This window comes from Schistocerca americana, chromosome 1, assembly GCF_021461395.2.
Source record: "Schistocerca americana isolate TAMUIC-IGC-003095 chromosome 1, iqSchAmer2.1, whole genome shotgun sequence".
NCBI classification, from domain to species: domain Eukaryota; kingdom Metazoa; phylum Arthropoda; class Insecta; order Orthoptera; family Acrididae; genus Schistocerca; species Schistocerca americana.
The window spans coordinates 364,540,392-364,684,570 of NC_060119.1; the positions used below are offsets into that span (position 1 = coordinate 364,540,392).

Below are 144,179 nucleotides of genomic sequence, written 5' to 3' on the forward strand. Positions count from 1 at the left end.
TCGGTGCTTGCAACCAATATGTGCCCTGAGTAGTAATACTGTCTTAAGCAGAGGTCAAACATAAACTTTATTTTTGACCTCTGTTTAAGACAGTATTACCACTCAGGGCACATATTGGTTGAAAGCACCGATGATGGCTGTTAACCAGTTGAGATCGATTTGCAAAAGTGATTAAATAAAACATGATTTTGCGACTGGTTGCTGCATATTTGGTAATTTTATGGTTTACGGTCGCTGCACGACTTGGGAACCACATGGAGACCACCAATCATCTTTTATGAACTTCCTTGTCTTTTTCACGTGGTCTATGTTGGATCGTGAATTAGATAAACTAGGAAAATGTTTCTCTGAGGCCTATAGAGCGTGCAGTCAGTTCACCCACCTGCAGATCAGCAAAACATTTGGTAGGGTTCTTAGCACCTAAACTGGGACGCTGTGAGAATCACGTTGTTTATTCGCACTTATTCGTTGAGACCCTCAAAAAAATAAAGATAGGACCAAATGCCGTAGTCTAATGATTAGCTTGGTTGGTGTGTTATATTTTAGGAAAGTGCTGGTACAAGATACACTGGATCTTTTGGTCCAACAGTTTCTCCCTGAGATCGTCAAGCTGTTCCGCCATATCTTAACGACAACCTACTTTATGTACCGCGACTAAATTATGAGATGATGGGTGGCTCAGCCATGATATCCCCACTGTCTCCGGCCGTCGCGAACTTTTTCACGGAGGGCTTTAAGGAGCAAATTCTGAACTAAAGAGGTTGCGAACATCTTGCTTTCTACGGTACGTTGACAACACGTTCTTGATATGGCCTCATGGTGAAAATGCACTGCAGCAGTTCGTCGACCACATGAACAGTGTCCACTCAAACATTAAATTTTCTGTCGAATTGGTGAGGGATGGCAAGCTTCCAGTCTCGGATGTTTTACTTGAACGGCAGGCAGGAAGCCGGCATGGTCATCCAGCGAACAGGAAATCTACACAAACTGAGCGGTACTTAAACGCCAACGGTTTTCACCACCTTGTACACAAGAAAGCCGTACTGAGAACGTTAGTACACAGGGCAAAGATAATTTCTGACAGTGGCCATTTGGAGTCTCAATTTGAGCATTTGAAGTGCGCGTTCAGAGAAAGTGGTTACAGCAAGGGAGAAATTGCTAAAACGTTCAAGTGCGATCGACGAAGGACGCCTCGTGAGTTGGTGGAACAGGCGAAGCCAGCTACATTCCTTCTATACTGTGGAGCAACTACTAGCAATGATAGAGCACGTGCTAAAGAAACATGGACTGACACTAGTATTCCGGCCCGCCTCTGAGATAAGAGAGATGTTACGCCGCGTTAAAGACGACATAGGTCTTCGAGTTCCTAGCATGTATGGTGTCTCCTGTGAATGTTGTTGTATTTACATAGGTCAAATTTTTCGCAGAGCATTGTGCACAGTATTCACGAAATATCAAACAAAGGAAACTTGAGAACTCGGCCGTGGCTGAACACTGCCTAGAAAACGGGCATAAAATACAATATGAAAAAATGAGAGTTTCGACTCAACCAACATTATACTGGGATTCTGTTACCAAAGAAGCGACCGAAATTAGAAACAAAAAACTGTAACAATTTTAGCAGACACCACGCGTATGCACTTAGTGGGGCATGGGGGCAGGCTTTGGACATTGAGCGAAAGCAAAGACGTAAACTTGATGGTTCTAGGGACGCAGGAGAGCCAGTTTCAAGAGTGAAGCTGGCTGTTCGCGCCACATGACGTCATTCGGTCCGGCGGCGGGACGGAGCCGCTACGAGCTGCCCAACTTGTCTTCCACATATGCGCCACTCTCTTTGGGTGGTTCCAGAGGTTGCCATTACATCTACATAAGCAGAACTCAGTGCCAGTCCCGACAGTCAGTGATTTCAGCTCCTGATGGCGATGGCAGAGGCAGCTGTCGAAAACTCGGGTGTTTTATTCAAAATGACGCGGCTTGTAAACCGAGAAGATTTTATTGCATCAAGACTATTATCTCTGCAGTTCGCTAAATAAAGTTAAAAAATCCAAAATTGCAGTTTGAAATATATCAAATAGCAACACAAGTTGAATATTGTCAAGAAGCAAGTAAGTGAGCTGCTCATAATATGGATCCCGGTGCCACAGATTGCGAATTTACATTGCCTCAAGAATAGCGAAGCGTGTTCAACAGCACCACACAGCCGCTAGGACACGATTCCTCCAAAACTACCTCTGTAGACTGCAGTCGGCCGCCAATGTTTTCTAACTTACTTCCTCTTCCACAACACCCTACTTTAAAAAATACTACACGGAAGGGACTATTGTATGCTGCTACCAATGGGGCGGGTGAGAATTGTGCTAAATTCATGAAAAATCAGGCAGAAGCACAAGTAACTTCCACTCGTTGTGTTCAAGATGCAGCTTTTTGAACGCCGAGTTGGTACTGGACCGAAGCAGTGTCTTCACGATTGGTCAGACTTATGTGCCAAGAACATTGTCCAGAGAGACGCAATTCTATTGGACGAACCAAAATTTTACAGGGAACACAACTGAAAATCCCACACCGGTCGGACGGTAATGCAGCGTCTTGTTCTTTGGTGTTCGCACAGAAAGGCAAAAATGTTGTTCTCAATTAATCTCTGGGGACTGTAGGGTGGCCGCAGCGTTAACTGACTACAAGGGGTGCAGGCGGCAACAGGTAGCTATCCGGCTTCTGCAAAAACTCCCCATATCCCCAAAGGATGTGCTCTTCACGTAATGAGATTCACAGTCTGCTTTCTCCCAACAAAAGAGGCCGTAGAGACGATCGTGGCGACACGCCAATCCAGAGTAGAGGGCTCAAGGCTACCTTTCCAAGCACACCGCTCCAGTATTCTCACTCAAAAACAATCACGAAACATCAACAAAAAATAAATTAATACCGTATAACGATGTGTCACAGTAATATCACAACACGTTTAGTCCCTTTTGACATTTGTTGTTCTCAGCCGTAGAAATTTTTAGCCACATAACCAATGACATAAATTACTTAGTAGATAACAAAATTAACTTCAAACACAAACTGAAATCGTATCTCCTTCACAGCTACTCTGACTCAATAGAACAATTTCTGAATGTCTAATAATGTTGTATGTTCCCCTTAAGCCGGCCGCGGTGGCCGAGTGGTTCTAGGCGCTTCAGTCCGGAACCACGCGGCTGCTACGGTCGCAGGTTCGAATCCTGCCTCGGGCATGGATGTGTGTGATGTCCTTAGGTTAGTTAGGTTTACGTAGTTCTAAGCCTCGGGGACTGATGACCTCAGATGTTAAGTCCCATAGTCCTTAGAGCCATTTGAACCACTTTGCTCCTCTTTACGAAAGACAGAAGAACAGATTGAGAAGGAGAAAGAGAGGTGCGTGTGTGTATGTGCTGGGGGGGGGGGGGAGGGGAGGAGGGAGGGAGAAAAAAATGGTTCAAATGGCTCTAAGCACTATGGGACTTAACATCTGAGGTCATCAGTCTCCTAGACTTAGGACTACGTAAACCTAACTAACCTAAGGACATCACACACATCCATGCCTGAAGCAGGATTCGAACCTTCGACCGTAGCAGCAGCGTGGTTCCGGACTGAAGCACCTAGAACCGCTCGACCACAGCGGTCGGCTGATAGGGAGGGAGGAGATAAATGCAAGTATAAGTCACTGTACAAAAAATTGGTCAAGACAATATGATCTTCGTCAGCAGATTGACATATTAATATTTTCCACTGAGAAACGATTTTATAGTTGTAAAACTGACTCGTTCCCCATCATAGAGAGAGTACTTAATTATCACCTGTGAAACTTAAACTGACATCTGCTAAACTAAACTTGTACCAGCTGGCTGTAGCTCATAAGTTAATTGAATCCCCATTCGCATTTCTCGATCATCATTATAGTGGATGCAGTAACTGCGACTATGCAGATCCTAACGGGTGTATGTGGAGATATTTTTATATGTGTTGTCTTAATATGTACACACACCAGTGTGTTGCTTGTTTCTTCTCTGTGCTGAACAGTTTTCCCACAAACACATCACAAAAGTTATGACCTGTTAGTAGTGGGGGTAATGGGGCTTCAAACTCAATTTTGGACTCAAATTTATATCAAATTAATAGTAAAATTAATTAAATTGATCAATTAATTACCCCCACCATCGGTCCTTGGATGGATTCTCCCAGCTAGCACATAGGTCCCCTACCTCTCCTAACACCCTCCCCCTACCCTCCACCACCTGTCCTAATAGCAGCATTTTCGAATTTTGACGGGAAATTCAAAAAATGGTTCAAATGGCTCTGAGCACTATGGGACTTAACATCTGTGGTCATCAGTCCCCTAGAACTTATAACTACTTAAACCTAACTAACCTAAGGACATCACACACATCCATGCCAGGGGCAGGATTCGAACCTGCGACCGTAGCGGTCCCGCGGTTCCAGACTGAAGCGCCTAGAACCGCATGGGCACTCCGGGCGGCCGGGAAATTCAAAAAATTGTCGTATTTTCTTTGTACGAAGGCACACCCCCACTCAAGAATTGGTGGGAAATTCAAAACAGAGGTGCCCTTTCCGGGACTCGAAACCTCGTCCTCCTGGCCAGAATACACCAAAGCGTAACCCCCCTTCCTCCCCCCGCTCAAAGGAAACTCTCCAGATGCAGTAAAGGAAGGTTAGGTTAGCGTACTTTATTTAGTCTGGGTGGGGAACTAAAGTAAAAGATCGCTCCTGATTACGTAATTAATCATAAATATCGGTCCCATTTTACAACAATACGCACAGCGCTACGCAAGGTGCGCCTAAAACCGCAATGCAGCTAAGAATTAAAGAAAACAATTCACAATACCACTTAAAGCTAGTTGCAGACGTACTAAAACTCTACATGTGGTGGTGGTCGCTTCACCTAAAAGCTGGTGGGGAAAGGGCTGTGGTGTACGGTTCTATCTTTATTTTTGGTGGGAAATACGTCCAACCGACGAGATGTTGGTATTGTACAGAGAGGAGTTTAATAAGAGTATTACCGGTAAGTATACAGCTAAGGACTGTGTCTGTAGCATCCTACACAAGGAATGGAAGGAGGTGATAATGCATGAGTGTAGGGGAATACATTTCAGCAAATATTGATCATGCAGCTGCATGGACTGAAGATGCATTTCACAACTCATAGAGACTATTACCTGCGCTGGAGCTGTTTGTGTTTCTGAAATGGCCAGTCAGTCCACAGTGTGGGAGATGACTTCGCGCATCCACCGCCAGCCCGTTTAGCCGATCGAATGTGTGTACCGCTGTTTGACGTTGGAGTTCACTGCAGACGTCTCCCGCTGCATTGATCGACGATCATCCCGCACACTTGCTGCTCGAAATTCAGGAAGGACAATACACGCTACCACAACCGATGGAAAATACTTCACTGTTCTAATTACACGCTAAAATTGTCATGAAAAAGCAGCACTCATAAACAACAGGTTATAATGCAACACATGTACTGGGCATTGAGAAATTCATAGCAATAACACAGCTACTGTAAAAACCGACTCCAAAAGAACACACCAAGGAAGAGAGGTGGCAGTAACACAGTGCTCTCCTCAGTATGCTGTCAGGAACTAACCAGTTTAGAGCCAGTGTTACCCACCCCCTCCTACCACTCCTCATCCCTTCCTCTTCTCACCGTAGGGAAGGATACAAGCCTGTTCTATCCTGTCCCTAACGGTCCACAAAGAGATCCATCTGGTGACAGCGATATACTGTCTCTCGTTTGCGGAAATCAGTCACAGATGGACAAAAAAACAGAACGCTTCCTGCAAACTGTTAAACGTATTTCTCGCTGCCTCTGCTGGCTGAAGACTATGCTCCCAGATGTGGCAGGGCCTGCAGACAGCCGTAGCTGGAGGCTCTGCCTCTCCTGCCGAGCAGGCAGTCCAGGCGATCAGTGCTACCGAGCCACGCATACACAACAGGCCAAGAGGTCAGTGCGCCAGGGAACAAGTGAGGTAAATGACAGTTAGCCCAAATGCTTGTTGTTTGTGTAAAGGTGCAGCTGCAGAAGCACTCCCCCTGCCGCCATCGACTGCTTTTGCTGGCGCCCACCACTCTGCGAGGGAAGACATTCTACTGTAACAATTGTATTTAACTTCAGCACACCTCTTATAACAAATCATCTATTGAAAGGAACACAATCGCGACAACAATGAAAAAAACAGTCTTGTTTCCATGGAAATAGGCGCAGTACATTTTCTTTTGGTTTCATGAGAAAAATCGGCGTAGTTTGAGAGCATTCATCACGTAAAATCTATAAATTCTCATGTGTGGGGGCAGTAGATTCTTTTCAGACGATTGAATTATCAATTTATAACGACATCTATATAGTCATTCTTTCATGTTCGACTGCACCAGACAATTCATATCTCTCTCTCTCTCTCTGTCTCCCATAATTTTGTGACATCCAACAATCTGAAAAAGAAAACTGCAGCACTGCCACCGATTACAGATGACCAAACTGCAGAGGTTGGAGCTCTATAGCCATACTTCTGACGGATGTATTAACTTACCTCATTTATCCTATACATGCCCAGCCAGCGTATAATAAAAAATACATCCGCTATTTTACTGCAAAAACTACCAATCATTACAGAATGTCCTCGTTATTTCAAAACTTCCATCAAAATAAGGAAAAACCGAGAATTTAAAAACCGAAGAAAAAAACCATACAGTCTAACGAAATGTCTATGTTAAGAGATTTCTTTCATTTTAATGGACAAAATCAGCTGGTTTGAGAGCATCCCTGGCGTTCAAATCAGTGTTTGTAAATAAACTTGTCACGCTATCTGCTCACATGTAGGAAAAAAACAGTCATGTTATGTTCGGCAACAACAAGCTATAATTCAAGAGGATGTTGCTGTTTTCTGCACTATCGCGGGTCCTGTTTTATCAGTGCAATGGTATATCGTGCTGGCGTTCACGATACATAAAAAGGAATTCGTGAGAGAATGTCTTCTAATAGAAGCTCCTAATGCCATCCAGTACAATATTCCACCGATACATCAAAAACAGATATCATCTGCGTACTGACATCTGACACGTCTTTATTCTGTAACCCGCCTCTGCCGGCCTTAATTGTTAGTAGCGGCAGATTCTTGTGTTCTAGTTTCGTAAGCAATTTGGTCGTCACAGAACAGCCTGTTTCACGCAATCTAATCATATGTCGGGAAAAACACTATCATTTCTAGCTTCAACAATGAGCTACAATTCACATGGTAGCTGTTTTATAATTGGAGATTATGAAGTATTAAGTAGCACAGGACTTGCAGTAATACATATTTTTAAACAGATAATTGTGACGATAATAATAAAAATAGTCATGATTATACAAGAATGGAATAGGCGATTTCTATTACTTTTGTAGCAAAATTGCTATATCTGCATCTTCATATTTTCGTGGCGCAATGGTTTTTCCATAAAATTTCTGGCGAGCAGCGGCATAAATTTCACTTCTTCTTCTAATATTTCGGCTGTATACCATCCAGCCATATTCAGAGTGATCCGAGGTGACTTGAACTCCAGCATTTTCTCCGTCCTTTTAAACTCACGGACATGCAGCCACAGATACACAAGGCACCAGAAGCGTTGATCGGCGGCAAAGAGGTATAACATATGCGTGGAATTGGATCTATGGCTGCGCGATTGATCCACTCGATGACATCGATGTATCACTGAGAGCTGCATCGTCACGACATCTTTGTGAGTTTATTACAGAAAATGCCAGATTCCATGATTTGTCCAAGCTGAAACCCCATCTTTATTAATTAAATTCGTCGCCAACCGAATTTTAATTGCTCTTTTCACTGTTGAGTCCCAGAAAGATGAAGTTGAGGCTAAAATTTCGACATTAACGTACACCATAGAGTGCCCAGTGTCAATACAGTGCTCTGCCATCGCAGATTTATTAGGCTGTAAGAGCCGGGTGTACCTGCGGTGCTCTGTGCATCTCTCATGCACTGTACATGTCGTCCGTCCGATGTATGAACGGCCACATTCACAGAGCATATTGTAAACCCCAAGCTTCCGAAGCACTGAATCATATTTAACAGAACCTAAGAGTGATGATGTCTTTGGTAGAGGGCTAGAAATCACTTCTGTTTACTGAGGACCCGTCCTGTTTTTGACGATAGGCTTCCAATGTACGGCAGAAAAGCCGTGGATTTAAAACTTTCCGTGTCTTCTTCTGCGTTCCTTATACCCACTGTAGGTTTCGTTTGTAGCAGATTACGTATTTGCTGTGGAGAGTACCCGTTGGCTTCAAAAACTCTTCTCAAGTGTAGAAACTCGTCCTCCAGACTGCTTGTCAGCAATGAAGTCTGTTCTGTGTATCAGCGTTCTGAGTACACTCACCGTCTGCGAAGAATGGTGTCAGCTATTCGCACGTAAATGTAAATACCTATAGGTCGGTTCTCGATGTACTGCAAGTCCAAAAGTGCCATCATCTCTGCGTCATACCACAACATCCAAAAATGGAAGGCATGCATCTTTTTCGATTTCCATCGTGGACTGAATTTGTCTGTGGATGGAATTCAGATGGTTTAGAACAACTTACTCACGGCACCCATGACTCAGGGTAGGCCTGAGTTAGTGTTCGAATGTGGATCCATCTCGCATTATATCTGGAATGATATCTAGAGATGGACCCAAAATGCGTTACATCAGGGGCACAGTTAGAAGGTGGATCCACCACGAATTATATCCAGAACGGTGTCTAGAGGGTGATCCGCAATGCACTACATCAGGTACAGGATTCGAAGGATGATCGAGCGACGATATGACTGGGTCAGGTTTACGGAAGCGAGCCACAACACAAGTATAGACACAGAAATACTGAAAATAGTGCAAATGCACTGCATCTGTAGAATATAAGGTTGTAAGTGACTGGGTGCATTCGCGTACAGCGTCACGCTATACTGTCCAACTAATGCGTTGTTCTATCTGGTGCATGAGAATGATACTCACGAAGGGGTCTCTCCCTTCTAGCACACAAAATAGCAAATGTGGAATGATCGTGTGCTGTCATCGTGGATCTTTGACACTATAAAAGGAGGTGTGGTAGGCGCAGCATGCTGCCTTGGTTTGTTGTAATTAGTGGAGAATGTAGATAATACGAGGTGCATTCAAGTTCTATGGCCTCCGATTTTTTTTCTCCAGACTGGAAAGAGATAAAAAGATGTGCATTGTTTTAAAATGAGGCCGCGTTCATTGTCAATACGTCCCAGAGATGGAAGCACCGTACGGCAGATGGAATTTTACCGCCAGCGGCGAGAATGAGAACTGTTTTAAATACTTAAAATAGCGACGTTTTCCTTACTTGAACAGCGTGCAATCATTCGTTTTCTGAATTTGCGTTGTGTGAAACCAATTGAAATTCATCGACAGTTGAAGGAGACATGTGGTGATGGAGTTATGGATCTGTCGAAAGTGCGTTCGTGGGTGCGCCAGTTTAATGAAGGCAGAACATCGTGTGACAACAAACCGAAACAACCTCGGGCTCTCACAAGCCGGTCTGACGACACGATACAGAAAGTGGAGAGAATTGTTTTGGGGGATCGCCGAATGACTGTTGAACAGATCGCCTCCAGAGTTGGCATTTCTGTGGATTCTGTGCACACAATCCTGCATGACGACCTGAAAATGCGAAAAGTGTCATCCAGGTGGGTGCCACGAATGCTGACGGAAGATCACATGGCTGCCCGTGTGGCATGTTGCAAAGCAATGTTGACGCGCAACGACAGCATGAATGGGACTTTCTTTTCGTCGGTTGTGACAATGGATGAGACGTGGATGCCATTTTTCAATCCAGAAACAAAGCGCCAGTCAGCTCAATGGAAGCACACAGGTTAACCGCCATCAAAGAAATTTCGGGTAACCGCCAGTGCTGAAAAAATGATGGTGTCCATGTTCTGGGACAGCGAGGGCGTAATCCTTACCCATTGCGTTCCAAAGGGCACTACGGTAACAGGTGGATCCTACGAAAATGTTTTGAAGAACAGATTCCTTCCTGCACTGCAACAAAAACGTCCGGGAAGGGCTGCGCGTATACTGTTTCACCAAAACAACGCACCCGCACATCGAGCTAACGTTACGCAACAGTTTCTTCGTGATAACAACTTTGAAGTGATTCCTCATGCTCCCTACTCACCTGACCTGGCTCCTAGTGACTTTTGGCTTTTTCCAACAATGAAAGACACACTCTGTGGCCGCACATTCACCAGCCGTGCTGCTATTGCCTCAGCGATTTTCCAGTGGTCAAAACAGACTCCTAAAGAAGCCTTCGCCGCTGCCATGGAATCATGGCGTCAGCGTTGTGAAAAATGTGTACGTCTGCAGGGCGATTATGTTGAGAAGTAACGCCAGTTTCATCGATTTCGGGTGAGTAGTTAATTAGAAAAAAATCGGAGGACTTAGAACTTGAATGCACCTCGTATTACAAAATAACGATGAGGAGTGCTCAGGCACGCAATGAATGACTGTATGGATGCTGATCGGTATCGGTGTTTCATACGCCTGAAATGAATGTAATACCCGTGTGCATGACAATTTGTAATTTTAACACACGGAATACTCTCAAACTACAGCGATTTTGCTCGTAACATAATAGAAATTGACTGTATCCATTCTTGTGGAATCATGACTATCTTTATTATTATCATCACGATTGTGTGTTTAAAAATATGTATTACCACAAGTCCTCAACTATTTCACACTTCATAACATCTAATTATAAACTAGACACCACTTGTATTATAGCTAATTGTGGAAGCTAGCCGGCCGCGGTGGTCTAGCGGTTCTGGCGCTGCAGTCCGGAACCGCGGGACTGCTACGGTCGCAGGTTCGAATCCTGCCTCGGGCATGGGTGTGTGTGATGTCCTTAAGTTAGTAAGGTTTAAGTAGTTCTAAGTTATAGGGGACTTATGACGTAAGATGTTGAGTCCCATAGTGCTCAGAGCCATTTGAGCCCTTTTTTTGTGGAAGCTAGAAATGAGTGTTTTTCACACCATGTGATTAGACTGCGTGAAACTGGCTGTTCGGTGATGGCCAAATTGCTTACGAAACTACAACACAAAAATCTGATGCTATTGCCGTTGATGGTTTGCTGGCCGGCAGAAACTTTACACACAGGTTGGTGGATGCAAGTTATGGAGCAAAAATGTCATATGTCAGTGCACAGATCGGATTTGTTTTTAATTTATCGGACAAATCATATAGGGTTCCCAATTAAGTGACGTTGGGAGATTCTGCTACAAAGCATGCTCTCACGATATGTTTTTTTTAGGTTTGTAAACGCCAGCATAATATAGCTCTCCACCGATAAAACGGGACCTGCAATAGTGTGTACAATGCAACATGCTCTCGAATAAAAGCTTGTTGTTGCTCAACGTAAAATAAGTGTGTTTTTTCCGACAAGTGAACAAATGATGTGAAAGATCGAATTCTGTAATGTTATTTCATATGTTTTAATGTTTGTAATGCACATGAGCATGACAGTTTATTTAGACTCACTGATTTTAACGCCAGGGACGCTCTCAAACCATGCAATTTTGTTCATCAAACTGAAACATATTATTTAACACATATGGTTTTTTTTCTTTGGAGGTTAAGTTCTCGCTTTTCCTTTACTCTAATGAAAGTTTCGAGGTAATGATGACATTCTGCAGTGATCGATAGTTTTCGCAGTGAAACAGTGGAAGTATATCTGATTATACGCAGGATGGACACGTATAGGATATGTGAGATAAGTTAATACATCTGTCAGATGTATCTCTATAGAGCTCCAACCTCTGCAGTTTGGTCATCTGTAATCGGTGGTAGTGCTGTAGTTTCTTTTTCACATCGTTGTATGTCACGAAATAATAGGAGGCAGAGAGAGAGATGTGAATTGTATACTGTAGTCGAACATGAAAGAATGACTGTATAGATGTCGTTCTATATTGATAATTCAGTCATCCGAAAAGAATGTAATGCCCGCTTGCATGACAATTTATGATTTGAACATGATGAATGCTCTCAAACTATACCAACCTTGCACATAAAACTTACCAAATTGCGTGCCTGCAGGGTATCGCCTCAGTTGTGCGACTGGATTCGTGATTTCCTGTCAGAAAGGTCACAGTTCGTAGTAATAGACGGAAAGTCATCGAGTAAAGCAGAAGTAATATCCGGCGTTCCCCAAGAAAGTGTTACAGGTCCTCTATTGTTCCTGATCTATATTAACGACATAGGAGACAATTTTAGTAGCCGTCTTGGATTGCTTGCAGATGATGCTGTCATTTACCGTCTTGTAAAGTCATCAGATGATGAAAACGACTTGCAAAATGATTTAGGTAAGATATATGTATGGTGCGAAAAGTGGCAATTCACCCTGAATAAATAAAAGTGTGAAGTTATTGACATGAGTGCTAAAAGAAACCAGTTAAATTTTGATTACACAAACCTGAAGGCTGTAAATTCAACTAAATACTTAGGGCTTACAATTACAAATAACCTAAATTAGAACGATCACATAGATAATACTGTGGGTAGAGCAAACCAAAGAGTGTTATTCATTGGCACAACACGTATAAGGTGCAACTGGTCTACCAATGAGACTGCCTGGAGTATTGCCGTCCGGGGTGGGATCCGCATCAGGTGGGACTGACGGATGACATCGAAGAAGTACAAAGAAGGGCAGCTCGTTTTGTATTATTGCGAAATAGAAGTGACAGTGTCACAGACATGATACGTGAATTGGAGTGGTAATCATTAAAACAAAGGCGATTTTCGTTGCGACGGTATCTTCTCATGAAATTTCAATCACCAGTTTTCTCCTCCGATTGCGAAAACATTCTGTTGGCACCCACCTACATAGAGAGACATGATAATCACGATAAAATAAGAGAAATCAGAGCTCGCACAGAAAAATTTAAGTGCTCATTTTTCCCACTTGGCGTTCGACAGTGGAACGGTAGAGAGAGACAGCATGAAAGTGTTTCATTGAACCCTCTGCCAGGCACTTTATTCTGAATAGCAGAGTAATCACGTAGATGTAGACGTAGATGTAGAAAAGGAAATGGATTGTGTCTATTATCGTGGAAACAGAACATTTCTTATCGTCACAATAGTGTTGTTTTTTAATAGATGCTCTCCTATAAGATGTAAATTGACATTAAATACAATTGATACAGTGAAATGTGTTCCTTCGGAAAATTGTGAGTGCTTGTGGGGGCTGGATGCTGGAGGCGGGGGCACATGACTCATAGGCTGCCACAGCTGCACTTTCAGACCAACAACACATGGTTGAGGTAGCTGTCATTTATCTCGGTTTGTTGTGTGGCCCACTGGCGTCACGGCACGTTGTGTAGTTAGTGCTTTTGTGGGCAGTGATAGGGCTGACCGCCTGGACTGCCTCGTGCTCTGCTGGGGAGGCTGCTCGAAGGCCCCCAGCTGCTGGGGTGGGTTGTGCGGCTGTGTGCTGAAGTGGCAGCAGCTACGTGTTTTTCAAGCAGCAGACATTTGATACAGCGTTGGAGTGTTCTCTGGAATTTTGTTGTTGTTCCAGTGTGTGTGTGTGGGGGGGGGGGGGGGAGGGAGGGGGGGACAGCCTTCCTGAGAAATACGTTTAATAGATAGCAGGAAGCGTCCTGTTCTTTTTGTCCATAAGTGAATGATGTCCATAGACCGGAGGCAGTATATCACTGCCACCAAATGGATCTCTTTGTGGACCGTGAGTGACATGATAAATAGGTTTACATGGCTCTAAGCTGGTTATTTCCTGACCGCTCATCGAGGACATGTATCACTGCTGCCCCCTCTCTCCTGGTGTGATATTTTGCTGTCGGTTTTGGTGGTAATTGTGTTATTATGACGATTTCCTCAATGCCCAGTACATGCGTCGCATTATGACACATTGTTTATGAGACCTGATTTTTTTTCACGACAATTTAGGTATGTAATTAGAACAGTGAAGCATTTTCCATCAGTTGTCATAGTGTGTATTGGCCCTGCCAAATTTCGAGCAGTAGGGCTGCAGCGTGATTGTCGAGCATTGCAGCGGGAGTCGTCTGTAACGAACTCTGACGTCAAACAGCTATAGACACAGTCGTCAGCTGTATGCTTATTAAACTCATGTATGCGCAACACCAACACTTCGTCAGTTGAACAGATGTCCTATCACAAACAATGATAGTACCTCCCACTCTAGCCTTCTTCCCGCCAGCTTGTAGTTGAAGGAGTCGTCCCGTGTGGGTTTTGAGTACGGTTCCCAGTAGTATTGTGAATTTTCTCCCAGCAGAATAGCACCAGTTGTGTGACATCGTCAGTTTTTGAGCTGTATCGCGATTTTAGGGGCTCCTTGTGTAGCGTTATGCATGTACATGTGTAATTAGTTCTGATCTTTATGATTATCATGTAATTAGGAGCGATCTTTACTTCAACCGGCCGGAGTGGCCGTGCGGTTCTAGGCGCTGCAGTCTGGAACTGAGCGACCGCTACGGTGCCAGGTTCGAATCCTGCCTCGGGCATGGATGTGTGTGATGTCCTTAGGTTAGTTAGGTTTAATTAGTTCTAAGTCCTAGGCGACTGATGACCTCAGAAGTTAAGTCGCATAGTGCTCAGAGCCATTTGAACCATTTGCTTCAGTTTCCCACCTAAAATAAATAAACTGCACCAACCTAACCTTCTGCTCCTGCATCTGGATAGTTTCCCTGTGTTGTGGGGTGCACTTAGGCTTTCGGCCCAGGAGGAGTGGGGTTCGAGCCCTGAAAGGGCACCGCCATTTTGAATTTCCAGTTGATTCCCAGGTTCGAGGTGGTGTGTAACGTCAGTAAAGCACTGAGACATAGAAATTACCGCCATTTTTGAAACTTCCACATTTTTTTATTGCCGCCAAAAATTCGTAATTCCTGTCAATAGGTCAAGTATGTGTGGGGAGGATTGGGGAGGGGGAGGGGACCACAACGCACGTGCCACCTGGGGAGAACTCATGACATCATTGCCCTTTTGTTCCGAAGTCGGATTTGGTGGCTATGATGCACGTGTACATAATGTTATTGTTTTCGAAGAATGTGAATGGTCTAGGTGGCGACAGTATGCTTCCATTTTGAAGCGTATTGTTGAGCGACGTCCCGTTACCGTTAATGTTAAGAATAAACCTGGAATGGTTATTAAACATCGTGGCTTGGTAATATTTGTATCCAATGAATTTAGTATTGGTGACGAAGCATTGATTTAACGCTTGGATGTTGTACATGCTGATTGTCACATTGTTCATTGTCGTTCATTAAAGGAGGATATGGATGCGTCGGACACGTCGGACGTGGAAACCCCGCAGGAAATTGTCTGTATATCGTCGGATGAGGATGTACCGGAAGTTTCGCGCTGCACGCCCGAGGCGTTGGATACGCCGACGGACGAATCTGACTAGGCCTATTTTTGGTCGTATGTGTAGATGATGTACCGAGTTTACTCAAACAGACGGTGTCAGATTTGAGTATGGGAAAATGGGCATCAGTGAGAAGCATGACGAAACAGCCAAGAATTTTGCAAAGCTTCAGCATTATGATATTACTGATGAATTTAAGTTTTTTTCTGACAAATATGCTTCTGTAATAATTAATAAAGTAGTAACATACGTGTATAGAATTAATGTTAGAATTGAGCGCCTAACGTTGGATGAAAGAGCTAACAAGAAGATATTTGAGGATCAAGGCGCTCTGGAGAAAGTTCGTATAGCGTGCTCTAATAAAATTGGTGCATTTGATCTGAATCCTGAGCGCTCTGCAGGTGTTGAGGAAACATAAGACTTGTAATAGCTGTAATTATTAGTCTGCAAATGATGTATGTACTAATGCAGTGTTATTCAGTACACTGTCCTCAGTCACCAACAGAAAAATCTGGACTTGTAGCCGTTGCACCCGGATTCCAGAAACAATGTGCGCTCCATGCACACATTACCTGATCATTAGTGGTCAATAATATGGGATGTATCCACCTGTCACGTTTATGACGATTGAAACTCTACCGTGGGCACTTTAAATAAGATGTCTGAATGTCTGTGGAGGAATGACAGCCCATTCTTCCACAGGAGACGAGACCACAGAAGGAAGTGATGTTCGACGCTGGAGTCCAAAGAGAAGTCGACGTTCCAGCTTGTCCCAAAGATCCGCCTCTGAATTCAGGTCGGGACTCTGCGTAGGCCAGTCTGGTTCAGGAATATGATTTTCCACAAAACATTACCACACAGAAGCTGCTTTGTGACGGGCTGCATTGTCACTTGAAACAATCACCGCCTCCGAACTGATTCTCTACTACTGAGCGAGATAGCGCAGTGGTTACCAGACTGAACTAGCATTCGGAAGGACAACGGTTCAAAACCGTGTCCAGGCATCCTTGTTTACGTTTTCCGTGATCTCCCTAAATCGCTTACGGGAAATGCCGGAATGGCTCCTTTGAAAGGACTCGACCGATTTCCTTCCCCGTCTTTTCTTAATCCGAATTTGTATTCCGTCTCAAATAATGTAGCTATCAACAGGATGTTAAACATTAATATTCCTTTCTTGTGTCTCTGCTGCACGCAGTACACAGCGCTTAAGTGGAATAAGGGGGCAGTACACCAACCACGCAAAATATCCCCGTATTTTAACAGCAGTTCCTCTGTGCTCCTGTGCTGGCAGTACACGGTGTGGCTAGTAACATTCTCCAGGCATTCGCTAAGGCGAAACCCTTCCTTCGGATTCCCAAAGTATACAGTGTAATTCATCACACCCAGTGACTAGTTTCCAGTCATCCACTGTCCAGTGCCGTTGCTGTTCGTACCCCTTGAAACGCCGCTTATCGTTAACGACAGATATGTAGTCATTCTTTTAAAATTGCTAAGTAAAGCCACTGGGTTAGCAGCATTGCTAATAGCACTCTGGAAGTCACGAGTGACTCCTTCCTCTGTTTCCATGCGCCTGTTTTACAATCATCTTCAGTATCGCTCCAAAGTACTTATCCGTCACTGCAAGAAGTCTACCTGGTCTTGGTTTGGCTATGGTTGTTCCTTCGAGTTTCCGCTTCACAAACACATCACTAAGAGTCGATTTGGGCAGCTTTCGAAGAGTTGAAATGTCCCTGATGGATCTGTTATTCAGGTCACATCCAGTGGCTACTGTACGTTCGAAGTCACTGAGCTCGCTTCCCGTGCATGAGGTCCCGGGTTCCATTCCCGGCGGGATCAGGGATTTTCACCTGCCTCGAGATGACTGGATGTTTGTGTTGTCCTCATCATTTCATCATCATTCACGAAAGTGGCGATATTGGACGGAGCAAAGATTGGGAATTTGTACGGGTGCTGATAACCACGCAGCCCACAAACCAAACATCATCATCATCTTCTGACCGACCCATTCTGCTGTCACTGCCTCTCTGCTGGCAACACTGTACTCCCAGCCTTCTTTTATACTGGCGGGCTGGCCCCTCGTGGCATCTAGTAGTCAGTTCTCAATTAAACATTTGTGTTCAGATACTTTTGACCAGATAGTGTACTATATCTGACCTAATTTTGGTGTATTTCCACAATGTAGCGAATGGCATTAAAAGCAACTACTTTCCTACGTCGTAGTAATTTAAATTTCTTTGTTCTTATTCGCAGCACATCTTAATGTACTGATCCTGCACGACTTGTTGGCATCCGTTCTCAGCGTCTGCGGTTTGCCTTCGCGGAAAGGTGAAGCGATCGTTTTCTCATTCATCTTCGTGCGATCATCGAAGTCGTGGGATTTCCGCGTGAGGGCCCTTGCGTCTTCAGTGCTTTCCTTGGTAATTGGACGCTAGCATTCAAAACACTACATGTCGACAGGCACATAAAAGACATGACTAAACAACTTAAGGGCCGTTTGTCTTACGAAATATTCGTACCTATGATATGGAAAGAATCACAGCTAACACCAATACGCAAGAAAGACAATAGTAATAATCCGTTGAACTATATGTCGGTATGAATGGCATCCGTTTGTAGTAGGGTTTGGAACATATAATTCTTGAACATTTACTTCATCTTTTCTGTTGAGGGAATTTCGGAAAACCGTGTTTAGTAACTCTTGCTTTAGTGGCTCTGTCAACGGTAATATTACCATCGCTAAAGCGCAGCGAAGGTCTTGACTGTGCCTTGCCACTGGTATATTTTTACATACGACCAGAATCTCTTTGGATTGTCTACCAGATTTCGAGACACAGTTTCACTGTGGAAACTACCAGAAGCATCTCGCATGGAAGACGACGATAAATTTCGAGCTTCAGTGAAACTTCGCCAAACTTTAAAATTTGACATGCTTTTTTCGTGGCTTCCCCAACATGGTTCTCACCTGTTTAATGTGCCCTTGGGGATTAGTAACATCTATTAATTTATTTGGTATATGTCTCTCAACTGCTGTCGATACTTTTTCTTTGAATTGAAGCCACGGCTGGTCTACGCTTATATAGTCAGTTTGGAAGGAGTGCAGACTTTCTTTTAGGAAGGCGTCAAGCGAATTTTTATCCGATTTCAAAGCAGACGTATTTTGCATTTAATTTTGGTGGATTTGGATGTTACGGTATTCAGTCATGCTGCAACGACCTTACAGTCACTAATCTCTGCATCCGTCATGATGCTCCCTATTTACTCAGGCTTATTTGTTTCAAAGATGCCAATTATATTTCCATAACCATTTACATTTCGAGTGTGCTCGTGAACTAATTGCTCAATATAATTTTCGAGCAAAGCATTCAGTACTAATTTCGAACGATATTATGCACCTACCACCGGCTTTAAACATGCATTTTCGGAAAAATGTCGAAGGTAGATGATCATCTTAAATTAGAACCGTCATATAAAAATAATGTAGAGAAAGCGAGTCACACACTGCGTTTCATTGGCCGAAGATTTAGAATATGCAACACACATACTACGCTTGTCCATACTCTTTTAGACACTGGTAAGCGGTATGCGATCTTTACCGACAGCATTGATGCATTTCTTAGACGGCCAGTTCGTTTTGCATTATCAGGAAATAGGAGATAAGTGTGTTCCAGCTATGAAAATCTAGTAGGGACGGCAATATTTTTTTAAAAAACAAAAAAAAGTGCTTCTTGGGGTGCTATATTCTCGCCAACTTCCTCCTCCGAATGCGAAAATATTTTGTCGAGTTCCATTTACAGAGACATAAATGAACACCGTAATAAAATAAGAGAAATCAGAGCTGGTCAGGGGAGGATAATGTGTAAATTCTTCCCACCCACTCATCTAGAGCCAGCCGCTGCTGCCGAGAGGTTCTAGGCGCTTCTGTCTTGAACCGCGCTGCTGCTACGGTCGCAGGTTCCTGCCTCGGGCATGGATGTGTGTGATGCCCTTAGGTTAGTTAGGTTTAAGTAGTTCTGAGTTCTAGGGGACTTATGACCTCAGATGTTAAGTCCCATAGTGCTTAGAGCCACTCTTCTAGACCAGAAGATCGAGAAATTGTCTGAAAATGCTGCTCTAACACACTGCCAAGCATTAAAGTGTGATTTGGAGAGAAGGTCTGTAAAAGCGTAGAGAGAGTAGGGGATAGAGAGATAGAGAGAGAGAGAGAGAGAGAGAGAGAGAGAAGAAACAGGGTTAAGACGAATGGCGTCGGGACACACATAATATCGTGGGACTCTCTATCCGTTTTGTATTGTCGCGAAATAGGGGAGATAGTGTCACAGACATGATACATGAATTGGAGTGGCAATCATTAAAACAAAGGCGATTTTCGTTGCTACGGGATCTTCTCATGAAATTTCAATTTTCTCTTCCGATTGCGAAAACATTCTGTTGCCACCCACCTACATAGGGAGAAATTATCATCACGATAAAAGAAGAGAAATCAGAGCTCACAAAGAAAAATTTAAGTGCTCGTTTTTCCCGCGTGCCGTTCGAGAGTGGAACGGTAGAGAGACAGCTTGAAGGTGATTCATTGAACCCTCTGCCAGGCACTTTATTGCGAATGGCAGAGTAATCACGTAGATGAGATGCAGATGTAACTGCTAGGATTTGCCCTACAACGGAAGGGAAACGCAATGTGACCATCCTCACAACGGGTGAGCCTATTTTCAAACTTTGCCGCAATCTCTCGCATGCTAGTGACAGTGTCTGTCACAAAGTATGCCGTGTGCCGCCACCGGGATTCAAAATTCTCTCCCACTGACATCAAAAACACAAACTCGAAAATAATTAGGTAATTATTGGCATACATAAGTCTTCTCCTTAATGTCTCTTGCGTATAAAAAAATACTCAATACTTTCTTCAAAGAGTTATGTGTAGGCAAGCTGGTCATATGAAAAGAAATTTCTCAGGTTTTCTCGGAGTGATTGATTGAACGAGTACTCGGGTGAACAGCCGAGTTGTCTCCATTTTTGCAAAATATTTCGACGACTGACCCACTCGAACTTCTGCAGGTGCTCCGATTTGTGCTGTTCTGTGTACTCGCTGCCTACACTCCAACCAGACTGAAGTACTGTTGGTCTCGCGCTGCTATTCATAGGTGATTGTAAGTTCCAGTCTCGACGCCTATTGCGCCATTTGATGCTCTTTTGTTTCTCAGTGTCTGCGCTGATATTCCGCGAAACCCACATCCCCTCAGTGTTTCCCAGCTCTGGTTGGGAGTGGTGACCGTACCTCAAGCCTCATTGAGACCTCTGTCCCTGTTTGTCAGCTTTTTAGACATATTTATTTCCATAGGTTCCTTAATCATGTTGCCCCAGAAACTCGACGATCGCGCAACGATATTAGGCTCTTCATTTCATGGTTACGTTCGAGGCTCACTTCATAATCATATTCGAGGCAGTGCTCGGCGACAGCCGATTTGCTTGATGGTTTTTGTAGGGTGTGCCGGTACTGTTCCTTGCATCACTCCTCGATTGTTCTAATAGTCTACGTAAGACATGTCACATTCGCATGGACTAATAGTCTACTTAAGACATGTCACATTCGCATGGAATTCGTAGGAGACGTAGATGGTCTTTAACATTACAAGATTTTTCATCTTTATTGACGGGAGAGATAAGTGTTGGATGCCATGTTTCCTCCAGAGTCTTCGATATTTACGGCTACCAGGCCAGGATAAGGATGGTATGCACTCTTTTGGCTTCTCTTCCTCTTCTCAGTCCCAACTTCCGTCGCCAGCGTCTTTAATTTTGGTTGCAGTACCTATTCAGTTTTTAAGATCTGCGTATCCACTGAGATCAGTGAGAGTAGGTTTTCTATAAACACTGAACTAATACGTCGAGGAAACATTTGCAAGTTCCATCGTGAATTTTATCTTACGATGGACAGAGCGCAAATATTCCAGGAAATTTTCAAGTTTTTCCCTTCCACCTAACTACACCACAATGTGACGTCCACTTCTTGAAATAAACACGTTCGTTTCAACTGGGCATATCATAGTGCCTTTTCCTGAAAGCGTTCCATGCATAGGTTCCCCCACGAAAGGCGATAATGGACTACCCACCGCCAAGCCATCGGTTTTGTTCGTACTATTTTGGGCCGAAGAGGAAGGAAGCTGACGTCAGAACGTGTTGAAAAATTTCTGTAAAACAATTTCCGATTCCATGGAATAGCTGAGACTCTCCTAAAGAGGCAGACTTCATCGAAAGTGACGATAATATCCCGAACAGTTCGCTCAGGCGGTGGACAAAGTCAGCTAAGCTGCAAATTCGTTGTTCGCACTTCCCCACATTTTGATACAATTGATGTAGCTTGCAGTGAGATGACCTGAGTAATCAGACAGCTCAACAATGAAGGTGCCCTATCCGGTATACAGAAGTTGCCAAAACATTGGGAAACTGACAGAAGCGAGAATCGAAAATTACAATATATTGAAGGACTGAAATGATATTTTGTAAAACAAATTATTTTTTTCAGTTCTATCTTACAGTTTGCAAAATCTTTGAAACGACCCTGGTATCTATTGTGTGTAAGGCGAGCAAGTCATTTCGATTTTTGTAAATTATCTACGTGCGCGTCACACAAAGAAAGGAAGTTATGTTAATGTTAAACAATATTTGGTCTTGCTATGACACAGTCTTTGCCTCTGCACAATCTGATACATTCTGAGTTGAAGTGTGGTAGGTACGGAAATGGAAATGCCGTGTGGCTAGGGCCTCCTGCTGCAAGTCTTTCGAGTTGACGCCACTTCGGCGACTTGCGTGTCGATGGGGATGAAATGATGATGATAAGGACAACACAACACCCAGTCCCTGAGCGGAGAAAATCTCCGCCCCTGCCGGGAATCGAACCTGGGCCTTTAGGTATGGTTCAAATGGTTCAAATGGCTCTGAGCACTATGGGACTTAACTACTGTGGTCATCAGTCCCCTAGAACTTAGAACTACTTGAACCTAACTAACCTAAGGACATCACACACATCCATGCCCGAGGCAGGATTCGAACCTGTGACCGTAGCAGCCGCGCGGTTCCGGACTGCGCGCCTAGAACCGCTAGACCACCGCGGCCGGCCTTTAGGTATGATATTCCATCGCGCTGACAGCTACCGGGTGCGGAAAGTGAGATAGGTGATGGACGTATTCAGTAGTGTTCTATTGACTTGTGACTGTATCTGTTAGGCGAAGAAAGATTTACTGTAAAGGACAGCAAGGATGAATATGATGTATATAATGGAATGCGAAAAGAATATAATTATTGAAAATGTGACTATTTTTGAAGAGAAGAAGTTTGAGGTAAGACTGCAGCATTGTGCTGTTTGCTTTTTATAGAAATTCTCTGTTAACATGGTACCGTTTGAAAAACATTGTTCAATTTGTTAAACATACTTACGTTCAAGCCAATACTATGTGTGAAGATCACGTGAAGCTTTACTCTGTCTTTTTGAATACATACTTCATTCTAAAATCGTTGTCTGGTAATATCGTTTCATAGGAATAGTTACTCTCCCATCCCACAATGTAAAGAAGGTTGATTATTACACATTACTACATTACACCATATGATATGCAACAGTTTGAATATTATTTCAAAATTTTACACCTAAGAGCCAAAGAAACTGGTACAACTGCCCAATATCGTGTAGAGCCCTTGCAAGTACACAGATGTGCCGCAGCATGACGTGGAATGTACTCGACTAATGGCTGGAGTAGCACTGGAGGGAAGTGACACCATGAATCCTGTAGTGCTGTAAATAAATTCGTAACAGTACGAGTGGTGGAGATCTCTTCTGAAAACCAAGTTGCAAGGCTTCCCAAATTGCTCAATAGTGTTTATGTATGGTGGGGTTGGTGGCCAGCGGAAGTGTTTAAACTCAGAAATGTGTTCCTGGAGCCACTCTGGAGCAATTATGGGCACGTGGAGTGTCGCAATGTTCTGATGGAATTGCCCAAGTCCGTCGGAGTACACAATGGACATGAATGGCTGCAGATGATCAGACAGGATGCTTACGTACGTGTCACCTGTCAAGAGTTGTATCTAAACGTATCAGGGTTCCCATACCATTCCAAATGCACACTCTCGACACCATTACAGACCTTCCACCAGCTTGAACAGTCCCCTGCTGTCATGCGGGGTCCATGGATTCATGAGATTGTCTCGTAGTCGTACACGTCCATCCGCTCGATACAATTTGAAACGAGACTCGTCCGACCAGGCAACATGTTTCCAGTTATCAACAATCCAATGTCGGTGCTGACGAACTTAGGTCAGGCGTCAAGCTTTCTGTCGTGCAGTTTTCAAGGGTACACGAGTGGGCCATCTTCGAAAGCCCATATCGACGATGTTTCGTTCATAGTTCGCAAGCTGATACTTGCTGGTGTCCCAGCATTGAAATCTGCAGCAATCTGCGGATTCTCTTCAGTCGCAGTTGGTCCCGTTCTTACAGGATCTTTTTCTGGCCGCAGCGATGACGCATATTTGTTGTTTTACCAGATTCCTGATACTCACGGTACAGTCGTGAAATGGTAGTGCGGGAAAATCCCCAGTTCATCTCTACCTCGGAGATTCCGTGTCCCCCCAGGCGTGTGCCTGCTATAACACCACTTAAATCTTGATAACCTGCCATTGTATTAGCAGTAATCAATGTAACAACTCCGCCAGACACTTGCTTCCTGCTACAGGCGTTTCCGACTTCAGAGCCGTACTCTGCCTGTTTACACATCTGTGTATTTGAATACTTATTCCTATACCAATTTCTTTGGCGCTTCAGTGTATTTAAAAAATGGAAATCTAGCTTAGCCGCTGCCTGCTTGCTGTTTGCTGTTGTATTTTCGAGAAATCTGCAACAATGTCGTCAAGACGCGAAGTAAATGGAAATTATGATTAGAGCCAAATAATTGCTTTACTTCAGTTGCGCATCTAATATAAAGACAAGTTCTACTGAGACCAGTTACAGTTCATTTCAAATTAAGTTCTCTTGAATCAAAGGTTAGCATATGAGTTTACGTTAGATAAAAGTTTGTGAGTACATTATTTCGGTAATGCGTTTTTTTATAGAGTGGGAGGTAAAGCTGGGCTAAATTTAATACAAAAATATATAGTAGGGAGCTTACAAACGATGTAAAAAAAAAGCTGGACGAATATTCAGATACAGCTTTATAAATTTTTGAGTGAACATCAATTAGCTTTAAATTTACAGAAATTTAAGATTCTGCACTTCACAAAACGCAGAAAAGTAATAACCTACGGTTACACGATCAGTGAGTCGCTGTTGGAACGAGCACATAGGCTCAACTCGTAGGTAATGCAGGGCGGACTTCGGTTCATAGCAGGGTTCTGGGACAATACATGCAGCGTACAAGGCTGACCGCTTACAAATCACCGGCGAGTACCACCGCAATACACTGCTAAGGACTGCAGGAATGACTACAGATCCGTTCGAGTCACAGGAAACCTGAATTAAGAGGTAGGCGACAATTATTCCTCGAAATCCTACTTGCGAGATTTCAAGAAGCAATATTATGGAAAGAATCCAGAAATATTATTCAGGTCCCTACGTATCGTTCCCGTAGGGACCGTGAAGACAAGATTAGACAGGACGCTATGAGGTGTTTAAGGAATCACTTCCTCCCTTTCTCCAAACGCTATTGGAACGAGATGAAACTCTAACATATTGTGCAATGCTAAGCATCCTCTACTATGTACTTCGCACTGGTTTGTTCAATATATATACGTTTGGAACTGGGTTTTTGTGATTTCTCCGTCCATGACTAAGTTTCGCTATATTATCACATTCCCCGTGAAATGTTCCATATGAAAAATACTGCTGTGAGTTTTCCCTGATTTATTTCATCTACATGTACATCTACACAAATGGTCTCCAATTTATATTTTCACATCTACATCTACATCTACATGATTACTCTGGAATTCACATTTACTTAAGTGCCTGACAGAGGGTTCGTACAGCAACTTTAAGCCTGTTTCTCGCTCGATTAAATTCTCGTAACTGGGGTTCACAGTCATGTGCAATTTTGAAAAATGACATCATATATACAGTGTACATGAATAATGATTTGATATGATTCATGCAAAAGATGTTAACAACAGCCGGCGACGGTGGCCGAGCGGTTCTAGGCGCTTCTGTCCGGAACCGCGCGACTGCTACGGTCGCAGGTTCGAAACCTGCCTCGGGCATGGATGTGTGTGATGTCCTTAGGTTAGATAGGCTTAGGCAGTCCTAAGTTCTAGGGGACTGATGACCTCAGATGTTAATTCCGATAGTGCTCAGAGCCATTTGAACCATTTTTTGTTAACAACAGCAACTAAAATCAAAGACCCAACTTATGACGTGCCTCGCATATGCCACATGATTTTTGGATTTTGACATGTGCTGAAGCACAATTATTTTCACGTGGTTATGGCGACACTGCCAAAATTGTAATAATAGAATGCAAAAATAAATGATTTTACAGCTGAAGTCCATCATATCATGCACAAAGTTAGTCGATCGTTCCACGTGGTAAAAATGAACTGCTAAATCTTTCTGCCGGCCGCGGTGGTCTCGCGGTTCTAGGCGCGCAGTCCGGAACCGCGCGACTGCTACGGTCGCAGGCTCGAATCCTGCCTCGGGCATGGATGTGTGTGATGTCCTTAGGTTAGTTAGGCTTAGGCAGTCCTAAGTTCTAGGGGACTGATGACCACAGCTGTTAAGTCCCATAGTGCTCAGAGCCATTTGAACCATTTTTAAATCTTTCCGTGCGAGCTCTGATTTCTCTTATGTTATTACGACGGTCATTGCAGCTATTAGGCGGGCGTCAACAAAATATTTTCACATCTACATCTACATCTACATGATTACTCTGGAATTCACATTTAAGTGCTTGGTAGTGGGTTCATGGAACCACAATCATACTACCATTCCACCCCCGAACAACGCGCGGGAAAAACGAACACCTAAACCTTTCTGTTCGAGCTCTGATTTCTCTTATTTTATTTTGATGATCATTCCTACCTATGTAGGTTGGGCTCAACAAAATATTTTCGCATTCGGAAGATAAAGTTGGTGACTGAAATTTCGTAAATAGATCTCGCCGCGACGAAAAATGTCTTTGTTTTAATGACTTCCATCCCAACTCGCGTATCATATTTGCCACTCTCTCTCCCCTATTACGTGATAATAAAAAACAAGCTGCCCTTTTTTGCACCCTTTCGATGTCCTCCGTCAATCCCACCTGGTAAGAATCCCACAACGTGCAGCAATGTTCTAACAGAGGACGAACGAGTGTAGTGTAAGCTGTCTCTTTAGTGGACATCTTGCATCTTCTAAGTGTCCTGCCAATGAAACGCGACCTTTGGCTCAACTTCCCCACAATATCATCTATGTGGTCTTTCCAACTGAAGTTGTTCGTAATTTTAACACCCAGGTACTTAGATGAATTGACAGCCTTGAGAACTGTACTATTTATCGAGTAATCGAATTCCAACGGATTTCTTTTGGAACTCATGTGGATCACCTCACACTTTTCGTTATTTAGCGTCAACTGCCACCTGCCACACCATACAGCAATCTTTTCTAAATCGCTTTGCAACTGATACTGGTCTTCGGATGACCTTACTAGACGGTAAATTACAGCATCGTCTGCGAACACCCTAAGAGAACTGCTCAGATTGTCACCCAGGTCATTTATATAGATCAGGAACACCTGATATCACTTCAGTTTTACTCGATGATTTGCCGTCTATTACTACGAACTGCGACCTTCCTGCCAGGAAATCACGAATCCAGTCGCACAACTGAGACGATACCCCATAGGCCCGCAGCTTGATTAGAAGTCGCTTGTGAGGAACGGTGTCAAAAGCTTTCCGGAATTCCAGAAATACGGAATCAATTTGAGATCCCCTGTCGATAGCGGCCATTACTTCGTGCGAATAAACAGCTAGCTGCGTTGCACAAGAACGATGTTTTCTGAAACCTTGTTGATTATCAATAGATCGTTCCCTTCGAGGTGATTCATAATGTTTGAATACAGTATATGCTCCAAAACCCTACTGCAAATCGACGTCAGTGCTATAGGTCTGTAGTTCGATGGATTACTCCTACTACCCTTCTTAAACACTGGTGCGATCTGCGCAGTTTTCCAATCTCGGAGGAGAAAATCGCTGACAGAAATTTCTCGAACAGAGTAGAGTGCAAGGGAAATCAGTATACGATACGTGCGCTGTGGAATGGTTTTCTTGACCTGCGGCCACGTAGAGCCCTTCCAGTGAGTGGAGGTGGGCTGGGCGTCAGAGCTCGTTCCAGGTAGCGACCGCAGCTGCGGGTATAAAGCGCGGGGCGGTGCCAGCCATCGCCAGTCCACGGCTGACCGCGCCATGGCCACCTCCTGCACTCCGAGGATCGCCGTCCTGCTCCTGCTGCTGCTGCTGCTGGCTGCCGCCACGGCGCGCCCAGAGCACAAGGGTGAGTCTGTCGCCGAGACGCGCCTCAGCTTCATACATTCCGCTTAATGGACGTACCATTTCGCGGCTAAGATCATTCACGTTCAGCAGTATTTTGTAACTTTAACTCCATTTCACATAACACAAGGCTTCTATAGATGATTCATTCGTATTCAGAGCTTGATTTTAGCCAAAGTACTACACATACAAATATGACTGATGCATGAATAGAACCGTATAATCACAGAGATCGCATTTTGCACTCTACAAATGTTCTCTGAGTGACTCTTGAAAGCTGACAGTTCTTAAAAGAAACTGTCATGCAATATAAAATGACTTTTGTCTTAATAATATAAATATTTATATATGTGTTTGGGGAGAGAGAGAGATAGGTTGATTTTTGATTTAGATTTTTACTATAAGTCGTAACTGGTACCTGAATTTTGGTTGCTGTCTCCTTGAATGATCAGCTTCTCCACCAGTTGCTGACGTATCATAATTTGGAGGAAGTTATTGGGTTGGGTTGTTTTGGGGAATGGAGACCAGTCAGCGAGGTCATCCGTCTCATCGGATTAGCGAATGACGGGGAAGGAAGTCGGCAGTGCCCTTTGAAAGGAACCATCCCGGCATTTGCCTGGAGCGATTTAGGGAAATCACGGAAAACCTTAATCAGGATGGCCGGACGCGGGATTGAACCGTCGTCCTCTCGAATGCGAGTCCAGTGTGTTACCACTGCCCCACCTCGCTCGGTGAAGTTATTGTTCTTTAAGGTTTAAAATACGACTCTGTTAGTTACTTGGCCGTATTGCGGATAGCTTTGGGCCCAAGTTTTCGTAGCTTTTCATACCTTTTCAGACCACTGTTGTAAGTAGATAAGGAGATTGCTTGGGCACACAGACTTCCTTCATACTACACGTCCTGCTACATCAAAATTGGTCAGTGTAGTTGAGCACCATACTATTGTACAAGAACATAATCCAATCACTGTAATTAAGAAATTATGAGACGTTGTTACTTATTGAATGAAAACTACAGAGAATGCATTTCTTTTCTTGTATATTAGTGAACTTTGTACACTTACAATTCTGTGGATTGATAGACGGCGACGACATGAAGTTCACCTCCTTTTCCAAAAACGAGATATCTCTATTCTTCACGTCCTGAAAATTTGTATTCATAAGTGTTTGGCAACTCTTACACATACTTTACTCGGTTTTATCACTAACATATCAATTTTCATTAAATGTAACAATACGTTCTGAGCGACTGCCTAGCAACACGCCCTCTTTCCACAAATACACTTTAACAGTCCTCTTTTTTTTTAAATAAATCAATTGTTTTTTTTTTTTTTTTTTTAATCCATACTCAAAGATTCACAACTACTATAGTTGCGGAAATTGCGCGCTAAAGAGTTTCTTGCTGTCCAGCTGCGCTTAACTTTACTTCAAGTATTTTTTGTATAGACATTACTGAGCTTCTCAGAATAAAATCAGGCACAAATTAGTTAAAAAACAGCAGTGAGGCACACATAACATTACACCCTCTGGTCACACGACATGTTTCCATGCTGTAGTGAGGTTCGTATAGCAACATCCTATCAACGTGTTGGGGCATTCTCTGATCTTTTTCCGTGTTCTTGGCAGTGGGTGTACTTAAACAGGATCCTTAATGTACCCCTGAACGAAAAAGTCGCAAGGTGTTAGGTTAAGGCGACCCTGGGAGGACAACGGAACACAGGCACATCATCTTCGCTACTATGTTCGCTACAGCAGTGTCGAAATCTTCAACTTTTGTAGTCCTGTCTTCCTCAGTTGCGTGTAATATTACGGTATATTGATAATTTTTACTTATGGACAGTCTGACAGCAACTGAATAGAACACAATTTTAGTGCCATACGCGTTTCGCCTTTATTTTCTGCAAGGCATCATCAGTGGCAGGTTGCGTGGACAGTTCCTTACACATTACGCTCCTGTTGCATTTTTGGTGTTGCTCTTCTTCTTATGAATGCCAGTTTAAGGCTTTTTTCCCCACATTCCACAGCACTATGAACTGAACGCTTGTTTCAATACGTATTCATTTCATAGTGCTATGGAATGTGGGGAAAAAGCCGTAAATTGACATTCATAAGAAGAAGAACCACACCAAAAATGCAACAGGAGTGTAATATGTAGGAAATTGTCCACGCAACCTGCCACTGATGATGCCTTGCAGAAAATAAAGGCGAAACGCGTATGGCACTAAAATTGTGTTTTATTCAGTTGTTGTCAGACTGTCCATAAGTAAAAATTATCAATATACATCAGTGTGAAAGTACATCGTTTTGGAAGTAACGAACATCGGTGCTCCACTGAGGGGGTGCCCCGACCTGTTGGAGGATGGAAATCTCGGAAACAGCTGTCACTGTCAGTTGTGGAAACAAGCACAACTGCAACGTATCAGGGTAAGAGATATCTTCCCAGTCTTCTCAAGAAGAAAAGCGGCCCATACAGCTTCGTCTGTCACATTCCACGGAAAACATTAACCTTCGGCGAATTTTGTTCCCGCGCCACAATTTCAGGATGATCTTCAGTTCCCCATGCTCTTACAATGTGGCGATTAACTTTTGCAGATAAAAGGAAGGTAGCTTCTTCTCTGAATATCAGCTTCGAGGTGAAATGTTAATCCTCAAGGGCTTCCTGCATTGTGGGGGAGAAACTAAAGGAGCCGGCTATTATCTTTCGGTAGCAGACCGCACAGTTTGAAATGCAACCGCCGCCGCATAACTTTCCAATTTGTTTCCTGCGGTCTTCCAAATCTGAGACTTCCGTGGACCGTTGATCTTTTTGCACTGCGTACGAACTTTTCCTCATCCTCCTCACAGCTGACACACTCTATCGACTGGAACTTTTGTGTTTAAGGACACAACTTGTATCTGTAAATTGTCGATATCAAAGTACAATCCTCTACTTACATGGTGATCCTTCTCCATATTTCCTTCTGAATGCATACTGCACTGTTATAAAAGAGAAACATCCGCATATTCTAACATACAAAAACTTGCCGCTATTTTGTCAAGGAACTACACTCTCACAAAGCAAACTCGGTATTTAAGGTTATACTCATGCATCAGTCATATCTTTGTATGTAATACTTTGGAAAATGTAACATTTTCAAAACGAGTGAATCGTTTATAGTAGCGCCGCAAAAAACGCATTTCGGAATACAGTGTTCGCACCATCCGATTGTCGACACTCAGCTCAATTGGTAAAGTACTGAAAGCTCAGACAACAGATTTCAATCACTCATAAAATGAATACACACTGTACAGCGGATCCTAGCTTTACATTAAAATCTTCCTCTTCTGCCAGGACGCAAGAAGCTCCAACTGGACACTCTCGATCCCCACAGATGATGAACACACGATGACCTGGTACGTGATTACGGTCTGTGGTGTGATTTTAATGTAAGTCGAGGACCCATAGTCTACTGTACTTTTCTGTTTGTTTTGTGAACACTGCAAGTATTTTTCAAAGACAAAATAAATTTCGTGTAACCAATTACGCTGCTATGGGTATTCTTTTATTTGAAATATAGGCCTATCAGGTTATCTGTAACAGAACATTTTATAAATTTTGGTACGTTTGTTGTATGACATATGAGTTACTTATGGATGATATTATGTTAGCCTTGTTCAATTTTACACTTTCTATTAGTTTTTCCATTTTAATTTTTATGCGTATAGGACGCAATATATTCCCCATGATATTGCATGACATAATGAAAATTGCATAGTGCAAATGTTGTTAGAGTTTTTAGTGTTTTAATCGTGATCTCTGACTGTCGACAAACTGATGATGATATTGCCTCTCGAAACGTGTTTCTTATGTGAAGTGGTATTAAAGTGATTGAATCTAGCAATTATCGACGATAAAGTATAACAACATCCACCTAAAATTCGAAAAATGGATAAAAACATTAAATCATCCACTGTTCTCTGTATTTCTTTATTGTGTTTTATTATATTGGATTCATTTGCCACTTTGTCCGATATGAATTATATAGTTACGTACCGCCTAGCCTCTGAGTTGGAACTAAGAAAACTATAAAGTATTTCGTTGGTCCTCTATAGGTATGGTTCTGGGAACATAAGATTCTTGTGTGTTAATAATACACAGAAGACACAAAATAACTTTTCAAATTTTCTTTATATTCTTATTTTTATTGCAACATAACTTGACTCCGAGTAAACAGTTGCATTTTTGCTTCTCTTATGCTACTGTTAAACGCGGCACATTGTGGTAATACTGATCACTTCGCACTGTAATGGCGATATGGCGGATATTTGATAATGGCGGACCAGGTAACAAACAGTGTCCTGTTGCTTTCACTGACGAACTAGAACTAACTTCACCGGCATCGCCTCCTTCATCGAAAAGAAGGAGACCAAAAAAGAAAAGAAAGAAAGAATTGCTGTGCGGGGTAGCCGCGCGGTCTGGGGCGCCTTCTCACGGTTCGCGCGGCCGCCCCCGTCGGAGGTTCGAGTCCTCCATGCGTAAGTTAGTTTAATTAGTGTGTAGGACTGGGGACGATGGTCCCATAGAACCTTACCACAAATTGAAAAAAAAAGAATTCGTAGGGAGTATCAAGAATCGTTTCCCTACTTTAACGGTGGTAGTAAAATATATTTAATATTCAGACATTGACATGTTTTGTTGCTACACAGATATTATACAGTCCAACAATTATCACTACCTTGATAATTTTCCAGCTTTGTAAAGTATGTAATGTGAAATGAGATAGGTTACGTCATGCCGCGAGATTATACAGCGCAACATGAAAGTATTGTAAGCTGACGATTTAATAAAAACTGCCATAGTACTACTTTATATTCAGGAATTATTTAATATTACAAAATAATAGCTAGAGATAAATATGAACGTCACTACCAATGAGTGTCGTAATTCGCAGATCTACATAGCACATGAAGTTACGATCGATTTCTTATTACACGTCTAGTCCGCTGAGGAGAATTCGAAAAATTATATCTGCATCTGTTCTCCTCAGACCATCTTACGATGTGTGGCGGAGGGCGGAGTACTTCGACTACTACTATCATAACCCCCATCACCACCACGACCTTTCCCTGTTTTCCCTCAACACAATCTCCAATTTCTGTGATTTTTTGCTGTTGTCATTTCGTCACGTGACGGGAAATAATGATTCCCGACTCTTGCTGGAATACACCCTCTCGGAATTTCAAAGGTAAACCTCTCCATGATACACAATGGCTGTCTTGTAGCGCACATGCCAACGTAACCTTTAAAACAATGTTTTGACAAATCGATCCATGCCACATTCTGTAGTCTCACTTTTACAACTCAAGAACATTGAGGTGGGTGATATCTTCCTATTCCTAGAGAAAAGTAGGAATTTCAAATTTGCAATAACGTCGTCAGAAGGAAGCCACTGATATTGCAAAAAGTGGTCCGCGCTACACATTGTGACCATCCCCGTCTCTATCACCTTAGCAGTGCAAACAATATCAAATAAGGACCCTGTACCTTATGTCAAAGGTGTCAACGATGCCGGCCAGAGTGGTCGAGGGGTTAAAGGCGCTACAGTCTGGAACCGCGCGACCGCTACGGTCGCAGGTTCGAATCCTGCCTCGGGCATGGATGTGTGTGATGTCCTTAGGTTAGTTAGGTTTAAATAGTTCTAAGTTCTAGGGGACTGATGACCTCAGAAGATAAGTCCCATAGTCCTCAGAGCCATTTGAACTATTTCTTCCCCCCCCCCCCCCCCCCACCGCCCCACCCTCAGCGCTCTCTCTCTCTCCCTCCCACTCCCTCTCTCTCTCTCTCTCTCTCTCTTTCCTTACACCACCCAGTGGTATTTTAGATCCAATAAAATCTAAGAAATTTGACATCGGTGGTCTTATGGCACCGTTAAAATCTACGGAAGTACCAATTATACAGCTAACTCTAATACACTGAAGTGACAAAAGTCATGGGATACATCCTAACATTGTGTCGAACCTTGTTTTTCCAGATGTAGTGCAGCAGCTCGACGTGGCAAGGACTCAACAAATTCTCAAATAACTTACGGTTTTGCTACCGGGAGATGTGGTCGACCACCACCAATATTTCGACAGGAGCACACCCTGCCATTCTCAAGGCAGAACTGGCAGGGTATGCTCCTGTCGAAATATCGATGGTGGTCGACCACATCACCCGGTAGCAAACCCGTAAGTTATCTGAACATTCAATTCGCCGGGAAAAGTTAAGGTCTCACTCAACAAATTGGTGGAAGTCCCCTGCAGAAATATTGAGCCGTGCTGCACCTTTAGCCGTCCATGATTGTGGTGCAGGATTTTGTGGACGAACTGAGCTCTCGATTGTGTCGCATAAATGTTCGACGGGATTCAAGTCGGGCGATGTGGAGGACTAAAGCATTCACACGACTTATCCAGAATGTGCTTCAAACCAGTCGTGAACAAATGCGACCCGGTGACATGACATCGTTGTTTGTCAACATGAAGTCCATGAATGGTTGCAGATGATCTCCAAGTAATCAAACATAACCATTTCCAGTCAATGATCAGTTCCGTCGGACCAGAAGACCCAGGTCTTCCGCGTAATCACAGTCAATACCATTAAGGAGCCACCTCCAGCTGGCACAGTGCGTTGTTGACAAGTTGGGCCCCTGGCTTTGCAGCGTTTGCTCCATACGCGAACTCTATCATCAGCTCTTATCAACTGAAATCTGGACTGATCTGACCAAGCCACGGTATTCCAGTCGTCCATGGTCCAATCGATATGGTCACGAGGCGCTGCAGGCGATGTCGCGTTGTTAGCAAAGGCACTCGCGTCAGTCGGCAGCTGCCATAGACCATTATAGCCAGATTTCGTCCACTGTCCTAACGGATGTCGTATGTCCCACAAAGTTTCATGTGGTTACTTTGCGCAGTGTTGCTTGTCTGTTAGCACTGACGACTTTACGCAAATGCCGCTGCTCTCGGTCGTCAAGTGCAGGCCGTCGGTCACCACATTATCCGTGGTGAGAGGAAACGCCTGACATTTGGTATTTTCAACACGCTCTTGACGCTGTGGATCTCGGAATATTGAATTTTCTAACGATTTCCGCAATGCTCCCACCTACAAAAGTCTGTTCAAACTCTGTTAATTCATGTCGTGAGGCAATAATCACATGAATCACCTGAGTACAAATGACAGCTTGCTAATACTCTGCAATTTAATACCTTGCATATGCGATACTACTGCCATCTGGATATGTGCATATCGCTATCCTATTACTTTTGTCACCTTATTGTATTAACCCTCATACTTCGCTTGCACCAGCACATCAGCCTAACCTTACATCTGCACTATTTTCACATCTTATCCCAATGAAACTGTAACTACCTTTTCCCTTCCTGAACAGGAAACCCACCCAGAGATCCTCCAGTCCTCTCAGCTCTAACAAAACACTCCTCTCCATATTGGGACTCCACTTCACCACGTCATATCCTCCCCCTCCCCCCCCCCCCCTCGCTGCCGCTCCACCCATCCTCCCCAAACGCTTGGCCAACGGCTCTCTCCCTGTTCCATCGTACATCCTTTCCAAAACACTCTTCCTCCAACAACCCTCCTCACGTAACGGTCATCTATTCTAATTTCAGTGAAGTTAAGTGCTTCATTTCTATCTTTTATAGATATTATTTTAAAAAATATCATAATTTAAATAAATCTTAAAAACTTTAGAAACAAAAATATTTCATATTTTTAATGTTTTTCTAAAGTACGTGTATTTTATAAATGCTCTCCGCCGAAACAGAGCAATGTTGCGCTGCCATCCGGTTCTCGCCTTGGTGGATGATGGAATAAAACATAAACAACATTAAAAACATTTTATTCAACGGCCTTTCCTGCAATGGTGACACAGGTGCCTTTCAGATCGCCGAAGTTTAGCGCTATCGGGCTTGGGTCGCACATGGGTGGGTGACCGTCCGGGTCTGCTGAGCACTGTCGGCAAGCAGGGTGCACTCAGCCCTTTTGTGGCCAACTGAAGAGCTACCTGACTGAGAAGTTCCTGCTCTGGTCACGAAAGCTGACAACGGCCGGGACACCGGTGCACTAACCACAAGGACCCTCCATGTCCGCATCCAGTGACGCCTAACGGCTGAGGATGACCCGGCAGCCGGTCGGTAGTTTTGGGCCTTCCGAGGCCTGTTCGAACGGACCTTAATTTTTAAGTGTTTCAGAACGTGAGGCAGCACTACACTCAGAAAGAGTTTATTGAAAATACAGTAACTAATTTCATTGCAGAGAAGATATTTTTTTCAATCATGTAAACAAAGCTAGTGAGACACGTTTCTTGTGGAAATCAGTTGATTTCAAAATATGCTAGTGTTCTGGAAAGTGTTTTATTGTGTTTCCCACTGTGGTTAAATAATGCAGTACCGGCTACGTCTAAGCTAATCGTGGTTGCTGTTGTTTCATTAAACATCCACTGAACATATTAATAGTGTCTGATGCAACTGAATATTTCTGTGGAGTGGAGCGCTGGTCTCGGACGTCATACAGCGGCGTACGGCGAGGCAGCATGAACTGCTACAGAAAGAGTGCCGGCGCGTGCAGTCGAGGTTACGCAAAGGCCAGGCTTTGACGCTGCTGTGGTGTTGTGTTGTTGCAGGCGGAGTCAAGGGCGTGAAAGGCATCGCGGCTGGCGTCGGACGTCCCTCAGGCAGCGGGTCCCTATCTGGTGACGGTAAGTGCCTGCTTATAGGCAGCCACAATTCGTGACGCCTGAATGGAACGGCAAAGAACAGAAAAAAACGAATTTTATCCTTCGTATCCACATCGTTGTAGCGTTTGTATATTCTTGTTGCCATCTGTAACAGAATGTATGAAATCGAGATCTCGCTCTCTCTCTCTCTCTCTCTCTCTCTCTCTCTCTCTGTGTCTATCTATGTACCTACCTATCTCTCTAACGTCCGAAACCGGTCGCGTAAGAATTTTTTGTTGGAGCACCTGGAGCTGCCATTCAATAAAACTAGTACTGACAGTCGTCGATGCACTGTGTGTTAGCAGCAATGATGGGCTAAATAATAATACATGTAGAGCTGCACGACGTCGGTATTCCAGCCTGTTATTTCAGTGAGTGTCTTATAGACAGACAGACCCTCAATGGTCTTTTTTATGATGAAAAGGAGTTACATTTGTCGCGGAACCTGATCTCGCAGAACATATTGGTGTTGTGAAAACTTTCTACACTAACATCGAGAACCTGTGCGTGATGTGCAGATCCGAGTCCGAAGTGCAATTAGTTCGACACATACTTTAGGGCCGATCTTTGTCCACCAAATGCTAATTTATAGTGGCTTTGTGACAAACATATTAAATCTTCTAAATTTCTTAAAATCCACGAGCTTTCGGCCAATTGCTCCTCGGCCATTGTCAAGTGCCGATTGTTGTGTGACTGCTGCTGACGTCCTTACACAGCCGCGCTGACTTCTTTGACGTCACTGGTGCTCACTCCAGAGTCATTTGCGGTAATATTTTCGTTGCGCAGCCACCGCGCCGCCTTCAGACATCCCATGCCCAGGTCTCAAGCTCTGCTTACCTGCAGGTCGCCGCGTAGGGTAGCCGAGTTGACTAGGGCGCCTTGCCACGGTTCGCGGGACTCTCCCCGTCGGAGCTTCGAATCTTCTCTCGGACATGGATGTGTGTGCTGCCCTTAGCGTAAGTTAGTTTAAGTTAGGTTAAGTAGTGCGTAAGCCTAGGGACCGATGACGTCAGCAATTTGGTCCCATAGAACGTTACCACAAATTTCCAGTTTCCAGTAGGCCGCGGGCATTATTGAAGGTGTTGCGACAAATTTTATACCGATTCCTGCTTTGTGACAACACATTAATAAAGCCGGAAACCTGCCGTTAAGCACAGGTTTGGAGCCAGTGATAGAAAGGTTGAAGCGGGCGGGGCGGAATTGAACACATTTCCAATACGACTATGACAGTTTTCCGATGTGTTTTTGATGATAGGAACTATCCTATTTCACGATCAGTTTCTCCATCATGCACAGACGTCAATATTCAGGTGTTGTACAACAACAATGCGTGACAGCTGGTCAGTCGATGCAGTACAGGTAATCTGGAAATTTCAGATTCAGTTAGTGCGCATTTCTGCGAGCAAACGCTGCTGAGGTGTTAAAATATGCAAAGGTTTTCCAAGCCCACTTCTAATTGGTCTCCTTTATTCTTGTCACACAAACCGAACAACGGCCCGGCCTGTCAGGTGGAGATCGCAGTCGCAGTGTACCTGCGGCGATATTTATTCCCGCGGAACCCAGGAAGCAGCGCTTGCGTCGAACGTGAACGAGGTACTGGCAGAAGTAATGCTGTGAGGACGGGGCGTCAGTCGTGCTTGGGTAGCTCAGTTGGTAGAGCACTTGGCCACGAAAGACAAAGGTCCCGAGTTCGAGTCTCGGTCCGACACACAGTTTTAATCTGCCAGGAAGTTTTGTGAAACACCATGTTGTTATTCAGGCTTGCTACAGGATGTGCCTCGTAAACACGAAGACGCTTGCGAGTTAACGCCCAATCTGACACCAGCACATTTCCATTCGACCTTAATCCTTCAGAATGAATTTCCATGAAACCACCTAAAGCAGGTATTATTAATGGAAGGACTTTTCATTCACTACATTTAAAAGGATTTTACAGTCTTCATAACAGGTTGAAATTATGTCAGTATCTGACTGGATCTTAGTAGTATAGCTCTCTGGCATGACACATGACCAAATATTACCGCATAAAATACAAAATCGCTGAGGCCAGAATTATTATTTTTTGCCATGCTGTTAATATGCAACAAAAAGAGCAGAGGAGCTGTTACGTATTCTCGATGTTTCTCTACTCGAACAGCCTGTACTCTGCCTTCCAACAAAGTCGGAATTCATTAGCGAGAATTGTGTACTGAGTCCTAAGATTTTTAAATCTGAAGTTTTCCAAACTTCACCCATTCGAAAAAGTCGGCTTGTACTTTCCATCGAGCGACAGTCAATGACCCATAGCAAATCATTGCCAAGAACATTAGCTCAAGTGTACGCGCCGACGTCACAAGCAGAAGATGAAGAGGCAAAGAACGGGTAATTTAGTATGCAAGGGTCGTCCGTATCAAAGACTTGGGATCCTATATTAGATCCAAGTTTAACATAACTTTGGAAGACTTGCCGTTACATAAGTCAGAAGGAATAGATAAAGGGTGTTCGGAATTTCTAAAAAAAATTGGAAGAGATGGCAACTAGCGAATTTTCAAGTTGCTCTCTAGGATCTACGAAGCGGTAGATATACCATCAGACTGCCAGAAAAATACACACAATTCCAAAGACAGCAAGGACCGGTAAGTGCGAGAACTATCGCACAGTCGACTTAACAGCTCGTGCATCCAAATTGCAGGCATCAATAATACAAAGAATAATGGAAAATAGTATTGGAGACCAGTTAAATGCCGATCAGTTTAGCTATCAGAAAGGTAAAAGCACCAAAGAAGCAGTGTTGATAATGAAAGAAAAAGAAAAAGAGACACGTTGATAGTATCTTCAACCCAGAAAAAGGTTTCGACAATGTAAATTCGTGCAATTTCGAAATACTGAAGAGAGAAGAGCAACTTACAAGGAAAGATGGTAACGTACAATATGTACAAGAACCAAGAGGTAATGATGAGAATGGAAGACCAAAGATGGAGTGTTCGGATTGAAAAGGGTGTAACACAAGGATCCAGCCTTTCTTCCGTGCTGTTTAGCACGTACGCTAAGGAAGCAACGGCGGAAATAAAAGAAAGGTTCATGAGTGGTATTGAAATTCAGAGCGAAAAAATAGCAACGATAAGATTTGCTGATGCTGTAAAAGTGGCGAAGAATTATAGGAGGTGTTGAATGGTATGAATAGACTAATGCTTGGAAAAGCAAGACCAAAGAAATGAGGAGTATCAGAAATGGGATTAGCACTAGCTTGACACTAGAATTTGGTGACCCGTAAGTAGGCGAATTTTGTAGCCTTGGAAACAAAATAACACGTGACTGACGAAGTAAGGAGGACACGAAATGCAGAATAGTGCAACGAAGGAGACTGTCCTGGCCAAAACAAGTCCACTAGTATCAAACATCACCCTTACTTTGACAACGAAATTTGTGAGGCCGTTCGTTTGGAACACAGCATCGTATAAAGGTGAATGATGGGTTGAGGGAAATCAGAAAAGAAGAGAAGCGGTGCGTTTAAAATTTGGTGCTATAGAAGGATGTTGAAAATTAGGTGGAATAATAAGGTGAGAATAGAGGAAGTTCTTCGCAGAGTCGGTGAAGAAAAGAACATTGACAAGAAGAAGGGAGAGGATGATAAAACAACAGTTATTAACTTTTATGGTACTAGAAGGGCCGGGTAAAAACTGTTATGGAAGACAGAGGCATAAATGTATCAGAAAACTTATTCCAACATACAAAAGCTTGTCGCTATTTTCTCAACTGTGGGCCCAAAGCAACCTCGGTGAGTTTACGGCCCTATTCACGCATCATTCACATCTATACATGTAATATTTCGAAAAGTGTAGCACTTTGAAAACGATTGAATCATTTATAGTAGCGTTGCAGAATAACGCATTTCGGAAGACAACGTTCGCACCGTCAAACACTCAGCTCATTTGATTAACGCCCTGAAAACTCTAACAACACATTCCTAGCACTCATAAAATAAAAACACGTTGGACAATGCATCCCCGCCTTACGTTAAAATCGTCCGCTTCTGTCAGGACAAACTAAATTTTCTAAAACCAGTTACGCTGCTATGGGTATTTTTTATTTGAACTTTAGGCTTGTTTCAGATATACAGCCGTCATCAGGTTATCTGTAATGGAACGTTTTATAAATTTTGGTACGTTTGTTGCATAACAAGAGTTGTTTATGGATAATATCATACTTTGTACTAATTTTGCCATTTTACTATTCGTATAAGGCGCAAAATGTCCTCCATTATATTGTATGACATACAGCAAATTGCATACTTCAAATATTTTTAAAGCTTTTAGTGTGGGTGTCGACAAGCTGATCATGACATTGCCTCTCAAAATGTGTTTTTTATATTAAAGCGATTGAATGCTAGCAATTATTGACGATGAAGCATAGCATCATCAACCTCACATTCGAAGAATGGATAATAATATTAAATCATCCACTATTCATTATATTTTTGTTGTGTTTCATTGTTTTTGGATTCATTTGCTACTTTATCTATTTTATTTGTCCCACATAAATTATATGGTAATGTACCGCCTAACCTTTGAATTTGAACTAAGAATACAACAAAAATAAAAAATTTCGTTGGTAGTCCGTAGATATGGTTCTGGGAACAGAAGATACTTTTGTGTTAATAACACACAGAAGACACAAAATAACTTTTCAAACTGTTGTAAGGTACAATCGCTATTTTGAGACGAAAAGGTTGGCATAAGAGAGAAGTTGCTGATAGGCCGCATCAAATCAGTCACAAGACTGATGACTTAAAATAAGAGGCCGACAACGGTATACACTTACTGACGGTGTTTACTTTTCTCCGCTGTGTGGCACAGGCGCGTGGGCGGGCTCTGGCAGTTCCTCCAAGTCGTCGTCGTCCTCGTGGTCGTCGGGCGGAGGCTCCGGCAGCGCCAGCGGCAGCCAGTCGGGCAGCAGCTCCTCCTCCTTCGGCACTGGAGGCTCAGGTTCCGGCTCCAGCAGCAACGCCGGCTCCTCCTCCTCCGCGGGCTCCCTGGGAGGCGCCGGCGGCTCAGCCTCTGGAAGCCACAGCGGCAGCCACGCCGGATCTGCGTCCGGGTCAGGTGAGAGTTTACTCCAGTACAAAACCTTACGGCTCCACTGGCTTGCAGAGTGCCAAATGTGAGCGAACTGCCCAAAGCTCTTTGCTGACGTCCTCGCCCACAGTTGGACAGTAGAACTAGGATGTGCAGCGCCTCCCCGTACTGAAGTTCTGTCGCTGAGGTACTGACCTCTGTACAGGAACGGTGCTGGCAGCCTTCTAACCGTCAATTTTTCCTACCTACGTTTATTTCTCTCTGTCTACGTACAAACATAGCTGATTCTAAGACGTTTTCGCTTGAAAATTTCTTAATGTTCAATTATCAGGAATACGGCACAATTTCTATACCAGTCACTAAATAAGAAGTCACTAACCAATAAACCAGCAGTACATAGCAAAGAACAGAAAATATAACTACAAAAGAATGTACGAGAGTATGAAATTAAAAAAGTATTTTCAAAGTTAAACAGCTGAAATACACATCATGAACACCTTGTTGATCAGACATATAAAGTCTGTATGTAACAAACAAAGACGTCATGACAAACTGACCAGCTAGAATACGATAGCCAGAAAGACAATTTAAGCCACCAGAGGGCGGTGATGAACACAGAAGTAGTGCCACGTAGCGGAAAAAGCATAATTTTTTTTCTTTTTGATAAAAAAAATGTAGCATATAAAATTAACCTTTTACAAAACTTTACAAAGTGCGAATAATAAAATGAACGAAGAAAATAAATTTACAGTTGTATAGAAAATTTCACCGACAAGAAAGAGATACATATAAAACGACAAATAAACAGAATAAACATTCCATAGCAGCTACCTAAATTCAAACATTCATCCAAAATTACACAAGTAAAAAAATTTAGGAAGACAGCTTAATAAGGTACAAAAAGTAATAATGAAAGCACGTGTAAGAGAGGGTATAGATTAGGTGAGGGAGATCGTGCAAGTAAAACTAATTAAAAGACAAAATAAATAACGTAATAATAAAAGACTATAGGACCACAAAGCAACATAGAGGGCGTCATGTAATTTCCAAAAGCATTAGACTTAGCGGTAACAATCTTTTCAGTACATGCGCATTAATTACAACAATAGACGTCAAGGATGCTGTGCACTGGAACCCTCAAGAAGTACGCATAACAAAACTGATATTGGGAACAGCTGCATAGAGGTAGAGGTATAAAGAAAGGGATAATACATGCGGAAACGCTTGAAATTACACGTCCAATATTTCACGGAATATTTAAAAGAACTACTTGCGTCTAGACGACAGCTGTTCGTTCAGAATTAAAGTTGAGCTGCGCGACTGGTGTATAAAGTTTCTAATTCCTCCAATATATCCGACTCACGCCCTTTTGGTTGAACATGGAGTATCAGCAGTCCTCTCTCTATCGCAACATAAGCTGCCTGTCTGGTGTGTTAAACTATGTTCCTGGTCATCGCGTTCCAGCTAGTCAGTCAGTCTGCCGTGACAGCCTGTCTGTTACAGAGTGTCTTCATATATCTTATTACCAAGATGTTCACGATGTGTATTTCAGCTGTTTAATGTTGACTGTACTTGTAGTTTCATACCCTTGCACATTTTCATAGTTACATTTTCTGTTATTTGTTATGTATTTCTGGTTTGCAGGCCATCTGAGATCGGGTTCTACCTGGAATGGGTCAAGTAAAGTGACTGGTTTATTAGCTGGTGGCTTCACACTTAGCGACCAATATAGGAATTTTGTAGTACTCCTACTGATTTGCAACATGGTCGCATTCTTCCTATGTAACCGTGTGTCACAACTGTAAGTGTAAAAGGCTGCAATCAGATGAAACCAGAAACAGTAGATAATAGCCCAAGGTCCACCACACCTCCACGTGGCAGGGAACGGTGGACGTGCAGCCGGAGGCAGCCACACACGAGCTGTCGTGAAGGCGCCGGTTAAGAGACCAGACAGTAGCTTTCCGGTCATCTTTAAATTATAAGGGCCACTCAAATGAAAACGAGACAAATGAAAAACAGCAAATAAACTGTTAATTATTTCGAAAGTAATCACCATATCTGTTAATACATTTATCCCACTGTCAGAAAAAACGGTCAATGCCTTGATGGAAAGATGTTTGCGATTGTCTACAGAACCATGATTGTACACAGGAGTGCACCTTTTCGCCGGAAGCAAATTGACTTCAGGACTCCAGAAATATTGAACGCACATGAGAGAGATCGGGATTCTATGGAGGATGTGTAAAGGCTACCCAGCGAAACTTCCGCAGCACAGTCGAAATAACCCTGGAAATATGTGGGCAGGCATTATCCTGCAACAGAAAGATGCCGTCCGTCAACATTACCGGCCATTGTTAGTTGATAGCCGGTTTCAGTATTTTCGAAGCATTCACGAGCGCTCGCCTTCTTGTTGCTTCGACTATACTGCAGACTTTTCGCTGGGAAGTACTTACACATCAACCACAAAGTCCCGATATCTCTTCATGCGATTTTCATATTTTTGGAGTCCTGAAGGAAAACATTCGTGGCTGTCGATTTGTTTTGGACGAAGAGGTGCACGCTTGGGTACAATCACAGTTCGTAGGCAACAGCAAACATGTTTGCATGAAAGCACTGACCGTCCTGTCTGTTAGTGGGATAAATGTATCAACATTTATGGCGACAGCTCTTGAAATAATAAACAGTTGAGTTACTTTTTCCATCTGACTCATTTTAATTTGACTGTCTCTTACACTAGGTAGACGTCTTTGAATTGCAAAATAGTGGAAAAAGATCGTTCCACATTTCTGAGGTAACCGGAACTTCTGTGCCTCACTTCTAGACATTACGAGCCGTCACCCCTGTCTTCTCGTGGTTACCACTAAAAGTTGATGTGATAACAGTAGAGATACCTGTATTGGTCTCTGCTACTCGAAGAGATTTTGGAAGGAAACCGTAATCACCTGTGTACTATCACAAATTAAAGACAGCTACACAAGCAGAGCTAGCTGAGGCTAGGAGAGTCGTGAAATGTAAACATCAACATGACACTTACCGGGAATCGACCGTTACAGATTTGACACAACTGTCGTGACGCAGATTGAACTGTCTGTTCAGAAAACATGATGTTTCAAGGGTTAGTATCTCTTTTGTTTACCTTCCTCCGAGGTGGAGACCAAACCTGTTTCACACATTTACAAATGCAGCACGAACTATACACGGAGCGCTAATCTCCGTAAGGTGTCTCCTCTAGGGCATGTCCCTTGTTTCCCGTTTTATGGTGAAAATGATATTAAGAATTGGCACCCGTGTGGCGCTTGGTGGGGACACGTTGACTGTTGCTATTTTTCCTTCGACGGCGTGAGCATCCCCCGCTTGTATGCCAGTACTCAGCATTCCTAAACCTAAAGGACGGGAGTGTTACGAATTTGCAGTAGCGGAATCTAGCAAACATGCTGCCGTGGCAGGTCTAACACAACCATATCACCAGAAACCTCGAAGTGGTCAGTCCGGCACCCAGGTCGTGTTGTCTAAGGATAAAAGCGGAACAACAGTGACAGCTTCTGTGGTTTTACTGTTTGCCCATCAGTGTGGGCCAGCGCATCTAGTTTCGCCTCTCGGTTTCCTCCAAGTTAAAAATGGTGGCAGTTGTAAGCCACGACAGTATATCTTTGACAATGCAGATGTCTATTAACGGACAAACTTATGTTTTCTACTCATCTGTTCATTCTAAAGTGAAACATTTTATGTGAAGCATTATGTACATAATCAAGAATCTAACACTGTATTTTTCCAACCTCTGATCACAGAGGGTTCATTTGGTGGAGGAGACCAAACAGCAAGGTGATCGGTCTCATCGGCTTGGGGAAGGAAGTCGGCCATGCCCTTTCAGAGGAACCATCCCGGCATTTGCGTGGACCGATTTAGGGAAATCACGGAAAATCTAAATCAGGATGGCCGGACGCGGGATTGAACCGTCGTCCTCCCGAATGCGAGTCCAGTGCGCTAACCACTGCGCCAACTCGCTCTGTCTTCTGGTCACAGAAATGGTATCAGAACCGGTTTTGACTTCTAGAAAATCAGCATCATATGGCCCTTTTAAAAACACTGGAAATAATGAAATACTAAGAAACTTTATAACAAACTTAATAAAACTTCCACCTACATCTACACGCATTTCAATACGTTACGTAGTACTTGTGTCACATACAACTGAGAACTGACGACACAGAGAGAGAAGCTCACTGTCTGAACGTATTCTGATCGGTGAAACAGAAGACTACAGTTAATTGGGAAAAAGTATAGTTCTTGTACCTTTCAAAATGGTAACATTAACTTGAAAATATTAATATAACTGATTCGCCTCGATGGACGATGGATCCACCACATTCAGAGTGGATGCACATTTACGTCCGATATCTCTAAGCAGCGAGCATGAAGGACATGGAGAGGGACAGCGGATAGGTGGCACTCGGTGGGAATGTAGATCGGCCGAAAGGCGTGCCTAGATAATCCGCGCAGTTGCGATAAACCCGGTGTCTCCGTGACGCAGTGGTTAACACAACTACCCTATCAAGTGCAAAATCACGGGTCCGAACCCCTGCCCGGCACACATTTTCACTCTCCGCTGCTGATGCCGCAAAAAGTCCTCGTGCAGCTGATATCTATAATCTCTTCCCTTTCCTTCTCTTTGTCCCCTGTCTTCCTTCATTTTACATAATCAAAATACAAAATTGATTTTGAGTGGGATATATTCGTCTCAAAGAAAATAACTGACCGAAATTACGTAACTACTAGTGTAGGTAGTTCGACACTCACGTGAAGACACAGCAAGTGCAAACCGTCAGAAAAAGAAATTCTAACAAAAGAAAAAAGAAAAAGACAGGGAAGACACACCATGACAGATTAAAAATTCTTTAAAATATGGAGATTTTTGTTATTTTCATAACTGATGTGTCGTGGTTTTTTAGTGAGGTTCTTCAAGTGTCTCTAAATGCACTCTTTATAAATGTAATGCTATCTAACAGGATGGCAATGTATCATTACATACGTCTTGTGAATTCACAAACATCGTGGAGAGCTGATCATCTAGAAGTGAAGTTATACATACACTGAAGAGCCAAGGAAACTGGTGCTCCTGCGTTATATCGTGTAGGTCCACTGCGATCACGCAAAAGTGATGCAACACGACGTGGCATAGAATCGCGTAATATCTTAAGTAGTGCTGGAGGGAACTGACATCATGAATCTCAAATGACTGTCCATAAATCCATAAGAGTACGAGGGATTGGAGATCTCTTCTGAACAGCACGTGCAAGGCATCCCCTGTACGCTAGATGTTCTCAATAATATTCATGTCTGGAGAGATTGGTGGCCAGCGAAAGTGTTTAACCTCAGAAGAGTTCCTGAAGCCACTCTCTAGCAATTCTGGAATTGCCCAAGTCCTTCGGAATGCGCAATGGACATGAATGGATGCAGTTGATCAAAAAGGGTGCTTGCGTACATGTCGTATCTAGATGTGTCACGGGGTCCCATACTACTCCAATTGCACACGCCCCACACCATTACAGAGCCTCCACCAGCTTGAAAATTCTCCTGTTGATATGCAGGATACCATGGATTCATGAGGTTGTCTCCATACCCGCACACGTCCTTCCGCTCCATACAATTTGAAACGAGACTCGTCCGACCAGGCAATATGTTTCCAGTCATCAATAGCCCAATGTCGGGGTTGACGGGCGTAAAGCTTTGTGTCGTGCAGTCGTCGAGGGTGGGCCTTCGGCACCGAAAACCCATATCGACTATGTTTCGTTGAATGATTCACAAGCTGATACTTTTTGATGGCCCAACATCGAAATCTGCAGCAATTTGCTGAAGGCTTGCACTTCTGTCATGTTGAACGATTCTCTTCAGTCGTCGTTGGTCCCGTTCTTACAGGACACTGGTGAAATGGTCGTACGGGAAAATCCCCACTTCATCGCTACCTCGGAGATGATGTACCCCATCGTTCGTGCGCCGACTGTTAACACCACGTTCAAACTCACTTAAATCTTGACAACCTGCCATTGTAGCAGCAGAAACTCATCTAACAACTGCGCCAAAAACATGTTGTCTTATGTAGGCATTGTCGACCCCAGCGCCGTATTCTCTTTTCGTATTTCTGTTCAAATGACTCTGAGCACTATGGGACTTAACATCTATGGTCATCAGTCCCCTAGAACTTAGAACTACTTAAACCTAACTAACCTAAGGACATCACACAACACCCAGTCATCACGAGCCAGAGAAACATATTTCTGTATTTGAATACGCGTACGTATCTTTGGCGCTTCAGTGTATTTGTTCTATCGTATTCTTCCTCTTTTGTTTTTATTGATTAGCAAATGTTGGCGGGGAATATTGATGGCCGTGTGGTAACCACTGAAATCCGTCCTCTGTGGGAGTCAAGAGGTCTGAAGAAAGCAATGCGGTAAAAATTAATGTTTCTTGTACATCCAATTAAACAACATCAATATTGTACATCTGAGTAGCATCAACATAGCCCAGTTTTATACTTACTGGCGGTTTATACGTTAGTAGCCACAGAATTAAAAAATATAAGTTCCATAATATGTACTTTTCCAGAAGACAGACAACTCACTACCACGTTTCTGATCATAGTTTGCCGACGCTCTCGATGTAAGTTTCATTCTTTCACTGGTCACAGTGTTACAGAATAAATCGAGAAATTTAGTCTCAACTACGAGTCTCTTTAGGACAGTTTCACATAAAACTTTTTAATTTGGCAACAAGGTCGTATAATGTGGATTAATTAAGAATTAGGGAGCACATTGCGGGTTGGTTAAACGTAGTGAACAGTAATATTTCGAGCATATTTTACTGTCGTAAGTTCAAAATATTTACATTTACCTATCGCTGTGGTCGTATTTATTTCGTAGATAGAAAGAATTTTAATATTTAAATGAGTTTAGTATTCGGATGAAATGCAAGCAGATTTTAAGTGCACTCTGCTAGCTATTTTAATAATTAAACTAGCAACTTATCACCTTCATTGACACAATACATTTTGTGCATGCTTCCTGTATGTCGTGTGATCAAATGTGTTTTTGTGAGAGCATACTTCTCTTTGTCATTCAGTGGGAAATATAGTTTTCCCCAAATGCTAATTTCTCGGTGAATATATATGTTACACATGGATATTTTAAAGTATAATCCTAAGAACTATTGATTATTTATGAATACTTACCTGACCTATGGTATCAGTTTCAGATATGGTAAGAAAAAACGAGGATATTGGAATGTAGTCGAATTAAGTCGGGTGATGCTGAGGGAATCAGATTAGGAAATTAGACACTTAAAGGAGTAAAGGAGTTTTGCTATTGGGGAGCAAAATAACTGATGACGGTCGAAGTAGAGAGGATATAAAATGTAGACTGGCAATGGCAAGAAAAGCGCTTCTGAATAAGAGAAATTTGTTAACATCGAGTATAGATTTACGTGTCAGGAAGTCGATTCTGAAAGTATTTGTATGGATTGTAGCCATGTATGGAAGGGAAACATGGACGATAAATAGTTTGAACAAGAAGAGAATAGAAGCTTTCGAAATGTGGTGCTACAGAAGAATCCTGAAGATTAGATGGGTAGATCACATAACTAATGAGGAGGTATTGAATAGAATTGAGGAGAAGAGGAGTTTGTGGCACAACTTGACAAGAAGAAGGGACCGGTTGGTAGGACATGTTCTGAGGCATCGGGGGATCACAAATTTAGCATTGGAGGGCAGCGTGGAGGGCAAAAATCGTAGAGGGAGACCAAGAGATGAATACACTAAGCAGATTCAGAAGGATGTAGGCTGCAGTGGGTACTGGGAGATGAAGCTTGCACAGGATAGAGTAACACGGAGAGCTGCATCAACCAGTCTCAGAACTGAAGACCACAACAACAACAAGAATAATCAGAGCTCACACGGAAAGATTTAAGTGTTCGTTTTTCCCCCTACTGTTCGAGAGTGGAACTGTAGAGAAGTAGCTTTAAGGTGGTTCGATGAACTCCCTCCTAGGCATTTAATTGTGAATTACGGAGTAATCATGTAGATGTAGATGTATCATAGTTTTTTATTTATGGCACTACAGTCTGGAGCCGAGCAACCACTACGGTAGGAGGTTAGAATTCAGCCTCGGGTAGGGATGTGTGTGATGTCCTTAGGTTGGTTAGGTTTAATTACTTCTAAGTTCTAGGCGACTGATGACCTCAGAAGTTAAGTCGCATAGTGCACAGAGCCATTTTTTTATTTATGTTTCAGTTTACCTTCTGAATTTTATTTCAAGTAGCAAGCATTCTATAACAGAAAATTTAATGATTATATTTCAAAAATAAGCAATAGACATTAGTTCATTTAAAACGTTTTTATTCCATTTCAATTTACAATGTAACTGTACCACTGTTCTTACAGGTGGCAGCAGCTCTGGGTCTACCTCTGGATCTATATCTGGCAATGTGGGCAGGGGGCCAAGTGGTACAGGAGGTGGAGCAGCTGGTGGGTATGGTGGAATCACTGGAGTGGGGTCATCAGGAACAGGAGGCCTTGGAGGTGCCACAGGTGGTGCAGCAGCCACTGGAGGCAGTGCTGGATCCCAGCCTGGTGGGACTGGTCATGGTAGTGCTGGAGCAAGTGGTATAGGAGGTGGCTCTGGAACAGGAGGAATTGGATTTGGTACCCATGCAGGAGCTGGTGGACGTGGAAATGTAGCTGGTGGTTCAGGTGGAAGTGGCACTGGAGGTTTTGGATCTGGAGGAACTGGTTCTGGTACTTTTGGCAGTGGTGGATCAGGTACTGGAGGCTATGGCTCTTCTGGATCCGGAAATGTCGGAAGAGGAACTGGAACTGGAGGCACTGGAGGCAGTGTTGGTGCATCATCTGGTGGGTTTGGCACAGGTGGAGTTGCTGGTGGCTCAGGGATATCTGGAGGGCATGGTGGTGCAGGTGGCATTGGAGGTATTGGTGGAACTGGTTCAACTTCCAGTGGACATGGAAATGGAGCAGCTGGTCATGGAGAACAAACTGGGTCTGCAGGCTTTGGTGCAGGTAGTTCATCTGGTGGAGGTGCTGGTGGATCAGGTATATCTGGAGGGTATGGTGATGTAGGTGGTGCTGGAGGTGTTAGTGGAACTGGGTCAACTTCCAGTGGACATGGAAGTGGAGCAGCTGGCCAGGGAGCCCAAACTGGGTCTGCTGGCTTTGGTGCAGGTAGCTCATCTGGTGGTGCTACAGGAGGTTATGGAGGCACTGGTGGTATTGCAGGTGGACCAGGATCTGGCAGCATTGGTCATAGTGGTGCTGGTGCAGGTGGTTCAGGAGCATTTGGTGCATCTCAAGGAGGTTCCACTGGAACTGGTGGTGCTTTCAGTAATGGGGGCACAGGAGGTACTGTGGGACATGGTGGTCCTGGAGGGGCTGGTCATGGTGTGGGAACTGGTGGAGCTGGTAGTGCTGGTGGAAGCCAAGAAGGTTACTCTGGAAGCTCTAGTGGTGGTTCCTCTGGAGCTAGTGGCCTGGGTGGAGTATCTGGTGTTGGTACTGGCAATTTAGGACATGGTGCTGGTGGGGCTGGTGGTTTTCTGGGTCATAGTGCAGGAGTAGGAAGCTCTGGTGGTGGTGCTGGTAACTTTGGTACTGGTTCCATTGGAGGAGGTTCTGGAGCTTCTGGGCCTGGTGTGAGTGGTGGTATATCTAATGGAGGTGCCGGAGGTTATGGCGGAAGTTCTGGTGTTGGAAGTGGTGCTGTTGGTGGAGGCAATCATGCTGGAGGTTCTGCTGTTGGCTCTGGGCACGGAGGTCTCGGCACTGGCTCCTCTGGACTCGGGGGCAGTGCTGGCTTAGACTCTGGTTCCTTAGTCGGTGGTGGAGCAGGACAGTCGGGAACTGGCTCTTCGGCGGGAAGTTCGGCTGGATCCTCCTCTGGAAGCTCTGCTGGTGCTCTTGGTGGCTCTGGCGGCAGTTCTGGAGGCTCCAAAGCCAGCTCCGGCAGCTCTGCGGGCAGCGACGCCAGCGCTGGAACAGGCTCTGGTGCGTCCTCAGGCAGCAAGGCCAGCTCCAGCGCGAGCTCAGGAAGTGCTGCGGGCAGAGATGCTCATGGCCGCAAGGGCGTCAAGGGATACCACGGGAGCCACCACTGACACGCAACACTGTTCGCATCTGCACACAGCTAATCTTGCTGAATTTTAGTATGTCGCAGTGTATGAACATTGTGTTCTGCCAAATTATACAGACATCCATCTGTGATCTACTATACTACATTACATTTCAACGTAATTTTCTTACTGTTCAGTGTGCCTGACTCTAGGTTAACAGAAAATGTGAATTTTTTATTGCGTCAGTTGTGTGTAAGAGTCAAGTGAATCGTTTATTTTTACGCAGTGAATCCATTTGATAATTAATTAATTTTGTCATTTTGTGATACTCATGTATGAATGTTGTTACTCAGTGAGTTTGAAAATATATAACTGTTAACAAATGGATTTTTGTATCATTAGTTTCCTTCCAAATAATTTTCCGAAATTACTTCAAATTTATATATTCTGTTAGTATTTCTTTTATCAACAAATTACTACTAGTTATGAACAACAGTTTTCTAGCACTCTACAGAATTTTATCTAGCATTCAGGAAATACGCAGAAGTTGCTGTACCAAAAACGAAATGCTTCAATTAAAAATATACTTGCCCGACAGAAACCTGGCCATGAAAATCACTATATGGCATATTTTGTCGTATTTTGGCGGATTCTCCTACTGTGGTGGTAATACATAGTTTTCATTGTATCGTACAGGTGTACATTCCAGCCGACCCCAGTCAGGTGTTCGCACGCTCTCTCTCGGAAAATCGCTGTATATGGCAAACGTGGCTGACAGCAGCAACGTGGTACCGGAAAGACTTTAAAATACAAAAACCTTTGAGATGCCGTTTTAGAGGAAACGCTAAGAAAGGGACAGCTGTTCCCGGAGAAACAGCATCCAACAACATGTGAATGCCATAACGACCTACAGAATTGTAATGTTGCTGTCTGTATGAACAGTTCTCACAAAGCTATCGACTCAGACCATATGACTCGTAATAAACGCAACCTATCACTAAAGATAAGAACGTAAGCCACTAACTCGAACAGAACTGTACTAAGAAAAGCACCAGTGAAACGAATGATCTTGATGGACAGTGATATATAAGTTCATTTCCCCGTGTGCCTGATACGAACTAAATAGCTTACGTCTGTTCCATACCTTGTTTATTTTGTTTTAAAGATCGAGCTGTCGGTAGCAATAGCTGCTTTAAAACTGTGTGTAAAAAGCTAAACTTGAAAGTGAATCGAATATGGAGATCTGACTACATCTCGCTTTACTTGAGCGACTGTCTGGTCACGCTCGACTGTTCACGGTGTGTGCGTGTCACACACCAGCGTGTGAATTAGCCACTGACCACTTCAGAAGTGAGGCGATGAGATCAGAGACACACTGATTGTGCCGAGTATAAAATTTAAAAAATCTTTCGTGTGTTGAAAACTGAGGAAAAACAACGGACGACAGCGCTGTTGCTAACATTAGAAGTTGAGCAATTCTCGCCTCGATCACTTATTGAAACAGAAGTTGTGCTTTTGTCTCTTTTTAATCTTTATTATATTGTTTGGTACGTTTCCGTGACAAGCAACATACGCCGCATGGGGACTTGGTCTTTTTCCTACGAGTTTTCTCCGACAGAAGAAATCAAATACTGAAAGCATAAGCTATTTATATTTCACGATACCTGGAAAAAGAAAAAGGTTACAGTATCCATAAATAATAATGTAAAAAGATAAAAACGTTTTTTAGTGAAAATTGTTTGAGCAGTGAGAAAGTCAAATGTTGAGGAAGAAACTGGTTTAGAAAGTTATTTGGACCTTAAACGTAAAAAACGACACAAAGGATAAAGTAAGAAGCCACAATGCAATGCCCTCTAAATAACGTTTGACGTAGTTGTATGCATTTACATCCTCGAGCAGATATATATTTAAACAAAATTTTTCTATTCTTTCCGTTTTCTTCGTTGTAGAGAGTTTACCATCGATTATGAATTTCGCTTTAGTCTTCAATAAAACCCGTTATCATAACTAGTGTCTTAATGATTATGTTACCATATACCGACTTTTTGTTATAAGAGCAGCAGATAGGTAGGCCAGATGTGTCTGGTTAGAGAATTCAGCGTGTTATGACTTCAGTGGAGTGAAAATGACGAAATTTTTGAATGCTAAATCTCACCTTTGGCAGAAGCATCAAAAAACAAAAAATCTTTTTTTGTACACAACTTATTGGTTTCCAAAAGATGGACAAGATATTTTGATATCACAGAGTTTGCTGCTCACTTCATCCACACAAAAAGATAAAGACACGTATTATAAAATAAATCAATTCATTAAGAACGCTCTAGGCGGTATACTAGGGAAGTAATTGGTTCCAAGTGGCGATAAGAAAGTTTATGTTTCAAGCATCATTAATACTTAGACACTGCCCTTTATATGTGGTAATACAGGTGAAGAAACACAGCAGTTGTAAGTAGTAAAGCTGCAGTCAGCAAAAATTATTTCTAATATCTCTTATATTTTTTACAAGAGAGTAGAAAAAATAAATTCAAGAAAAAATCTTTCAGAATTGACTTCTGTTTCTTTCACAAACTACATTCTTTGGTTCAGATGTTGCACTGAACTCCCTGTGATGCTAACTAAGAAATGGCAACATCGCCATCATGTTTTCCCGTTTGTTAAGTGACGAACATAGCTGGTCTTCCATAAGAAGTACGGAACGACATACGTCCGCCATGGTCTTTCCTCTTATTCACAGTAAGAACAATTAATAGCTTTTTGTGACGAATGAGTGTGAGACACTTACATGATACTGCATATGGAGCTCTTACACCCCTGCATATTTCAAATCAAATCAAATCAGAACCTTGTATGTTATCCACTCAAACCATTCCAGGTTAAACGCAGGAGTCTTTCACGCACTGCACTTCGAGCTCCGGAGGGAAGAACTGCTTCGCACACAGACCAAGCACCACCAACTAATAAATATTTGGAACATTTTCCCATGATTTGGCATTTTAAACAAGTCTAGTAACATGCAACACAGTACTGAGAATAAAATAGGAATGAAAAAGCTTTTTGCAAAAACATGCAACTTAGAAAATTTGACATTTCCACTCTTCGTTTGCTGACGAATGGCTTGCCATTCGCATCTAGCTGTTAGCAGTAGCAATACCAACGCTTTTTAAACAATGTGCACTACCATGGGGGTAGGGGGGGTACTTTATGCCCACCACAAAAGAAACAAAAAAAAACCGCATTTAGTTAACTGCTGTTAACTTACAGCGATAGGTTGTTGTTGTGGTCTTCAGTCCTGAGACTGGTTTGATGCAGCTCTCCGTGCTACTCTATCCTGTGCAAGCTTCATCTCGCAGTACCCACTGCAGCCTACATCCTTCTGAATCTGCTTAGTGTATTCATCTCTTGGTCTCCCTCTACGATTTTTACCCTCCACGCTGCCCTCCTCGATGTCTCAGAACATGTCCTACCAACCGATCCCTTCTTCTAGTCAAGTTGTGCCACAAGCTCCTCTTCTCCCCAATTCTGTTCAATACCTCCTCATTAGTTATGTGATCCACCCATCTAATCTTCAGCATTCCTCTGTTGCACCACATTTCGAAAGCTTCTATTCTCTTCCTGTCCAAACTATTTATCATCCACGTTTCACATCCTTACATGGCTACGCTCCATACAAATACTTTCAGAAACGACTTCCTGCGATAGGTCCTGCTGTGTAATTAGGGTCTAGAAGCTGAAAATATCCTTTTGCAAATTGCTTTTGATGCCTCAGTTGAACGATGATGCAAATGTGTACAAATGAATGAGGACTATGCTGAACGGTTGTGTTGTGTAGAGGAAATTTGTGGTAAGGCCTTATGGGACCAAACTGCTGAAGTCACCGGTCCCTAAGCTTACACATTCCTGAATCTAACTTTAACTACGGAAAACACACACTCGTGCCCGATGGAGGATTCAAACCTTCGACGGGGGACCGTGACAAGGCGCCAAAGGCCGCGCGGCTACCCCGCACGGATGTGTAGAGGACAACTGAGCTAATATCTGTAACAGTTCAGCTGTTATATCTTCAGTATTAAAATTTTATATGACAGACGTAGAATTACTTTTTGATCTACACTCGTAAGACTACCGAAATAAAAAGGTTGACAGACGAAATTAAAATTAAAGAATGAATACTCCTTTTGCAACATTAAAACTGCCTAAAATGCCACATCTTCAGATTTACGTCATTGTTGATACAATGGTGTTGGACGACGTCGATAATACTCCATGCATGTATGGCACGGCGCAAACAGCTTCTGGTCCTTGATTCTGTCAAGGAAATGCTATCGCGTAGGAGCGGGTAGCACTATCTGCCGCACAGAATCTCTCTGTATGCAAATCATGCTACGTTCACTTAAGTGGGAGCTCGACTCGCGGCTACTTACGCGAGCGGTTCGTAGCTTCCTGTTTCTCTCACGGAACTAGCAACGTAGAGGCCGGGAGTAGGTCACCCTACGCGTTTAACACGTTTTCTGGACGTCTTAGAAAGACAAATTTTTACAAATATGTACATACACTCCTGGAAATGGAAAAAAGAACACATTGACACCGGTGTGTCAGACCCACCATACTTGCTCCGGACACTGCGAGAGGGCTGTACAAGCAATGATCACACGCACGGCACAGCGGACACACCAGGAACCGCGGTGTTGGCCGTCGAATGGCGCTAGCTGCGCAGCATTTGTGCGCCGCCGCCGTCAGTGTCAGCCAGTTTGCCGTGGCATACGGAGCTCCATCGCAGTCTTTAACACTGGTAGCATGCCGCGACAGCGTGGACGTGAACCGTATGTGCAGTTGACGGACTTTGAGCGAGGGCGTATAGTGGGCATGCGGGAGGCCGGGTGGACGTACCGCCGAATTGCTCAACACGTGGGGCGTGAGGTCTCCACAGTACATCGATGTTGTCGCCAGTGGTCGGCGGAAGGTGCACGTGCCCGTCGACCTGGGACCAGACCGCAGCGACGCACGGAGCACGCCAAGACCGTAGGATCCTACGCAGTGCCGTAGGGGACCGCACCACCACTTCCCAGCAAATTAGGGACACTGTTGCTCCTGGGGTATCGGCGAGGACCATTCGCAACCATCTCCATGAAGCTGGGCTACGGTCCCGCACACCGCTAGGTCGTCTTCCGCTCAAGCCCCAACATCGTGCAGCCCGCCTCCAGTGGTGTCGCGACAGGCGTGAATGGAGGGACGAATGGAGACGTGTCGTCTTCAGCGATGAGAGTCGCTTCTGCCTTGGTTCCAATGATGGTCGTATGCGTGTTTGGCGCCGTGCAGGTGAGCGCCACAATCAGGACTGCATACGACCGAGGCACACAGGGCCAACACCCGGCATCATGGTGTGGGGAGCGATCTCCTACACTGGCCGTACACCACTGGTGATCGTCGAGGGGACACTGAATAGTGCACGGTACATCCAAACCGTCATCGAACCCATCGTTCTACCATTCCTAGACCGGCAAGGGAACTTGCTGTTCCAACAGGACAATGCACTTCCGCATGTATCCCGTGCCACCCAACGTGCTCTAGAAGGTGTAAGTCAACTACCCTGGCCAGCAAGATCTCCGGATCTGTCTCCCATTGAGCATGTTTGGGACTGGATGAAGCGTCGTCTCACGCGGTCTGTACGTCCAGCACGAACGCTGGTCCAACTGAAGCGCCAGGTGGAAATGGCATGGCAAGCCGTTCCACAGGACTACATCCAGCATCTCTACGATCGTCTCCATGGGAGAATAGCAGCCTGCATTGCTGCGAAAGGTGGATATACACTGTACTAGTGCCGACATTGTGCATGCTCTGTTGCCTGTGTCTATGTGCCTGTGGTTCTGTCAGTGTGATCATGTGATGTATCTGACCCCAGGAATGTGTCAATAAAGTTTCCCCTTCCTGGGACAATGAATTCACGGTGTTCTTATTTCAATTTCCAGGAGTGTAGTTCGTGTGAAACGCGGCGTGCTTCATGCATACACGACAAATCGCAGACGACGGGTAGAGTCCGTCTTCCTGGATTTCAGAAAGGCGTTGGGCGCGGTACCACATCGTTAACTAATAACCAAGACACGACCATACTGAATGCCTTGGCAAATATACGATTTAAGACAAATGTACTTACTCGGGGAATGAGCTCTATGGAGCAGACACAGGAAGTCTGCATCACCATCCTGTGCATAGGTCTAGTGGAGATGGTTATTCATTGCTTTCTTCCGACCTGTTATGAAGTGTCAGTTGCGTATCTGTCTCGTGTGGAAGGCTGCGATGAGTGCATGTATTGTGTAACGTTGTTATGGATTGACAAAATGAGATGATGAAACTCGGTGCAGGCAGATAGCCTACTCCTCTCGACTAGCGGCGAGGGGAGTGGCAAATTTAACGTCTCCATCCAGTGGACGAATCACCATCAACAATATCACATGTCGTCACTTCATGAAATACTGCAGAGAGGTTTGGAATTTCGGAATGTGATAGAGGACGTTGGAGCAAGGACTGGTGATCAGGAACTTCACGCCACCACCTCTCCTCCTCTTGTCGGCCGAATACTGCAAGTGAAAATTTTCCACCGGCAGGATTCGAAACGGCTTAGCCCCGAGTCGAGCGATGCTGCACATGTGTGCTAAAGCCGTCCCCACGTTGTACGCGAGCCAGACTTCTTGTCCGTCGTGGTTTAAACACACTTTGAAACGACTTGCTACAACTCACAGAACGCGATTTGCGACCATACCACTCTCAGATAGCAGTTGTCGGCTGCCTCTAGCACACTAATTACACAATTTTTCTTACGAAAATGGACGCGCATAAAATAGTTCCCTTAACTCTGTTAGCTATCGTCGAAGTACGTTGGAAGAACTGCGAATAATATTTTGGTCTTGTCGATGGCTTGAAAAGTGAATTGCTAGTAGAGCAACACTACGTATGTTGCGTAATGGTCTGAGATGCATACTGATAGAAGTTACTCGTAACTCAGTTGAATCTCCATCACATTTTCGTTTTAAATTAAATATAGTTAAAGTGCAGCATCTAATGTCAGTTTTCGCATCTGTAACATCCATATTCTCTATTTTGCATCGACTACATCACTTTGAAGTAAGGTGCTTTGTCACATAGATTTCTAGCTCGAGTTTCGTATCGCAATTTATTTCAAATGAAAGGGGAGATTTTCTCAAAGCTACTCACCATCACTGACAAAGATATTTAACAGAAAGGTAAAAACATGAGGCAGTCCATAAATACAAAACAGGTTTGTATCTTTTACATAAAGTTTAAATAGTAATAGCTTCCAGGTTGTAACTTCTATTTACTTTCTGACAGACTCGCAGTTACGTTAATATTTTTAGCCGCTGGGGAAGCGTTTCAGTCATTGGCCTATGCAGAAAGAATTGCAGCAAATACATTATTTATAATAAAAATTACATCGATTACTGCAGATAATACAAAAATGGTTCAAATGGTTCTGACACTATGGGACTTAACATCTGAGGTCATCAGTCCCCTAGAACTTAGACCTATTTAAACCTAACTAACCTAAGGACATCACACACATCCATGCCCGAGGCAGGATTCCAACCTGCCACCGTAGCGGTCGAGCGGTTCCACACTGAAGCGCCTAGAACCGCTCGGCCATACCGGCCGGTATACTTTTATTAAATTAATAAAAATGTTCCAGGATCTTTTATAAAACAAAAGGGGAAAAAATTGTAATCCTTCTTATGTTATTATAGTTTACACCACTATCAATGATTGAACAGTTTCACGACTACAGAGGGACCTAAGTTATATGTTATACAATGTCTAAAGGTTGGAACTGCAAACGCCATTATTTGACATTTAACTATGACAAATTGTACCAGGTACGACTCGCTTTTCCTTAATCATCATACTGTAATATAACTGAAACGGTATATTTTGGCCGGCCGAAGTGGCCGTGTGGTTAAAGGCGCTGCAGTCTGGAACCGCAAGACCGCTACGGTCGCAGGTTCGAATCCTGCCTCGGGCATGGATGTTTGTGATGTCCTTAGGTTAGTTAGGTTTAACTAGTTCTAAGTTCTAGGGGACTAATGACCTCAGCAGTTGAGTCCCATAGTGCTCAGAGCCATTTGAACCATTTTTTGGTATATTTTGATAGGACGGTAGTTACAGCATTGAAAACATTCAATACGAAAAGCCTTTTAACTATCAAGAAGTAGTTCCCTGTCCTTTTATTATTATAAATGGTGCCTAAAACGACGTTTTCGGGAGAAACAGCTTATATTCACGCCAAGCACACTAGGATACAAAACTTACCACACGCAATGCTCAACTCAGTTTCGCTTAATAGAGTACAGCGGGGCTATAAGAATAATTTCCATTTACATCGAATTTTTTCCGGAAAATTATTTACTAAATTTGCGTTTTAGGAATTTAGTATTACTTCTGTGGGTATACCCATCCTATCGGTGGAATGTGGTTGTAAACTACTGTCAGACGTTTACGTTATGCTGTTATTCGAATTGATCTCCCGATTGGACGAAAGCACATTTCAGTGCGCCTATTCGCTTAGTGGTCGGGAATATGTGAATAATGTAAATTATGGGCGAAGACACAATTAAATTACGTGGAAGGTTAACTGATAATACGCTAATTTCTGTTTAATGCTTAGTACATCTAATAATACAACAATAAGAACAATAATAAGGACCGAGCCGCTAGTTATAAGCGAAAATCATTGATTAACAGTGGAATACATGTACCGGTACTATTGTTGCCAGGACTACAGGATAGACCACTTTCAGAAATGGTAGTATGGGACAAAATAAGAAAAAAAAATGTTTTGTGAACGTGGGCTCTAAATCGCATGCCTAAAGAGGTATGAGGACTTGTTCATCTGCTATAATGTGAAACACGTCTCTTCTATCGAAAAGGTGCTCGCAGCTCTTAAGGTATGCGTTTTAGAGGACATATTTCCTGGACATTTTTTCTTGTTCTGGTACATACTACCACCTCTCAGAGTCACCTACCTACAATCGTAGCAACAATGGTGTCTGTATACACGACTTTCCAGCGTCTGTGTTATTCCGAACTACGATGCAACGTTCCTTGGGCATGTATGCATGTCCATAGGAACAGGCAGTGCGCCGCTTACAGCCGTTACGAAATGTGTGAAATGAGTTCGCCATTGCGGCTATGGACAACCATCAGCTTTATAATGGAACGATGACAATGAAAACTTGTGCCGGACCGCGGATTTTCCGCTTTTCACGAGCGATCGCCTTACCATTGGGCTATCCGATCACGACTCATGGTGAGACTAGGCTTCCATATGTCGTTAACCATGTATCTACAACCTGTGCTCGTACATCCATTATGTATGTTCCCGTACAGGGGAGACATTTTACTTGAAAGTCGCTTCCCCGGTATCGGCGGATAAATACTACATTGCAGTGCCTGCGTTATTCCGAATTACGATGCTGTGTTCCTTTCGACATGCGCGCAACAGTCTGCTTTCCGCAGTCGTGCGGCTCGGGTGTCTACTTCCGTCCCTGCGGCGGAGCTTCGTGCGCACGCGGTTGCTTACTTCGTGATAGTCTTTACTAATGCTTGCACTTTACATCTAGAATGGATCATTCATAACGACAGACTACCATCAAGATCAGCTTCAATAATGGATTTGTGCGATCGGAGGCATTTAAAGAGGAACGATTTATACGCGAAGAAATTAAAATTGCACCGTAAGATACAATTGGAATCCATTCTCTATCACAAGGAACGTGATATGCGTCTAACTGATCAGTGACACGGTTCGTGACAAGATTGTACGCGACCACAAAGGTGGACTTAAATTTATGTCGTATTGATCATGCGAGGCTTGGATTAAGAAATTTCAGAGTATCTGAGCTAGCATTTGAGGTTCCGGCTGACATCGTGATTGCCGCGTTACAACCCTATGGCAGGGTAATCAGCTACATAGCAGAAAAATAGAGAACCTTTACCACGTACCCGGTACTTAATTGTGTGCGACAATTACCGATCGAGTTAGCAAAACATGTGCCGTCTTATCTCACTATTGGAAGCTGCAGAGCGATTCAGTTACGATGGTCAGCCGAAAACTTGCTTCAGTTGTGGTCAGGAAGTCCCCGCCCGATCGGCGTGTCTCCAACGGAGAATTGTATAAGTACCAACAGGTGAGGCTGTAGCATAAGCAAACGTGTTCTGGAAAGGCGCCTGACTGAGCAGTGGTATCACTAAGCAGGTGCACAGTTCCGTCGAAAAGCCGACGCCGGATGACGACATGAACATGGTGGCGGCGGCAACGCCCCCCACCGAGTAGCACCGACCGATTCCTAGAATACAGAAAGAAAGTGGTCATCGACAGTCGAATAGTGCCAACGCTTGTTTTCGTCTCAGACTGCAGTGGCGACAGAGACACTCGCCCACATTCGGATAGAGAAACGCACACACATAAGCAACGATCCCCGAAACAGAACAAAAAACGATGTCTCACCCCGTCAGATGACTGCTTAATATATACGCAGTGCGAGGATCAAGAAGTGACCCTGAACAGAGGTCATCTTACAGAGGGTACCGAGACTTCACATACCGAACACCACAGTCTCGACAGCAGTATTCGTCAAGAGCGACCTGGAAAATTCGACAGCGCACAGCTATCAGCTGTCCGCTGTAAATCCAAAGTAGCAGAAGACGCGACACGGAGGGACGGGCTTGGAAAGACTCGGCTTACGGCAAACTTATTCCAAGCAGGCTGGGCTGATGATTGTGAAGGGGACCCACGAGGTCGCAGCAGGCGACACGGCGGGGGCGACGCCACTCTAATGTTAGAAATATAACCGACGACGGCGGACAGGACGGAACCACATAGCGGATCAGTACAACAACAGATGTCGCAAGTTCCCATGGCCGATACGCAGATGACGGAACGAAGACAAGAATATCGGCTTGGCTCTATCAATACCATTTGAACGCAGATTAATATGTCCTTACTCAAAAATACACTCCTGGAAATGGAAAAAAGAACACATTGACACCGGTGTGTCAGACCCACCATACTTGCTCCGGACACTGCGAGAGGGCTGTACAAGCAATGATCACACGCACGGCACAGCGGACACACCAGGAACCGCGGTGTTGGCCGTCGAATGGCGCTAGCTGCGCAGCATTTGTGCACCGCCGCCGTCAGTGTCAGCCAGTTTGCCGTGGCATACGGAGCTCCATCGCAGTCTTTAACACTGGTAGCATGCCGCGACAGCGTGGACGTGAACCGTATGTGCAGTTGACGGACTTTGAGCGAGGGCGCATAGTGGGCATGCGGGAGGCCGGGTGGACGTACCGCCGAATTGCTCAACACGTGGGGCGTGAGGTCTCCACAGTACATCGATGTTGTCGCCAGTGGTCGGCGGAAGGTGCACGTGCCCGTCGACCTGGGACCGGACTGCAGCGACGCACGGATGCACGCCAAGACCGTAGGATCCTACGCAGTGCCGTAGGGGACCGCACCGCCACTTCCCAGCAAATTAGGGACACTGTTGCTCCTGGGGTATCGGCGAGGACCATTCGCAACCGTCTCCATGAAGCTGGGCTACGGTCCTGCGCACCGTTAGGCCGTCTTCCGCTCACTCCCCAACATCGTGCAGCCCGCCTCCAGTGGTGTCGCGACAGGCGTGAATGGAGGGACGAATGGAGACGTGTCGTCTTCAGCGATGAGAGTCGCATCTGCCTTGGTGCCAATGATGGTCGTATGCGTGTTTGGCGCCGTGCAGGTGAGCGCCACAATCAGGACTGCATACGACCGAGGCACACAGGGCCAACACCCGGCATCATGGTGTGGGGAGCGATCTCCTACACTGGCCGTACACCACTGGTGATCGTCGAGGGGACACTGAATAGTGCACAGTACATCCAAACCGTCATCGAACCCATCGTTCTACCATTCCTAGACCGGCAAGGGAACTTGCTGTTCCAACAGGACAATGCACGTCCGCATGTATCCCGTGCCACCCAAGGTGCTCTAGAAGGTGTAAGTCAACTACCCTGGCCAGCAAGATCTCCGGATCTGTCCCCCATTGAGCATGTTTGGGACTGGATGAAGCGTCGTCTCACGCGGTCTGCACGTCCAGCACGAACGCTGGTCCAACTGAGGCGCCAGGTGGAAATGGCATGGCAAGCCGTTCCACAGGACTACATCCAGCATCTCTACGATCGTCTCCATGGGAGAATAGCAGCCTGCATTGCTGCGAAAGGTGGATATACACTGTACTAGTGCCGACATTGTGCATGCTCTGTTGCCTGTGTCTATGTGCCTGTGGTTCTGTCAGTGTGATCATGTGATGTATCTGACCCCAGGAATGTGTCAATAAAGTTTCCTCTTCCTGGGACAATGAATTCACGGTGTTCTTATTTCAATTTCCAGGAGTGTATGTTAAAAGCGGCGGACATCGTCCTCCTCTTACAAGAAGTATACGCAGATGAATTTCCTGTCATTTGCGGGTATGGGTCCTGCGTATCACACGCCTCCGAAGCTGGTAGCAGCATCGCGGCAGAGGTTGTATTGTACCTACCGTCGGCGCGGGGAAAGCAGTGACAATTCTTGATATACGACTCATCAACATCTACCCATTGGCCGGTACAGACAGGGAACGAGAGCGTTCCCGCTTCTTCACACAAGTATCGCTATAGAACTCCAACCTCTGCAGTTTGGTTACCTGTAATCGGTGGCAATGCTGCAGTTTTCTTTTCCACGTCGTTGGATGTCAAATAGTAATGGGATACAGAGAGATGTGAATTGTATCGTGCAGTCGTACATGAAAGAATGACTATATAGATGTCGTCTTATATTGATAATTCAATCGTCTGAAAGATAATGCCCTCTTGCACGACAATTTATAATTTTAATATGACGAGTGCTCTCAAACTATACCGATTTTTCTCATAAAACTAAAAGAAACTGAACTGCATCTATTATTGTGGAAAAAGGATATTTGTTATTGTCACAGCTGAGATTTTTTAATAGATACACGCTTGTAAGATGTTCATTGACATTAACTGCAGCTGTTGCATGAAATGTCTTCCCCCGAAAAATGGTGAGCACTTGTGGAGCAGGATGCAGACTGCGTGGGGGCATGTCTCATAGGCTCCCAGAGATGCCATTGTAGATATACAACACACCTTCGGGGTAGCTGTCATTTATCTGAGTTTGCTCTGTGGCCCGCCGGCGTCGTGGCCTGTTGTGTATAGGTAGCTTTCGTAGCCATTGATAGCACTGACCACCTGGACTGCCTCGTGCTCTGCTGGGGAGGCTGCTCGAGGGCACTGGCTGCTGGGGTGGGTTGTACACCTGCATGCAGAGGTCGTAGCAGCTACCTGTTTACCAAGAAGTGGACATTTGAAAAGGTGTTGAATGTTTTATGGATTTTCATTGTTGTTACAGGGGGAGGGAGATTGGGGGAGTCTTTCCGATAAGTACGTTTAACAGATTACAGGAACTATCCTGCTCTGTTTGTCCATCTGTGACTTGGCTTCCACAGACTAAAGACTGTATATAACCGCACCAGACGGATCTCTTTGTGGACCATTACTGGCAGGATAAACAGGCCTGAATCCATACTTACGGTGAGGAGAAGGAGGGATGAGTCACGATGCGTGGCAGGGGGAGGGGGGGAGGGGGGGAGGTAAGACTGTTTCTAAGCTTGTATTCCTGTCTGTACAGGATAGCACATGTGTAACTGCCCCCCCTCACCCCTGTCGTGATCTTTTGGAGCTGGTTTTTGTGGTAGTTGTGCTATTACGATGATTTTCTCAATTCTCAGTACATGTGTTGCATTATGACTCTTTGTTTATGACTGCTGGTTTTTTTTCACGACAGTTTCGATGTGTAATTAGAACAGTGAAGTATTTTCCATCAGTTGTGATAGCGTGTATTGGCCCTGCCGAATTTCGAGCTGTGGGGCTGCAGGGTGATTCTCGAGCAATGCAGCGGGAGGCGTCTCTAACGAACTCTGACGTCAAATAGCTATAGACACAGTCGTCAGCTGTATGCTTATTAAATTTCTATCTGGGCAACACCAACACCTTGTCAGTTGAAGAGATTTCCTGCCACAAACAATGATAGTACCTTCTCCTCCATCCTTCTTCCCGCCAGCTTGTAGTTGAAGGCATCATCCTGTGTAGGGTTTGAATACGTTTGCCACCAGTATTGTGAATTTTTTCCCAGCAGGATAACAGCAGTTGTATGACATCGTCAGTTTTTGAGATATAATGCAATTTTGGGGGCTCCTTGTTTAGCGTTGCGCATATACATGTGTAATTAGGTCTGATCTTTATGTTTACTATGTAATTAGGGCCAATATTTACTTCAGTTTCCCATCTAAAATAAATAAAGTGTACGAACCTAACCTTCCGCTCCTGCATCTGGACACTTTCCCAGTGTTGGGGGGTGCACTCGGGCTTTCGGCCCAGGAGAAGTGAGGTTCGAGTCCAGAAAGGGCACCTTCATATTGAATTTCCACTCAATTCCCGGGTTGAGGATGGTGTGGAACGTCAGAAAAGCACTGAGACATAGAAATTTCCGTTATTTATGAAACTTCCATCTTTTTTTATTCCCACCAAAAAATTCGTAATTCTCGCCAGTAGGACATGTGTGGGTGGGGTGGCTAGAGTAGGGGAGGGGGAGAGGACTTCTACGCACGTGCCACCTGGAGAAAACTCGTGACGTCATATGGTGTTAGGGGTGGGGGTGTAATTAATTGATCAATTTAATTTGTATCATTAATCTGATACCAATTTGACATCAAAAGTGCACCAGTAAAGTCATCATCCCACTACCGATGTTTCCTGCATGGTCGTAGCTACAGCTACTGGTGGACTATTTCTGCAGTGTAGCGTAGCAATTTTGTGTACTCGTGTCCACACTTCAAATAAGCATTAATGAGTTGCTCTTGCCACACATACTTGGAGGTACCAACCAACCTAAAAACATAAGACTTGTAATAACAATAATTATTAGTTTGCAAATGATGTAAGTACTAATGCAGTGTTGTTCAGTACACTGTCCACAGTCACCAATAGAAAAATCTGCAGTTATAGCCGTTGCACCGCGTATTTCAGAAACAACGTGCGCTCCATGCACACACTATCTGATCGAAAGTGTGTAGACACCCATTAGTGGCCATTAATATGGGATGTATCCACCTGTCACCTTTATCACGGTTGAAACTCTACTGTGGACACTTTAAATAAGATGTCTGAATGTCTGTGGAGGAATGACAACCCATTCTTCCACAGGAGCCGAGACCACAGAAGGAATTGATGTACGACGCTAGAGTCCAAAGAGAAGTCGCCGTTCCAACTTGTCCCACAGATCCGCCCCTGAATTCAGGTCGGGACTCTGAGGCCAGTCTGGTTCAGGAATATGATTTTCCACAAAACATTACCACACAGAAGCTGCTTTGTGACGGGCTGCATTGTCACTTGAAACAACACCGTCTCCGAACTGATTTTCTACTACTGAGCGAGATAGCGCAGTGGTTAGCAGACTGAACTAGCATTCGGAAAGACAACGGTTCAAAACCGTGTCCAGGCATCCTGGTTTACGTTTTCCATGATTTCCCTAAATCGCTTACGGGAAATGCCGGAATGGCTTCTTTGAAAGGACTCGACCGATTTTCTTCCCCGTCTTATCTTAATCCGAATTTGTATTCCGTCTCAAACGATGTAGCTATCAACAGGATGTTAAACATAAATATTCATTTCTTGTGTCTCTGCTGTACGCAGTACACAAGTGGAATAAGGGGGTCATACACCAACCACGCAAAATATCCCCGTACTGTTACAGCACTTCCTCTTTGCTCCTGTGCTGGCAGTACACGGTGTGGCTGGTAACATTCTCCAGGCATTCGCTAAGGCGAAACTCTTCCTTCGGATTCCCAAAGCATACAGTGTAATTCATCACACCCAGTGACTCGTTTCCAGTCATCCACTGTCCAGTGCCGTTGCTCTTCGTACCCCTTGAAATGCCGCTTATCGTTAATTACAGATATGTAGCCATTCTTTTAAATTGCTAAGTAGAGCCACTGGGTTAGCAGCATTGCTGGTAGCACTTTAGAACTCACGAGTGACTCCTTCCTCTGTTTCCATGCGACTGTTTTACAATCATCTTTAATAACGCTCTAAAGTACATATCCGTCACTGCAAGAAGTCTACCTGGTCTTCGTTTGGCTATGGTTGTTCCTTCGAGTTTCCGCTTCACAAACACATCACTAAGAGTCGATTTGGGCAGCTTTAGAAGAGTTGAAATGTCCATGATGGACCTGTTATTCAGGTCACATCCAGTGGCTACTTCACGTTCGAAGTCAAAGAGCACGCTTCCCGTGCATGGGGTCCCGGGTTCGATTCCCGGCGGGGTCAGGGATTTTCACCTGCCTCGAGATGACTGGGTATTTGTGTTGTCCCGATCATTTCATCATCATTCATGAAAGTGGTTGGGAATTTGTACGGGCGCTGATAACCGTGCGGTTGAGCACTCCACAAACCAGACATCATCACCATCTTCTGACCGACCCATTCTGCTGTCACTGCATCTCTGCTGACAACACTGAGCTCCCAGCCTTCTTTTATACTGGTGAGACGGCCTCTTGTGGCATCTAGTGGTCAGTTCTGCATTAAACATTTGTGTCCAGATACGTTTGACTGGATAGTGTACTATTTCTGACCTAATTTTGGTGTATTTCCACAATGTAGCGAACGGCATTAAAAGCAACTACTTTCCTACGTCGTAGTAATTTAAATTTCTTTGTTGTTATTCACATCACATCTTAATGTACTGTTCCTGCACGACGTGTTGGCAGCCATTCTCAGCGTCTGCGGTTTCTGCCTTCGCGGAAAGGTGAAGCGATCGTTTTCTCATTCATCTTCGTGCGATCATCGAAGTCGTGGGATTTCCGCGTGAGGGCCCTTGCGTCTTCAGTGCTTTCCTTGGTAATTGGACGCTAGCATTCAAAACACTATATGTCGACAGGCACATAAAAGACATGACTAAACAACTTAAGGGCCGTTTGTCTTATGAAATATCCGTACCTATGATATGGAAAGCATCACAGCTAACACCAATACGCAAGAAAGACAATAGTAATAATCCGTTGAACTATATGTCGGTATGAATGACATCCGCTTGTAGTAGGGTTTGGAACATATAATTCTTGAACATTTACTTCATCTTTTCTGTTGAAGGAATTTCGGAAAACCGTGTTTAGTAACTCTTGCTTTAGTGGCTCTGTCAACGGTAATATTACCATTGCTAAAGCGCAGCGAAGGTATCGGCTGTGCCTAGCCACTGGTATATTTTTACATACGACCAGAATCTCTTTGGATTGTCTACCAGATTTCGAGACACAGTTTCACTATGGATACTACCAGAAGCATCTCGCATCGAAGACGACGATAAATTTCGAGCTTCAGTGAAACTTCGCCAAACTTCAAAATTTGGCATGTTTTTTTCGTAGCTTCGACAACATGGTTCTCACCTGTTTAATGTATCCTTGGAGATTAGTAACATCTCCTATTAATTTCTTTGGTATATGTCGCTCAACTGCAGTCGATGCTTTATCTTTGAATCGAAGCCACGGCTGGTCAACGCTTATATAGTCAGTTTAGAAGGAGTGGAGACTTTCTTTTAGGAAGGCGACAAGTGAATTTTTATCCGATTTCTTAAACAGATATACTTTGCGTTTAATTTTGGTGGATTTGGATGTTACGTTCTTCAGTCATGCTGTAACGACGTTACAGTCACTAATCTCTGCATGCATCATGATACTCCATATTTACTCAGGCTTATTTGTTTCAAAGATGCCAATTATATTTCCATAACCATTTACATTTCGAGGGTGCTCGTGAACTAATTTCTCAATATAATTTTCGAGCAAAGCATTCAGTACTAATTTCGAACGACATTTTGTACCTCCCACCGGCTTTGAATATGCATTTTCGGAAAAATGTCGAAGGTAGATGACCATCTTAAATTAGAACCGTCATATAAAAATAATGTAGAGAAAGCGAGCCAAACACTGCGTTTCATTGGCCGAAGATTTAGAATATGCAACACACATACTACGCTTGTCCATACTCTTTTAGACACTGGTAAGCGGTATGCGATCTTTACCGACAGCATTCATGCATTTCTTAGACGGCCAGTTCGTTTTGCATTATCAGGAAATAGGAGATAAGTGTGTTCCAGCTATGATAATCTAGTAGGGACGGCAATATTTTTTTAAAAAACAAAAAAAAAGTGCTTCTTGGGGTGCTATATTCTCGCCAACTTCCTCCTCCGAATGCGAAAATATTTTGTCAAGTTTTGTTTTTTAAAAAACAAAAAAAAAAGTGCTTCTTGGGGTGCTATATTCTCGCCAACTTCCTCCTCCGAATGCGAAAATATTTTGTCAAGTTCCACCTACATAGACAGAAATGAACACCGTAATAAAATAAGAGAAATCAAAGTTGGCAGGGGGAGGATTATGTGAAAATTCTTCCCACCCACTCTTCTAGAGCCGGCCGCTGCTGCTACGGTCGCAGGTTCGAATCGTGCCTCGGGAATGGATGTTTATGATGTCCTTAGGTTAGTCAGGTTTAAGTAGTTCTAAGTTCTAGGGGACTTATGACCTCAGACGTTAAGTCCCATAGTGCTTAGAGCCACTCTTCTAGACCGGAATATCGAGAAATTGTCTGAAAATGCTGCTCTAACACACTGCCAAGCACTGAAGTGTGATTTGGAGAGAAGGTCTGTAAAAGCGGAGAGAGAGAGAGGAGGGGATAGAGAGAGAGAGAGAGAGAGAGAGAGAAGAAGCGGGGTTAAGACGAATAGCGTCGGGACAGACATAATATCGTGGGACACTCTATCCGTTTTGTATTATCGCGAAATAGGGAAGATAGTGTCACAGACATGATACATGAATTGGAGTGGCAATCATTAAAACAAAGGCGGTTTTCGTTGCTACGGGATTTTCTCATGAAATTTCAATCACCAGTTTTCTCTTCCGATAGCGAAAACATTCTGTTGCCAACCAGCTACATAGGGAGAAATGACAATCACGATAAAATAATAGAAATCAGGGCTCACACAGAAAAATTTAACCGCTCGTTTTTCCCGCGTGCCGTTCGAGAGTGGAACGGTAGAGAGACAGCTTGAAGGTGGTTCATTGAACCCTCTGTCAGGCATTTTATTGTGAATACCAGAGTAATCAGGTAGATGAGATGTAGATGTAACTGCTAGGGTTTGCCCTGCAACGGAAGGGGAATTGGTAATGTGACCATCCTCTCAACGGGTGAGCTTATTTTCAAAATTTTACCGCAATCTCTCGCAGACTAGTGACAGTGTCTGTCACAAAGTATGCCGTGTGCCGCCACCGGAATTGAAAATTGTCTCCCACTGACATCAAAAGCACAAATACGAAAATAATTTCTACATGCATTTGTCTCTGTTGTCTACTCTGGACAGATGATGTCACGTCATCACAGCGGAGCGATGTAGCGTGGTCTGCACCTCGTTTTCCGTCATTTTCCTTAACGTCTTAAAAGCAAGTAAAAGGGTAAGCTATTCAACAATGCTACGGCAGTTTGTTATCATTATCCTTATTCAACTCAACTATAGATCACTCTCTTTAGAAATGTAAAGAGAGGTATCCAAAGACCAAGGTGGAAAGCTGGGGTGTTCAGCGCTAGGCAGATAGTAAATGACGATGTACTGTACGCAAAGACATAGAGAACTAAATCTTTGGCTGTGCCAATTGAAGGCCCCGACAAAAGTAAAAGTAGAAGAAAATCAGGTAACTATTGGCATACATGAGTCTTCTCTTTAACGTCTCTTGCGTATAAAAAAATACTCAATACTTTCTTCAAAAATGTATGTCTAGGCAAGCTGGTCATACTAAAAGAAATTTCTCATGTTTTCTCGGAATGGTTGATTGATGGAGTACTCTGGTGAACAGCCGAGTTGTGTCCATTTGTGCAAAATATTTCGACGACTGACCCACTCGATCTTCTACAGGTGCTCCGGTTTGTGCTGTTCTGTGTACTCGCTGCCTACACTTCAACCAGACTCAAGTACTGTTGGTCTGGCGCCGCTATTTATAGGTGATTGTAAGTTCGACTCTCGACGCCCACTGCGCCATTTGATGCTCTTTTGTTTCTCAGTATCTGTGCAGATATTCTGTGAAATGCACATCCTCTCAGTGTTTCCCAGCTCAGGTTAGATGTGATGGCTGGCGACGTCTTACTGAATTCGAGCCATACCTCAAGCCTCGTTTAAATTGAGACCTCTGTCCGTGTTTGTCAGCTTTTTCGACATATGTATTTCCATAGGTTTCTTAATCATGTTGTCACAGAAACTTGTTGATCGCACAACGATACTAGGCTCTTCATACTTCATTTCATGGTAATGTTCGAGGCTCATTTCATAATCATATTCGAGGCAGTGCTCGGCGACAGCCGATTTGTTTGATGGTTTTTGTAGGGTGTGCCGGTAACATTCCTTGCATCGCTCCTCGATTGTTCTAATAGTCTGCTCTACGTAAGACATGTCACATTCGCACGGAATTCGTAGGAGACCTAGATGGTCTTTAACGTTACAAGACTTTTCATCTTTGTTGACGGGAGCGATAAGTGTTGGATGCCATGTTTCCTCCGGAGTCTTCAGTATTTACGGGTACCAGGCCAGGATAAGGATGGTATGCACTTTTTTGGCTTCTCTTCCTCTTCTCAGTCTCAACATCTGTCGCCAGCGTCTTTAATTTTGGTTGCAATACCTATTCAGTTTTTAAGATCTGCGTATCCACTGAGATCAGTGAGAGTAGGTTTTCTATAAACACTGAATATTTGCAAGTTCCATCGTGAATTTCATCTTACGATGGACAGAGCGTAAATGTTTCAGGAAATGAAAATTTTTTCCGTTCCACCTAACTACACCATAATGTGACGTCCACTTCTTGAAATAAACACGTTCGTTTCAACTGGGCATATCATAGTGGCTTTTGCTGAAAGTGTTCCATGTATAGGTTCCCCCACGAATGGCGATAACAGACTACCCACTGCCAAGTCATCGGTTTTGTTCGTACTATTTTGGGCCGAAGAGGAAGTAAATTGACGTCAGAACGTGTTTAAAAATTTCTGTAAAACAATTACCGATTCCATGGAATAGGTGAGACTCTCCTAAAGGGGCAGACTTCATCGAAAGTGACGATAATATCCCGAACAGTTCGCTCAGGCGGTGAACAAAGTCAGCTAAGCTGCAAATTCGTTCTTCGCACTTCCCCACATTTTGATACAATTGATGTAGCTTGCAGTGAGATGACCTGAGTAATCAGACAGCTCAACAATGAAGGTGCCCTATCCGGTATACAGAAGTTGCCAAAACATTGGGAAACTGACAGAAGCGAGAATCGAAAATTACAATATATTGAAGGGCTGCAAAGATATTTTGTAAAACAAATTATTTTTTTCAGTTCTATCTTACAGTTTGCAAAATCTTTGAAACGACCCTGGTATCTATTGTGTGTAAGGCGAGCAAGTCATTTCGATTTTTGTAAATTATCTACGTGCGCGTCACACAGAGAAAGGGATTTATGTTAAAGTTAAACAATATTTGGTCTTGTTATGCCACAGTCTTTGCCTCTGCACAATCTGATACATTCTGAGTTGAAGTGTGGTAGGTATGGAAATGGAAATGCCGTGTGGCTGGGGCCTCCTGGTGTAAGTCTTTCGAGTTGACGCCACTTCGGTGACTTGCGTGTCGATGGGGATGAAATGATGATGATAAGGACAACACAACACCCAGTCCCTGAGCGGAGAAAATCTCCGACCCTGCCGGGAATCGAACCTGGGCCTTTAGGTATGGTTCAAATGGCTCTGAGCACTATGGGACTTAACTACTGTGGTCATCAGTCCCCTAGAACTTAGAACTACTTAAACCTAACTAACCTAAGGACATCACACACATCCATGCCCGAGGCAGGATTCGAACCTGCGACCGTAGCAGCCGCGCGGTTCCGGACTGCGCGCCTAGAACCGCTAGACCACCGCGGCCGGCCTTTAGGTATGATATTCCATCGCGCTGACAGCTACCGGGTGCGGAAAGTGTGATAGGTGATGGACGTATTCAGTAGTGTTCTATTGACTTGTGACTGTATCTGTTAGGCGAAGAAAGATTTATTGGAAAGGTCAGCAAGGATGAATATGATGTATATAATGGAATGCGAAAAGAATATAAATGTTGAAAATCTGACTATTTTTGAAGAGAAGAAGTTTGAGGTAAGACTGCAGCATTGTGCTGTTTGCTTTTTATAGAAATTGTCTATTAACATTGTACCGTTCGAAAAACATTGTTCAATTTGTTAAGCATACTTACGTTCAAACCAATGCTATGTGTGTGAAGATCACGCGAAGCTTTACTCTGTCTTTTAGAATACATACTTCATTCTAAAATCGTTGTCTTGGAATATCATTTCATAGGAATAGTTACTCTCCTCATCTCACAGTGTTAAGAAGGTTGATCATTACGCATTACCACATTACACCATATGATATGCAACAGTTTGAATACTGTTTGGAAATTTTACACCGAAGAGCCAAAGAAACTGGTACACCTGTCTAATATCGTGTAGGGCCTTAGCAAACACGCAAAAGTGCCACAATATGATGTAGAATGGACTCAACTAATGTCTGAAGTAGTGTTGGATGGAAGTGACACCATGATTCCTACAGGGCTGTAAATAAATTCTTAACCGTACCAGAGGTGGAGATCTCTTACGAACACCAAGTTGCAAGGCACCCCAGATATGCTCTATAATGTTCATGTCTGGAAAGTTTGGTGGCTAGCGGAAATGTTTAAACTCAGAAGAGTGTTCCTGGAGCCACTGTGTAGCAATTATGAACATGTGGAGTGTCGCACAGTCCTGATGGAATTGCCCAAGTCCGTCGAAGCGCTCAATGGATATTAATGGCAGCAGGTGATCAGACAGGATGCGTACGTACGTGTCACGTGTCAGAGTTGTATTTAGACGTATCAGGGGCCCATATGATTCCAAATGCACACGCCCGACACCATTACAGATCCTACACCAGCTTGAACAGTCCCCTGCTGTCATGCAGGGTCCATGGATTCATGAGATTGTCTCATACTCGCACACGTCCATCCGCTCGATACAATTTCATACGAGACTCGTCCGACCAGCCAACATGTTTCCAGTTATCAACAATCCAATGTCGGTGCTGCCTGGCCCAGGCGAGGCGCAAGCTTTCTGTCTTGGAGTTATCAATGGTACACGAGTGGGCATTCGGCTTCGAAAGCCCATATCGACGATGTTTCGTTGATGGTTCACAAAGTGATACTTGTTGATGTCCTAGCACTGAAATTTGCAGCAATCTGCGGAAGGGCTGCATTTCTCACACGTTGAACGATTCTCTTCAGTCGTAGTTGGTCCCGTTGTTACAGTATCTTTTTCTGGCCACAGCGATGACAGATGTGATTTACCGGATTCCTGATATTCATGGTACACTCGTGAAATTGTCGTACGAGAAAGTTCCCACTTCATCGCTACCTCGGAGATGCCGTGTCCCATCACTTGTGCGGCTGATACAACACCAAGTACAAACTCACTTATATCTTGATAACCTGCCATTGTAGCAGCAGCAATCGATCTAACAACTGCGCCAGACTCTTGTCTTATAATGGCGTTGCCGACCGCAGGGTCGTATTCTGTCTGTTTACATATCTCTGTATACGCATGCATATACCAATTTCTTTGGCGCTTCAATGTATTCAAAAAATGGAAATCTAACTTAGCCGCTGCCTGCTTGCTGTTTGCTGTTGTACACTCCTGGAAATCGAAAAAAGAACACATTGACACCGGTGTGTCAGACCCACCATACTTGCTCCGGACACTGCGAGAGGGCTGTACAAGCAATGATCACACGCACGGCACAGCGGACACACCAGGAACCGCGGTGATGGCCGTCGAATGGCGCTAGCTGCGCAGCATTTGTGCACCGCTGCCGTCAGTGTCAGCCAGTTTGCCGTGGCATACGGAGCTCCATCGCAGTCTTTAACACTGGTAGCATGCCACGACAGCGTGGACGTGAACCGTATGTGCAGTTGACGGACTTTGAGCGAGGGCGTATAGTGGGCATGCGGGAGGCCGGGTGGACGTACCGCCGAATTGCTCAACACGTGGGGCGTGAGGTCTCCACAGTACATCGATGTTGTCGCCAGTGGTCGGCGGAAGGTGCACGTGCCCGTCGACCTGGGACCGGACCGCAGCGACGCACGGATGCACGACAAGACCGTAGGATCCTACGCAGTGCCGTAGGGCACGCACCGCCACTTCCCAGCAAATTAGGGACACTGTTGCTCCTGGGGTATCGGCGAGGACCATTCGCAACCGTCTCCATGAAGCTGGGCTACGGTCCCGCACACCGTTAGGCCGTCTTCCTCTCACGCCCCAACATCGTGCAGCCCGCCTCCAGTGGTGTCGCGACAGGCGTGAATGGAGAGACGAATGGAGACGTGTCGTCTTCAGCGATGAGAGTTGCTTCTGCCTTGGTGCCAATGATGGTCGTATGCGTGTTTGGCGCCGTGCAGGTGAGCGCCACATTCAGGACTGCATACGACCGAGGCACACAGGGCCAACACCCGGCATCATGGTGTGGGGAGCGATCTCCTACACTGGCCGTACACCACTGGTGATCGTCGAGTGGACACTGAATAGTGCACAGTACATCCAAACCGTCATCGAACCCATCGTTCTACCATTCCTAGACCGGCAAGGGAACTTGCTGTTCCAACAGGACAATGCATGTCCGCATGTATCCCGTGCCACCCAACGTGCTCTAGAAGGTGTAAGTCAACTACCCTGGCCAGCAAGATCTCCGGATCTGTCCCCCATTGAGCATGTTTGGGACTGGATGAAGCGTCGTCTCACGCGGTCTGCACGTCCAGCACGAACGCTGGTCCAACTGAGGCGCCAGGTGGAAATGGCATGGCAAGCCGTTCCACAGGACTACATCCAGCATCTCTACGATCGTCTCCATGGGAGAATAGCAGCCTGCATTGCTGCGAAAGGTGGATATATACTGTACTAGTGCTGACATTGTGCATGCTGTGTTGCCTGTGTCTATGTGCCTGTGGTTCTGTCAGTGTGATCATGTGATGTATCTGACTCCAGGAATGTGTCAATAAAGTTTCCCCTTCCTGGGACAATGAATTTACGGTGTTCTTATTTCTATTTCCAGGAGTGTATTTCCGAGGAAACTGCAACAATGTTGTCAGGACGCGAGGTAAGTGGAAATTATGATTAGAGCGAGATAACTGCATTACTTCAGTTGGGCACTTAATATAAAGACAAGTTGTACTGAGGCCAGTTACAGTTCATTTCAAATTAGGTTCTGTTGAATCAAAGGTTAGCATACGAGCTTAAGTGACATAAAAGTTTGTGAGTACATTCTTTCCGCAATGCGTAGATTTCTTTTACAGAGTGGGAGGTAAAGTTGGGCTAAATTTAATACAAAAACATATAGTAGGGTGCTTACAAATGATGTAAAAAAAGCTGGACGAATATTCAGATACAGCTTGATACATTTTTGAGTGAATATCAATTAGCTTTAAATTTACAGAAATGTAAGATTCTGCTCTCCATTACACGCAGAAAAGTAGTAACCTACGGTTACACGATCAGCGAGTCACTGGTGGATATGGGACAAGCACATAGAGTCAAGTCGTAGGTAGTGCACGGCAGACTTCGGTTCATTAGCAGCCTTCTGGGGCAATGCATTCAGTGTACAGGGCTGACTGCTTACAAATCACCTGTGAGTACCACCGTAGTACACTACTCAAGTGTGTAAGAACCGCTCTAAACACGAATAACAACGTGTACTGTACGTATGCACAGAAGGACTGCAGGAATGGCCACAGATCCGTTCGAGTCACAGGAGAGCGCCACTTAAATGTTGAGAAACCTGAATTAAGAGGTAAGCGCCAATTATCCCTCGAAATCCAAGAAGCAGTATTATGGAAAGAATTCAGAGATATTATTCAGGCCTCTACATATCGTTCCCGTAGAGACCGTGAAGACAAAATTAGACAGGACGCTAGGAGGCGTTCAAGAAGACACTTTTTCCCTTTTTCCAAATTCTATTGGAACGAGAAGAAACTCTAACATATTGTACAACGCAGAGCACCTTCTACCATGTACTTCACAGTGTTTTGCTCAATATATATGTATATATGTTTGGAACTGTGTTATTATGATTTCTCCGCCCATGACTAAGTTTCGCCATATTGCCATAATCCCCATGAGATGTTTCAGATGAAAATTACTGCTGTGATTTTTCCCTGATTCATTTCACCTACATGTACATCTACAGGAATAGTCTCCAATTTATACTTAATGAAACAGGGTACTTTTCCAGCTCAATACTACATATAAATCAACACCTATTTTTTCAGGCACTGTTAGTAAGGTATATGTGTTACAGATTTTTTGTTGATGTCAGTTAATGCAGCACACTTTCTAAATAGATTAGAAATATTCAAAATAATTTTGAACCTGCTTAGGGTTATTAAAAAGAATTACAAAGGAATTTGTACAATTTTTTCCAAAATGCTTACTCAAATTGGGGTACCGTTTAATCCAATGTCATACATTTGAAGGAGACCAAATTCTTACCAGATAAGCATGACATGATGGCTGAGGTAGTAGAGCTATTTAATTCCACCTATTACGTATATTACAAGCATAAAAAAAATCACATCTTACATTTTAATTTTTATAGTTTATTTCCTAATAAAAACGTTATTTTTTCTATAATTTAGTAGATCCTACAATAAAGCTTAGTTCTACTACATAAGTATGGACTATTTCCAGTTACAGAAAAAAATTAGAGCAATGCTTTATAGACTTTAGGAAATATTTTTATTTGAATCCTGAAAAATACAACTTTCGGGAAATTTGCTAATGAAGATATGAGTCCAATTAAACTGTGCCTCAGAATACCTGAAACATAGTCTTCATCCTGCAGCATTTCTTCATCTTCAAGTTTCCTCTTGGCATTCCTTTTAGCACTTCATGCTTCTTTGCTAAATTGAAGAGCGAATCTTTCAGCTTCATGCACCTGTTGTCTATCACACACAATTGATCTTCCATATGAAAGCCACATTTTATGCTTAAAATTTCTCAGGACTTCCAACCTCCCTATCACTCCATCATTGAAACATATCATTTTTAATGTGTTTAGTCCTAGAAAAACATTCTTGGGTTATCTTTTCCATAAGCAATAGTTGAAACTTTCATTTATAATTTGAGTGCCCCCATGAAGACTATACTAAGCAAAACAGGGTCACTCAGGTCTTAAAAATTTGGTTTTATTTTATTCATAACAGGCTCAGGAAGAGAATGCTTATGGTGGTATATTTGACAACTTTCTTTTGTTTTTTGGTAACCACACCAAGAATCTGCTCCTTTAGGCAAAGTCTGTGAACAGGGTGGTCATCTGTGGACAATTTCTGAATTTAGGTGGCACTACAGCTTTTCTCATTGCTGTAACATCATTCGGAGGTGCAGTTCGTCTAATGGCCAGTCAATAATAACTCTGAAGAAAGTCTATTTCAGTTTCTGTTCATCTGCTTCGGCCAGACAGAGATTTTCCATCAGATAGCAACTTTCCTTTCATTTCTCTTCGAAGCTTCCTCAATCTAGGACCCACCCTCTTCTGCACATGTGCACAAAACTCCAATATTGTCACCAAGGTGTCACCATAAACACTAAACTAATTAATTTCATTGAAAGCTTTAGAGTCCCCATTGCCTACATACTTCGTATATCTAACGTTATGAAAGGATATCGACCTCTGAAATATTTGTAGAGCTCCATCACACTCCATACCTACACAGAAACCATCATAATTCTTAGAACACTGATGTTCAATATCTCCTTTAGTGTTAGCATGGCAGGTGTGGCATTACTTAGATAAGCACTCAATATCAACAACTTTTCCACTCTCCAGAGAAGCAGCACTTACAACATCATTCAAGGAACGATGTCCTCGACGTTGCCATGTGCCATCAAGTGCAACAGCAATGTCCCTGGTTCCACTAACATTAACAATTTCTTCTACTGCACGTTTGAAAGATGCTTTAGACACAATTTTCAAGGCACCTAAAAGTATTTTTATGTAGTTGCTGAACCTACTGGGAGGAAGTGGAAGGTCCATCAAACTAAAAAGCGTCTGACCAGCCTTTTCTCCTTTTCCTACTGCAAGCATTGCATACACTATCTTCAAATTCACATCATATGAATTTTGCACAATGTTAGGTCATTTTTGAGGTAGATTTATTGCAGGATCTACACAGAACAACTAATGTTGACGCTAAACCCTTTCTGCTACATTGTTGTTCAGTTATTTCCAGACAGCCTACACCAACACATTGTTTGCATTTCGCCACTTCCTTTATCAAAGAAGATAAGATTCCGAGATCCACAACAACAAATCCACTAGAAACAGCGTCATTGTTAACACAAGAATCTGAACCACCAGGAGGCGTGCCATGTGGGAGTTTCTTCTCTGGATAACGGATACATAGGTTACTTTTGACAGTGTGGCTTAGATTGTTTGTGAATTGGTTACCACGGAATTTCCTTTTATTGAATTTCTTGATGCGTGGCATATTTAGTATTTATTGCACACTAAAGCATATGTACTTCCACAAATATTCGTAGTACCTGGGCAACAAAAATTCTGTAACACGTGAACGAACTGCTTCAGCGAAATAAAAGTAAATACTAGCAAAGATAATCATATACAGACACTAGAAACCTGCACTGTTACCAACATATACAATGTCTCCTATGTATAACCGCTGGAAACAGAAAATTCAGTTATTTTCGAAATAATACTGGGTTTCTGTAACAGAAATAATGGGGGCGTGGTGGCGTACATGACTGTAACTTTAAAATTTAGTAAATATAGGTCATTTATGATTTGAAACCCTATAATATCAATGAAGTCGGGAAAGACTATAGAATTTAATAAAGTCATAAAAAACTCGATTTTTCCACCATTTGTAAGTACCTTGTATTCTTAAGTGAATGGCAGAGTGTTCGTACAGCCACTTTCAACATCTTTCTCGACCGATTTAATTCTCGTTACTGGAAGTCAATGTCACGTGCAATTTTGAAAAATGACTTGATGCATACAGTGTACAAGAGTAATGATTTGATATGATTCATGCAAACGATGTTAACAACAGCAGCTAAAATTAACGACTCAACTTATGGATGTGGTGATGACGTGCCTCGTATATGCTACATGATTAGATTTTGACATGTACTGAAGCATAATTACACTACTGGGCATAAAAATTGCTGCACCACGAAGATGACGTGCTGCAGACGCGAAATTTAACCGACAGGAAGAAGAAGCTGTGATATGCAAATAATTAGCTTTTCAGAGCTTTCACACAAGGTTGGAGCCAGTGGAGACACCTACAACGCGCTGACATGACCAAATTTTCCAACAGCTTCCTCATACACAAACAGCAGTTGACCGGCGTTGCCTGGTGAAACGTTGTTGTGATGCCTCGTGTAAGGAGGAGAAATGCGTACCATCACGTTTCCGACTTTGATAAAGGTCCGATCGTAGCCTATCGCCATTGTGGTTTATCGTATCGCGACATTGCTGCTCGCGTTGGTCGAGATCCAATGACTGTTAGCAGAAAATGGAATCGGTGGGTTCAGAAGGGTAATACGGAACGCCGTGCTCGATCCCAACGTCGTCGTATCACTAGCAGTCGAGATGACAGCCATCTTATCCGCATGGCTGTAACGGATCGTGCAGCCGTCTCGATCCCTGAGTCAACAGATGGGGACGTTTGGCAGACAACAACCATCTGCACGAACAGTTCGACGACGTTTGCAGCAGCATGGACTATCAGCTCGGAGACCATGGCTGCGGTTTCCCTCGACACTGCATCACAGACAGGAGCGCCTGCGATGGTGTACTCAACGACGAACCTGGGTACACGAATGGCAAAACGTCATTTTTTCGGATGAATCCAGGTTCTGTTTACAGCATCATGATGGTCGCATCCGTGTTTGGCGACATTGCAGTGAACGCACATTGGAAGCGTGTATTTGTCAACGCCATACTGACGTATCACCCGGCGTAATGGTATGGGGTGCCATTGGTGACACGTCTCGGTCACCTCTTGTTAGCATTGACGGCACATTGAACAGTGGATGTTACATTTCAGACGTGTTACGACCCGTGGCTCTACCCTTCATTCAATCCCTGCGGAACCCTACATTTCAGTAGGATAACGCACGACCGCGTGTTGCAGGTCCTGTACGGGCCTTTCTGGATACAGAAAATGTTCGACTGCTGCTTTGGCCAGCACATTCTTCAGATGTCTCACTAATTGAAAACGTCTGGTCAATGGAGGCCGAGCAACTGGCTCGTCACAATATGCCAGTCACTACTCTTGATGAACTGTGGTACCGTGTTGAAGCTGCATGGACAGCTGTACCTGTACATGCCATCCAAGCTCTGTTTGACTCAATGCCCAGGCGTATCAAGGTCGTTATTACGGCCAGAGGTGGTTGTTCTGATTTCTCAGGATCTATGCACCCAAATTGCTTGAAAATGTAATCACATGTCAGTTCTAGTATAATATATTTGTGCAATGAATACACGTTTATCATCTGCATTTCTTCTTGGTGTAGCTATTTTAATCGCCAGTAGTATATTTTCACATGGTTGTGACCATACTGCTGAAATTGTAATAATTTTACGGTCAAAAGTTGACTGTATTATTTACAAAACTACTCGATCGTTCGACGTGGCAAGAATGAATTTCTGAAAATTTCCGTTCTAACTATTGTTTCTCTTGTTTTATTATTACGGTCATTTCTGCCGTCAGGTGGAAGTCAAGAAAATATTCTCGCATTCGGAGGAGAAAATCAGTGACAGAAATTGCTCTAACAGAGCAGACTGCAAGGGAAATCAGTATACGAAAGGCGCGCGCTGTGGAATGGTTTTCTTGACCTGTGGCCACGTAGAGCCCTTCCAGTGACTGGAGGTGGTCTGGGCGTCAGTGCGCGTTCCAGGTAGCGACCGCAGCTGCGGGTATAAAGCGCGGGGCGGTGCCAGCCATCGCCAGTCCACGGCTGACCGCGCCATGGCCACCTACTGCACTCCGAGGATCGCCGTCCTGCTCCTGCTGCTGCTGCTGGCTGCCGCCACGGCGCGCCCAGAGCACAAGGGTGAGTCTGCCGCCGCGTCTCGCCGAGACGCGCCTCAGCTTCATACATTCCGCTTAATGGACGTACCCTTTCGCGGCTAAGACCATTCACGAAGTACTACACATACAAATAGGACTGATGCATGAATAGAACCGTATAATCACCGAGGTCGCATTTTGCCCTCTAAGAATGTTCTGTGAGTGACCCTCTGGTCACACGACATACTTCCATGCTGTAGTGAGGTTCGTTTCGTATCTCGTGTCGCAACATCTTATCAAGGCGTTGGGGCGTTCTCTGATCTTTTTCCGTGTTCTTGTCAGTGGGTGTACTTAAACAGGATCCTTAATGTACCCCTGATCGAAAAAGCCGCAAGGTGTTAGGTTAAGCCGACCCTGGGAGGACAACGGAACAGAGGCACGTCATCTTCGCTATTATATTCGATACAGCAGTGTGGAAATCTTCAACTTTTGTAGTCCTGTCTTCCTCAGTTGCGTGTAATATTACGGTATATTGATAATTTTTACTTATGGACAGTCTGACAGTAACTGAATAGAACACAATATTAGTGCCATACGCGTTTCGCCTTTATTTTCTGCAAGGCATCATCAGTGGCAGGTTGCGTGGACAGTTTCTTACACATTACGCTGCTGTTGCATTTTTGGTGTTGCTCTTCTTCTTATGAATGCCAATTTACGGCTTTTTTCCCCACATTCCACAGTGCTATTAACTGAACGCTTGTTTCAATGCGTGCTGTGGAATGCGGGAAAAAAACCGCAAAGTGGCATTCATAAGAAGAAGAACAACACCAAAAATGCAACACGAGCGTAATATGTAAGAAACTGTCCACGCAACCTGCCACTGATGATGCCTTGCAGAAAATAAAGGCGAAACGCGTGTGGCACTAAAATTGTGTTTTATTCAGTTGCTGTCAGACGGTCAATAAGTAAAAATTATCAATATACAGCAGTGTGGAAGTACATCGTTTAGGAAGCAACGAACATCGGTGCTCCACTGAGGGCGTGCCCCGACCTGTTGGAGGATAGAAGTCTCGGAATCAGCTGTCAGTTGTGGAAACAAGCACAACTGAACGTATCAGGGTAAGAGGTCCCTTCCCAGACTCCTCAAGAAGAAAAGCGCCCCATACAGATTCGTCTGTCACATTGCGCAGAAAACATTAGCCCTCGGCGAATTTTGTTCCCGCGCCACAATTTCAGTATGATTTTCAGTACCCCATGCTCTTACAATGTGGCGATTAACTTTTGCAGATAAAAGGAAGGTAGCTTCTTCTCTGAATATCAGCTTCGAGGTGAAATGTTAATCCTCAAGGGCTTCCTGCATTGTGGTGGAAAAACTGAAGGAGCCGACTATTATCTTTCGGTTGCAAACCGCACAGTTTGAAATGCAACCGCCGCTGCAAAACGTTCCAATTGTTTCATTCCGCCTTTCAAGTTAGAGACTTCCTTGCACCGTTGATCTTTTTGCACTACGTAAGAACTTTTCCTAATCCTCCTCACATTTCTATCTGACACACTCTATCGACTAGAACTTTTGTGTTTACGAACACAACTTGTGTCTCTAAATTCTCGATATCAAAGAACATCCTCTATTTACACGACGATCCTTCTCTATATCTCCTTCTGAATGCATACTGCACTGTTATAAAAGATAAACAACCACATATTCTAACATACAAAAACTTGTCGCTGTTTTGCCAAGGAACTACACTCAAAACAGGAACTGTGGACACAAGGCAAACTCGGTGAGTTTACGGTTCTATTCATGCATCAGTCACATCTGTATATGTAATACTTTGGAAAATGTAGCATTTTTAAAACGAGTGAACCGTTTATAGTAGCGCAGCACAATAACGCATTTCGGAACACAATGTTCGTACCATCACATTGTCGACACTCAGATCATATGATTAACGCACTGAAAGCTCAGACAATACATTTCAAGTGCTCATAAAAGGAACACAAATTGGACATCGGATCCTCGCCTTACATTAAAATCGTCCTCTTCTGCGAGCACACGAGAAGCTCCAACTGGACACTTTCGATCCCCACAGATGATGAAAACACGATTACCTGGTACGCGGTTACTGTCTGTGGTGTGATTTTAATGCAAGACGAGGACCCATAGTCTACTGTACTGTTCTGTTTGTTTTGTGAACACTGCAAGTATTTTTAAAAGACAAGAAAAATTTCGCGTAACCAATTACGCTGCTATAGGTATTCTTTTATTTGAAATATAGGCCTATCAATTTACCTGTAATAGAACATTTTATAAATTTTGGTACATTTGTTGTATGACATGTGAGTTACTTATGGATAATATTATGTAAGCCTTATTGAATTTTACACTTTCTATTAATTTTTCCATTTTAATTTTTATGAGTATCGGACGCAAAATATCACCCGTTAAATTGCATGACATACTGAAAATTGCATAGTGCAAATGTTGTTAGAGCTTTTGGTGTTTTAATAGTGAGATCTGAGTGTCGACAAACTGATGATGATATTGCCTCTCGAAACGTGTTTTTTATGTGAAGTGCTGTTAAAGTGGTTGAATGCTAGAAATTATCTACTATGAACTATAATAACATCTAACTCACACTCGAAAAATGGATAAATACATTAAATCAACCACTGTTCTTTATATTTCTGTATTGTGTTTTATTATTTTGGATTAATTTCCCACTTTATCTACTTTATTTGTCCCATATGAATTATATAGTTACGTTCCGCCTAGCCTCTGACTTGGAACAAAGAATGCTCTAAAGTATTTCGTTGGTCCTCTATAGGTATGGTTCTGGGAACATAAGATTCTTGTGTGTTAATAATACACAGAAGACACAAAATAACTTTTCAAATTGTATTGATATTCTTATTTTTATTGCAACATAACTTCACTCCGAGTAAACAGTTGCATTTTTTCTTCTTTTATGCTATTGTTAAACACGGCACATTGTGGTAATACTGATCACTTCGCACTGTAATAGCGATATGGAGCATGTTTGATAATGGCGGACCAGGTAACAAACAGTGTCCTGTTGCTTTCACTGACGAACTAGAACTAACTTCACCGGCATCGCCTCCTTCATCGAAAAGAAGGAGACCAAAAAAGAAAAGAAAGAAAGAATTGCTGTGCGGGGTAGCCGCGCGGTCTGGGGCGCCTTCTCACGGTTCGCGCGGCCGCCCCCGTCGGAGGTTCGAGTCCTCCATGCGTAAGTTAGTTTAATTAGTGTGTAGGACTGGGGACGATGGTCCCATAGAACCTTACCACAAATTTAAAAAAAAAAGAATTCGTAGAGAGTATCAAGAATCGTTTCCCTACTTTAACGGTGGTAGTAAAATATATTTAATACTCAGACATTGACATGTTTTGTTGCTACACAGATATTATACAGTCCAACAATTATCACTATATTGATTATGTTCCAACTTTGTAAAGTATGTAATGTGAAATGAGATAGGTTACGTCATGCCGAAAGATTATACAGCGCAACCTGAAAGTATTGTAAGCTGACGATTTAATAAAAACTGCCATAGTACTACTTTATATTCAGGAATTATTTAATATTACAAAATAATAGCTGGAGATAAATATGAACTCTACTACCAATGAGTGTCGTAATTCGCAGATCTACATAGCACATGAAGTACGATCGATTTCTTATTACACATCTAGTCCGCTGAGGAGAATTCGAAAAATTTCTATCTACATCTGTTCTCCTCAAGCCATCTTACGATATGTGGCGGAGGGCGGAGTGCTTCGAGTACTACTGTCATAATCCCCATCACCACCATGACCTTTCCCTGTTTTCCCTCAACACAATCTCCAATTTCTGTGATTTTTTGCCGTTGTCATTTCGTCACGTGACTGGAAATAATGATTCCCGACTCTTGCTGGAATACACCCTCTCGGAATTTCAAAGGTAAACCTCTCCATGATACACAATGGCTGTCTTGTAGCGCACATGCCAACGTAACCTTTATAATAATGTTTTGACAAATCGATCCATGACCACATTCTGTAGGCTCACTTTTACAAGTCAAGAACGTTGAGGTGGGTGATATCTTCCTATTCCTAGAGCAAAGTAGGAATTTCAAATTTACAATAACGTCGTCAGAAGGAAGCCACTGATATTGCAACAAGTGTTCCGCGCTGCACACTGTGACCACCCCCGTCTCCACCACCTTAGCGGTGCAAACAATTGCAAATAAGAACCCTCTACCTTACGTCAAAGGTGTCAACGATCGAACAGGCAATGTTTCTCATCGAGGAGGCATGGAACGCCTAAACCAGAATGTGGTAAAAACCACCAAGGCTGCTGTAAAAGCTGTCAACATCGCACGTGTACACGAGATACACTGCGAGTGCGGTGCAGCATACAATGGGAAAACCGGAAGGCCTGTTACCGCCCGAATAGCAGAGCTATGTTCGACTGCAGCAGCAAAAGATATCGGTACTAGTGGAATCCCAAATGCGATTTTGGGGAGGCTATTAAGTTTCAGAAAGCCCGAGAACTCGAGAGACAGTCATCTGTGGGCTCGTATACAAACTAAGAAAGGCGACTGAACTTCTGAAGCAGCCTAACAACATGGCAGCCCGCATTGAGACCGCAGGCCACCAGCATCATCGAACAGTGCCGAGAGCAGATTAACAAACAGTGCTTGAAAAGTTGTCGTGGTTGCTCTACGACTAACAGAAGAAAATCTCTGTTCCATATAGCCTGCCACGTCCCCTCCCCGCCGGCCGGGGTGGCAGAGCGGTTCTAGGCGCTACAGTCTGGAACCACGCGACCGCTACGGTCGCAGGTTAGAATCCTGCCTCTGGCATGGATGTGTGTGATGTCCTTAGCAGCATCGCGGTTCCGGACTGAAGCGCCTAGAACCTCTCGGCCATAATGGCCGGATGATCCTCCAGTCCTCTCAGCTGTAACGGAATACTCCTCTCCATCTCGGGACTCCGCTTCACCACGTCGCATCCTTCCCCCCCAGCAGCTTTCCTCCCTCACTTTCCAAACGCTTGGCCAACGGTTCCTCCCTGCTCCACCCTACATCCATTCAAAAGCACTCTCCCTCCAACAATCCTCCTCACCTAACGGTCATCTACTGTAATTTCAGTAAAGTTAAGTGCTTCGTTTCTGTTTTTCATTGAAATTATTTTAAAAAAGGTCGTAATTTACATAAATCTTCAGTGACAAACGTCTGTTATAAAAGCTTTAGAAACAAAATTATTTAATATTTTTAATGTTTTGGTGGAGTACGTGTATTTTATAAATGCACTCCGCCGAAACGGGGCAATGTTGCGCTGCCACCCGGTCCTCGCCTTGATGGACGATAGAATGAAACATAAACAACAACAAAATCAGTGGTGGCTAAATCAGCCTACATCCTGACACAGGTCGCTGTAACATGACCGAAACGTCGGTTCTTTTAGCATTTTAAGTATTTTGTTAAACGGCCTTCCTGCAGTGGTGACACAGGTGCCTTTCAGATCGCCGAAGTGAAGTGCTGTGTGTGTGTGTTTGAGGTTTACGGGCGCTAAACAGCTTGGTCATCAGCGCCCAGTGAAATGCTATAGGGCATGGGTCGCGCATGGGTGGGTGACCGTCCGGGTCTGCTGAGGGCTGTTGGCAAGCAGGGTGCACTCAGCCCTTTTGTAGCCAACTGAAGAGCTACTTGACTGAGAAGTAGCAGCTCTGGTCACGAAAGCTGATAACGGACGGGAGAGTGGTTTGTTGACCACATGCCCCTCCATATCCTCATCCAGTCACGCCTAATGGCTGAGGATGACTCGGCGGCCGGTCGGTACCTTTGGGCCTTCCGAGGACTTTTAGTAAAGGACGCAGCACTACGTTCAGAAAGATTTTATTGAAAATAAAGTAAGTAAGTCCACTGCAGAAAAGATATTTCTGTCGATCACGTAAACAAAGCTAGTGAGACATGTTTCTGATGGAAATCAGTTGAATGCAAAATTGCTAATGTTCTGTAAAGTATTTTACGGTTTTTCCCACTATGGTTACATAATGCAGTACCGGCTATGTCTGAGCTATTCGTGGTGGCTGTTGTTTCGTTACACATCCACTGAACATATTAATAGTGCCTGATACAACTGATTATTTCTGTGGAACGCAAAACTGGTCTCGGACGTCATACAGCGGCGTACGGAGAGGCAGAGGGAAGGAATTACGGCAGAAAGAGTGCCGCCGCGTGCAGTCGCGATTACGCAAAGGCCAGGCTTTGATGTTGTTGTGGTGTTGTGTTGTTGCAGGCGGCGTCAAGGGCGTGAAAGGCATCGCGGCTGGCGTCGGACGTCCCTCAGGCAGCGGATCCCTATCTGGTGACGGTAAGTGTCTGCTTATAGGCAGCCGCAATTCGTGACGCCTGAACGGAACCGCAAAGAACAGAAAAAGAAACGAATTTTATTCCTCGTGTCCACATCGTTGTAGTGTTCGTGTATTCTTGTCGCCAGCTGTAACAAAATGTATGAAATCGACATCTCTCTCTCTCTCTCTCTCTTTCTGTAGGCCTATGTATGTATCCATCGGGTGATCAAAAAGTCAGTATAAATTTGAAAACTTAATAAACCACGGAATAATGTAGATAGAGAGGTAAAAATTGACACACATGCTTGGAATGACATGGGGTTTTATTAGAACCAAAAAAACAATGTATTGCTAGACGCGTGAAAGATCTCTTGCGCGCGTCGTTTGGTGATGATGGTGTGCTCAGGCGCCACTACCGTCATGGTTGGCCTCCCAGGTCCCCAGACCTCAGTCCGTGCGATTATTGGCTTTGGGGTTACGTGAAGTCGCAAGTGTATCGTGATCGAGTGACATCTCTAGGGATGCTGGAAGATAACATCCGACGCCAATGCCTCACCATAACTGCGCACATGCTTTACAGTGCTGTTCACAACATTATTCCTCGTCTACAGCTATTGATAAGGAATAATGGTGGACATATTGAGCATTTCCTGTAAAGAACATCATCTTTGCTTTGTCTTACTTTGTTATGCTAATTACTGCTATTCTGATCAGATGAAGCGCCATCTGTCGGACATTTTTTGAACGTTTGTATTTTTTTTTTGGTTCTAATAAAACCTCATGTCATTCCAAGCGTGTGTGTCAATTTCTACCTCTCTATCTACATTATTCCGTGATTTATTGAGTTTTCAAATTTATACTGACTTTTTGATCACGCGGTATTTCTGTAACGGTCGTAATCGGTCGTGTAAGAATTTTTTGTTGGAGCACCTGGAGTTACCATTCACATAAAACTAGTACTGACAGTCATGGATGCATTGTGTGTTAGGAGAAATGTTGGACTAAATAATACATGTAGTGTTGCACGATGTGAGTATTGCAGCCTGTCCTTTCAGTATGTGCGTGATAGAGAGGTGAACCCTGCAGTGCTCCTTTTTCTGATGAAACCTAGTTACATTTGTCGCGGAACGTGATCTGGCAGAGCACATTGGTGTTTTGAAAAGTTTCTGCACTAACACCGAGAGCCTGTGCATGTTGTGAAGACTCGAGTGCGAAGGGCAATTACTTCCACATAAATTTTCGGACCGATCTTTTTCCACCAAACACTAATTTATAGCGGCTATGTGAACCAATAAAATTGTTCAGCCGCGTCAAGGGGTTTAAAATCCATGAGCTCTCGGCCGATTGTTAAGGGGCTGCTGCTGACCTTCTTAAACAGCCGCGCTGACTCCTGTGACGTCACTGGTGCTCACTCTAGCATCATTTACGGTAATGTTTTCGTTGCTCACCCACCGCGCCCTCTTCACACTTCCCATGGCTACCTCTCAGGCTCTCCTTCTTTGTGATAACACCTTAATAAAGCCGGCAGCCTGGAGCTAAGCACAGCTTTGGACCCGGTCATCGAATGGTTGAAGCGGGCGCGGCGGGGCGCAATGAAAACAATACTGCATGTGTGGCTGACATGAGCACCAACTGGCGTCACAAAAGGAGAGCTGCTGTATAAGGACGGCAGTAGCAGATACACAATAGTCGCCGCTGACAATAACCGACGAGCACTCACCGAAAGCTCGTGCATTTTAAACCCTTGACACTCCTGGAACCGCGAGAAAATTTTGCCAATTCGCATAGGCCGCGAACCCATGAGTTCATGTATACTGCAACCTTTTCTTTTCTTCAGAGAACTAAAGGAAATACTTGTGACTATTTCATGCATGACAATGGAACTGAACACATTGTCAATACAACTATGACTGTTTTCCCATGTGTTTTTGATGATATGAATAATCCTATTTCACGATCAACCTCTCCATCGTGTGCAGACTGCAGTATTCAGTTGCAATACTGGTGCTCAACAACAATACATGAGAACTGGTCAGTCGATACACTACCGCCAATCTGCAAGTTCCAATTTCAGTTAGTGCTCATTTCTGTAAGTAAATGCTACTGACGTGCTAAAATATGGAAAGGTTTTTCAGGACCGTTCCTAATTGGTCTGCCTTATTCTTGTTAAACTGCCCGAACAATTGCCCGGTGCATCAGGCGGTGTTCGCAGTCACAGACTGCCTACGACAGTATCTAAATACCGCCGAACCCAGGAACCAGCGCTTGCAATGAACGTGAAGTACCCTGTAAATATTCAGAATTGCTATGCTGAAGAAGCAATGGCGGAATAAAAGAAAGGTTCATAAGTAGGTTGAAATTCAGGGTGAAAGGATATCAATGGTAAGATTTGATGATACTGTAAAAGTGAAGAATTACAGTACGTAAACAAGAAGACGCTTCTGGGTTATCCATAATCGGACACTAGCACATTTCAGATATAGCTTATGCATTCGCCCCTAACATTAATCCGTCAGAATTATTAATGGAAGGACATTTCATTAACTACATTTAAAATTACTCAGTAAATGTCTGAAAATGGCCTTGTAAGCCGAAAACCGATTTACACAATAAAAGTAATACTGTGGAACAAAAGCAAACTGGTGCTTCTCATTTATTATACATTTAAAAGGAATTTACAGTCTTCATAACAGGTTGAAATTATGTCAGCATCTGACAGGATCTTAACAGTATTTCTCTCTCGCATAACACATCACCGTATAGTACCGCATAAAGAACAAAATCGCCGAGGGCAGAATTGTTATTTTCTACCACGCTGTTAGCAAGTAACGAAAACAGCAGGGGAGCTGTTTACTTTCTCGATGACTCTCTGCTCGAGTCAGCCGGAGTGGCCGAGCGGTTAAAGGCGCTACAGTCTGGAACCGCACGACCGCTACGGTCGCAGGTTCGAATCCTGTCTCGGGCATGGATGTGTGTGATGTCCTTAGGTTAGTTAGGTATAAGTAGTTCTAAGTTCTAGGGGACTTATAACCACAGCAGTTGAGTCCCATAGTGCTCAGAGCCATTTGAACCATTTTTGAACTCTCTGTTCGAATAGCCTGCATTCTGAATTCCAACAAAGTCGCAGTTCATTAGCGTGGATTGTGTACTCCGTCTTAAGATTTTTAATGTTGAAGTTTTCCGAAACCCTCCAAAAGTCCATATGTATTTTCGAGGGAGCGACAGTTAGTGACCAATAGCAAATCAACGCCAAGAACATTACTTCAAGTATATCTGCCGACGTCACAAGCACAAAATCAAGAGTGAGAAAACGAGTAATTCAGTAAACAAGGGTCGTCCATTTGAAAGGCTTAGGTAGTCCAATATTAGAACCAGAGTTTAACATAGCTATGGAGGACTTGCTGTAAAATAATGCAGAAGAAAGAGAAAACGGGCGTTCGGAATTTGATAGAAGTGGCAACTAGTCAATATTCAAGCTGGTCTGTAGAATCTATGAGGTGGTAGATGTACCATCAGACATCCAGAAAAATATCATACACACAATTCCAAAGATAGCAAGGAGAGATAAGTGGGAGAACTATCGCACAGTCGACTTAACAGCTTACGACAGTGTAAACTCGTGCAGTTCCGAAATAGTGAAAAAATATTGTCAATTTATAAGGAAAGATGGTAACGTGCAATACATACAAGAACCAAGAGGTAACGATAAGAACAGAAGATCAAAAATGGAGTGTTCGGATTGTAAAGGGTATAGTTCACGGCTGAAGCCTTTCTCCCGTGCTGTTCAGTATCTACGCTAAGGAAGCATTGGCGGAAATAAAAAAAAAGGTTCATGAGTAGGCTGAAGTTCAGGGTGAAAGGATATCGATGATAAGATATGATGATACTGTAAAAGTGAAGAAGAATTACAGGACGTGTTGAATGGTATGAACAGATTAATGCGTGCATAATGTGCACTGAAAGTAAACCAAAGAAAGACGAAAGTAATGAGGAGTATCAGAAATGGAATTAGCTCTAACTTGACACCAGAATTTGGTAATGCGTAAGCAGACGAATTTTGTTAGCCTGGAAAGAAAATAACACGTGACAGACGAAGCAAGGAGGAGGCAAAAAGCAGAATAGTACAAGGGAGGGGACCGTTCCTGGCCCAAAACAAGTATCGAACATCGCCCTTAACCTGACAAATAAATTTGTGAAGCCGTTCGTTTGGAGCACAGCGTTGTATATTAGTGAGTAATGGGTTGTGGGAAATCGGAAAAGAAGACAAGCGACGGGTTTGAAATTTGATACTATAGTAAGGTGAGGAGTGATGAACTTCTTCGCAGAATCGGTGAAGAAAAGAACATGTACAGAGCATTGACAAGAAGAAGAAACAAAAGATATTAACTTATATGGTACTAGAAGGAGCGGGTAAAAACCGTCATGGAAGACAGAGACTTAAATTTATCCAACAGCTAATTGAGAACTTAAGGTACAAGTGCTGTTCTGAGACGACAAGATTGCCACAAGAAAGGAACTGGTGGTGCGCCGCTTCAAATCAGTCACAAGACTGCTGACTTAAAATAAGAGGCTGACAACCGTATACACTTACTGACGGTGTTTACTTTTCTCCGCTGTGTGGCACAGCTGCGTGGGCGGGCTCTGGCAGTTCCTCCAAGTCGTCGTCGTCCTCGTGGTCGTCGGGCGGAGGCTCCGGCAGCGCCAGCGGCAGCCAGTCGGGCAGCAGCTCCTCCTCCTTCGGCACTGGAGGCTCCAGCAGCAACGCCGGCTCCTCCTCCTCCGCGGGCTCTCTGGGAGGCGCCGGCGGCTCAGCCTCTGGAAGCCACAGCGGCAGCCACGCCGGATCTGCGTCCGGGTCAGGTGAGAGTACACTCCAGTACACACTCTTACTTCTCCACTGGCTTCCAGAGTGCCAAATGTGGGCGAACTGCCCAAAGCTCTTTGCTGAGGTCCTCGCCCACTGGTGGACAATAGAATTAGACTGCGCGGCTGCTGTCCGTACGGAGGATCTGGCCTCTGAACGGCCACGATGATAGCAGGCTTCTAATAGTCAATTTTTCCTAGATACTTTTATTTCTCGCTTCCTACATACAAACGCTGGTAATTCTAAGACCTTTTCGCTTGAAAATTTCTTAATTTTCAATTAATAGGAGTACTGCACAATTTCTGTATTGGTCACTATGTAAGAAGCCACCTGTTCATAAAACAATGACTTTGTTTGACGCGTTTCGGGCAGAATCCGTTCTCAGATCGTCCTCAAACCAGATGTACATAGCAAATGACAGAAAATGTAGCTACAGAAAAAATATACAAGAGTACGAAATTACTAGTACCGTCAAAATTAAACAGCTGTAATACACATCATGAACATCGTGGTGAGATATATATAAAGACAGTACGTAACAAACAGCGATATCGTGACAGACTAGCTGACTAGTTACAACGCGATAACCGTGAAGATAATTTAAGCCACCATAGGACGGTGATGAATACAAAAGCAGTGCCACGTAGCGACAAAGGCAGAATTTTTTTATATTTCATAATGAAATGTAGTATATAAAATTAAACTTTTACAAAGTGCGAATAATAAAATGAGAGAAGAACAGAAATTTACAGTTATGTAAAAAATGCCATCGACAAAAAAGGCTCACATGTAAAATTACCAATAAACACAATAAAAATTTCAGAACAGTTACATAAATTCAAGGCAGGAAGGCAGTTTAATAAGATACAATAAAATATAAATAATAAAAGCTGTCGCAAGATAGGGTAAGAACTCAAACCCTTGCAGTGTTAGATGAGGAACATCGTCCAAGTAAAACCCAATAAAAGATGAAATAAATAATTCTTTCTTTCTCTTACGGCACAGTCCCGCAGCGATCGCAGGGTCGGCGTGGTTACAACGGATTTGGCAGTGTTAGTTGGAGGGGTGGCCGGATGCCCTTCCTGCCGCCACCCCATAACCCCCAGGACGGAATCAGTGTACCCCAACTGTCTGCGTCTGGTGTACGAGTAAATCGTGAAATAGTGCGGACGTGTTTCAAATGTTTGCGACTCGTCTAACTGAAGCAGAACGTGGGGACCAGCCCAATATTCATCTATCGGGATGTGGAAAAACGCCTAAAAACCACATCCAGGCTGGCCTGCACACCGGCCTTCGTCGTTAATCCGGCGCGCCTACCCGAGTCCAGGAAGCAGCGCCTTAGCGCCATCGGCTACCCTGGCGGGTTAAAAGATAAAATAAAGAATGTAATAATGAAAGACCATAGTAACACAAAGAAACACAGAGGGTGTAATATAATTTACAAAATCATTAAGCTAAGCGGTGACAACCTATTTAGTACATGAGCATTAATTATAACATTTGACACCAAAGATGCTGGGGAATCGAACCCTCAAGAAGTACATATAACATAATTGATAAGTATGAAAAACAGCTGGGTGGAGGTAGAGGTATAAAGAATGGGGTAATACATGCGGAAACGCTTGAAATTAATGGTCCAGTATTTTACTGAATATTTAAAAGAACCACTTGCGTCTAGACGACAGCTGTTCGTTTAAAATGCGCCTAGTTTAAAATGCGCCTCGTGCATATAGTTTGTAATTCCTCTAATACATCCAACTCACGCTCTTTTGGCTGAACGTGAGTATCTGCACTCCTCTCTCTATGAGTAACATAAGCTGCCCCTCTCACGACTTAAACTGTCTTCCTGGTTATCGCGTTATAGCTAGTGAGTCAGTCTGTCGTGACAGCTTGTTTGTCACTTGTGTCTTTATATATCATATCACCAGATGCTCACGATGTGTATTTTAGCTGTTTAATTTTGACGGTACCTGTAGTTTTACCTGTAGCTTCATACTCGTGAATATTATTTGTATAGTTACGTTGTCTGCTATATGCTATGTATTTCTGGTTTGCACACCAGCTGACAATGGGTTCTACCCGGAACGCGTCAAATGGTCACTGGCTTATCAGCTGGTGGTTTCTTACTTAGTGGCAAATATACGAAATGTGCAGTACTCCTATTCATTTGCAATATGGTCACATTCTTCCTACGTGACCTTATGTCATAATTGTATGTGTAAAATGCTGCAGTGAGGTGAAACCAAAAACAGTAGGCAATGGCCACAGGTTCGACTCGCCCTCTCCTTGCAGGGAACGGTAACGGTGCAGCCGGTCGCAGCTACACGAGTTGCCGTCAAGGCACTCAAATGAAAGGGAGACAAATGGGAAAAAGTAGATAAACTGTTTATTATTTCGAAGATAATCGCCATAACTGTTAATACTTTCATCCCACTGTCAGAAGAGACGATCAGTGGCTTCATAGAAAGATATTTGCCGTTGCCTACGCGACTATGATTGCACACAAGCGCGTACCTCTTCGTCCGAAGCAAATTGACTTGCTTCAAGACTCCAGAAATATTGAAGTCGCATGAGATAGATCGGGACTATATGGAGAAGTGTAATCGCTTTCCAGTGAAACGTGTGCAGCATAGTCGAAACAGCCGTGGCACCGTGTGGGCGGACATTATCCTGCAACAGAATGATGCCGTTCGTCAACATTCCCGGGCGTTGATGGCGCACTTCAGTTTTTGCAAAGTGTCCAGGAACCCTGGCGCGTTAATAGTAACACCTTTTTCCAGAAAAGCAATTAGCAGCGGGCCCTTACACTCAAAGAAAAGGGTCATCATGAGTTTCCTGGAGGTGGCGTTCTTGTTGTTTCGCCTACGCTCAGAAGTTTCACTGGGAAGTATTTAAATATCAGCTATAAAGTCCTGATTTTCTTCATGCGATATCCATGTTTTTGGAGTCCCAAAGGAAAACACTCGTAGCTGTCGATCTGTTTCGAACGAAGAGATGCACGCTTACGTACAATCAGAGTTCCATAGGCAACATCAAACATGTTTCCACGGAAACATACCTGTATTGGTCTCCGCTACTCGATGAGATTTTGGAAGGAAAAAGTAATCACCTGTGTACTATCCCTGATTAAAGACTGCTACACAAGGTGAGCTAGCTGAGGTTAGGAGAGACGCGAAATGCAAACTTCAACATGACACTGACAGGCGGTCGACCGTCTCAAATTTGGCGCAAGTATCGTGACGCAGATTGAACTGCCTGTTCAGAAAACATGATGTTTCAAGGGTTAGTATCTCTTTTGTTTACCTTCCTCCGAAGTGGAAACCAAACCTGTTTCACACATTTGCGAATGCGGCAGAACTATACACTGAGCGCTTATCTCCTTCAGGTGTCTCCTCTAGGGCATGTCCCTTGCTTGCCGTTTTATGGTGAAAATGACATTAATATTTGGCACCCGTGTGGCGCTTGATAGGGACACGTTGACAGTTGCTGTTTTTCCTTCGACGGAATGAGCATCCCCCGCTTGTATGCCAGTACTCAGCATTCCTAAGCCTAAAAGGCGGCAGTGTTACGAATTTGCACTAGCGGAATCTAGCAAACATGCTGTCACGTCATGTATAACACAGCCGGGTCACCAGAAACCTCGACGTAGTCAGTCCGGCGGCCAGACCAGGTTATCTAGGGATAAAAGCGGAACAACAGTCAGAGCGCCTGAGGTTTTACTGTTTGTCTATCACTGTCGGCGAGCGCTTCTAGTTTCGCCTCTCAGTTTCCCCCAAGTTAAAACTGTCGGCTGTTGTAAGCTAAGATAGTATATCTTTGACACTGCAGATGTTGTTTATTAATGGACAAGCTTATGATTACCTCTTCATCTCTCCATTCTGAAGTGAAACATTTTATGTGAAGCATTACGTACATAATCAAGACTCTTTTATTGCATTTTTGAAGCCTCTGGTCACAGAAATGGTATCACAACCGGTTTTGACTTCTTAAAAAGTCAGCATCACACGGTCCTTTTAAAAAGACAAGAGATAATCAAATACTAAGAAACTACACAACAACCTCAACCAAACTTCTGCCTACATCTACACGCATTTGAAAAAGTTACGTAGTAGTTTGTCACGTACAACTGAGAACTGTCGAGACAGAGAGGGACGCTCACTATGTGAACGTATTCTGATCGGTGCAACAGAAGACTACAGTTAATGCATGAGAGCATAAATCTTACACCTTTCAAAACGCAAACATGAAGTTGAAAATATTAATGCAATTGATTCGTCTCGATGGTCTATGGATCCACCACATTCAGAGTGGATCTCCTGTGGCAATCTCTAAGTAGCGAGCATGAAGGACTATGGACAGGGACTGCGGATAGGTGGCACTCGGTGGGAATGTGGGTCGGCCGAGAGGTACGCCGAAGTAGTCCGCGCAGTTGCGATAAACCAGGTGCCCCGGTGGCGCAGTAGTTAACACAACTACCCTATTAAGTGGGAGATCCCGGCCCGGCACACATTTTCACTTGCCGCTGCTGATGCCGCACAACGTCCTGATGCAGCTGATATCTATAATCTCTTCCCTTTCCTTTTCTTTGGCCCCCGTCCTCCTTCAATTTACATAATCAAAATAGAAAATTGATTTTGGGTGGGATATTTCACTTCAAAGTAAATAACTGACCGAAATTACGTAAATACAAGTGTAGCAAGTTCGACACTCACATGGGTTGGATGCCACTGAACAAAAAAATGGTTCAAATGGCTCTGAGCACTATGGGACTCAACTGCTGTGGTCATAAGTCCCCTAGAACTTAGAACTACTTAAACCTAACTAACCTAAGGACATCACACACATCCATGCCCAAGGCAGGATTCGAACCTGCGACCGTAGCGGTCGTGCGGTTCCAGACTGTAGCGCCTTTAACCGCTCGGCCACTGCGGCCGGCTGCCACTGAACAGTCGGTGTGAAACACATGTTACGTGAAGATACAGATAGCAAGTCCGAACCGTCAAAAAAAGAAACCCTAATAAAATAAAGAGTAAAAAAACAAATAAAACACACCATAACAGATTAAAAATTATTTAAAATAAAGAGATTTTTGTTATTTTCATAACTGGTGTCGTGGTTTTTTAGTTAATGAAACGTACTCTAAGTTCTTCAAGTGTCTCTAAACGTACTTTTTAGAAATTTAATGCTATCTGTCAGGATGGGAGTGTATCATTACATGCGTCTTAAGCAGCCACTAACATCGTGGAGAGCTGATCATCTAGAAGTGAAGTTACACATACCGTGAAGAGCCAAAGACACTGGTACTCCTGCGTTATATCGTGCATGGTCCCCGCGAGCACGCAAAAGTGTCGCGACACGACAGGCAATGGACTAATGTCTGAAGTAGTGATGGAGGGAACTGATACCATGAATCCTGCAGGGCACTCCATTAATCGGTAAAAGTATGTGGGGGTGGAGATCTCTCCTGAACAGCACGTTGCTCAATAATGATCATGTCTGGGGAATTTGGTGGCCAGCGGAACTGTTCAAACTCAGAAGAGTATTCCTGGAGCCAGTCTGTAGCAATTCTGCTCGCATGGGGTGTCGCATTGTCCTGCTGCAATTGCCCAAGTCCTTCGGAATACACAATGGACATGAATGGATGCAGCAGATCAGAAAGGATGCTTGCATACTTGTCACCTATCAGAGTCGTATCTAGACGTGTCAGTGTGTCCCATACCACTCCAACTGTAAACGCCCCACACCACACAGAGCCTCCACCAGCTTGAAAAATCTCCTGCTGACATGCAAGCTTCCATGGATTCATGAGGTTCTCTCCATACTCGTACACGTACTTCGGCTCGAAACAATTTCAAAAGAGACTCATCCATGCAGGCAACATGTTTCCAGTCATCAACAGTCCGATCTCGGTGTTGACGGGCCCTGGCGAGGCGTAAAGCTTTGTGTCACGCAGTCGTCGAGGGTACGCGAGTGGGCCATCAGCTTCGGAAGCCCATATCGATGATATTTCGTTGAATGGTTCGCAATCTGATACTTATTGATGCTCCAGCATTGAAATCTGCAGCAATTTGCTGAAGGCTTCCACTTCTGCCACGTTGAACGATTCTCTTCAGTCATCGTTGGTCCCGTTCTTACTGGATCTTTTTCTGCTCGCAGCGATGTCGGATATTTGATGTTCTACTGGATTCCTGATATTCACGGTACACTGGTGAAATGGTCGTACGGGAAAATCCCTTCATCGCTACCTCGGAGATGATGTACACCATCGTTCGTGCGCCGACTGTAACACCACGTTCAAACTCACTTAAATCTTGATAACCTGCCATTGCAGCAGCAGAAACTGATATAAAAACTGGGTCAGACACGTGTTGTCTTATATAGGCGTTGCCGCCCGCAGCGCCGTATTCTGTTTACATATTTCTCTATTTAAATACACGCCCTTACCTTTGGCGCTTCAGTGTATTTGTTCTATCGTATTCTTCCTCTTTTGTTTTTATTGATTAGCAAATGTTGGCGGGGAATATTGATGGCCGTGTGGTAAGCACTGAAATCCGCCCTCTGTGGGAGTCAAGAGGTCTGAAGAAAGCAATGTGGTAAAAATTAATGTTTCTTGTACATCCAATTAAACAACTTCAATATTTTACATCTGAGTAGCATCAACATAACCCAGTTTTATACTTACTGGCGGTTTATACGTTAGTAGCTACAGAATTAAAAAATATAAGTTCCATTATATGTACTTTTCCGGAAGACAGACAACTCACTACCACGTTTCTGATCATAGTTTGCCGACGCTCTCAGTGTAAGTTGCATTCATTCACTGGTCACAGAGTTACAGAAAAAATCAAGAGATTTTGTCTCAACTACGAGTTTATTTAAGACAGTTTCATATAAAAGTTTTTAATTTGGCTACAGGGTCGTACAATGTGGATTAATTAAGAATTAGGGAGCACATTGCGAATTGGTTAAACGTTGTGAACAGTAATATTTCGAGCATATTTTACCGTCGCAAGTTCAAAATATTTACATTTACCTATCGTTGTGATCGTATAAAGAATTTTAATATTTAAATGAGTTTATTATTCTGATGAAATGCAAGCAGATATTAAGTGCAGTTTGATAGCGATTTTAATAATTAAACCAGCAACTCATCACCTTCATTGACACAATACATTTTGTGCATGCTTCCTGTATGTCGTGTAATCGAATGTGTTTTAGAGAGAGCATACTTCTCTATGTCACTCAGTGGGACTAATACTTGTCCCCAAATGCTAACTGCACGATGAATATTTGTTACATATCGATATTTTAAATTATAATCCTAAGAACTACTGATTATTTATGAATACTTACCTGACCTATGGTAGCAGTTTCAGATATGGTAAGAAAAAACGAGGATAATGGAATGTAGTCGAATAAAGTCGAGTGATGCTGAGGGAATTAGATTAGAAAATGAGACACTTAAAGTAGTAAAGGAGGCATCATAGGATCACAAATTTAGCATTGGAGGGCAGCGTGGAGGGTAAAAATCGGAGAGGGAGACCAAGAGATGACTACACTAAGCAGATTCAGAAGGATGTAGGTTGCAGTAAGTACTGGGAGATTAAGAAGCTTGCACAGGACAGAGTAGCATGGAGAGCTGCATCAAACCAGTCTCAGGACTGAAGACCACAACAACAACAACAACAAGAATAATCAGAGCTCACACGGAAAGATTTAAGTGTTCGTTTTTCCCCCTACTGTTCGAGAGTGGAACGGTAGAGAAGTAGCTTTAAGGTGGTTTAATGAACTCTCTCCTAGGCATTTAATTGTGAATTACGGAGTAATCATGTAGATGTAGATGTATGACAGTTTTTTATTTATGGCGCTACAGTCTGGAGCTGAGCGACCGCTACGGTCGGGGGTTCGAATTCTGCCTCGGTCATGGATGTGTGTGATGTCCTTAGGTTAGTTAGGTTTAATTAGTTCTAAGTTCTAGGTGACTGATGACCTCAGAAGTTAAGTCGCATAGTGCACAGAGCCATTTTTTTTATTTATGTTTCCATTTACTTTCTGAATTTTATTTCAAGTAGCAAGCATTCTGTAACAGAAAATTTAATTATTATATTTCAGAAATAACCAATAAACATTTAAATACTTTCAGTTAAAACGTTTTTATTCCATTTCAATTTACAGTGTAACTGTACCACTGTTCCTACAGGTGGCAGCAGCTCTGGGTCTACCTCTGGATCTACATCTGGCAATGTGGGCAGTGGGTCAAGTGGTACAGGAGGTGGAGCAGCTGATGGGTATGGTGGAATCTCTGGAGTGGGATCATCAGGAACAGGAGGCCTTGGAGGAGCCACAGGTGGTGCAGCAGCCACTGGAGGCAGTACTGGATCCCAGCCTGGTGGGACTGGTCATGGTAGTGCTGGAGCAAGTGGTATAGAAGGTGGCTCTGGAACAGGAGGAATTGGGTTTGGTACCCATACAGGAGCTGGTGGACATGGAAATGTAGCTGGTGGTTCAGGTGGAAGTGGCGCTGGAGGTTTTGGACCTGGAGGAACTGGTTCTGGTACTTTTGGCAGTGGTGGATCAGGTACAGGAGGCTATGGCTCTTCTGGATCCGGAAATGTCGGAAGAGGAACTGGAACTGGAGGCATTGGAGGCAGTGTTGGTGCACCATCTGGTGGGTTTGGCATAGGTGGAGTTGCTGGTGGCTCAGGGATATCTGGAGGGCATGGTGGTGCAGGTGGCATTGGAGGTATTGGTGGAACTGGGTCACCTTCCAGTGGACATGGAAATGGAGCAGCTGGTCATGGAGCCCAAACTGGGTCTGCAGGCTTTGGTGCAGGTAGTTCATCTGGTGGAGGTGCTGGTGGATCAGGTATATCTGGAGGGTATGGTGGTGTAGGTGGTGCTGGAGGTGTTAGTGGAACTGGGTCAACTTCCAGTGGACATGGAAGTGGAGCAGCTGGCCAGGGAGCCCAAACTGGGTCTGCTGGCTTTGGTGCAGGTAGCTCATCTGGTGGTGCTACAGGAGGTTATGGAGGCACTGGTGGTATTGCAGGTGGACCAGGATCTGGCAGCATTGGTCAAAGTGGTGCTGGTGCAGGTGGTTCAGGAGCTTTTGGTGCATCTCAAGGAGGTTCCACTGGAACTGGTGGTGCCTTCAGTAATGGGGGCACAGGAGGTGCTGTGGGACATGGTGGTCCTGGAGGGGCTGCTCATGGTGTGGGAACTGGTGGAGCTGGTAGCGCTGGTGGAAGCCAAGGAGGTTACTCTGGAAGCTCTAGTGGTGGTTCCTCTGGAGCTAGTGGCCTGGGTGGAGTGTCTGGTGCTGGTACTGGCAATTTAGGACATGGTGCTGGTGGGGCTGGTGGTTTTCTGGGTCATAGTGCAGGAGTAGGAAGCTCTGGTGGTGGTGCTGGTAGCTTTGGTACTGGTTCCATTGGAGGAGGTTCTGGAGCTTCTGGGCCTGGTGTGAGTGGTGGTATATCTAGTGGAGGTGCCGGAGGTTATGGCGGAAGTTCTGGTGCTGGAAGTGGTGCTGTTGGTGGAGGCAATCATGCTGGAAGTTCTGCTGTTGGCTCTGGGCACGGAGGTCTCGCCACTGGCTCCTCTGGACTGGGAGGCAGTGCTGGCTTAGACTCTGGTTCCTTAGTCGGTGGTGGAGCAGGACAGTCGGGAACTGGCTCTTCGGCGGGAAGTTCGGCTGGATCCTCCTCTGGAAGCTCTGCTGGTGCTCTTGGTGGCTCTGGCGGCAGTTCTGGAGGCTCCAAAGCCAGCTCCGGCAGCTCTGCGGGCAGCGACGCCAGCGCTGGAACAGGCTCTGGTGCGTCTTCAGGCAGCAAGGCCAGCTCCAGCGCGAGCTCAGGAAGTGCTACGGGCAGAGATGCCCATGGCCGCAAGGGCGTCAAGGGATATCACGGGAGCCACCATTGACACGCAACACTGTTCGCATCTGCACACAGCTAATCTTGCTGAATTCTAGTATGTCGCACTGTATGAACATAGTGATCTGCCAAATTGTACAGACATCCATCTGTGATATATTATACTACATTACATTTCAACGAAATTTTCTAACTGTTCAGTGTGTCTGACTCTAAGTTAACAGAAAATGTGAATGTTTTATTGCGTCAGTTGGGTGTAAGAGTCAAGTGAATCGTTTATTTCTACGCAGTGAATCCATTTGATAATTAATTAAGTATTGTCTTTTTGTGATACTCATGTATTAATGTTGTTTCTCAGTGAGTTTGAAATTATATAACTCTTAACAAATGGATTTTTGTTTCATTCGTTTACTTCCAAATAAGTTTTCTGAACTACGTCCAATTTATATATTCTGTTAGTATTTTGTTATCAACAAATTACTGCTAGCTGATGAACAACAGTTTTCTGGCACACTGCAGAATTCTATCTAGCCTTCTGAAATTATGCAGAAGTTACTCTACCGAAAACGAAATGCTCCAATTAAAAATGAACTTGCCCGACAGAAACCTGGTCATGAATATCACTATATGGCATATTTTGTCGTATTTTGGCGGCTTCACGACATTCTCCAACAGTGGTGGTAATATATAGTTTTCATTGTATTTACGGGTGCACATTGCAGTCGATCCCAATCACGTGTTTCGCACGCTGTCTTTAGGAAAATCGCTGTATATGCCAAACGTGGCTGACAGCAGCAACGTGGTACTGGAAAGACTTTAAAAGAGTAAGGCCTTTGAGATGCTGTTTTGGAGTAAACGCTAAGAAAGGGAAAGCTATTCCCGGAGAAACAGCCTCCAACAACATGTGAATGCCATAACGACCTTCAGAATTGCAATGTTGCTGTCTGTATGAGCAGTTCTCACAAAGCTATCGACTCAGACCATATGACTCGTAATAAACGCAACCTATCACTAAAGATAAGCACATAAGCCACTAACTCGAACAGAACTGTACTAAGAAAAGCACCAGTGAACCGAATGATCTTGATGGACAGTGATATGTAAGTTCATTTCGCGGTGTGTCTGATACGAACTAAATAGCTTACGTCTGTTTCATACTTTGTTGTAAATCTTATTTTATTTTGTTTTAAGGATCGAGCTGGCGGTCGCAATAGCTGCTTTAAAACTGTGTGTGAAAAGCTAAACTTGAAAGTCAAACAAGTGAATCGAATATGAAGATCTGACTACATCTCGCTTTACTTGAGCGACTGTCTGGTCACGCTCGACTGTTCATAGTGCGTGCGCGTCACACACCAGGGTGTGAATTAGCCGCTGACCACGTCAGAAGTGAGGCGATGAGATCAGAGACTCACTGATTGTGCCGAGTATAGAATTTAAAAAATCTTTCGTATGTTGAAAACTGAGGAAAAACAACGGACGACAGCATTGTTGCTGACATCGAAAGTTAAGCAATTCTCACCTCGATCACTTGTTAAAACAGAAGTTGTGCTTTTGTCTCTTTTTAATCTTTATTATATTGTTTGGTGCGTTTCAGTGACAAGCAACATACGCCTCATGGGAACTTGGTCTTTTTCCCACGAGTGTTCTCCGACAAAAGAAATCAAATACTTAAAGCATAAGCTATTTATATTTCACGATACCTGGAAAAAGAAGGTTACAGTATCCATAAATAATAATGTAAAAAGATAAAAACGTTTTTTAGTTAAAATTGTTTGAGCAGTGAGAAAGGCAAATGTTGAGGAAGAAACTGGTTTAGAATGTTATTTGGACCTTAAACGTAAAGGACACAAAGGGTAAAGGAAGAAGCCACAATACATTGCCCTCTAAGTAATGTTTGATGTATTTGTAAGCATTTACATCCTCGAGCAAATATAAATTTAAACAAAAATTTTCTGTTCTTTCCGTTTTCTTCGTTGTAGAGAGTTTACCATCGATTACGAATTTCGCTTCAGTCTTCAATAAAACCCGTTATCATCTACATCTACATTTATACTCCGCAAGCCACCCAACGGTGTGTGGCGGAGGGCACTTTACGTGCCACTGTCGTTACCTCCCTTTTCTGTTCCAGTCGCGTATGGTTCGCGGGAAGCACGACTGTCTGAAAGCCTCCGTGCGCGCTCGAATCTCTCTAATTTTACATTCGTGATCTCCTCGGGGGGTATAAGTAGGGGGAAGCAATATATTCGATACCTCATACAGAAACGCACCCTCTCGAAACCTGGCAAGCAAGCTACACCGCGATGCAGAGCGCCTCTCTTGCAGAGTCTGCCACTTGAGTTTGCTAAACACCTCCGTAACGCTATCACGCTTACCAAATAACCCTGTGAAGAAACGCGCCTCTCTTCTTTGGATCTTCTCTATCGCCTCCGTCAACCCGATCTGGTACGGATCCCACACTGATGAGCAATACTCAAGTATAGGTCGAACGAGTGTTTTGTAAGCCACCTCCTTTGTTGATGGACTACATTTTCTAAGGATTCTCCCAATGAATCTCAACCTGGTACCCGCCTTATATGATCATTCCACTTCAAATCGTTCCGCACGCATACTCCCAGATATTTTACAGAAGTAACTGCTACCAGTGTTTGTCCCGCTATCATATAATCATACAATAAAGGATCCTTCTTTCTATGTATTCGCAATACATTACATTTGTCTATGTTAAGGGTCAGTTGCCACTCCCTGCACTAAGTGCCTATCCGCTGCAGATCTTCCTGCATTTCGCTACAATTTTCTAATGCTGCAACTTCTCTGTATACTACAGCATCATCCGCGAAAAGCCGCATGGAACTTCCGACACTATCTACTAGGTCATTTATATATATTTTGAAAAGCAATGGTCCCATAACACTCCCCTGTGGCACGCCAGAGGTTACTTTAACGACTGTAGACGTCTCTCCATTGATAACAACATGCTGTGTTCTGTTTGCTAAAAACTCTTCAATCCAGCCACACAGCTGGTCTGATATTCCGTAGGCTCTTACTTTGTTTATCAGGCGACAGTGCGGAACTGTATCGAACGCCTTCCGGAAGTCAAGGAAAATAGCATCTATCTGGGAGCCTGTATCTAATATTTTCTGGGTCTCATGAACAAATAAAGCGAGTTGGGTCTCACACGATGGCTGTTTCCGGGATCCATGTTGATTCCTACAGAGTAGATTCTGGGTTTCCAAAAACATGTTCTAATATTCTACAACAGATCGACGTCAGAGATATAGGTCTATAGTTTTGCGCATCTGCTCGACGACCCTTCTTGAAGACTGGGACTACCTGTGCTCTTTTCCAGTCATTTGGAACCTTCCGTTCCTCTAGAGACTTGCGGTACACGGCTGTCAGACGGGGGGCAAGTTCTTTCGCGTACTCTGTGTAGAATCGAATTGGTATCCCGTCAGGTCCAGTGGACTTTCCTCTGTTGAGTGATTCCAGTTGCTTTTCTGTTCCTTGGACACTTATTTCGATGTCAGCCATTTTTTCGTTTGTGCGAGGATTTAGAGAAGGAATTGCAGTGCGCTCTTCCTCTGTGAAACAGCTTTGGAAAAAGGTGTTTAGTATTTCAGCTTTACGCGTGTCATCCTCTGTTTCAATGCCATCATCATCCCGGAGTGTCTGGATATTCTGTTTCGACCCACTTACTGATTTAACGTAAGACCAGAACTTCCTAGAATTTTCTGTCAAGTCGGTACATAGAATTTTACTTTCGAATTCACTGAAAGTTTCGCGCATAGCCCTCCTTACGCTAACTTTGACATCGTTTAGCTTCTATTTGTCTGAGAGGTTTTGGCTGCGTTTAAACTTGCAGTGAAGCTCTCTTTGCTTTCGCAGTAGTTTCCTAACTTTGTTGTTGAACCACGGTGGGTTTTTCCCGTCCCTCACAGTTTTACTCGGCACGTACCTGTCTAAAACGCATTTTACGATTGACTTGAACTTTTTCCATACACACTCAACATTGTCACTGTCGGAACAGAAATTTTCGTTTTGATCTGTTAGGTAGTCTGAAATCTGCCTTCTATTACTCTTGCTAAACAGATAAACCTTCCTCCCTTTTTTTATATTCCTACAAACTTCCATATTCAGGGATGCTGCAACGGCCTTATGATCACTGATTCCCTGTTCTGTACATACAGAGTCGAAAAGTTCGGGTCTGTTTGTTATCAGTAGGTCCAAGATGTTATCTCCACGAGTCAGTTCTCTGTTTAATTGCTCGAGGTAATTTTCGGATAGTGCACTCAGTATAATGTCACTCGATGCTCTATCCCTACCACCCGTCCTAAACATCTGAGTGTCCCAGTGGTCATAACTAGTGTCTTAATAATTATGTCACCATATACCGACTTTTTGTTATAAGAGCAGCAGATATGTAGGCCAGATGTGTTTGGTTAGAGAATTCAGCGTGTTATGACTTCAGTGGAGTGAAAATCACGAAATTTTTAAATGCTAAATCTCATCTTTGTCAGAAGCATCAAAAAACAATACATCTTTTTTTGAACACAACTTATTGGTTTCCAAAAGATGGACAAGATATTTTGATATCACAGAGTTTGCTGCTCACTTCATCCACGCAAAAAGATAAAGACACATATTATAAAATAAATCAATTTCTTAAGAACGCTCTAGACGGTATACTAGGGAAGTAATTGGTTCCAAGTGGCGACAAGAAAGTTTATGTTTCAAGCATCATTAATACTTAGACACTGCCCTTTATTTGTGGTAATACGGGTGCAGAAATACAGCAGTTGTAAGTAGTAGAGCTGCAGTCAACTAAAATTATTTCTAATATTTTTTATATTTTTTACAAGAGAATAGAAAAACTAAATTCAAGAAAAATCTTTCAGAATTGACTTCTGTTTCTTTCACAAACTACATTCTTTGGTTCAGTGTTGCACTGAACTCCCTGTGCTGCTAACTAAGAAATGGCAACATCGCCATCAGGTTTTCCGGTTTGGTAAGTGACGAACATAGCTGGTCTTCCATAAGAAGTACGGAACGACATACGTCAGCCATGGTCTTTCCTCTTATTCACAGTAAGAACAGCAAATAGCTTTTTGTGACGAATGAGTGTGAGACACTTAGATCATACTGCATTTGGAGCTCTTACACCCCTGCATTGACAATGTTCCAAGAGCATCTTTCAAATCAAATCAAATCGAAGCTCAGAAACTTTAATGCTATCCCCTCAAACCATCCCAGGTTAAACGCAGGAGTCTTTCACGCAAGGCACTTCGAACTCCAGAGGGAATAGATGCTTCGTACACAGACCAATCACCACCAACTAACAGATATTTGGAACATTTTCCCATGATTTGGCATTTTAAACAAGTCTGGTAACATGCAACAGAGTACTGAGAATAAAATAGGAATGAAAACGGTTTTTGCAAAAACATGCAACTTAGAAAATTTGACATTTCCACTCTTCGCTTGCTGACGAATGGCTTGCCATTCGCATCTAGCTGTTAGCGGTAGCAGTACAAACGCTTTTTGCACAATGTGCACTACCAAGGGGGAGGGGGGTACTTTATGCCCACCACAAAAGAAACAAAAAAACGCTTTTAGTTAACTGATGTTAACTTATAGCGATAGGTACTGCTGTGTAATTAGGGTCTAGAAGCTGAAAATATCTTTTAGCAAATTGGTTTTGATGCCTCAGTTGAACTATGATACAAATGTGTACAAATGAATGAGGACTATGTTGAACGTTTGTGTTGTGTAGAGGAAATTTGTGGTAAAGTCTTATGGGACCAAACTGCTAAGGTCATCGGTTACTAAGCCTACACACTACTTAATCTAACTTAAACTATGGACAACACACACACACCCATGCCCGAGGGAGGATTCGAACCTCCGACAAGGGGAGCCGCACGGACCGTGACAAGGCGTCCTAGACCATCAGCTACCCAGCGAGGCTATGTAGAGGACAATAGTTCAGCTATTATCTGTAACAGTTCCGCTGTTATATCTTCAGTATTAAAATTATATATGACAGACGAAGAACTACTTTTTGATCCACACTCGTAAGACTACCGAAATAAAGGGATTGATAGAATACTCCTTTTCCAACATTAAAACTGCCTAAATTATCACATCTTCAGATTTACGTCATTGTTGATACAGTGGTGTTGGACGACGTCGATAACTCTCCATGCATGTCTGGCACTGCGCAAACAGCTTCTGGTCCTTGATTCTGCCAAGGAATTGCTATCGCGTAGGAGCGGGCAGCACTATCTGCCGCACAGAATCTCTCTGTATGCAAATGATGCTACATTCACTTAAGTGGGAGCTCGACTCGCGGCTACTTACGCGAGCGGTCCGTAGCTTCCTGTTTCTCTCACGGAACTGGCAACGTAGAGGTCGGGAGCAGGTCGCCCTAAGCGTTTATCACGTTTTCTGGAAGTCTTAAAAAGACAATTTATTCCAAATATGTACATAGTTATTCCTAATACAGGTGAACCGTGGTACTACTCGATTCTTTAGAAAATCAAAAACTACAATCTCACCACAGTTATTTAAAGGAAATAGGAAGCCCGGGATCTCTGGTGATGGACAAGCTTGTGATTGCTTTACAATTTTAATTTGACTCAAAACAGACTTTATTATGAACTTCAATTCGGACATTTACCCTCTTAATGATGCAACATACAAATCTCCACTTTAATTGAATTACATAAACACGAATAAGAATCATATTTTGCGTCCGCAACCAAGATCATAGATAGTAGGCACGGTGAATAATCAATCTTAAACAATCGATCTTGTTTAACCATGTCTCAAAAGACTAGTAACACTATACACTTCCAACTCAAAGTTACACAGCCACATAATACCACAACTTCATTAAAAAACAAAGATCTTAAAGCTTAATAAAACTGAACTGCCCACATAAACTTTGGACAACATGGTTGTGGAGATGAAGCAGTGATTAGTATGATTAATCAATTATTCAAAAACAGTCTCAATCGCGTTTATTATTATTATACCGACAACCGGTTTCAACCCGACGTAGGGATCATCTTCTGGGCGTTAACACCATTGGTCAACTGCTGGTGGTGTCACTCCTGTCTACAGAACGGCAGATGTGACATTTTAGGCAGTTTTAATGTTGCAAAAGGAGTATTCATTCTTTAATTTTAATTTCGTGTATCAATCCTTTTATTTCGGCAGTCTTGATCCATAACTACCGTTCTGTAGATAGGAGTGACACCACCAGCAGTCGACCAATGGTGTAAACGCCCAGAAGATGACCCCTACATCGGGTTGAAACCGGTTGGCGGTATTATAACAATAATAAATGCGATTAAGACTGTTTTTGAATAATTGCCCACATAAAGGTCCACAGTGAAACATGCTTTTACTAAAAATGCAAAGTGGGCCAACCAAGGTCGCAAAACTGGTACATAGGAAAAATAACAAGTTGCACGTTGATTAAAAATATACAAATGATTAACATACGTGTTAAATAAGAATGGATAGCAATAACTCAACCAGTAAAATGACCTACAGAACCGTTAATATTAACCAAGTGGCCTCACTTAACTAACGGACATAATGACTCAGAATTATTCCCAAATTGCACTTAACTTTAGAGAACAGCGTTAAGGCCCACAGCAGCATTTGGAAGCAATAACGCTACGGCCGGCAGGCAAAACGAGCGTTCACTCCCCACGGCTTGTGCACTGACAGGCGGTATATGTAGTCTGACCGGCCTCACAATGAGCGGTCCTGACAAGAATCCATAACCGCACCGACGCCAGGAGACGAGCAGACTTAACAAATGGCCTGCAGCACAGATAGATTGCAATGGAAACCAGGTCAAATCACAGCCATACTAGAATATATAATAAGCATGCCCCCAAATTCTTATGGAGCAATACTCTAACATTACCCGTCTCCCAGTAAATTAGCAGGAAACTTAGAGATCACTTCCAGTTGCCTTAAGGCACTTTCAACATCAAATAAACATACCAATCCTTCCGTGACAAATGATTGAACCGTTAACTCTACGACTGCCAGGTGCGTACACAACCGCAACCAGTCCCAAAGCGGTCAATATGTCCTAAACCGAGTTAAAATTTGGATGAAAACCACTTAAAACAACTCCACAGATGATGAGAAACGAAATGAGGAACATCACCCTCCTTAAAATAGCCACTGTGGAACCAAGTTCAGAATAAAAATCATACGTAACTTGGAGCTTGCAATTTACGAGCTGGGAAGCTGTTCAGCGTGAGACGACGAACCCACCACAATTTTGCACGTCAAGGCGCACAATGAACGGCACCGTACATCCGGCGCGACAAAAGACAAGGGCGGCGAGCACGGCGAGGCCCATGCACCACGGTTAGAGGCACCAGCTTGTTTTCAACACACGTTGGCTCGTTGAACGCCGACCGGAGCCTCTCTCGTCACGCGTTCACCCGGAAAACCGCCGGGGGGAGCAGTCAAAGATAGCAAGACAGCCGAATATCGATATCAGCGATGCAAGTAGAACAGCCTAGCGCCAGTCGCCACGACTCAACAGGAAAAATATTTCGTGTGAGATATAACGTGCTTCATGCGTACACGATATCTCGCAAACGACTGATGACGGTGAACGTGTAGAGTCCGGCTTCCTGGATTTCAGAAAGGCGTTGGGCGCGGTACCACGTCGTTGACTACTAATCAGGATACGGCCATAATGAGGGCATTGGCAAATATACGGTTTAAGACAAATTTGTTTACTCAGGGAATGAGCTTTATGGAGCAGATACAGGAACTGTGCATCACCGTCCTATTGGAGGTGGGTATTCATTGCCTTTCTCCGACCTGTTATGAACTATCAACTGTGTACCCCTCTCCTGTGAAAGGCTGTGATGAGTGTATGTACAGTGTAATGTTGTTATGAATGGAGATAAGGGAGAGGATGAAACCCGGTGCAGGCACTTAGGCTACTCCTCTCGAATAGCGCCGAAGGGAGTGGCAAATTCGCATCCGGTGTACGGATCACCATCAACAGTACCACAAGCCGTCAATTCATGACGTACTGCAGAGAGGTTTGGAATTTTGGAATTTGATAGAGGACATTGGTGCAAAGACTGGTGATCAGAACTTCACGCCATCTCCTCGTCTCCTCTTGCCGGCCGAATACTACAAATGAAAATTTTCCATCAGCAGGATTCGAAACAGTTTACCCCCAAGTCGAGCGATACTGCACATGTGGGCTAAGGCCATCCCCACACTCTACGTGTTTCTCACCGCAAAGCACGCCGGACGAGTTTTCCATCATGGTTGACACACGCTTTGAAATGACTTGCTACACCTCAGAGAAAGCGATTTGCGACCATAGCACTCTCAAATAGCAGTTGCCGGCTGGCTCTAGCACACTAATTACACAATTTGATTACGAAAACGGACGCTCATAAAATAGTTCCCTTAACTCTGTTAGTGATCGTCGAATTACTTTGGGAGAACTGCGAATAAGATTCTGGTCTTGTCAATGGCCGGAACGGTGAATTGCTAGTCGGGAAGCACTACGTATGCCGCGCAATGATCTGAGATGCATGCTGATAGAAGTTATTCGTAACTCAGTTGAATCTCCATCACATTTTCTTTTTAAATTAAATATAGTTAAAATACAGTATCTAATGTCAGTTTGCGCACCCGTAACATCCATATTCTCTATTTTGCATTGACTACATCACTTTGAAGTAAGGTGCTTTGTCACATAGATTTCAAGCTCGAGTTTCGTGTTTCGTATCGCAGTTTCTTTCAAATGAAAGAAGTTTCTGACTGGAACTGCAAACGCCATTATTTGACCTTTAACTATGACAAATTGTACCAGGAGAAAGATATTTAACAGAAAGATACAAATATGAGGTAGTCCATAAATACAAAATAGGTTTCTATCTTTTACATAAAGTTTCAAATAGTAATAGCTTCCAGGTTCTGACTTCGAAGCGTTTCAGTCATTGGCCTACGCAGCAAATATATTATTTATAATGAATAACATCTACTATTGCAGATAATACTTCTATTAAACTAATAAAAATGTTAGAAAACAAAAGGTGAAAAAAATTGTAAATAGCTAAATATGAACCTGCCACTTTTGTTATTATAGTTTACACCACTATCAACGATTCAACAGTTTCACCACTACAGAGGAGCCTAAGTTACATGGTATGCAATGTCTAAAGACTGGAAGTGCAAACGCCATTATTTGACCTTTAACTATGACAAACTGTACCACGATCGACGCGCTTTTGCTAAATCATCATACTGTAATAGAACTGGTACGGTATACTTTCATAGGACGGTAGTTATAGCACGAAAATATCCAATACGAAAAGCCTTTAGACTACGAATAAATAGTTCCCTTTCCTTTTATTATTATAAATGGTGGCTAAAACGACTTTTCGGGAGAAACAACTTACATTCACGCCACGCACAGTAGAATGCAAAACCTGCCACATACAATGCTCAGCTCGTTTCGCTTAATGGGGTACAGCGGGGCTATAAGAATAATTTCCATTTACATCGATTTTTTTCCGAAAAATTATTAACTAAATTTGCGTTTTAGGAAGGTAGTATTACTTCTGTGGGTATACCTATCCTATTGGTGGAAGATTGTTGTAAACTGTTGTCAAACGTTTATGTTATGCTGTTATTTGAATTGACCTCCTCATTGGATGAAAGTGCATTTCAGTGGTGCTATTTGGTTAGTGGTCGGGGCTATGTGAATAATGTAAATTATGGGCAAATACACAATTAAATTACGTGGAATGTTAGCTGAAAATATGCTAATTTCTATTTAATACTCAATACATCTAATAACACAATAATGATTACAATAATAACTACCGACTCGCTAGTTATAAGCAACAATCGTTCTGATACCAGGTGTTGCCTCTGCCGGGGTGGGTTAATGGTAGTGTCTCGGTAGGACGGTTCTCCTGGCCAATGACCTTTGCTATCGTTGCTAACCTGCTGGTAAATATGGTGCTGGGCTGTGATTTCATTTCTAAAACTCAACTTGTTCTGGATTATTCAGGGGGTAAGTTCTTTTTAAAATTTTCGCCAAGTCAGAAGTTCGGATTTTGTGAATGTCGAGCGGCGGTGGCATCCATGCCTTCTTCCTTGTCGGTCATTACTATCGATAATGTCAATCTTGATCATCTTTCCCTGAGTCAGGTTCAACAGGTCCATCAGTTACTGGAGGCTTTTCCTGACTTATTTTGCGATAAACTTGGAGTAACGAATAAATTAGAATATCATATTCGTTTGACTGATAATATTCCGGTTAGGCAGTTCCCATATCGTCTCTCACCACCTAAGATGAAAGTATTGCAGGAGAAGGTACAGAGGATGTTAAATCAAGGGTTATCCGTCCCTCGACTTCTCCGTATGCCTCTCCGATATTCTTGATACCGAAGGATCAGGGTAGCGATTTCAGGGCAGTGGTTGATTACCGTCGTTTGAATGAGAAGGTGGTGTTGGAATCAGTTCCGTTACCTGATCTACACAATTCCTTTACTTGGTTTTCAGGCGCGTCTTGGTTCACCGTTCTTGACTTAAATCAAGCTTATTATCAGATTCCGTTGACCAAGGAGCGTAAACATGTTACAGCTTTTTGCACCGATTGGAATCTGTTCGAATTTAACCGGGTCCCATTTGGGCTGGCTACCGGAGCTGCTGTGTTGGTTTGTTTATTAGATAGTATAATGGGTGAATTTAATAGCATTTTGTTTGTAACTATTTGGATGACCTTGTGATATATAGTAAATCATTTGAGTCATTTATATCAAGTATTTACTAAGCTTCAGCAGGCTGGTTTAACCGTTAAACTCTCGAAGTTTACACTTGCGGGGCCACATATTTCCTTTCTAGGCCATATTGTTTCAGGCGATGAGGTTCGGATCGATCAAGAGCGCACTAAAGCCTTGCGCGCACTCCCACATCCTACTGATAAGCGGGGAGTCGCTAAGTTTATTGGTATGGCAAATTATTTCAGGAGGTTCTTTCCGAATTTTGCGGCCTTAGCTGCCCCTTTGAATCAGCTTCGTAAAAAAGGAGTTAAATTTACTAGGGGTCCCACACAGCAGGCGACCTTCGAACAGATCAAAACCGCCATCGCTAATCCACCGGTGCTTGGGGTGCCTGATTTTTGATAAGCCTTTTATAGTTCAGACGGACGCGTCGAGTGCGGTTGTGTCAGCCGTCTTATTACTAGAATGACAAGGTCAGCGGCAACCTTTGGCCTATGCCTCGCGCCGTTCGAATGATGCTGAGGCAAAATACTCCGTTTACGAATGTGAGGCCTTGGCGGTCCTATTTGCATTAGAAAAATTCCGGTTTTACCTTGAACACAAACCTTTTTTGCTGGAAACGGATAACCAAGCTTTAAGTTAGGTTTTGGCTAGGCCACGCAAGACCGGTCGAATCGCCCGTTGGGCCGTGACAATCTCAGCCTTTAAATTTAGGGTTAAGCATATCAGAGGTTCTGAGACTGTGGTGGCTGATCCTCTCAGCCGTATGTTTGAGCCACCATCTGATGGTTCAGAGGAGCAGCATCAGGGTCCACTTCAGGGTCAACTTTTGGTTTTGAGAGTGGTGTCTCAGGTGTTTAGTAATCTTGAAGAAAACCAGGAACAGGATGAGGATTTGGGTCCCATCATGCAGCGGATTAGGTCAGGTGAGGTTATTGTAAATTACTGCTTGAGGAAAGGTATCCTATGTAAAGCAGTGGACCGAGAGCGCCACCCTCGAATTGGCCCGCCACGAACATTAATCCAGCCAATATTTCAGTATTTTCATAACTCTTCGGTGGGAGGTCACTTAGGGACATATAAAACGATTCACAAAATTAAGCAATATGTGACTTGGCCTCATCTGGAGCTCGACATTAAGAAGTTAGTAGTCGGTTGTCATCTGTGTCGGGCCGCGAAACCTAGCAATGCCCTACAGCAAGGTCTGTTGTCCTCGGAACGTAAAAATTATCCAATCGATCGTCTTTATATCGATTATGGGGGTCCGTTGCCACGTTCCAGTAGAGGAAATATGTATATTTAGGTGGTAATTGATGCCTTTTCTCGCTTTACTTGGCTAGTACTACCAACGTAACTATTTCTCACCTTACTAACATCTTTTCGATCTTTGGGCCTTGGTTAGTGATAATGCCCCTACTTCTGTGTCAGATAAGTTTAAGGCCTTTTGTTTCGGGAATGGCATCAAGCACATAAACACAACACCGTATTACCCTCAGGGGGTGTGAATCGCAACCTAAAAACAGCTTTAATAATTTACCATCAAGTTAAACCGAGTAAGTGGGATACTAACTTGCCCTGGATTAATTTTGCGTTTAACACTGCGGTTCATGCGGCATTGAAGACTACTGCGGCCGCTCTCTTATTGGCCTAACCTATCAATTCGCTTATGTCTAACTTATGGCGCATCCAAGACTTACTTCCTGAGCTGGTATCCCCGGGGTTAATTAGAGGGAACTGGAATCGGGCTCGTCGCAATATAGCGGCTGCCCATAGTCGTCAAGCCGTGCGGTGCAACCGCAATAGGCATCCTTATCAGGGAAAACCGGGGGATCAAGTCTATATTAAGAATGTTCAGGGTCGAGGAAGGATGGGAGGCCGAGTACGGAAGTTCACACCCCGGTTTATAGGTCCATGCACGGTGCTACGTGTGTTGGGCTCGGTTAACCTGTTAGTCAGACATGATCAGACCGGTAGGGAATATAGAGTCCATGTGAGCCAAGTGAAGTCTCTGAGTTCGGGCGCCTGTTCTAGTTTGAGGGGAGGAGGTTGAGCCGTGGTAAAAATTGCTGTTTTGAAGAGCGCGCCGCAGCGCGTAGTGCGAAGCAGTCGCCCTCCATTACTGGCGGTGGCGCCGCTGTGGCAGTCGCAGCTTTGGTGTCTCCCTCTGGTGGGAAAGGGGAAAGGTTGCCTGTTCACGTGCATTTCAGGGGCGCTATGAGCTCGCCAGTGGGTCAGTCTGGGTCAGTCTGGGTCAGTCTCTCGTCCCCAGCTTGCTAGTCTGTCTCTCGTCCGCATTTGTTAGGCAGTTAGTGTCCGTCTGGGGCGCTATGAGCTCGCCAGTGGGTCAGTCTGGGTCAGTCTCTCGTCCCCATCTTGCTAGTCTGTCTCTCGTCCGCATTTGTTAGGCAGTTAGTGTCCGTCTGTCGTTCGGAGTGCTACTATGTCTGTCGTTCGGATCAACCTTTAAAGCCGGCCAAATGGGAATCTTTCCACTCCGCCAGTAAGAGAACTCAGCGAGTGGTGGCCCGGTCGGGGCTTAGTTCCTGCATCTGAGTCTGCGCGTTAGGTCGCCAGTCTGCTCGAGTTTGCTCTGGCAATGGTCATTGGCGGTTGGATCGATCGGTTGTTCGGTCGCGCACTGAGACACAAGATGACTGGTCCATCTTGAGCGTCGGCGCATGTGAGGTCGCCACGTGAGTCCAGTGGGCCGCGGCGGTCGACACGAGAGCAACAGGAGTCAACCCACGACATCAGTCTGGCCGGTGTGAGCTGCGACGCCGTGAGACGGGAAATCGGCGCGCCTTCCTGCGTCCGTTGAAGCGGCTGGCAGCGGACGGTTCGGGAGAACGATTTGGGGGTGCTGCGCCAGATCTTCTCGAGAAATCGCAGTTTATTAGAAGTTAAGTGATTGGTGATATGTTGTTTGATTTACTCTCGTTATATTCTACTTGTTTTCTTGGTGAGGTCACCAGTCGTTTTGCTTTGGGGTCATCCCACAATTCTTCTCCGTTTGCCCACCTGCGGGAGGGTGGTTGTTTATAAATTGGGTGGTCCGTTTTTCCCTTGTGGAGTAGGGGCGGGTTAGAGCAGCCTGCGGTTCGGGTTCTTCGGTAATCTCCCTATCAATCTACCGTACGTTAGTAGCTGCCTCTGTCATGTTTGTCGGATTTGGTGTGTTAACGAATTTATTACTTGGAGTGTAACGGCCTAATACCTGAAATATATTTTGATCTTTGGAAACTTTGATATTATTGCCTATGATCTTGAGAGGCTGCATCTGTGTACTGTAGAGCATCTTAACTATTGTTTGGCCAACCTTGCAGAATCTTATATAAGATTACATTTCATGGCCTTTTATTTAAATGATCATTTTAATATATAAAGTTGCCACCCTTTCACCGTAAGACTTCTCTTAGAAGTGAAAATCGAGTTGTGCCTTCGGTGGCAAGGTTAATATTTTAATTGTTAGTGTTTTGTACCATTTCCATCCTTCCTACGGGCGGTGCATAGTTTGTGTGCTTGTGTAAATTGTTAAAACTCTTAGTTTAAAGTTATCTGGTGTGTTGCAGATTTGCACCACTGTAGTCTTTCAGAGGCTGTTGTGAGCGGTCGTAACTACGGCCGTGTCAAAAGGGAGCGGCAAGGTTCTCTGCCCAAAAGCTCGTACAGACAAAACTTGTTTCTTTCTGCCTCTGAATAAATTGTACTTTGATATTTAGAAGGTGCTTTCTGATTATAATTTTAAATCTGTTTCTTTTAAAAAATGCTTTTAGGCACTATTACGGTGTATAAAATTCCCATTTGTCAAAAGGAATTTGGTTATGATTTCATCATTTACTCCATGGCAACTACTTCCATGCTTACATAGTGTGATTAAATGTGTTAATGTTCTTGATGAATCGCTAGTAAAGAAATTAATTCTTAAGAAAAATCTTTGAAAATAAATCACGGTTCAGATATGCTAAAAGCGGCGGACATCGTCCTCCTCCTCCTACAAGAAGTATACGCAGATGAATTTCCTGTCTTTTGCGCGTACGGGTCCTGCTTATCACACGCCTCCGAAGCTGGCAGCGGCATCACGGCAGATGATGTATTGTACCTACTGTCGGTACGGGGATTAGTACTGAATATTCTTGATGTACGACTCATCAACCTCTACGCATTGGCCGGTACAGACATGGGACGAGAGCGTTCCCGCTTCTCCACAGAGGCAATTGCCTCGATCTTCCAAGGTCGACCGTTTAACCCTAGGCGGCGATTTTTGTTACACCGAAAGATCAATTACCTCCCTATACCCCGCGACCAGAACTCCTAATGTTGGTGCAGAATATGCACCTGGTTGACGTCTGGGAGCATATGCATGGCATCAGCGCAATAATGACGTACGTCGTGAGCAGGCAGTGTGGCGACGTCACACGATGGATTTCTATTTCACGGTGCTACGTAAATGCGTCGAACAAGTGCCTTTTCCGGAGCGGCAGCAAAGGGCAAAGGGCAAAACCATATCCATCATGCGACGCCACCTGGAAGGTACAGTGGTCACCACACGAACTCTAGATCGGGCTACGGGAGAACGCCCATCGATATATGACATTATTAACGAAAGCAAAAGACGACGAAGAGCCCTGGTACATGCCGTTGACATGGATGACAGCCGTCACCTAACACCGCAACAAGAACTCGGCAATGCCTTTGTAGAACATTGCACTTGCAACCTACGTCCTCAGTTATTTGCTGGATGTATTCCAATCTCTGTCTTCCTGTACAGTTTTTGCCCGCTACAGCCCCCTCTGGTATTATGGATATCAGTCCCTGATATCTCAACAGGTCTCCTATCATCCTGTCCCTTATCCTTGGCGGTGTTTTCTAAATACTCCTTTGCTCTCCGATTCTGCGCAGAGCCTCCACATTCCTTACATTATCATTCCACATAATTTTCAACATTCGTCTGTTGCAACACATCTCAAATGCTTCGATTTTCTTCTGCTCCGGTTTTCCCACAGACCATGGTTGACTACCATACAATGCTGTACTCCAAACATGTTGTTGTTGTGGTCTTCAGTCCTGAGATTGGTTTGATGCAGCTCTCCATGCTACTCTATCCTGGGCAAGCTTCTTCATCTCCCAGTACCTACTGCAGTCTACATCCTTCTGAATCTGCTTAGTGTATTCATCTCTTGGTCTCCCTCTACGATTTTTGCCCTCCACGCTGCCCTCCTGTACCAAACTGGTGATTCCTTGATGCCTCAGAACAAGTCCTACCAACCGATCCCATCTTCTAGTCAAGTTGTGCCACAAACTCCTCTTCTCCCCAATTCTATTCAATACCTCCTCATTAGTTATGTGATCTACCCATCTAATCTTCAGCATTCTTCTGTAGCACCACATTTCGAAAGCTTCTATTCTCTTCTTGCCTAAACTATTTATCGTCCATGTTTAACTTCCATACATGGCTACACTCCATACAAATACTTTCAGAAACTTAAATCAATACTCGACGTTAACAAATTTCTCTTCTTCAGAAATGCTTTCCTTGCCATTGCCAGTCTACATTTTATATCCTCTCTACTTCGACCATCATCAGTTATTTTGCTCCCCAAATAGCAAAACTTCTTTACTACTGTAAGTGTTTCATTTCCTAATCTAATTCCCGCAGCATCACCCGACTTAATTCGACTACATTCCATTATCCTCGTTTTGCTTTTGTTGATGTTCATCTTATACCCTCCTTTCAAGACACTGTCCATTCCGTTCAACTGCTCTTCCAAGTCCTTTGCTGTTTCTGACAGAATTACAATGGCATCGGCGAACCTCAAAGTTTTTATTTCTTCTGCGTGGATTTTAATACCTACTTCGAATTTTTCTTTCGTTTCCTTTACTGCTTGCTCAATATACATATTGAATAGCATCGGGGAGAGGCTACAACCCTGTCTCACTCCCTTCCCAACCACTGCTTCCCTTTCATATCCCTCGACTCTTATAACTGCCTTCTGCTTTCTGTACAAATTGTAAACAGCCTTTCGCTCCCTGTATTTTACCCCTCCCACCTTCAGAATTTGAAAGAGAGTCTTCCAGTCAACATTGTCAAAAGCTTTCTCTAAGTCTACAAATGCTAGAAACGTAGGTTTGCCTTTCCTTAATCTATTTTCTAAGATAAGTCGTAGGGTCAGTATTGTCTCACGTGTTCCAACATTTCTACGGAATCCAAACTGATCTTCCCCGAGGTCGGCTGCTACCAGTTTTTCCATTCGTCTGTAAAGAATTCGCGTTAGTATTTTGCAGCTGTGACTTATTAAACTGATAGTTCGGTAGTTTTCACATCTGTCAACACCTGCTTTCTTTGGGATTGGAATTATTATATTCTTATTGAAGTCTGAGGGACTTTCGCCTGTCTCATACATCTTGCTCACCAGATGGTAGAGTTTTGTCAGGACCGGCTCTCGCAAGGCTGTCAGTACATCTAATGTAATGTTGTCTACTCCCAGGTCCTTGTTTCGACTTAGGTCTTTCAGTGCTCTGTCAAACTCTTCATGCAGTATCATATCTCCCATTTCATCTTCATCCACATCCTCTTCCATTTCCATCATATTATCCTCAAGAACATCGACCCTGTATAGACCCTTTACATATTCCTTCCACCTTTCTGCTTTCCCTTCTTTGCTTAGAACTGGGTTTCCATCTGAGCTCTTGATATTCATGCAAGTGGTTCTCTTTTCTCCAAAGGTCTCTTTAATTTTTCTGTAGGCAGTATCTATCTTACCCCTCATGAGATAAGTCTCTACATCCATACATTTGTCCTCTAGCCATCCCTGCTTAGCCATTTTGCACGTCCTGTCGATCTCATTTTTGAGACATTTGTATTCCTTTTTGCCTGCTTCACTTGCTGCATTTTTGTATTTTCTCCTTTCATCAATTAAATTCAGTATCTCTTCTGTTACCCACGGATTTCTACTAGCCCTCGTCTTTTTACATACTTGATCCTCTGCTGCCTTCACTATTTCATTCCTCAAAGCTACCCATTCTTCTTCTACTGTATTTCTTTCCCCCATTCCTGTCAATTGTTTCCTTATGCTCTCTCTAAAACTCTGTACAACCTCTGGTTCTTTAAGTTTATTCAGGACCCATCTCCTTAAATTCCCACCTTTTTGCAGTTTCTTTAGTTTTAATCTACAGTGGTCAGTGGTCAGAGTCCACATCTGCCCCTGGAAATGTCTTACAATCTAAAATCTGGTTCCTAAATCTCTGTCTTGCCATTATATAATCTGTCTGAAACCTTTTAGTAGCTCCAGGGTTCTTCCATGTATACACCTTTCTTTCATGATTCTTGAACCAAGTGTTAGCTATGATTAAGTTATGATTCCAAACATACGTTCTCAGAAATTTCTTCCTCAAATTAGGGCATATATTTGATAATAGTAGACTTTTTGCCAGTGCTAGTCTTCTTCTGATGACCGCCTTCCTCCGTCATTGGTTATCTTGCAGCCTAGGTAATATAACTCCTTAACTTCATCTACTTTATGACCATCGATGTTAACTTTTTCGCTGATCTTGCTCCATTTTATATTATCAAAAGCTTTTTCCAGGTCGACAAATACCATTAACGTGTCTTGATTTTTCTTTAGTCTGTCTTCCGTTATCAATCGCAACGCCAGAATTACCTCTCTGGTGCCTTTACCTTTCCTAAAGCGAAACTGATCGTCACTTAACACATCCCCGATTTTCTTTTCCGTTCTTCTATATATTATTTTCGTAAGCAACTTGGATGCACGAGCTGTTAAGTGGACTGTACGATGATTTTCGCACTTGTCAGCTAATACACTCTTCGGAATTGTACGGATGATATTTCACCAAAAATCAGATGGTATCTCGCCAGACTCATACATTCTACACACTAACGTGAATAGTCTTTTTGTTGCCACTTCCCCCAATGATTTTTCAGATTCTGTTCGAATGTTATATATCCCTTTTGCCTTATTTGATCCTAAGTCCTCCAAAGCTCTCTTAAATCCTGGTTCTAATACTGGATTCCCCGTATCTTCTAAATCGACTCCTGTTTCTTCTTCTATCACATCGGACAAATCCTCCCCCTCATAGAGGCCTTCAACGTACTCTTTCCACCTATCCACTCTCTCCTCTGCATATAACAGTGGCATTCCCGGTGCACTCTTAATGTTACCACTCTTGCTTTTAATTTCACCGAAGCTTATTTTGACTTTCAGATGTGATGAATCAGTCCTTCCGACAATTATTTCTTTTTCGTTTTCTTCACATCTTTCATGCAGCCATATCGTCTTGGCTTCCCTGCAGTTCCTGTTTATTTCATTCCTCAGCGACTTGTTTTTCTCTATTCCTCAATTGCAATGAATATTTTTGTATCTCCTTCTTTCATCGATCAACTGAAGTATTACTTCTCCTACCCACGATTTCTTCACAGTTACTTTCTTTGTAACTCTTTTTTTTTCAACTTCTGTGATTGCCCTTTTTACAGATGCCAATTCCTCTTCAACTGTACCGTCTACTGAGCTTTCCTTATCGCTGTATCTATAGCCTTAGAGAACTTCAAGCATATCTCTATATTCCTTAGTATTTACGTATTCCACTTTTTTCTGACTGATCCTTCCTAACTAATCTCTTAAACTTCAGCCTACTCTTCATCACTACCACATTGTGATCTGAGTCGATAGCTGCTGCTGGGTATACCTTAACAATCCAGTATTTGATTTAGAAATCTCTGTCTGACCATAATGTAATCTAACTGAAATTTTCCTGTATCACTCGGACTTTTCCAAGTTCGTCTTCTCCTCTTGAGATACTTAAACAGAGTATTCCATATTACTACCCGAAATTTATTACGGAACTCAAGTAGTCTTTTTCCTCTCTCATTCCTTGTCCCACGCCCATATTCGCCTGTATTCCTGGAGCTGCATCCCAGTCACCCATGACAATTAGATTCTCATCTCCCTTTACTTACTGTACTAGTCTTTCAACATCCTCATACACTTTCTCTATTTCCTCATCTTCAGCCTGCGGCGTCGGCATGTATACCTGAATTGTGGCTGTCTGTGTTGGTCTGCTATCGATTCTGATAAGGACAACACTATCACTGAACTGTTCACAGTAACATTCCCTCAGCCCTACCTTCCTATTCATAACGAATCCTACGCCCGTTATACCGCTTTTTGCTGCTGTTGATATTACCCTATACTCATATGATCAGAAATCCTTGTCTTATTTCCATTTCACTTCACTGACCCCTACTATACCTAGATTGAGCCTTTGCATTTCTCTTTTCAGATTTTATAGCTTCCCTACCACGTTCAAACTTCTGACATCCCACGCCCCGACTTGTAGAACGTTATTCTTCCGTTGGTAATTCAATATTATTCTCATGGTCACCACCCTCTTGGCAGTGCCCTCCCAGAGATCCGAATGAGCGCTATTCTGGAATCTTTTGCCAATGGAGAGATGATCAATGACAGGCCACATGTCCTGTGGATACACGCTACATGTCTTTAATGTAGTGGTTGCCATAGCCTTCTGCATCCTTATGCCGTTGATGAACGCTGATTCTTCCGCATTTAGGGGCAGTTTCCCACCCCAAGGACAAGAGAGTGCCCTGAACCTCTATCTGCTCCTCTTCCTTCTTTGACAAGGCCTGTTGGCAAAATGAGGGCGACTTCTTAGCCGGAAATCTTCGACCACCAACGGTACGGAGGACGTTTTGGTTACTAATCAAAGACGTTACCCTTTCCTTTTTGGCAGTGGCGAACGTCACATGACATCCTTTTTTTTTTTACAGATAGCAGTCAGCGCTCTGACCGATCACGCTGAACTACCGTGCCGGTAACCCTTAGACCACGGGTGCTATCCCGAAGTTATACATACGTGTTTGTGCTTCATTGAACCAGAGGCGGAAGCACAACTGACGGAAGAGATTACAGAGGAAGAAGCTGCGGAGGGTCGTTGGTAGGGGAGCGGTGAATAAATAGCCAGGACCAGATGGCAATCCTTTGGCTTTTGATAGCACCACGACGGGCTGCTATCTGGCGCGAATTAACGTCTCCTGCCGTGCCCTTACCCGCGGCTTTTGTGGAGGGACTGATTATCCCGATATACGAACCCTCGGGTGGTACACGGATTCGGGACTACCGACCACTGACGCTTCTTAACTGCGACTTTAGAACATTCGCCAGATTGTTAGCACAGCCTCCGAATAGCATTCCGCCAACTGATCTCACTCGATCAAAAATAGCTCGGCGAAGGTACATGCTTCCGCACTTAATCGTACACAGTGCCTCGTGTGTCTTCCTCAGAACAACATATTTCATTAACCTGCAGCATGATGTGATACGAATCTTAATCCACTTCACATATGTACCATAGCTGCACCACAGTATACCGTAGTTGCACCATAATAACATCATAAGTTACACATGGTAATCCTTTAGCAAAGTTCTTCATCATATTTTATACCTACATAGCATAGTACTCCCTAGATTTATCATACATATGCATACAACTCTGATATTATCACTCTTCAAGTTACTTGCTACATAGCAGAACAAGCATCTGTCAGAAATGTTCCTAGTTAAACTGCTACACATCAGAAATACCTTTCTCAATTCAGAACTACTCATACACAATCTCTTATCCAAAACAAAGTCAGCAGTTATTTATACTCATAATTTCCTGACCTACTTCACAAATATGTACCTAAAGAAAATGTTATCCCGTGCACTTTCCTCAAACGAACGCAGTATTCCCACTGGTAAAGCTAAAGGAAGGTGTGTGTGTGTGAAATCTTATGGGACTTAACTGCTAAGGTCATCAGTCCCTAAGCTTACACACTACTTAATCTAAATTATCCTAAGGACAAACACACACACCCATGTCCGAGGGAGGACTCGAACCTCCGCCAGGACCAGCCTCACAGTCCATGACTGCAGCGCCTTAGACCGCTCGGGGTAAAGGAAGAAACCACAAGTTACCACAAGTCACAAGAAACTTCATTACATGTGCAAACTAACTAACTGAATAAGCAGGTGATTATCTTAGAATCTCAAAGCCAAGTGAGCTCTCCTCTACCAAGATCTCAGAAGAAAAGGTTCCAAACTCATGGAGTAGGATAACGGGATTATATTTCAATCATATATTTAGCCAGTAAACTTAGAATAATACCAGTCGAATCAAATGGCGTGCCATTCTATATTATCGTAGTGGTAATATACATTCAATGAATAATTATCTACTTCCAGTATATCATCACCTTATCAGACTATGCTTAGCAAATTCAAAGTACGTTTCTTCATGCAACACAAATCATAGACCGTCACTATTCATTAAAATTCCTTATTAAGTAGCTTGACAGTAAAAGATACATCACCAGATATATAGATTAGTTGAAGAATATGAAACAGTGCTGAAAACTAAAGTAAGAAAATGCACTTCGACAGCTGGGACACCTATGCTCGCTACTCCATATGTTTCCCAAATAACAGTAAACCCCGTAGGGTACTATTCTTTCTATACTTTGATATTTGATACACGATGAGGACCTCGTGATTTATGTGCGCATATGCTTTCAAGTTCCACGCGAAAAGGACTTTCATACACCAAGAAAAACTTGCTCCTTAAACACATTGCACTATGAGATAAACGACGCGATTTAAGCAACACTGTCTGACCTACCTGTAAGTTCTTGATGTTCACTCGTGGGTTCTGTAGCTCCTTGCTCTTCTCTGCAGCTTTTTTTATTTTTCTAATGCTAAACTGATTACCTCGCGGTATCTTAAACGTCGTTCTGGAGGGAAGGCTATTAAATGTTTTATACGATTTGGTGGTGATTTATTCCTCAATGCAAGGTGTGGAGGCAAAGTTGTAGAATCATTTGGTAGTTCATTAATGGTATTTGGAAAACGTGTAAATCCCAGGTTCATTGTTGACGATAGCAGAACAATTTCTTTCAAAATGCATTCCGAAGGGTTACAAGATGGCGTAAAACTTAACATAGATATTGCTTTAATATTTGCACGTCTCAAAGTTTGTAGCCAAGCATTAGAACGAAATAAGAAGGGAAAGCAGAAAGGTGGAAGGAGTATATGGAGGGTCTATACAAGTGCGATGTACTTGAGGACAATATTATGGAAATGGAAGAGGACGTAGATGAAGATGAAATGGGAGATAGGATACTGCGTGAAGAGTTTGACAGAGCACTGAAAGACCTGAATCGAAACAAGGCCCCAGGAGTACACAACATTCAATTAGAACTAGTGACGGCCTTGGGAGAACCAGTCCTGACAAAACTCTACCATTTGGTGAGCAAAATGTATGAGACAGGCGAAATACCCTCAGACTTCAAGAAGAATACAATAATTCCAACCCCAAAGAAAGCAGGCGTTGACAGATGTGAAAATTACCGAACTATCAGTTTAATAAGCCACGGTTGCAAAGTACTAACGCGAATTCTTTACAGACAAATGGAAAAACTGGTAGAAGCCGACCTCGGGGAAGATCAGTTTGGATTCCGTAGAAATGTTGGAACACGTGAGGCAATACTGACCCTACGACTTACCTTAGAAAATAGATTAAGGAAAGGCAAACCTACATTTCTAGAATTTGTAGACTTAGAGAAAGCATTTGATGATGTTGACTGGAATACTCTCTTTCAAATTCTAAAGGTGGCAGGGGTGAAATACAGGGAGCGAAAGGCTATTTACAATTTGTATAGAAACCAGATGGCAGTTATAAGAGTCTAGGGGCATGAAAGGGAAGCAGTGGTTGGGAAGGGAGTGAGACAATACGAATTCATTTTTCCATATTGTTGAAGTAACATGCATCCTGTAACTTCTGAAAACATTTCTTAGCACTAAATTTCGGGTAACTGAGATGTGCGTAGCAAATGAGTTTGTCGACGGGTTCGCCTGGGAGGCACCATATCCAAATAGGACTGTCAAAACATCTACGTTTTTACGTACAAGATGAAACTGTCCCATCGCAGTATTTTATTTGCTTTCCCATTTCTATTTTATGTCTTTCCAGATTGGATCTTTCTCCTATTCATGAGAAATATCAAACAATGAAGATGAAATAAAATATTCAAAGGCTAATTTCTGCACATATAACAAACTAAAATTAGTTTCTTTGTAGTCTTCCTCATTACTCTGGACTAAGCCAACAGGTGCACGTGATAGTGCATTAGCAGTAATGTTTTCTGAACCCGGAATGTAAATCACAGTGAATCCGAATTCCTGAGGGAACAAAGCCCAACGTCTTAAAGGACCATGATTTAATTTAGCTGTCATAAGAAACCAAAGCACCCGATGATAGGTACATACTTTATTTCTTTATATCTTGTGTAAATTAACTAAATTTGTCAAATGATCATATTATGGCTAATGCTTCGAGCTAGGTGACAGTACAGGTACGTTCGGTTTTGATTAAGTCTCGCCTGGCAAATGCTATGCTTTTCTGTGTAAGAATTGTGTTTTCTACAACTTCTTGAAACAAGTGTACACCAAGGCCACATTTTGAGCTATCCGTCGGAAGGAAAAAATCAAGAGATAAATCAGGATGTGATAATATGGGTGCATTAAGCAGTGCAGTTTTGAGATCATCATCTTCGGTCTGGGCGACATCATCCCATTCCCAAACTGTATTCTTATCTGTGAGTTGACATAGCTAGGTGTGGACAAGCTCTGTAAGCTCATGAAACGTCGATAAAAATTCAGAAGGGATAAGAATCCTCCAAGTTGTCATTTGTTTGTAGGTACAAGCATCAATTACTTTCAGTTTTTCTAGATCGTGTGTGATACCTTTGATAAAGACAATGTCGCCAAGAAATTTAATTTATGTTTTACCAGATTCTGATATTTCTAAATTGTCTGTAGTGCCACGCTCAAGAGATGTCTGGAATAGTTCGCTCAGTGCATGTTTGTGTTCTGTCCACGCATTTTCAGTGATTAAAATGTCATCAACATAAGTGGTGATCTTGTCTTAGGAATACTTTGGTGAGATAGTACTCAGACCTGAGATAAATGAAGCTGATGAAACATTGAGACCAAATGGTAATTTTAGAATTTGGTAGCAGTTTCCAAAACAGAGGAAGACTGTATATTTCCTACATTGAGGATGTAACTCGATTTGCCATAATCTAGAGAAGACATTAGCTTTGCAACCATGAAATTTCTATAATAATTTGTCTAGTGCTGTGGTCGACCTGTTTCCAGTTGTATTATAGTGTTGATCTGTCTTGAATCGAGAACAAGTTTAATAGAATCACCCTTCTTTTTAACAATGTTCAACGGGCTGTTGTATTAATTCACAACATGGTCGATTATTCCTTAATCTAGGATCGATTGTATCTCCTGTTTAACTATTTCTCTTCTGGTCAATGGAATAACATAAGGTGCAACAAGAAATTCATTATGTTCATTAACTTTGAATTGTGAGAGAAAACTTCAGAACGTGATTTTAAAATTTCGAAAAATTCATCTGTGTTTGCATCTGAATGTGCTTCCTTTTTAATTTACTGTCCTGTGTTAACGGATTTTTCGGCTTCACAATGAAATGTTTTTATGTCGTTCAGGCAACCGTCAGATAAATTCAGTGAGAGTTGTGCCTCGAGCGAAAAGAGAAAACGCTAACACTTCACATTTTCATCTTCCTTCGTCAACCACCCTGAAATTTCAGCGTTACAGGTGCGTGATTTACTTGTGACATTACTAGATCAAAGTAAAAATTTAATATCACTTTCTATTCACGCAGAAACTACACCAAAATTGCTTCTGTTGACAAAAGACGAATTATCAGAAAATTCGCAGAAAACTTGTGTCCCCGACACATGAAAAATAATGACGTATGATTACGTACATCTGCACTCTTTCCTTGAACCACTCCTTTCAGCTTGGTTCTTAACAGTGGCAAAGTTGGCCAAAAAAAAGGTACAGCAGAAAGTGAAATGTTTCCTATGGAAATTTTTATAATTGTATGAACAGGTTTATTTTCATAGCCGTCATTTTCTTGTAACAAGGTGTCTCTAATGTTACCAAAACCTACGAAGTTAATATAGTTCGTATGTAGCCCATCGGCACCTGCAAACGGTTCGTTTGCACCATGTTCGGAATCAAAATTCGTGCGGTCACGCCAATTTCGATTTACTTTGTCATTATCATTGTGTCTAAAATTGTCTTCATTGTCATAACGTCTACGTTCGCGCGATCCGCGACCTCTGTTCCTGTATCGATAATTTCGATGGTCACGAGAATAATTTCTCGCGTCTCCGCGAGCTGTATTGTAGGGCTGATGTCTCGTATCATGCCTGTTTTCGAATTGTCTCTCATCATACCGTTCTCGTGAACTCCATCTGCGTTTTCAGTTACGCCGCTGACAGTAATTTTCCCAATACTGATTACTATTGTTTCTGTGTGAGTGATTATTATTGTCAAATTCAAGTACTTGCAAAAGTGTTTGGAAAGGTTCTAAGTCATCCTTACAACGTCCTTCCACAACTATGTAGCGTAATCTGATAGGTAATTTAGTCAAACAAATGGAAATTAATTCCAACGGAATGTACGGATTAATTAGTAAAATATCCGTTCATGCGCATCATGTTTTCAAAGTTCTGCACAGAAGTTGAGAAATTCGATTGCTCATAATTCTGCATCATAATAATGTTATGTTTCACGCGATCTTGAGTTGTTTCAGCCTATAATCGGACAATAATACGTGATACAAATCACCGTAAGTGTGACATTCACATACTATCGATCTCATTCTTGTCGGAGGGTCTCCTTCGAGATAACTGCAAAGGAATTTAAGTTTGTGGTCAGTTGGAAATGTTGGTGGTAAAGAGTTGTGAGATTGGTGTAACAGCTCCCTCGCGTGAGTTTTATTGGTGGCACTGCGAAAAATTTTAAATTTCCTAACTGTGAGAAAATGTTTGTAATCAAAATAATCATTTTTCTGAATGGATGAGTTTTCTCTCATATCGTAACTCGCATTCCAGTCTTTGTGTCCAGCAAACATATCACGTTCACGAGAGAAGTAATAAGCACTTCCAAAATTAGTGCAACATTGTGATTTCCAGCATGATAATTATCGAACCTACCGGTATCGTTATCGCTACCGATCTTTTCTTCGATATTGGCAAACTGTTCCTGCATCTTTCTCACGTCACGTTTATTTTATTTATTTTTTTTTTTTTTGCTAGCCCTTCCTTGAAACGTTGTCGAGACTAAAATTATTCGGTATCAGCGAAATGAACGGGCTGAGTATCGTCTGACCTTGTATCAGAACCATTGTTCGTTTGAATCACTCTCTCGGAGAATTCTTCCACTCGTTTCGCAACTGAGATAACTGAGTTTGCGTTTCTGAATCTTCAATGTTAGTGTGCTACTTCAATGACTCGAACTATTGTGTTAATTCTTCTACCTGCGAACTTGTTATCGAGTTTTTTGTCTCAACACAACAATACCAAAAGACTGAATACACTGTACAGGATCATGTCTGGACCCAAGATTACTAATATCAGACTTGAGTTCCTCGTGTACCTGAGTTTTTAGCAGTTCTCACATTTAGGACTTAAATTGTCATTTATCTCGTCCCGAAACAATTTGAATTACTCTTCCTGGATGTTACTAGATTCTTTCATCTCTCCATGAAGTTCGTCATTGGATTTTATATCTTGCTATTAAACACTCTAATTTCATTATTGGATTTTCTGATCTCATCAGCCTGAGCTAATGATAATTGTGAAACATTATTACTGAAAGTGGAGAAGACAAAATTGCGTTGCTCTGTAGAAGTAGACGCAATAGTTGAATCTCTCATAACAAAACCGGATTGTGTCACAGTATTTTGCTCTTGTGAAATGCGTGCCATTCCCTGCAGTTCATCATGTATAATTGGCCAATAATAGCCTACGATCTGATTATTAACCGTATTGATCGAATGTTCCCTAATTTTATCGTACTGAGAAGAATTTTTTACACTGTGTCTCAAATTTTCTAAAACATCTTTTGGAGATACTTCTACAGTCTTTTCCATTCCTGCCTTGCTCTAGTGGAGTTGTACCAATACAGAAAATGACACAAAAATGCAAAACATATACTCTGACACAAAATTGTTAACCTTACTGTTATGGAACAAATGAACAAATTCTGAACCAGAAAATTCCTGAAATAAAAATTTTTGAATTAATCCTGAGCAGCGCGCAAGCAACAAAAGTGCTGTGCAACAACTACCAACCAACTATTATTACATAAAATTTTATAAATGTAGTAGCAAGAAGAAACATCTCTAACTGCGTTATCGTCCAACGAAACGAAATCGCGCCAGACAGTTTTATTTTTTTAATCATAAATTATAGTTATTATTGACTTGGTGAAAGAAATACGGAATTGTGTAAAGCGCCGTCTATGACAACATAATCGTTACCTACACTTTTCTTTAAAAATTTGCTAGACAATCTAGTGAAACTTTAATATAGCTATTACAAAATCTGATATGTAGCTGTTCAACTTGTGTGACGAAAACTTTTATTCCGTCATGTTAGTGTTCAAACATTTTACGGAACCTCCTACTATCGGACAAGTCAGTATTCTGACAGAGAACAAAAACTGAAATTAGTTACTCTTCGCAGAAACCATGAAAAATCAGTACTCTTAGTATCTGACTGTGAATTTTAAAAATATTATCTAATATCTCCTAGCAATTGTACAACAATGGTCCTGTATGCAACCAACAACGTACCTTGTCTTGCTGCTGCAGCTGCGTGACCTAGAACACGCTAAAATAATTCAAAAGAAATACTTCCATCCATGCAGAGTGCAATGCATGATTACAACTACTGATTCAACTGCTCCTATGTTTTCTTGTGTAGAAACTGAATGATCAGGTGGGCTTCGGTCAATAAGCCTTAAGCGGTGTAAAAATGAAAGGTTCTAATAAAAATTTTTAATTTACTATATTCTGAAAATGAAGATTCATAAATTCTCAAACTTTCCTCAGACCTTTCTTTTCCTTCAACTTTTTCAAAACTTTAATTATTTCACAATGTTTACAATCAACAACCACGTATCAGGTCAGAACAAGGATACGAATATTACTCTTAATGTATGGATACACAGATCTGACAAAATCCCTCCAGTGCACGAGCAAGCAACAGCTACGTGCAGCAAAAAGGCAAATCACCAGAAACCCTCAGTTAATACCAAAAGCTTCTCCGCCGCTACTGCACGGTCAGGGCAAGCTGCGACCTCTACCTACGCGCGGCTGCTCTCCGCGCCAGGTTGCGTCCGACTCCTCTCAACAACTGTTCGCTCGCTACCACTCGTGATAATAGTATCTCAGACTCAAGAGTTTGTCTTGGCGCGCTACAGCAGACTCATCGGCCAACTTTCCAAAAAATATGAACGTCCAGCACTCATGGCCTCCACGGACAACATATAAAGAATTTTCAGTATATCGTATGATTACTGACCGAATGTGAAAAAATTAAAATGGTCTCAATCTACAGCTACATGAGTACACTTTACATCAATGTAAAGTTGTGGTAATAAAAGTACACTACTGGCCATTAAAATTGCTACACCAAGAAGAAATGCAGATGATAAACGGGTATTCATTGGAAAAATATATTATACTAGAACTGACATGTGATTACATTTTCACGCAATTTGGGTGCATAGATCCCGAGCAATCAGTACCCAGAACAACCACCTCTGGCCGTAATAACGGCCTTGGTGCGCCAGGGCATTGAATCAAACAGAGCTTGCATGGCGTGTACAGGTACAGCTGCCCATGCAGCTTCAACACGATACCACAGTTCATCAAGAGTAGTGACTGGCGTATTGTGACGAGCCAGTTGCAAAGCCACCATTGACCAGACGTTTTCAATTGGTAAGAGATCTGGAGAATGTGCTGGCCAGGGCAGCAGTCGAACATTTTCTGTACCCAGAAAGGCCCTTACAGAACCTGCGACATGCGGTCGTGCATTATCCTGGTGAAATGTAGGGTTTCGCAGGGATAGAATCAAGAGTAGAGCCACGGGTCGTAACACATCTGAAATGTAACGTCCACTGTTTAAAGTGCCGTCAATGCGAACAAGAGGTGACAGAGACGTGTAACCAATGGCAACCCATACCATCACGCTCGCTGATACGCCAGTATGGAGATGACGAATACACGCTTCCAATGTGCGTTCACCGCGATGTCGCCAAACACGGATGCGACCATCATGATGCTGTAAACAGAACCTCGATTCATCCGAAAAAATTACGTTTTTCCGCTCGTGCACCCAGGTTCGTCGTTGAGTACACCATCCCAGGCGCTCCTGTCTGTGATGCAGCGTCAAGGGTAACCGCAGCCATGGTCTCCAAGCTGATAGTCCATGCTGCTGCAAACGTCCTCGAACTGTTCGTGCAGATGGTTGTTGTCTTACAAACGTCCCCATCTGTTGACTCAGGGATCAGACGTGGCTGCATGATCCGTTACAGCCATGTGGGTAAGATGCCTGTCATCTCGACTGCTAGTGATACGAGGCCGTTGGGATCCAGCACGGTATTCCGTATTACCCTGCTGAACCCACCGATTCCATATTCTGTTAACAGTCATTGGATCTCGATCAATGGGAGTAGCAATGTCGCGATACGATAAACCGCAATCGCGATAGGCTACAATACGACCTTTATCAAAGACGGAAACGCGATGGTATACATTTCTGCTCCTTACACGAGGCATCACAACAACGTTTCACCAGGCAACCCCGGTGAACTTGTAAGTAGGCTGTTTATGTTTTCTTATTGGCAACGTTACGTAGCGCTCTGTATGAAAATCACTGGCTGTGCTGTGTGCAGTCTGTGGCTAGTTCGCATTGTTGTCTGCCATTATAGTGTTGGGCAGTTGGATGTGAACAGCGCGTAGCGTTGCGCAGTTGGAGGTGAGCCGCCAGCAGTGGTGGATGTGGGGAGAGAAATGGCGGAGTTTTGAAATTTGTAAGACTGGATGTCATGAACTGCTATGTATATTATGATTTTTCAACACTATTAAGGTAAATACATTGTTTGTTCTCTATCAAAATCTTTCATTTGCTAACTATGCCTATCAGTAGTTAGTGCCTTCAGTGGTTTGAATCTTTTATTTAGCTGGCAGTAGTGGCGCTCGCTGTATTGCAGTAGTTGGCGTAACGAAGATTTTTGATGAGGTAAGTGATTTGTGAAAGGTATAGGATAATGTTAGTCAGGGCCATACTGTTGTAGGGATTTTCGAAAGTCAGATTGCGTTGCGCTAAAAATATTGTGTGTCAGTTTAAGCACAGTCATGTATAATTTTTCTAAGGGGACGTTTCATATGTCGATCCTTAGCCGAGGATACCTCACTGGAATCTTCTGACTTTTTTCTTGTAGTTTGTGTAATTAGTGTAGCTTTTGTTTATTGCTAGCGCGTAATTGTAGAGAGAATCTCCTTTGTAGTTGTAGTTTTTCTTTCTTGTACAGTAAAACAGTCGTGGCATGCATGTAGATTTGCACCAAGTATTTTGCAGCTGCGCTTGCAATTAACTAGATATTATTTTCAGTGCTATGTTAATGTGTTTTCTTATTTTGCTCTTCAAATTGTGCTTTTCTGTGTTGTCGTGTGAAATATTGAGACAATAATGGCGTGAAAAAAACGTAATACTAGACTCCAAAGTAAACTGAGAAATGACAGTGAAGACGAAAGCAGTGTGTTAGTGCCGCCGAGCAATGAATTAACTAATGTTCAAAGTAGTAATTTGGTAATTGTGCATGGGGAAATGGAGCGGGCTGCAAATAATGGTGTAGGCAGTGAAACAATTAGTGAACAGGGAAGCATTATCGATCGATCGGTCGGCAACAGCTCGCCTCAGGAATCCGAAATGACAGGACACAATCTTGCAAATACTGCAGATTCAGGTTTTGGGTCCTCACCGTTTCCTCAAATAAGTCAAGACACATTTTCTGCTTGTCAAAATGTGAATGTTGCCGGTGCAAATGCATTGCCGAAAAGCATAGAGGAACAGATTCCAGACAGTAATACATTATTGTTGCAATTAATGCAACAAATGAAACAAAATCAGAGACAAACACAGCAACAGTTAGACACAATGGAACACAGCAAAAGCTTCAAAAGTTAGACACAATGGAACAAAATCTTCGGAAGTTAGACACCACGCTTGAACAGACACGTGATGATTTAACTACTGAGTTACACAACATTGAATCGAAATGTCAAAAGATCTGTAATGACGTAAAAACACAAATTTGTGAGCATTTTCAACCTATTTTTTCACGGTATGGAAATGCATTACAGAATCACGAAGCAACCATAAAAGAACTGCAAACTATTGTTCATGAAAATCATGAGACCTTGCAAGCTAAAATTGACTCAGTTGCATCTACCGATTCGGTTACGCAACTTGCAAAAACTCAGGAAAACTTAAAGGACACAGTAGATACTCTGAAAATTGGTTCAGAAAGACACATGGAGGAAATTAGTTCATTATCAGAGAAAGTAGTCGAACTTTCGGAGCAGCTAAATAATTTATCTACGATGGTAGATGATAATCTGAATGACACAAAACCGGTAGTCTTTAATGACACAGAAGAGTGCGAACAAATTGGGAAATTCAAATAAAATCAGAATCAAATTAATACGTAACACCAATACCATTATTTCTACAAGGACTACAGTGGGTCTGCACCTTTGATGACCCACCAATACCATTATTCCTACAAGGACTGCAGTGGGTCTGCACCTTTGATGACCCACCAATACCATTATTTCTACAAGGACTGCAGTGGGTCTGCACCTCTGGTGGCCCACCAATAACATAATCTCTACAAGGACTATAGTGGGTCTGCTCTGTGATGACCTACCTACCAATATTCTTCAAAACTTCGAACGACTCTGCTGTGGGTTTGCTCTGTTGTGGCCCATTACCTGTCGGCATGTCAAGAGTCAACACTGTCTTTCCGTTGGAAGGACAACACTATGTAGGGAAGCAGCCCACTCACACCGTAATAAATTCACATCAGTCTTTCCATTGTGTGCCAGCCAGTCTGCTGTAACTAGCTCTGACGTCATAAATGTTGCGCAATACTTTAAAAATCAAGTGAATAACCTGAAACGGTTCTAGCATGTCAGGAGTAATACTAAATCAACATGTGTTGAATGTCAGTTCAATAACTTCAACCATTTTCGAAATTTGGACGTATTTCTGTAAAAATCATTGGCGCAACAGAAAAGAGCTGGAGATTTAAAAATTTATACTTAGATTCCTTTTCAATAATAATTTAATGGAAACAGTACTTTGGATCTCACAAATTAAGATTTTAGTTGAAATTCATAATTTTCTGGTTTTTATCTTAAAACTTAAGGAAGCAAGATAGATTAAGTAGGATGTTAAGATTTAAGTAGAATGGAGATCCGCTATAACCATAAAGATGTGAGAAGTTTCATTTAAATAACTATAAAACTATAGCGATAGTGTATCTCAAAAGGGCAACTTCAGAGCTCGTCTACTGCGTGCAGTGTAATTAAATTAATTCTCTCGCCCAAAATATTTAACTTAGCCACGTCAAACTTTTATTATGATTACTTACCTGTGTGCTGAATGCACATTTAAATTGAGAGCTTCTTCGGCCATCAGCAAAAGAAGTTATGATTTATTCAATGACTTAAAGTGGTGCATTACTAGCCCAGCGGCTAGTTGGGAGAGCCGATTTAATCAGGCGTTCCCTTAGCCGTCCGCACCGCGGCTTTATATACACTCCTGGAAATTGAAATAAGAACACCGTGAATTCATTGTCCCAGGAAGGGGAAACTTTATTGACACATTCCTGGGGTCAGATACATCACATGATCACACTGACAGAACCACAGGCGCATAGACACAGGCAACAGAGCATGCACAATGTCGGCACTAGTACAGTGTATATCCACCTTTCGCAGCAATGCAGGCTGTTATTCTCCCATAGAGACGATCGTAGAGATGCTGGATGTAGTCCTGTGGAACGGCTTGCCATGCCATTTCCACCTGGCGCCTCAGTTGGACCAGCATTCGTGCTGGACGTGCAGACCGCGTGAGACGATGCTTCATCCAGTCCCAAACATGCTCAATGGGGGACAGATCCGGAGATCTTGCTGGCCAGGGTAGTTGACTTACACCTTCTAGAGCACGTTGGGTGGCACGGGATACATGCAGACGTGCATTGTCCTGTTGGAACAGCAAGTTCCCTTGCCGGTCTAGGAATGGTAGAACGATGGGTTCGATGACGGTCTGGATGTACCGTGCACTATTCAGTGTCCCCTCGACGATCACCAGTGGTGTACGGCCAGTGTAGGAGATCGCTCCCCACACCATGACGCCGGGTGTTGGCCCTGTGTGCCTCGGTCGTATGCAGTCCTGATTGTGGCGCTCACCTGCACGGCGCCAAACACGCATACGACCATCATTGGCACCAAGGCAGAAGCGACTCTCATCGCTGAAGACGACACGTCTCCATTCGTCCCTCCATTCACACCTGTCGCGACACCACTGGAGGCGGGCTGCACGATGTTGGGGCGTGAGCGGAAGACGGCCTAACGGTGTGCGGGACCGTAGCCCAGCTTCATGGAGACGGTTGCGAATGGTCCTCGCCGATACCCCAGGAGCAACAGTGTCCCTAATTTGCTGGGAAGTGGCGGTGCGGTCCCCTACGGCACTGCGTAGGATCCTACGGTCTTGGCGTGCATCCGTGCGTCGCTGCGGTCCGGTCCCAGGTCGACGGGCACGTGCACCTTCCGCCGACCACTGGCGACAACATCGATGTACTGTGGAGACCTCACGCCCCACGTGTTGAGCAATTCGGCGGTACGTCCACCCGGCCTCCCGCATGCCCACTACACGCCCTCGCTCAAAGTCCGTCAACTGCACATACGGTTCACGTCCACGCGGTCGCGGCATGCTACCAGTGTTAAAGACTGCGATGGAGCTCCGTATGCCACGGCAAACTGGCTGACACTGACGGCGGCGGTGCACAAATGCTGCGCAGCTAGCGCCATTCGACGGCCAACACCGCGGTTCCTGGTGTGTCCGCTGTGCCGTGCGTGTGATCATTGCTTGTACAGCCCTCTCGCAGTGTCCGGAGCAAGTATGGTGAGTCTGACACACCGGTGTCAATGTGTTCTTTTTTCCATTTCGAAGAGTGTATAAGAACGCGGCGCGAGGAAGCAAGGCCCCAGTTCTCTCCAGACGCTGAATAGCACGCCATCTGTGTCGGGAGTCGCGTCGCGTCGGTATCATTGCTATAAACAGCCTCGGATGCCGTATTAAGTTACTCGGGATACGCGTAACCATGAAATCAATTTCGAGTGAAGTGTTAATTCTGGGATGGCTTTAATTATCTATCGTCAGTTTGCGTATGTCGTATTTTCACGTGCCGCCGCGGGACAGACATTCTGCCATTATTTAGCGTGGCGTTTGATGAACATTATCATCAAATTATGTCGAGCATTCACTTAAACATTTAATTTGGACAGTTATAGTTGCATCAGCGCATTAGACTCAGAACTGCTCTGTTAGTCAGATTGTGTGGATTCTTCTTTTTTTTTCATCTGTGACTTTCAGAATATACTGAACTATTTTAATCAAAATCGTTTTTGATTATGAATCCCAGACAATCTCCTAATTCCTCAGAGCTATAAGCTGCAGCTATAAGTGTGTTTCTCAGATGAAGTGGGCACTAGGAATTCTAATTACAGGCTTCACGTTTTGCTAACGACTTTCTGGTTGCCAATATTGTAGTTAGAGAGCCAGTGTTGAGAACGGCAAAACAACAGCATAAATAATAGGAACATTTAAATAACAATTAATTCCACCCGCCTCCCCACATATGGTTAATCGGCCGGGAAGTGTTTCAACATTCAGACATTTATGCAACAAAAAATTTTCTAACCGCCGCCCCACATATGGTGCATCGGCCAGGAAATGAAGTGTTTCAACATTCAAACGTTTATGCAACAGAAAATTTTCTACCCGCCGCCCCACATATGGTGCATCGGCCGGGAAGTGTTACAACATTCAAACATTTATACCACCGTAAAATTTTCCACCCCCCGCCCCACAACTACTTCTTGAAGACTGCATGGAAATCCACTACTTCTGTGTGCATTTTCTTTTACTGCTCAGACTTTGAGAAAAAAAACTGCAATTTTACTGTGATGAATGATCAGGACTGTCTTTATGGACTGTGAGAAAATTTTAGCTTTGACCAACATTGTATCAATAAGTGTGTGCATTTGATTTCTTTGTTATTGTAATTGTGAAAAAATTTTAACAAATATGTATTGGCCAGTGCCCAAAACAATTTGAAAAATTTTTTGTGGGGAGAATGGGGGCTATGTAAGTAGGCTGTTTATGTTTTCTTATTGGCAACGTTACGTAGCGCTCTGTATGAAAATTACTGGCTGTGGTGTGTGCAGTCTGTGGCTAGTTCGCATTGTTGTCTGCCATTGTAGTGTTGGGCAGCTGGATGTGAACAGCGCGTAGCGTTGCGCAGTTGGAGGTGAGCCGCCAGCACTGGTGGATGTGGGGAGAGAAATGGCGGAGTTTTGAAATTTGTAAGACTGGATGTCATGAACTGCTATGTATATTATGATTTTTCAACACTATTAAGGTAAATACATTGTTTGTTCTCTATCAAAATCTTTCATTTGCTAACTATGCCTATCAATAGTTAGTGCCTTCAGTAGTTTGAATCTTTTATTTAGCTGGCAGTAGTGGCGCTCGCTGTATTGCAGTAGTTCGAGTAACGAAGATTTTTGATGAGGTAAGTGATTTGTGAAAGGTATAGGATAATGTCAGTCAGGTCCATTCTTTTGTAGGGATTTTTGAAAGTCAGATTGGGTTGCGCTAAAAATATTGGGAAGTATGGTGGGCAGCGGAAGTGTTCAAGCTCAGAAGAGCAATTCTACACGTGTGGGGTGTCGCATTGTCCTGCTGGAATTGCCCAAGTCCGTCGGAATGCACAGTGGACAGGAATGGATGTAGGTGATCAGACAGCATGCTTTCATACGTGTCACCGGTCATAGTCGTATCTAGACGTATCAGAGGTCCCACATCACCTAATTGCACACGACTCACACCATTACAGAGCCTCCACCAGGTTGAACAGTCCCTGCTGAGATGGAGGGTCCATGGATTAATGAGGTTGTCTCCATACTCGTACACGTCCATCCTCTCGATACAATTAGAAACGAGACTCATCATACCAGGTAACAATTTTCCAGTCATCAACAGTCCAATGTCGGGGATCACGGGCCCAGGCGAGGCGTAAAGCTTCGTGTCGTGCAGCCATCAAGGGTACACGAGTCGGTCTTCAGCTCCGAAAGCCCACATCGATGACATTTCGTTGAATGGTTCGCACGCTGACACTTGTTGATGGCCCAACACTGAAATCTGCAGCAGTTTGCGGAAGAGTTGCACTTCTGTCACGTTGAGCGATTCTCTTCAGTCATCGTTGGCCCCATTCTTGCATCATCTTTTTCCGGTAGCAACGATGTCGGAGATTTGATGTCTTACCGGATTGCTGATATTCACAGTACACTCGTGAAATGGTCATACGGCAAAAACGCCACTTTATCGCTACCTCGGAGATGCTGTGTCCTGTTGATCGTGCGCCGACTGTAACACCACGTTCAAACTCACTTAAAGCTTGATAACCTGCCGTTTAGCAGCAGTAACCGATCTACAACTGCACTGGACACTTGTTGTCTTGCACAGGTGTTGCCGCCAGCTGAGCCGTATTCTGCCCGTTAACATATAACTGTATTTGAATAAGCATGCCTATACCAGGTTCTTTGGCGCTTCAGTATATAATTCCACGAAAGAATACACTACAATATCTTAAGCCGAAAAATATATAATAAAAATTAAATCAGATGCATTACTAAATTGAAATATTTTGAAATCTTTGTTCCACTTTTGTTTGTGTTTTATAATTAGATTGTTTGTATTTGTAAAGTACAGGGGGTCTATAATTATACTTTCGCTGCTTGAGCTAACGTAGAGAGAAAACTATTTACCGTATGGGTATATGGAAATGATGTTCAGTGAAGTTGCAGAGAGTCGAAATGGGTCTAGATAAGGTGAGCAGAGCTTTACTCGTAAAGCAGTTTTATCAAAACAACAGCAATAGCGCTGCTGCTCTTCACATTAACGGCATACGGAAATGTCCTCGTCCCCCACCGCGTTGAAGAAATTTATTGGGAAGCTCGAATTAACTGGTGATTTGGGAATTCCTCCAGGGAGAGGACGACGGTGTAAGTAGGCTGTTTAGTTTTTATGTTGGTAACGCCACGTAGCGCTCTGTATTAAAATTACTGGCTGTGCTGTGTGAAGTCTGTGTCTGGTTTGCATTGTTGAAATTTCCTATTGTAGTGTTGGGCAGTTGGCTGTTAACAGCGCGTAGCGTTGCGCAGTTGGAGGTGAGCCGCCAGCAGTGGTGGATGTGGGGAGAGAGTTGGCAGAATTTTAAGAGCGGACAATCTGAACGTGTGTGCGCCAGAAAGAGTAAATTTCTAATACTGGATATCATGAACTGATATATATATATATATATATATATATATATATATATATATATATATATATATATATATGTAATGACTTTTGAACACTATTAAGGTAAATACATTGTATGTTCTCTATCAAAATCCTTCATTTGCTAACTATGCCTATCAGTAGTTAGTGCCTTGCCTTCAGTAGTTAGAATCTTTTATTTAGCTGGTAGTAGTGGCGCTCGCTGTATTGCAGTAGTTCAAGATTTTTGTGAGGTAAGTGATTCATGAAAGGTATAGGTTATTGTAACTCAGGGCCATTCTTTTGTAGGGATTTTTGAAAGTCAGATTGCGTTGCGCTAAAAATATTGCACAGTCATTTATAATTTTTCTAAGGGGATATTTCAATGGACAACTGCGCCGTATGTTATTGAAGAAGTCACTGTTGCCATCGCTGAGAATGTTGGACGCAATGTGCGATTTTCAAGCCGGCCAGGGTGCCCAAGTGGTTCTAGGCGCTACAGTCTGGAACCGCGCGACCGCTACGGTCGCAGGTTCGAATCCTGCCTCGGGCATGGATGTGTGTGATATTCTTAGGTTAGTTAGGTTTAAGTAGTTCTAAGTTCTAGGGGACTGATGACCTCAGA

General features: G+C 43.4%; 1 protein-coding gene across 1 annotated transcript; it reads left to right on the forward strand.

Moving 5' to 3' along the window:
• The first annotated feature begins 27,823 nt into the window (after window positions 1-27,823).
• On the forward strand, window positions 27,824-104,580 carry LOC124551039 (uncharacterized PE-PGRS family protein PE_PGRS54-like). Its single transcript, XM_047125941.1, has 8 exons — window positions 27,824-27,911; window positions 36,561-36,635; window positions 41,489-41,734; window positions 50,139-51,851; window positions 82,981-83,136; window positions 89,395-89,469; window positions 94,076-94,309; window positions 102,514-104,580. The coding sequence occupies exons 1-8, from the start codon at window positions 27,824-27,826 to the stop codon at window positions 104,235-104,237; spliced, it is 4,311 nt and encodes a 1,436-aa protein (XP_046981897.1). The 3' UTR covers window positions 104,238-104,580.
• The last annotated feature ends 39,599 nt before the right edge of the window (window positions 104,581-144,179 follow it).

Bases quoted from the DNA above. Each gene is read 5' to 3' on its own strand.
- LOC124551039 (XM_047125941.1), top strand. From the start codon at position 27,824: ATGGCCACCTCCTGCACTCCGAGGATCGCCGTCCTGCTCCTGCTGCTG. The intron at 41,735-50,138 runs GTGAGAGTTTAC...CTGTTCTTACAG, and splicing joins CGGATCTGCGTCCGGGTCAG to GTGGCAGCAGCTCTGGGTCT. The intron at 51,852-82,980 runs GCCACCACTGAC...TGCGCGTTCCAG, and splicing joins CGTCAAGGGATACCACGGGA to GTAGCGACCGCAGCTGCGGG.